Below are 144179 nucleotides of genomic sequence, written 5' to 3' on the forward strand. Positions count from 1 at the left end.
GAACACACGGATTTCACTTATCATCAAGAAAGAAACAAAAGCCGAGACCACGTTATCAGTGTAATCGCCACAAGCGTTCGTAACAGGGAAACAATAACATGCATCAAGTTACGTCATAGCAATAGGTAGCATTTAGTGATTTCATTATATCAAGCTACAAAGAAAACGTTGAATTTGCAACGTTTGAGCAAAGTTACCTTCGAGTAACCTTATCGGGTCTTCAACGGTCTTCCTGAATGATGTTATATCAGACTTGCTTTCATACTGATATACTCAGTTGACGTTATCGCCTGAATGATGTTATGTCAGACTTGCTTTAATACTGATATACTCAGTTGACTTTATCGCTTGAATGATGTTATAGCAGACTTGCTTTCATACTGATATACTCAGTTGACTTTATCGCCTGAATGATGTTATGTCAGCCTTGCTTTAATACTGATCCACGCAGTTGACGTTGTGGCCTGAATGATGTTATAGCAGATTTGCATTAATAATGATATACTCAGTTGACTTCATCGCCTGAATGATGTTATGTCAGACTTGCTTTAATACTGATCCACGCAGTTGACGTTGTGGCCTGAATGATGTTATAGCAGATTTGCATTAATAATGATATATTCAGTTGACTTTATCGCTTGAATGATGTTATAGCAGATTTGCATTAATAATGATATACTCAGTTGACGTTGTGGCCTGAATGATGTTATATCAGATTTGCATTAATAATGATATACTCAGTTGACGTTGTGGCCTGAATGATGTTATAGCAGATTTGCATTAATAATGATATACTCAGTTGACGTTGTGGCCTGAATGATGTTATGTCAGACTTGCTTTAATACTGATGTACTCAGTTGACTTCATGGACTGAATGATGTTATGTCAGACTTGCTTTAATACTGATGTACATGTACACAGTTGACTTTATCACCTGAATGATATTTTAACAGACGTGCGTTACTACTGATATACACAGTTGACTTTATAGCCTGAAAGATGTTATATCAGATTTGCTTGAATACTGATATACTCAGTTGACTTTTTCGCCTTAATGATGTTCTATCAGACTTGCTTTAATACTGATATACTCAGTTGACTTTATCGCCTGAATGATGTGTCAATATATAAATGCAGTCATCGGGCCACAATGGCTGAGATCTTTCTGGTGACACAATTGGGTTCCTGAATTGTTTATGATATAACAATATATATTTAAACTTTTGTGCGGTCTGTTTTATTTTGAAATGGAATGTCTGTAATTTCTGTGTGTGATTTTGTGGTCTAATGATATGACGTATATTTCATGATCTTGCAGTCTACGTGCCAAAAGTATTGTGTAGGTATTAAATTGTGTAGGACATTTGAAAGCATGGATTCAACAGGAAATGTATTAAAAGTAGTCCGTTAATTATATTTGTATGATGCTAAATCCTGCTTGTTTGTTGTTTTTGTTTTTTTTTTGGATTTTTTTTTTTGTATCTTGATGTGTGTGGGGTTGTTTGATTTTCAACAGTATTAATTCGTATCAATATGAGAAAATAACCAAAAACAAGAAGGATATCGGTTGCAATATGTAAATGCTTCACCTTGTGTTATGGTTGGAAACGGTGAGCTTATCGATCTAGTCGTTGGTATCGTACTTGTAATTTTATTGCTGTTGTTTGCTGTTAGTAGAAAAAGAGATTCATTAATAATAATAATAATAAAAACATCATCCTTTATTTTGCCAAAGTGACATATTTATCTGAAAGGTAATTTAAATTATGCACCATAATTGAAACAAATATGCAAAAATATAAGTTTAATGAGTTAAAGAATGCAAAAATATCTCTAGCATAAAGGGAAATAAAAATAATATTAACATCATGTTAATTGCGGAAAATTAACATACTCATATCACAATGATGTATCACAGATACATTTCACAAATGTTACGCGGTCATTATTTTTAGATTTTCTCATTAGAATGTCTACAAAAGTATATTTTCTTAAACGCTGAAACATTCTGTGCTTGTTTAATACCAAGTTGTAAACTGTTCTATACAAATTACGCCTGCGTAAGCAAATCTATTGGGGAATTATTCTGAAGAACGTTTCTTATATCTGAATTGTTATTTGTATTCTACCGCGTATATATATATATATATATATATATATATATATATATATATATATATATATATATATATATATATATATATATATATAACGGTTTTTGCATATAACAGGTACTCTTTGTAATAATATTACTTTAAAAAGAAACCGCTAAGATAAATCAGACCTTGAAAGTAAGAACATCATTTCTACAATTAATGTAATCACTGACTGACATCCATATAAGTAATGTTGAAAAGAATGACGTAGGTGTTAACTATGCTTGACATTTACAAATTGACCTGCCTGGTTTTTCTATAAGATATGAAGTCTTTGCATTTAAGCTGACCTTCAGTCTTTTCCCTACATAGTTCAGTGGTAGATACAATTTGGAAAAAAAAAACTTTATACATTTTATGCACATTTTCTAAGACAGCTGACCATTTTCAAATTATGTTAGATAATTATTTTAACTGTGTTTAACAGTAGTTGGACCAGAATAGAGTTTGGCATATTTCACAGTTTTCATTTCTGTACCATTTACTTGTAAATACAATTCTACACGTGTGGCTGCTACTTGTGGTGAACAGATAAGCATTAAAAAGTTTCCTGTAAATTTAACGTAATAGTTTTGCCATACATCTGTTTCGTAGCGCATGGTAAATCTATATTTCGTTCACTCTCAACAATGCTAGAACTTTTCTTGACTTCTTGTCTTCTTGTGATTTATTTTTGTATTTTTAACGTGAGAAAGGATATGGTTTATAATTGAAACCCTTTGGTACTCAAATGGAAATGTACTTAAAATCTCAGACAGTACGTATCCAACAGAATGTAATCTACTATTCAGCTAGATAATTTACCGTCATCAATATTTGTTTAACGAGTTATCGATTAAACCAGTGAGTGTTATTTCCCATGACTGATTTGGGAGGAAGCCTGAATAGAAAAATGTGTCTTTATGTGACTATGCTAGCGGTTGGTATTATACTTAATCCATTTCCTGACTTAAAAAGTAAGAGTTACTATAGCTTATGTTTATTTATAATAAACTACAAATGTAATTGTGCCTATTGATATATTAAATACGTTATCCAGTGTTTCATCGACGTAGTCTCCAGCCATATGAGAGTTTCCGAGACAAGTAATCAAAGCCAGTAGGTTTTGCATTCGATGTATTTATAAATCCTTTGTAAGAAAATCCTCATTGATAATTGGCATCGGGACAAAAGTTTCCTTTGACACTTACGCAAAATCCGTTTTGTTCTTTTTTAGTCACAGTGCTTACAAATATCTAGCTATATACTAGAAAGATGTCATTAAATTGATTATCAATGTTCACAAGGTTATTAACGACCTCATCTTCAGTAACAAAGTTTGTGTATTAGAATATTTTGGATGAAGGTAGAAAACCTGACATTATATTCAATATTTCTTTTTCTTGCTTGATGACTGATAAACAGTTTGTCAAAGCCTGTTTTTATCTCTAATTTTTATAACAACATTTTGCAAAACCCTTATAAATAGTCCAGTCATTTTTAAATCTGCTTAAACTTGCTCTTTCATGTTGGAAACGCTTCTATGCATTGACGCTAAGGTATCATTAATCATATTTCCCGGCTTTTATCTAACTCTTCTTTCTGTCTATGGTAAATGCAGATCAGTTATATGAACCGATAATTCCCTTGTACCTACCCATGCGTCGTTAATAGTATCATAAATCTGGTTTGTTTCTAAAAGAACTTGTCTTAAACTTTCCGGTAAGTTTGTTCTTCCATATTTTCAGAAAAAAAGATAGTTTGAAATTTATATGAGTGTTTTCTTTCATTGTGTTCGTTATATATATATACATATACATATACAGATATATATATATATATATATATATATATATATATATATATATATATATATATATATATATATATATATATATAAACAGTTAATGTGATTCTCTCATTTTCTTACTTTTGTAATTCATCATGACTTTTAATGTAGACGTTTACAGTTCAACGATACTAAAATGCAACATCATATTTACATTGACGTGTTTGCATTTTACTCTTTCATCAATGTTTCAAAAGTGTCATTCCATTCAATAAATACTTATGTTGTATATACATAGCAATATAAGCTGTACTAGATGCATCTGCTGATTTGACCTCCACTACCACGATTTCTACATTGACCGTAGTTGATATTGCCATCCTCCACTATCACAATTTCTACATTTACCGTAGTTGATATTCTTGTCCTCCACTACCATAATCTCTACATTAGCTGTAGTTGATATTGCCATCCTCCACTACCACCATTTCTACATTAACTGTAGTTGATATTGCCATCCTCCACTACCACGATTTCTACATTGACCGTAGTTGATATTGTCATCCTCACACTACCAGTTTCTACATTGACTGTAGTTGATATTGCCATCCTCCACTACCACAAATTCTACATTGACCGTAGTTGATATTGCCATCCCCCACTACCACAATTTCTACATTGACCGTAGTTGATATTGCCATCCTCCAATACCACAATTTCTACATTGACTGTAGTTGATATTGCCATCCTCCACTACCACAATTTCTACACTGACCGTAGTTGATATTGCCATCCTCCACTACCACAATTTCTACATTGACCGTAGTTGATATTGCCATCCTCCACTACCACAATTTCTACATTAACTGTAGTTGATACTGCCATCCTCCACTACCATAATTTCTACATTTACCGTAGTTGATATTGCCATCCTCCACTACCACAATTTCTACATTTACTGTAGTTGATATTGTTATCCTCCACTACCATAATTTCTACATTGACTGTAGTTGATATTGCCATCCTCCACTACCACAATTTCTACATTGACTGTAGTTGATATTGCCATCCGCCACTACCACAATTTCTACATTTACCGGAGTTGATATTGCCATCCTCCAATAGCACAATTTCTACATTGACTGTAGTTGATATTGCCATCCTCCAATAGCACAATTTCTACATTGACTGTAGTTGATATTGTTATCCTCCACTACCACAATTACTACATTGACCGTGGTTGATATTGCCATCCTCCATTACCACTACCACAATTTCTACATTGACCGTAGTTGATATTGCCATCCTCCACTACCACAATTTCTACATTGACCATAGTTGATATTGCCATCCTCCAATACCACAATTTCTACATTTACTGTAGTTGATATTGCCATCCTCCACTACCACAATTTCTACATTGACCGTAGTTGATATTGCCATCCTCCACTACCACAATTTCTACATTGACTGTAGTTGATATTGCCATCCTCCAAGTTGATATTGCCATCCTCCACTACCAGTTTCTACATTGACTGTAGTTGATATTGCCATCCTCCACTACCACAATTTCTACATTGACTGTAGTTGATATTGCCATCCTCCACTACCACAATTTCTACATTGACCGTAGTTGATATTGCCATCCTCCACTACCACAATTTCTACATTGACTGTAGTTGATATTGCCATCCTCCAAGTTGATATTGCCATCCTCCACTACCAGTTTCTACATTGACTGTAGTTGATATTGCCATCCTCCACTACCACAATTTCTACATTGACTGTAGTTGATATTGCCATCCTCCACTACCACAATTTCTACATTGACCGTAGTTGATATTGCCATCCGCCACTACCACAATTTCTACATTTACCGGAGTTGATATTGCCATCCTCCAATAGCACAATTTCTACATTGACTGTAGTTGATATTGCCATCCTCCAATAGCACAATTTCTACATTGACTGTAGTTGATATTGTTATCCTCCACTACCACAATTTCTACATTGACCGTGGTTGATATTGCCATCCTCCATTACCACTACCACAATTTCTACATTGACCGTAGTTGATATTGCCATCCTCCACTACCACAATTTCTACATTGACCATAGTTGATATTGCCATCCTCCAATACCACAATTTCTACATTTACTGTAGTTGATATTGCCATCCTCCACTACCACAATTTCTACATTGACCGTAGTTGATATTGCCATCCTCCACTACCACAATTTCTACATTGACTGTAGTTGATATTGCCATCCTCCAAGTTGATATTGCCATCCTCCACTACCAGTTTCTACATTGACTGTAGTTGATATTGCCATCCTCCACTACCACAATTTCTACATTGACTGTAGTTGATATTGCCATCCTCCACTACCACAATTTCTACATTGACCGTAGTTGATATTGCCATCCTCCACTACCACAATTTCTACATTGACCGTAGTTGATATTGCCATCCTCCACTACCATAAATTTTACATTGACCGTAGTTGATATTTCCATGTTATTCATCTAAAGACTTTACCTAATACATATTTTCATCTGAACTCCAGATGATACTATGTATTATGGGAGAAACTATGGGAGACATTTCTTAATAATATGCTTGAATCCAGATTATGGATTATCGATTGTCGACAATTTTACTATAATGTTCTTTAAAAGAAATATTCTTGCATAGCATGGATATAAAATCAAACACGGAACTATAGTTTGTGAGCTACAGTATTTATCTTCATGTAAGGGTGGTTAAAGCAGCATTCTGGTATAAAACACCATCTCACTAAATGTCCGTAAGAAAATTATCATTTTCGTTTAGAACTTTTTTAAAATATCCGATGCCATATTGCCACATTTTCTCGATTTCAAAGTAACAAAGAATCGCTTGTGGTGGTGTGCTATTTTATTCTAGTATAATACAATTATTGAAGTCGCGGATTGTATCTGGCAAAAAAAAAAAAAAAAACAGGGGTCGATTTCAGCAGGTCGTAAACTGTTAATGATAAACAAATGTTTCGTACATTAAATTGAAAATATAACCCAAACGTCCTCCACGATTTAAGACTTGTTTTAGCAACTAAATGTGCAGAATGGTATATTTCTGGCCAAAGTGGAGGACAAAATGAGTGTCGTGTCAACAGTCATCAATTGGCTGTGATTCCGTATCAACAAGGACAAATCCTATTTTATTCCGACGCAGCTCTTCATGAATCTAGATATAGTAAAACGTTCCTATTCATGGCTATTATCACCTCTGATACGATACTGCCTGGTAACATTAAAATGAATTTTGCCCCTTACGAATGCTCGGTGTATATCATTTTCCTGGAGATGAAGAAAATATCGAAAACGTTTCTATCGTGGCAGTAGATTGTATCATCTCAAGTGCCATCTCTTATTTCATTAGCAAAATGATCAAGTTATCAGACATTTGCGTTGCCGTCTTGGATTTTCATAATGCCTGCGTGGTCGCCTAAAACAGCATTCCAGTTCACTTCTGAATTTTTTAGAACTCAGATGTCTGACATCATCAGCTATTCCATTCGTCGAAGAGGTTATTCCTCCTGGTCTTAAAATAATATGGAACTTTCCCGAGTGCTGTACACTTGGAATGAAGGCCATATCAAGTGTTTAGATTGGGACACTACTTTTATCCTACAAAAGGGATCTCTCATCCGTCCTATCAGCTCCACTTTCCTCTATTACTTCGGAAAGAATGAGAAACCAGTAATAATGATGATGATGATAATAATAATAATAATAATAATAATGAGGACTTTGTATAGCGCATAATGTTTAGAAGCTCTAAGCGCTTTACAACATTAGACAACACCTATAAGATAAAAACATATAATGATATGATTGCAAAAACAAACACCATGAAATTAGAAAACATAAAAAACACGCTGAAAATATTTAAGGTAGGAAACATTATTAGGTCTTTAAGTTTGTTCTTGTAGTCGAAATAAGCGAGTTTTGAGAGCACTCTTGAATGTGATCACTGTGTCTTTGCGTCTAAGTTCAGTGGGAAATTCATTCCACGTTGCTGGGTCCTGGTATGCAAAAGAACGCTGTCCATTTGACTTTGTTTTGATAGTGGGAATAATGTGTATACGATTGTCAGAAGAGGAGCGTAAGTATCTTGCTGTGTGTACATATGAGTGAGGTCGGATAGGCATGTTAGACTGGAGTCCGTCAATAAAATGTAGCACAGAGACCACATTTTGTGTTTGATTCTGGATCGAATGGATAGACAGTGTAGGGTACAGAGCAGTGGGGAGGTGTGTTCTGATCGTGGTACTCTTAAGTATGATCCGAGCAGCTGTGTTTTGAACCTTTTGAAGTTTCTGGAGTAGATACTGAGATGAACCAGACATAAATGAGTTACAATAGTCCAGTATTGAAAATGCTAATGAACACACAAGTGTTTTAGTGGCATCAACTGAAAGATATTTGCGAATGGAGCTGATGCGTCTCAGCTCAAGATATGCAGCCTTGCACATGTTCATGACATGTTGGTTGAATGTGAGATTACTGTCCAGAGTAACACCTTGGTTTCGTACTGATTGTGTGAATTTAATGTTGGTGTTGCTGATATTTGTTGTTTGAGGTAAAGGATGAGAATGAGAAAGTCTTTGTTTTGTGATCAGAATGTCCTCAGTTTTATCATCATTCATCTGCAGCTTGTTACATGTCATCCATGATTTCACATCAGAAATGTACCTCTCTATACCTTGGATGGTAGCATCAACTTCAGTTGGGTGGCTAGATTTGCATATTTGGGTGTCATCAGCGTACAATTGGTGAGACACTGGATGATGATCTATAACACGTGAGAGCAGCTGAGTGTATATAATGAAGAGAACAGGTCCAAGAACAGACCCATGTGGAACACCACAACCTAGATCGACTGGGTTGGAGTGTATTCCATTTGCAGACACAATTTGTGTCATGTTGACCAAGTAGGACTTGAACCACACACAGTAAGACTGTATCATGAATGCCAAATACATGCTGAGACGGTGAAGTAATATATCATCGTCTATTGTGTCAAATGCGGCAGACAAATCAAGGAGGGCGAAGAATGTAATCATTCCGCTATCCAAAGCAGAGACAATGTCTTTAACTAATTTTAGAAGAGTAGTTTCAATACTGTGGCAAGGGCGATATGCGGATTCTACATTGCAGTATCCTGCATTACCATTTTCATTTTCCTATGTGGTAACAGTGGCGACAAAATCCATATTAAAGCCCACCACGTTTATGACACGGTAGTATTTCTGGCGGACTCGGAATCTCAGCGGAATCAGACGAACCAAACATCATGTCCATTTACTTACCCGTCGAATATGTACCTGTTTTATTGTGCCTGGCCGTCACCCTTGGTCAGTTGGAACGTCAAATACTGATATATGTCTCTTATAAAGTTTTGAAGAGGGCAGGTTTAAGTACCATAAGCTGAATTGTCTTTTAAGTGAGAATGTACTTACTAAAAAAGTAATTGTCACTAAATGTAATAGTAAAATGTAAAAGTAAATGTAACAGTAACAGTATATGTGTTATATTTATTGGCATCGCTGCCACTTCCGGACTCTACACCACGCATTTGTTAATCAGTCCAGATTTGAGGGCGAATTCAACTAATTGAATAGACAGACTGGCCTTTTTATCAGGTTTTTATTTTGGTTGATCATGTTAAATTCGCTGCACAATGCCAGCAATAAGTAACAATCGTAGATAACCGAATAGAAACAGCATTTGGTACACTCTATATGGCATAAGGTGAGGAAGAAACACATTTCTGGCCATTTAAATTATTGATGTCTTGCAGTTTACTATAGAACAAACAAGATATTCCTATCTAGTCAAAGGCAAAACTTGATTAGGGACTTAATGTGCTGTTATTGTTACATTTCTGTTTGGAGGAAAGAAGTAATTTCAAATTATTACTTGTAACACAATATAACTAGAGTGCAATATTTGTTGCCGAATCATCGCAAGATTTTTATTTCTATATTCAGACCTTATGCATTAAGTCTGCGTAATTATGCAAGTAATTATTATCTCGAATCTTTCCTGTGAGTAATTATATAATTAACCACAAACGATAAATTTGTACTTGTTTATTATGTACTATATTGTAGGTGTTCAATTTACTTTACGCACCCAAATCTCCCAATGAACAAAAGTCCAATTTCAAACACATGTTTGCACTTAACGTCCTGTTGAAACCAGTATCTAAACGGAATTTATTTTGTTAACGTACAGAGGCTTGATAAGGAAAGAAGAAAAGCGATAGAAGGAAATACGCGATTACATGATTTGCTAGTTTACCAAGTAGTGTGATTAGCTTTAATATTGAATAAACTCTGTCAGATCTCAGCTGAATGGTTTTAGTGAATATTTCAATTCCATATGAAAAGAAAATAACGTGATGTTTTGCATCATTATTATGTTCCTGAAGTTACTGACGTAATCTTTACAAAATAATTATTTCGTGAACTTTAATTCCCATAGCCAATTATATGCAGAGGTAATGATCCCTAAACAATGTTATGTATTACTGCTTATTAGGAACTGCCAAATAATAAAAATAATGTACACACACACACACACACACACACACACACACACACATATATATATATATATATATATATATATATATATATATATATATTTTTTTTTCATGTATTTTGTTCAAGTACATTTTTCATTTTCCCTGCGATTAGAATTATTGAAAATCAAATTAAAATAATTTGTATTCTCATAGATTACCTGCATTATGTAAGTAGTTCGTAGACATGTAGGTGTATACGTTTGTTTCTTTCTGTATTCATTACCTTTAGGAAGAGGAGGCGCAACATGCACTGGTTCTAATAGACCAAACCCTGGAATACAAAACTTAATTTTAAAAGAAATCAATTAATATAAGATGAGGTAATGGGAGACCGTTAATTGGATCTGAAAGTTATACTTAAAATTTATAAAAGGATAATCATGCTCATGATCTTGAAACACTATTTAATGTTTTGTACAAGATATGAAGATTATAATATCTAATATAATTCTGACTAATATAAACCAGTTCCCATCACCATAAACTACAAATGTTTAAAAGTCACATTTTCTAGACCTAGATATTTTAAAACATTTGTTTCCTCGAACCTTTTTCAGTTTTGAGCATCTATGTCAATAACGATTTACGTTTAGTTTCAGACCGGTTAAAAATTCAGAGCAAATTAATAACGATCTTCATTCAGATGGGACATCAAGTAATAAAACAATGAATAAAATGTGTTACATTATTGCTATGCACATAGACATAAACAACATAAATCAGTATTTCAACACATCAGCACATATATCAATACCTATGACAACTTAGTTTGTGTAGTTCATAAGATGCATTACAAAGTGCATACATTTAAAAGACTTTGTCACTTATTGGGTTAATAAAAGACGTACAAATACACTGAACTATAATACGAATGACCTTGGACGGCGCCTAAAGAGACAAACATAACTATAAACTATGAGAATTCAACTTATTGTACTAACTCTATGTATTTTTTCCACTATATCTAAAGGGGCCCCGAGTAGCCGAGTGGTCTAAAGCGCTCTCCGTTACGGATCATTGCCATATCACCTCTTTATGTGTGGGTTCGAGTCTCGGATTCAGCCAATGTGGGTATGTGAGAAAGCTTGCCAGTAGCTTCTCGTGGGTCGGTGGTTCTTTCCGGGGTTTTTCCTAGGTTCTTCCTCCACCATTAAAACTGGCCGCCTATCGTCTGCTGAAAAATGGCGTTAAACCCTACAACAACAACAGCTGCATCCAACTATTGCGTCATCTGAAATCTTACCACTGCAATGAATGGAGATGACAAAATATCATCATAGCTAAATTAGTTAAAATGTAAGGTCGCATGGCATTATATCGAAGTGAAAATTACTTAAATTTCCCTTTTAAATTGTGCAGTTGTCAAGATAAAACTGGTGGAACTTGAAATTTATCAAACGTTTTTAAACATTATGCATACTGAGCATACAAATAAAGACATTTAATTGTTTGCACAATATGACTTCTTAAACCTAGTAAAACCATATAAGTAGTTAAGTGGGCCACCATAGGGACAATGGGACTTAGCATTAAAAACACCCCTGGGCAACTCTAGGGACAATGGAAATTTAACATGGAGAAAAACGCTGGGCCACTTTAGGGACAATGGGAATTTAACATAGAGTTTGGGTCTGTCTAGGGACAAGGGAAATTAACATGGGAATAGAGTTTGGGTTTGTCTAGGGACAAGGGGAATTGAATATGGGATTTTTTTTTTTTAAAGTTTTTTTTAAATTTAAATTTAAATTTAGAAAAGGGGTAGGCAATGGAAAGGCTATCTCTTTTCGAGAAATATGGCTGGCCCTGAAAAGGGCCTTTGGGTTTATGTTAATGTATTCATTAACATAAATGGTACCGCATTGGTCTTCTTCTTGTCCTTAGGCTACGTCTCACTGTTGGTCCGTAAATCAGCACTCTTTTCAGGCATCCTTGTCTTTCTACGTAGATCCTACGTATCCACAGGCTGGTGTTTGTCCTGTGGACAACGGCCCACTTGGATCGGACATACATGGGTATGTCCGTCCGGAACATCATGGAAGACACAAGCGTAGAAGATTGCACATCGGTCCACATCTTGAAGAGACGAGAACAGGTGAATCAATGCACTGAACTGCGCTTATTTATAGGTAGAGGCAGGATTGAAACGGATTGAGTTCATTCACCAATCCAAACACGCGTTACAAAATTCAGTCAGCCCGCATCCAATCCGAAGAGAGTAGTCTGTGGCGTCAGTTGGTCTATATAGATTCGCTAGCGCTTGTGTGCAGTCAATTCTTGCGACAGTGATTCAACATGACGGAAACTCAGAAAACGATCCATTGGGGTGCACCAGCAGGGGAGACTGCCCAAGGGAACCCGGACTTACTTTCAGAAGAGGTATATTGGGATTTTGTGGATTTTCTTACCTCGCAAGAATTTGTTCCGGAACCTTCGTTACCTTCTTCATTACCGCAAGTGGAGAATTTTAGACAGAGACAGAAAGAAGAATTGGAGAAATTTATGCAACGACAAAAGGAAGCGGAACAAGCTTTTCTCCTACAGCAACAGCAACAGCAACAAGAAGAGGTAAGAAAAAACAACAGCAACAACAGCAAGAAGAAGTAGCAGCAAAGAAACAAGAGGGTGAAAATCAAACGGCTACGGTACTGTTGGACATTTTAGCGGAGTTAAGAAGTCTGAAACAAATGTATCAGACTTCTTTATCACGACCGAAGAGAATACGACCTTCCCGAGCTAAACACGCCAACCCTGTGACTAAGCCTGTCGTACCACCCTTAGTGATTTCAACCCAATCATCAGAAGTAGGCCTTGGCCGTGGCAAAGGCTTAAGGCAGTTAAAGTTGATTGGTTAAACTCACCCCAACACCAAAATAAAAAGGCCCTTTTCAGGGCCACCCACATTTCTCGAAAAGAAATACAATTTCAATTTGCCAATAACTCAAAAATGAACCCCACCCAGTTTTACCCTTATAGTACGTGTCTGTGTATGAGTGCGTGAGTGTAGCTTCTTATTTTAAAATCAAAACTCAAAGACACTTACCTTATATCATTCATGTATTCTTTTCTCCATTTTTTACAATCCAATTCACAATTCACCACAGAACACTTTAATTAAAAGTTCATTGACTTCTTCTTTCTCCTTGTTTAGTCTCTCTGTTTTTTGAATTTCTTCACCGTTTTTTCCTCATTTTCTTCCCTTCTTCTTTTCTTCTCCTGTTCCTTTGCTTCTTTTAAATAGAATTGTCTTCTTTCTTCCTCTTCTTCCTCTGAAGAATCCCTCTCTTCTTCCGAAGAATCCCTCTCTTCTTCTGAAGAATCCTTCTTTTCTTCTGACTCCTCTTGTTTCTTTTTTGGGCAATCTGGAGACCAATGTCCTTTTTCTTTACAATAATAACAGGTATCTTGACTTTTGTCTTTTTTAGCCCCTGTTTTTGTTCTTTTTTGACGGTCTGGACACTCTGAAGATCAATGCCCTTTCTTCTGACAGATATAGCAAGTATCTTGACTCTTATCTCGAAAGGAAGGAGAGTAGTCCGTCGGCTGGTCTGAAGAGAATTTTCTAATGACCCCTCGCAAAGCTCTGACGAAACGTTCCATCTGGGTAGTCTTTTCCATCGTTGTGCTCAGCTTGAGAGTGAAATGAATAGTGAAAGGACAAGACACACACCCTTTTTATATACGCTGGTTTGCCAAGACTATAAATTAGTCTATGGTGTTTGAACTTGAGTCATTTGACGTTTTGCACTCAAGATGAAACGATCCTATTCATTCGAGAAGAAAGAAGAAGAAGAAGAAAGTAAGAGGCAGAAACGTGATCTATCGCCTCGTACCAGGGCTGAAATCTTGGCACAGATTCATGCCAGTGATTTTGAAGAGGACATGAGTGAACCAGAATTTGAAACCTCTAAACCAAGTTCACCACCCTTAGTCAACCCTGAAAAATACTATTCCATTCGAGAGACGGAAAAGCGCTCCTCTAGAAAATTTAGAACCACGGCTTACACCTACACGGTGAAGTTTAAAGATTTCAAGACCGACGTACCCTTGGAGAAAGCAGAAGGGTTTATCACCGAGATGTGGGATTCTTTGCTCACCGCACTCAAGCGACAATGTCAACCCAAAGAAGACGATCGCTTGACACTATCCATAGATCACGACGGTTTGAAATCCCCTGTTTGGATCGAGTTTAGCAGACCTGCAGAACTAACCCCTTCCAAAATCGTGGACAAGATTCAACACGTACAACAATCTAATGACCAGTTTGACATCACCGATGGTAAAGCCACACTGAAAATGGCCCACGTCTCTCTTCCTCAAGGGACAGGACGCAAAAAGATGTTATTGGTGAACGAGCTTCGCAGCATTAAGCGTAGTCTTGTCCAAATTCACAATCCTCATGACCAGATGTGTTTAGCCCGTGCCATCGTGGTGGGACGAACCTATGCCAACAAGAACGACACGACAGAATGGAAAAGAACCTGGGAGAACATTCGAAAATCGAACCGAACCAAACAACGAAACGAAGCAGAACTCCTGTTGCAACAAGCTGGCCGGTCCAAAGACGCACCCTGTGCCATTCCTGAGATGCAAAAATTGCAAGATGCCCTAGCTCCACGCTACACCTTGAAAGTGCACCCTCAAGAAATGCGCGGGTCTCTGTTGTTTCGAGGCCAAGACTTTAAGGACGGAAAATACATTCATGTTTATCATCACGATGACCATTTCGATACCATTACCAGTATCACCGGATTCCTGGGATACAGATATTACTGTGAGAAATGTGACTATGGTTATAATAATCGAGATCAACACAAGCATTGTGGATGGAAATGCCCAGGATGTTTGGCCTCTCCACCCTGTCTGAGCGAAGAACCAGTGCCTTGTTCGACTTGTCTGCGCACGTTTGTCAGCCCTACCTGTTACCAACAACATTTGAAAACACAAGGTTCACAGAAGAAATGTGCTTGTCAACTCCTGAGATTGTGCCCTACGTGTAGACAAGGCATACGTACCAACAATGCCAAGGCACACGTATGTCGAAGAAAGAAAAAATGTCACATTTGTCACCACATCGTGGACTTGGAACACGAATGTTACGTGCAAAAATACCAACCCCCACTAGAGAAAGAGGACGGTCACAAGAAGAAAGGCAATTTCATCTTTTTCGATTTCCAATGCATGCAAGAGACTGGCATTCACATCCCTAATTTCTGCGTGGCTCATCGAGCGTGCGAGAAGTGCATTCAAGAACCTATCTTCAGTCATTGCCCTCACTGCAGCAAGATTCCTGGAGGACGTGAAAAACTCTTTCCGGGACCAAACACGTTAGCCGATTTTGCCAAATGGGTCTTAGACCCCATCGACAAAACGTGGAGCCAAGAGGACATCGAACGTTACGGAGATTGTCATCGTCATGCCACGGTGGTGGCTCACAATTTCTCCGGATACGATGGACAGTTTCTTTTGAGGTACTATACGGAACATGGCACCGAACGTCCTAAAGTGATTTTGAACGGAGCCAAAATCATTTTCATGCAAGTGGGACAAGTACAGTTTAAAGATTCGATGAGTTACTTGGCAATGCCTTTGAGCCGAATGCCTAAAACGTTTGGAATGACAGAAATGGCTAAAGGGTACTTTCCACACTTTTTCAATACGGAAGCCAATCAACATGCTGTTCTACCCCATTTGCATGAGGCTCAATATTACGACCCCGACAACATGCGTACCGAACAACGAGAAGCTTTCTACGCTTGGTACCAAGCTCACGCCTCGGACCCTTTCGACTTTCAGGAAGAAATGTTAAAGTATTGTCGTTCCGACGTGGACATTTTACGGCGTTGCTGTGGAAAATTTCGAGAACTGTTCATGGAACACGGAGGGGTCGATCCTTTGAAAGAAGCTTGCACCATTGCCAAAGCGTGTTCCTTAGTGTACCGCCAACGATTCATGCCTGAAAACACCGTGGCTGTCATCAGTCCTCAAACGACCCACTATGTCAAGCGTCAATACTCGGTCAAAGCCCTACGTTGGTTACATTACTTGTGCGACAAGGAAGACAAGTGGATTCAGCATGCCCGCAACGGAGGAGGCGAAAAGACCATCGGAACGTATTCGGTAGATGGCTGGGACTTAGAAAACCCCAAGATCGTGTACGAGTTTAACGGTTGCTTATTTCACGGATGTCCCGTCTGTTACCCTGACCGTGGCACTAAAAATCAGTTTTTGCAACGAACCATGGAAGACTTGTACCAGGACACTTGTCAGCGACGCCTAAGGTTAGAACAGCAAGGATACCAAGTGGTGGAAATGTGGGAACACGAGTACGATCACCGTATGAAAACCGATCCCGAGTTTAAACGCCTCGTGGAAAGTTACCAGTTCATGGACCCGCTGAACCCGAGGGATAGTTTGTACGGAGGAAGGACCAATGCCACCTGTTTGATGTACCAAGCCGACGAAGAGAAAGGAGAAGAAATCAAATGCTTGGACGTGTGTTCGCTGTATCCCTACGTGTGCAAATATTGTCGCTTTCCTGTAGGGCACCCGCAATTGTTCACGGAACACATCGACCTGAAAAACATTCGACAATACGAAGGCTTGATCAAGTGTAAAGTTTTGCCTCCCACGAACCTATACCATTCCCGTCTTACCTCACCATTGTCAAGGCAAACTGATGTTTCCCTTGTGCCGTACTTGTGCCGAAACGTGCAACCAGGACCAACCTTGCCATCACAGCCAGGAAGAACGTTCCTTGACGGGAACCTGGGTCAGCGTGGAATTGTTCAAAGCTCTGGACATGGGATACCAACTGTTAGAAGTGTACGAAATTTGCCACTTTCCCAAGACACAACAGTACCACAAGGGTGACCCTACTCAGAAAGGCATTTTCGCCGACTACGTGGATGCCTTTTTGAAACTGAAACAAGAAGCCAGCGGCTATCCTTCCTGGTGTCACACTTCCGAAGACCAAATACAATTCAAAGAGAAATACTACGCACAAGAAGGCATCTCTTTAGACCACATCGAAAAAAACGAAGGCAGGCGATCGTTTGCCAAAGTGATGTTAAATTGCTTGTGGGGTAAAATGGCACAACGACCGTGTTTACCCAAGACGGAATATTTGACAGAACCTTCCCGCTACTTCCAGATGATTCACGACAAAACCAAATACATGAAACACGTGGACGTCGTTCGCGAGGATTTGATCTTGGTCAATTACGAAGAAGATCTGGACTTTGTACAAGACGACCCTTTTGGAAATGTCATCATTGCGGCTTACGTGACAGCTCATGCTCGCTTAAAATTGTACGAAGCTTTAGAACTGTTAGAAGAACGCGTCCTGTACTTTGACACGGACAGTTGCATTTACATCCATCACCCGATTCAACAGCACCCTGACATCGAAGGAGACCGTTTAGGAGCCTGGACAGACGAGCATCCCGACGACAAGATTCTAAGTTTCGTCAGTGGTGGTCCCAAAAATTACGGCTACGAATACCGGGACAAACAAGGAGAAGTGCACACGACGTGCAAAGTGAAAGGACTGACTCTGAATCATCGTACCAGTCGAGTGGGCAACTTTGGGGTATTGAAAGAAGCCTTGCAATCGGGAGATGATGGAAACTTTAAAGTGACCACCTATCAACCGAACAAGATTGTACGTTTACCCACTCACCACATCGTCAGTCGACCCTTGGAAAAAGTCTATCAAATTGTATACCAGTGCGACTTCCCAATCACTTCACCTTACCGTACGGTCACGTCGGTATTGGTCTGTATATGAAAAGGAACCCTAGGCAAGATCGATAGTTCATTGTTCATTGAAGTAACTTACCATGTCGTTGACGAAGAAGAAACCAGATTGGTTAGGAGTCAAATGTTGGACATCACCGAGACCAGGGTTTTGAGGCTTGGACACAAGAGGTGGCCCAGTATGCACGAGAGTTATTCAAGGAAAAAAGTTACTTTTCAACCTGTGTTAGTGACGGTGCCAGAAGAACCCGTCACCCAGGACAGGACGGTCGTGGACAGGCCTGAAAGACCCTTTCGGGAGGACACTTGTGTGACCTTACCCCTACTACAGAACTGGTTAGAACTTTACCCAAAACATGTTGTACAGACACTTGTGTTTATTCCACGTTCATGGTTATCATGTGCCTTTTATTCTTGTACTTAAGCCTTTGGTTTTTATGCATTTTTGTCTTTCGTATTCATGTTTGAAACATTCAATAAACGTGTTCTGAAAAAGTATATAAACTCTTGTCTTGTTTGTTTTTCGTGTCACAAGTGACATTTCTCACACCATGGCTACCTCTGCTGTCTCTGCTCCCTCTTCCTCTACTGTCAAAGTCATCGACGAACACTTAGATCGTGCCAGTTGGGAGGCTTTGTATCTTCGCCATCCCTTTAACATGCTCATTGCTGGACCTAGCGGTTCAGGCAAAACCGAATTCGTCAAACGTTTGATCGAACATAAACATCATTTGATCGATCGACCCCCTCAACGAATCGTGTGGTGTTACAAAGAGTGGCAATCGGCGTACAGCCTCTTGCGAGAAAGTCAGGGCGATTCCATCGTGTTTGTGGAAGGCATTCCTATTGAAGACGACGGCATCGTCTCGGACTCCCGTCAAACCCATTTGGTCATTTTCGACGACATGTTAGGAGAAGACGAAGAAGAAATTAAACTGTGGTTCACGCGCAAAGGGCATCACCGTAATGCCAGTGTCGTTTACATCACCCAAAATTTGTTTCAACAAAGTAAAGCCCATCGCACCATCAGTCTCAATGCGCATTACGTGGTCTTGTTTAAAAGCCCTCGAGATAAATCGCAAGTGCAAGTCTTAGCCAAACAGTTAGGAACGCCTTGGCTGACTCAGGCGTACGACAATGCCACTCAAACGCCACACGCCTATTTACTCGTCGATTTGAAACCTACGACTCCCGAGGATTTGCGATTTCGTACCCACTTGTTTCACCACTGGTGCCAAGACGGAGGGCCTGTCCTGTACACGTCTCCGTCCTCGACTTCATTTCACTCCCCATGAAAAAAATCTATAAAAACCTCAGACCCTTTTTCGTCTGTCTCACTCTCAGTGCGAACATGACGTCCCTTCAGTCGCATCTTCCCGTCAAATTGATTCGTGCCTTGTATGGCATCAGTCGAGAAAAAGATCCACAAACACGAGCTCGTGTCTTAGAAGCTAGTCTCAAAGAAGTCTTACGATGGTTCACGGTGACGGCACGTCAATTACTCCAAGGAATCATTCAGATTCCTCATCAAACCAAACGCTTTTTCGATCGAAACAAAGTCGCTTTGGTCCAACTGGCCGATCCCCGCATCGACACTCAAACCAAAAAACAAATCATTTTGAAACCTGGAGGGAGCGGTACTCTAGGAAGGGTCATCATTCACTCACTCTTAAGATGGGATCCTAATACCCCCAAAGTTATCCCCAAGACAAAAGTCCAACGAAGCCCCAAGAAGAAAAAGACCAGGTCCCCAAGGAGAACTTCTCCAGTGGCAGGACCCTCCTCTGACCAGACACCACCACCACCCCGGAAAAAGAAAAGAAGCCCCCAGAAAAAGAAAAGTCCACAGAAAACTAGTCGCAAGAGAGGCACTTCGGCCAGGACGCAACCTTACACTCGCAAACCACGACCTGCCACGGCGGTGACTGCGTCTCCGGCAGCTTCACGTTTGTCCACTTCTCCGTTAATGACACCCAGAACTGAAGAGTACTTGGAGACGTTGATCACACCAAGAACGTCTCCGTTGATGACCCCCAAAAGAACTTCCCCAGTGGCAGGACCTTCCAATTTAGTGGCAGTGGCTGCTGCTCACAAAGTACCTTCTCCCAAAATCAAAGTTCAAGAAAGATCGGGCATGTTACAAAGTTTACTGGATTTGTCCAAGCAAGAACTGGCTCGATTTAGTCCGTTACGTACCCCTGCACGACGTGTCATGCCTGTCCTCAAACTGATACGACGTCAAGACAATCAGTGGCGACGCGTTCCAGTATAAAAAAGGCCTGTGACCAAGTCGGGTATCAGTATTTTTTTGGTGCTCCTGAAGACTCAAAGATGTCACCCTCCAGAAAACCCCAAGGAAAGAAAAGGAAAGGACTGCCACCACGTTTAGCCAAACATGGGGACATGTTATCTGTCCTGTCCAAAGCTTCTCCACCCCTACGAAAAAAATTCATTAAAACAGCCTCCAAAGAGGTCATCGATACCGTGTGCGAATGTTGTTTGAACGTTTTGAAAGGCACGATCCCTTTGTCCAAACACCAGAAACAATGCTTAAGCAAACATCGTCACGTTCTTCGCCAAATGGTTCGAAAGAAAATTCACATTCGTCAAAAAAAGAAGATGTTAGTGCAACGTGGAGGTATTTTACCTCTCTTGTTAGGCCCCATACTGAAAGGAGTCTTGGGAACCATGTTGGGAGGACTGGTGGGAGCAAGATAAAAAGGCCTTCGGAAGTCCCAAGATCTCAGAATCGACCCCTGACAACCCCATGGAAGGACGAAAACTAGCTTTAGTGCCTTACAAACGATGGACGGAATACCATCGGTGGCAAGAACAACACACCCCGCATTTACCCCCCAATCCCCATTTGAGCGAGATGTCCCAGTTACAACACGAATTGCAGTCCTTGATGGATCGCCAAGATTTGTCCGAAACAGAAAAATCGCAAAAGTACGGTCAACTCTTGCAACGACTGCAACTCTTTCACCAGAAAGCTTTAGATGAAACAGCTCTACCCACTCTGAAAGATTTTAAGACCTTGATGAAAAGTCCAGCACCATCACCAGTACCAGTACCAGTACCACCAGTACCCGTGACCAAGACAGAAAAAGGAGAAGAAAAGGAAGGGTTTCAAACTCCACTAGAAAAAGTACGCAAGTTAACAACACCACCTACCTCCAGAATTGGATGGATTAAAAAGATGATGGCCACCCCTTCTTCATCACAAGAGAAAAAGAAAGTGAAGACAGAAGTGAAGACAGAAGTGAAACAAGAACCGATATCCCCCGCTCAGACATCCTTCTCCTCTTCGACACCTATTGCTGGCCGCACACGCAAAGCATTGCAATCCAAGAAAATACCCCAAGAGAAAAAGAGTAGCATCCTCCAAGAGTGGGTGTCTTATTAACACACCAACCAACACAAAAAAATGGAAAAAGTCTTAGCCAGCATTTACTACGATCCCTCCCATCCTGCAGGTTACGCAGGAGTTCAAAAATTGTATCGTGCTGCCAAAACTCGACTGAAAAGTCTCCGTTTACCTCAAGTGCAACGATGGTTACAAGAACAAGCTACCTACACTTTACACAAACCCATTCGACGCAAGTTTGCCAGAAGTCGCACCCGAGTGGAAGGCATCGATCATCAATGGCAAGCCGATTTAGCCGATGTCTCTCATTTGGCCAGCTACAATCGTGGCTACAAATATTTGTTTTGTGTCATCGACGTCTTTTCCAAATTTGCCTGGGTCGTGCCCTTGACTTCCAAATCGAGCAGCGAGTTAGTGCAAGCCCTGCAACGGGTGTTGAAACAAAGCGGTCGTCACCCTCTTCGATGGTAAACGGACAAAGGCACCGAATTTCTGAACCAAGCTCTCCAAAAAGAATTAAAGAAACGTGACATTCATTTTTTACCACCGAGAATCCCGAAACCAAAGCCAGCATCGTGGAACGTTTTCAACGTACTTTGAAAGAACGCATGTGGAAATATTTTACGCATCACCACACTCTGAAGTACATCGACATCTTACCGCACCTGGTGCAAGCGTACAACCAATCTTACCATCGAAGCATCGGACGTGCCCCGCAAGACGTGACTCCCGACAACGAAGTGTTGGTGTTTGAGCGTCTGTTTGGTACGTCCCCGACGAGGGCTGTCCCCGAGAAAAGTGGAATGTTGGTCGTAGGAGATTGGGTGCGCATTGGCAAAACCAAACGCACTTTCGACAAAGGTTACTTACCTAACTGGACGACCGAATTGTTTCGCGTCACTGGACGAGTGCATGGCCGTCATCCTACCGTCTATAAATTGGAAGACATGAACGGAGAAGTGCTCAAAGGAACGTTTTATTTGCCCGAGTTACAACGTGTCACCAAAAAAGAAGACGACGTGTACGACATCGAAAGCATTCTCGAACGCAGAACCCGTAAAGTGGGCAAACGACGTGTCAAAGAAGTGAAAGTACGTTGGAAAGGATATCCACCCAGTTTCGATTCTTGGATCGACGCTTCGCAAGTCATCGACTATAAAAAGAAGTGACCATCATGCCCTTTCACACAGCAGACGCAGCTACGTCGACCACTCCTCCTTCCCCTAGTTCTTCTGTGCAAGATTTACAAAAACAACCCTTGTGGGTGTGGTGTGGAGAACGTGTGCCTAAAACGCAAATCGTCTTTTTCTGCCAAATCTTCGTGGTGTATTGTGTCATCGGGGCAGCCATCGCCAATTTGAGTTTGCAACAAGGAGACAAACAATTGTGGACCATTTTATTGAGCAGTTGCATCGGTTACCTGCTTCCTAATCCCTCCCTGAAATTCACCTCGAACGGGAACCCCGGGAACCTTGTGTCCAGTGCCAGTGCCAGTCACCACTTCAATCACAACCAGAACCCCATTTTAGACGGAGACACGCCTCTGACGTCCAGTAACCCCTCGGACAGCCACAGAACTCTGGAATTATGAATCACCAAAACCAATTTTACTTAACTTTACCCAGTGACAGTTCCATGGAGGTGTTTCCCAAGAACACGTTGTGCTGTTACAGGGCCAAATTACCTCAAGCCATCCAGTTAGATCACGAAGCCCATTGGGAAGTGGCTTTAGTAGAAATGATTCACCCGACCCAAGTCCTCAATGTCCTTCCCAATCAAAATTTTTTTGATGTGGAAGTTCATGACGAGCAAATGCAACAGTGGATGGATAGCAATGTCAAATATGACAAGAAAACCCGTACACAAAAGTACACCACCTATCACTTGTTCATTCCCCCAGGCTATTATTTTAGTGGTCAACATTTGGTCAGCACCATAGCCTCCAGGTTTAATGTCGTGTTTCTGAAAGCTTTGGAGCATGTCAACAAAAGTGTCACCATGGAGTACCACAAAGCAGCTCGTCGCTTCTTGATGAAATTTGAACGGAGTAAAATCCTGTCCATTTTATTTTGTCCTGAATTGTTTGACATGTTGGGCGGAGACATGGACATGAGAAAGACCATGCTCAAGAAAAACGAATTACCCATCGTTTACGACAACGAATCTTTTAGCAAGTTATTTCGTGCCCCGGTAGAACTGAACCAAGGACTGAATTTGATGTTCGTGTATTCCGATGTGGTCGAGTACAACGTGGTGGGACACACCTCCGTACCGTTACTGCGTGTCATTCCTTTCAAAGTGGATTCTGCCACGAACACTGACGAGGAAGGTGGAAACACTTACCACGTCCACCGCGAATTTGTACATCCTCACTATTTGCCGGTCAGCAAGTCGTATTTGGACACGGTCAACATTGCTATAAAAGGAGATTTGGGACAAAATATTCCATTCACCAAAGGAAAAGTCACGGTGAAACTCCATTTTCGAAAACGGTTCTCTCACGACTCTTAAGTTACGTATCCAGTGTACCGAGGGGTTGCTCGACAGCGAGGACACGGCTTAGGAGACATGTTAAAATCGGCCTTTCGTTCGGTGTCCCCGGTGTTGAAACCGATGGTGACACGCGGATTGCACGCCTTGAAAGATGCGGCACTGACGCAAGGCAAAGAATTTCTCCAAAATGTCATCATCGACAAACAAAACCCTAAAGAAGCCTTCATGAGGGCAGGGAAAAATGTCTTGCTGCAAACGGGCAAAGACATTTTAGGCCAACGAGAAACACCTATAAATGCCCTGCACGCTACCGAGTCAGGCATTCAGCAAGGACAAGGCAGAAAGAGACAACGAAGAAAACACCCTTTCACCAGACTTCAAGCGAGAAAGGCCAAGAAAAGAAGAACCGTTCGAGACTTAGACGTTTTCGATTATTGAGAAAAGAGACAAAAAAAAAATGATGCACCGAGAATCTTGCGCTTGTTCCAAGTCGGAACTGGATCTGTTTGCCATGCCCCCTACCATGATGACCATGCAAGAATCCCAGTGGGTGGAATTTCACCCCGTCTCCTCACTGACCGATTCCGCTCCCATCGAGTTTGAAATCAAAGGACAGCCCGAAGATTACATCGATCTGAATAGCAGTTACTTGTACCTGAAAGTCAAAATTCTAGATAAGACTGGAGGTGCTATAGACGATGAAGCAGTAGCTCCCGTTAACAATTTCATGCATTCCTTGTTCAGTGGAGTGGACTTGTACTTGAATAACAAACTGGTCAGTAGCAGCATGGATACTTACCCTTATCGTGCCTACCTGGAAAATCTCTTGACGTACGGAATAGATGCCAAGAACACTCATCTCAATGCCTGTGTGGTATGGGAGGCTGACGAACCTACCAAGTTTGAAATATTGGAAACTGATGAAAAGAAAGACAACAATGATGGATTTGTAGAACGAAGAAAGAGAATCACGGGAGCCGACACAAGTTTAGAACTGATGGATCGTTTGCATTTGGACATGTGGTTGCAAGAAAAGTATTTGCTGAACGGGGTGGATGTCCGCCTGAGACTGAATCGTAGCAGTGCCGCTTTCCATTTGATGGCTGATAGTGACGGTTACAAAACCAAAATCCTAGAAGCCAGACTCTACGTACGCCGTGTAGAAGTGTTACCTAAAGTGGGAAACGACATCAGTCAGACGTTGAGCAGAACGACCGCCAAGTATCCCATACGACGCGTGGAAGTGAAAACCTTCACCATCTCCCAAGGGACAGCGATCCATGATCGAAGATCATCTGTTCCAAGGACAGTTACCCAAACGTTTGATCGTTGGTATCGTCGAGAATACAGCCTTCAACGGAGCTGCAGAAAAAAATCCTTTCTACTTTCAACACTTTGGCGTATCCAAAATCGAAGTCAGTCGCGATGGCAAGACCTTGTGTACCCGATCTTTCGAACCTGACTTTACCAAGAAGAATTACTTGAGATCGTACTTGTCCCTGTACGAAGCCACCGGACAGATAGGAACCAATACCAGTCACGGCATTACGTACGAGGATTATGCAGGAGGCTACGCTTTGTGGGCTTTCGATTTCACTCCAGACCAAGGCAGCGACGAGGGACATTTCCACCCTATAAAATCCGGCCAGATTCGTGTGGAAATTCAGTTTAAAGACCGAGACCCTGATGAAACGGTGAACGTCATCCTGTATGCAGAATTCGATAATACCATAGAAATCAACAGTTTGAGAGAAGTCATCCTAGATTACTAGAAACCATGGAAGACTGTTATCCCTCTTTACCTAGTGGAGAAACTTTAAAGATGGAATGTGATGAGACTGTGGAAAAAAATGTTGTGTTTTGAAAAAAATTGTTTGATGTTATGATGTTGGATTAAAAATAAAAATGTTAGAGTTGTTGTTTAGCGTTAAGTGATTTTTGAATAAAAAATGTTGTGTTTTGAAAAAAATGCCTTTGTCTTTTGTTTAGCTATAAGAATGTTGGATTGATGCTCTTTCATTTCTTACTATCCCTCTCATGACACTCACTAAACGTTGCGACTCAAAAACCGTGTGGGGGATGTTTTCCTTCACGTCCGCGCTTTGACTTTAAGAACCGGGTTGTTTCCAGTCTAACCATCCATTGTCGACTCATCCTCCTAAGAAGATGTGCTCCAAACTAGCTAAACTCAACGAAGCCTACGTGAATTTGCATAGGGTCAGACACAGTCTGATACCGAAGCCAGAAGAAATAGAGAATGTAAGAATGTTAAAAATCATTGAAGACCTGATAGAAGAGCTCTTCAGAGAAGAAATGAACAGGGAAAAAGAAGAATGGACAGAGAAGTACAGACTTCAGAGACAGCAGCAACAGCAGCAGCAGCAACCTGAACCTGACAGAGGCTTTGTCGATTGCCGTATCGACACCAAAGAGTTCTTCTTTTCTTTCCGAAGAAGCAGACCTATCGCCAGAAAGTCTATCCTCAGAGGACATCGCATTCTTAGAAACTAAAAAAAGAATGCCATAGCAAACAAAAAAAAACAGCCCTTTTCAGGGCTACCCCAATACTCTAGAAAAGAAATAACGATCGATTTGCCAATGTGTGTAGGTAGAGTAGTGTGAAAATAAACACTAACTCTTTTTTAAAAAATGTGAGGGTATGTGTTTGTGTGTTAGTAAGTGCTTAAGTAAGTTGGTATGAATAGTAGATTAAAATCATGTTTTTTTTGGTGTTTGAGGTGTATATTTGGAGTTAGATTGGATTGCTTTGCGTATGTGGATAGTCTATTGAAGTGATTTATAAAAAATTTTAAAATAGTGATGGGTAGCATAAAAAAGTGAGTAAGTGTTTCTTTTAGGTCCGCGCGTTGTTGTTTTTGGTCATGATGTAGGTAACATCAATTTTATGTTTTTTTAGGGGGATGTTTTCCTTCACGTCCGCGCTTTCACTATAAATTGAAACTCGCTGGGCAGTCTAGCTACCCTTGTTGATTGATCAACACCAAAAATGAACACGAGACTGTCTAAACTGTTGGAACTTCATGTGCATCTGGAATATGCCAGGCGCCTGTTGAATGAACTGGCCGCGGAAGCCATTGTGGAGAAGGGAAGGATAAGAGAGGAGGAGGAAAGAGGAAAAAAAGAAGAGGAGGAGAGAAGATATAAAGAAGAAGAAGAGGAAAGAAGATACAAAGAGGAGGAGAGAAGAAACAAAGAAGAGGAGGAGGAGAAGGAAAAGAAGAGAAGAAGAATAAATTTCAGAATCCCAGAGAGCGAAAATTGGGATTCTGAAGCGACATATCCTGCCTCTGCTCTCTCCCCCAAAAAAGTAAAAAGTAACTGGGGGATAAGATGTGTATGTGGCGCCAGGCCTGGAAGGTGCCACCATTAACCAGGTGTCCATGAAGTTCCAAAAAAACAGCCCTTTTCAGGGCTACCCAATACTCTAGAAAAGAAATAACCATCAATTTGCCAATGTGTAGGTAGAGTAGTGTGAATATAAACACTAACTCTTTTCTAAGATAGTGTGAGGGTATGTGTTTGTGTGTTGGTGCTTGTAAGAGCTAAGGTATGTTTGTGTGAATAGTAGATTATGGATTTGTTTATCGTTTCTTAGCGTATGTGTTTGTGTGTTTGTGTTTGTGTGTTTGTGTTTGTACCCGCTCACGTAAGATTGTGTGGATAGTAGATTATGGATTTGTTTATTGTTTCTTAGCGTATGTGTTTGTGTATTTGTGTTTGTGTGTTTGTGTTTGTGTGTTTGTGTTTGTACCCGCTCACGTACAATTGTGTGGATAGTAGATTATGGATTTGTTTATTGTTTCTTAGCGTATGTGTTTGTGTGTTTGTGTTTGTGTGTTTGTGTTTGTACCCGCTCACGTACGATTGTGTGGATAGTAGATTATGGATTTGTTTATAATTTCTTAGCGTATGTGTTTGTGTGTTTGTGTTTGTGTGTTTGTGTTTGTACCCGCTCACGTACGATTGTGTGGATAGTAGATTATGGATTTGTTTATTGTTTCTTAGCGTATCTGTTTGTGTATTTGTGTTTGTGTGTTTGTGTTTGTGTGTTTGTGTTTGTACCCGCTCACGTACGATTGTGTGGATAGTAGATTATGGATTTGTTTATTGTTTCTTAGCGTATGTGTTTGTGTATTTGTGTTTGTGTGTTTGTGTTTGTGTGTTTGTGTTTGTGTGTTTGTGTTTGTACCCGCTCACGTACGATTGTGTGGATAGTAGATTATGGATTTGTTTATTGTTTCTTAGCGTATCTGTTTGTGTATTTGTGTTTGTGTGTTTGTGTTTGTGTGTTTGTGTTTGTACCCGCTCATTGAGTCATCCACCCTTGTGTCTTCCATGATGTTTAGGACGGACATGCTCATGTATGTCAGGTCCAAGTGGACTGTTGTTGATAGGACAGATACTAGTCAATGGATGAGGAGAGTTTACATAGAAAGACAAGGATGTCTCAAGAGGGTACTTGTGTATGGACCGGTAGTTAGAAGGAGTTTAAGAAGAAGAAGAAGAAGATGTGACAGATGCCATCTATGTTAATATTAATATTAACATAAACCCAAAGGCCCTTTTCAGGGCCAGCCATATTTCTCGAAAAGAGATAGCCTTTCCATTGCCTACCCCTTTTCTAAATTTAAATTTAAATTTAAATTTAAAAAAACTTTAAAAAAAAAAAATCCCATATTCAATTCCCCTTGTCCCTAGACAAACCCAAACTCTATTCCCATGTTAATTTCCCTTGTCCCTAGACAGACCCAAACTCTATGTTAAATTCCCATTGTCCCTAAAGTGGCCCAGCGTTTTTCTCCATGTTAAATTTCCATTGTCCCTAGAGTTGCCCAGGGGTGTTTTTAATGCTAAGTCCCATTGTCCCTATGGTGGCCCACTTAACTACTCATATAGTCGAATTTTATAATTGCGTTCAATAAAGATTAAATGTAAATGGCAAATGTAGGAAATTGTCGATTGTTAAAATTATACATTTATACTCATTTTAGTTTTTCTCTGGAATTCTAAATATTTTCGATGGAATTCTGTTTAAATTTTTTCTATTACTTTTCCATTTTTTCCCCATTTTTAAGGCGTATTAAATGTGACTATCTTTCTCTGTGTTGCCTTAGTATTGGTGCATCCACTATCGAAGCTTTTTTTCACTGAAGAAATCAATATATACTTAAATAGTTTTTGCACGTGTGTGTGTATGTATGTGTGTGTGTTTTTACAGTATCGCTTTTTGTACATATATACATGGTTCTTTTGGTGTTTAAAGTTAAATTTATCACATACATATACATCTGCCTTAAAGAAAATTTCATGGATATTTTAAAAACGGTCCACTAAATTTGACAAAACGCCACTAATTATTTAATTTGAAATATCCTTTTTTCACCTTGACTGAGTTAGAGACATTCATATTTCAGTTTCTAGTCATGTGCTTTATGTATGCACTAAGTCTTTCTAACATATGTATGCTGTTTTAATAGCTATTCTCTTGAAAAATTGCAGCTGTCAAATTATTCTCCTCTCCATTTAATGTAATTGTCAGTTTTAAGCAGCATGATATAAGGATAGTGTTACAGAGTAGGTAAATCAAACCAATACTTTAATTAAAACATTTTGCTGGATTTGTTTATATACTCATAAACCAAATTTCAAAATGCGTCATTCACACATTTCACTAAATTTCAACTGATTTGAGTAGAGATATTATATATTAATTATTGTTTCTCATACGGCTAAAATCACTAAATTAAAAATTGTATTATTTTGGAAGTTTTATCTTCATACCTACTGTATACAATGACCGCTTACCAATTAGTTACAGAAAGCATTTGCACTAATAATGTTATATTTTGCGCATTTACATTGCTCGAATATGTGAAGGGTATTATAGAACAGTCTCATCCATTACTGTGTTATGTCAACAAACGGTAAAAACAACTTACATTTATTATGAATTGTTTAATGCAGAAAAACTCTACCTAATTAAATGAGATAAATATTGCTACAGATACACCCAAAAGTGTTATTTAGTATTCGTATGAAACTCCACGAAAATGACCTTAACCATGTCGGGCATTTAATTCTTACGAATCAATTTTTTTGCAAGTTTAGTTTAGATTCATTTGTCCAAGTAAACCACCCAAAGTCTCATTGTCGTTGGTAATGACATCAGACAGTTGTAATGCTTGTGGTCTATTTTGTTAGCAATTTGTACCATCTGTCTATGTTGGGTACGTCTGTTCTTGGAACAGTCAATTCGGACTAAATATTAACTGGCTTTGGTTCAAATATTCGCTAGGGTCGATGCCTTTAAGCCTCACATTGAAAGTTGCATTTATAATAGAAAATATGTCAATATAAGTAAGGTATAATAAAAACATCATGATAGAATATACACACAATAGTAACCAGTTCTAAAATAAAGCTTCACATGCGATTGTTTATAAAATCAATGTGCAAAATAATAATAAAAATCAATTTTTAAAAAAAATGCAGCAAAACATTTTGCCGTATATTTACATTTAACTCAGTGATGATTGAATATCGTTTGTAAATATTACAAAGAATAAATGATTTAAATATACACAAGTAATTTCATTGATGTTGTGGGTGAGTAATCTTTACTTTAAACTTAGGTCAACTTTTCTACCAGGCAAGTGTGACCTCTTGTTAATAGCCACATTGCTATGTGACATGATCATTGGAGTATCTGAGTACATTCTAAATATACATTGCTACATCTAGAGGGATACGCTATTAAAATATGCAATTAAGAAAAGAGGTTTACATAATAGTTCTTGTAGTGGAATACACTGCTCTGTTTATATGCCAAACAACTAAAATAGTTTAGTTACTCAACGGAAGAAATTCTACTTTAATTACGTACACATGGTATTTCCGCCACTGCTATATACGACTTAATTTTAATGGATTCTGGAAGGAACTATGGAAATAACTGAGATAAAACATACCTCATACTGGGTCTATGCTTGCATTTGACTTGCATTTTCAAATGAGCGATGGTGCACACTTATAAAGTTGGGATACATTTTTTTTTCAATGCTCAGTTGAACAATCTGTGCTATCCACTTGCCCAATGTTTCCATTTGCTAAATCATACAACTATAGGGAACTAGTTCAAAGATTTTCCACTGCTCGTAACTATCAAATGTTCATTTTATTATTAGGTGAAGATTGAAAAAGGTCATACGGCAAAATAACATTTCCCTTCCTATACGTCTGTATTTTTCATCTGCGGTTTTATATTGTCTTCAAAAAGAAACATACCACGCATATTGCATGATTTGGGACAGAATAGTTTAGCAAGATGTTCGCTCTGGCAAAGTATCAGCTTCAAATCTCCACATCTGGTATTCGCATCATCCTCGCATGTACCTGCAAGGGATAATTAAAAATAGCTCTAAATTTGGAATTCATCCAGCAGTGTGTTTTAGGCATTGACAACAAACATTCTGTTTTTCAGTTCCGAAGATCCTCCACCAGTTATACTGGCCGCCATGTATAGCCTATCTTGTGCTGAAAAATGGCGTTAAACCCTAGAACAACAACAACAACAACAACAACAGTTCCGAAGATATCCAGAATCATTTTATGTTAACTGTAAGACATTATAAGGTTCATTTTAATCGCCAGGACAACTACATTGGAAAGCAATCGTATGGCTATATGTTCAAGGTGTGAATTGTTCATTACGTAACACACTTAGGTTGCCATAAAGTCTATATATTTATCGTTCAAACTTACGTTGTTGCATGAGCAGGATAATAATAGCGAAAAAAAACAAACAATTCCTTTATACTGATAGCCCTTGATTCCGTTTACCTTCGCACAGAGGGATCATGCACCGAACGAAACCAGAGCTTGTACGGCAGTATGGATATCCTGTATGGTCTGGATCTCGACAATAATTCTTAGTTTTTGTTATATTACCATCGATAAAAGAGCTGTCTGGAAAGCTTCCTAACCAGTTCAAACACGCTCCATTGTTTGTTGAGGAAACGTATCCATTATACACGTGGCTTTGGTTCGCATAGTAGCATTCTGCAAAAAGTAAAATATAACATCAATCCACTTATGAAACTCCTTTGCTTAAACCTATTTTTGATGACTGATGATCTATGAACATGATGGTTTTATGCATTAAATTTGAACGCCTGGTTTAACGTTCGCAGGATGAAAGCTGCCCTCCCCATTTTGAAATCTATATTATTGCATCAAAACAAAGCAGGGGAAATACTGCAATCATTTACAGGCTTAGACATAATAATGATTGGCGTAGGATATGAATGCATTCGACCTGAAACCCTAACTGAATCTCTTTATTGTCAAATGTTATACAAAAACAAGTGGGTATCAACAGTTTTGAAGAAGCAGATAGCAGTTTTAAACTGTATATGTTTGACTTTCGAGCTGTTTCATTGCGATAGTGTTAATGTTTTTTTTATATAGAGCATGACAAATATTAAACATTCAATCTGTTATGCTGAAGATACTGTCCGTTATTAACACCTGGTTGATCTATGACAAGCACTCTCATTTATTTTTCAAAAATCATTCATACGTTTAATAAGCAATGGTAGTCCTTAATAATTTTAGATACTCGATAACACTGACAATGAAATCTTCACCACGGGTTAATGATTTACCTTACGTAATTAATTGTTATCGTTGCCACTACAAAGCAAGAAGTCAACACCATTTGCATCTTGAGAAACTCTATAATTTCATCTGCTGACAAATCATGAAATGTAGCACACCAAATATGTGCAAAGATTCAAAACAGAGTGATAAAATTGATCGCTATAAAAGTGTCTGCTGAATTACTATTACACCGTAAATCTCTGATAAATATCTCGCCTGACCACAAGCTTCACGCAAGAGCTTATTAAATATATGTTTGGCAATATTGTTGTAGTATTTCCTTAACCCATGATGACTTTGATTTTAAACAAAAATATACGTTTTTTTTTTTTTATAATAGAAAGTATGGCTTAAAAATGTAAATGTTTTCTTCACAAAGATCACGGTCAAGTGAGCTAAGATTGAATAATTACTTGCTTTGTTTTTATAAAACTAGCGTCTTTGAAATAAAACAAGAAAATATGGAATATCTTAAAATGGATTATAATGTTTAGTCGCGCAATTATCAAATAAATAAGGTTGCAAAAGAAATACACGCAAAGCAGGAATATTGATAATAACATATAAACACTCTTTGCAAACTTATGACTAAGCAAGTAATTGGCTTTGATATGAATACATGACATTTATGACATCTTGTGACAGAAACCATCATCTTGGAACTTGACTGGTAGCTATGAGCAATATGTGATAAATGTAGCAATAATTTGGACATTGAAGAATCTTACTTTCATTTCTCCTGTGCTTTTATTCTATCATCAACTATTCAGCAATAATGGAACGATCACTTTTAGAATACAGATAAACTAATAGATCTGGTTTTCATTAATTAATATCAGACAAGTTAAAAAGCAATTACAGGATTTGTATTTGAAATACAACCGCTGTTATGCAAACAATCTATTTACTTTTTAATTTTGGTGGAAAACATAAATGGAGTAATGGATCACCACTGGGAATAGAAGACACAGTTTATGTTCTTGTATTTCTCACTCACATTGTGAGCAATGTTATATACCAAAGGAATGCTGATTTGTCTAGTATATTGTTACAATTCTAAGTCTTAAATAAGTAACAGAAAGAAGTGAAACCGGCAATTTAAGTAAAATCTTCAAGCCTATTATTTCTCCATATCACAAAGTGAAAACTCAATAGACACTTACATTATTTTGAATTAAAGTTAACACAATCCTAAATTTTCCGAATGAATTCAAATTGTCTTGAAAATTCTGGTGTGCCATATTGATTCAATCAGATATATCTTTGAGTACGCTGACAATAATTAGAAAACAATACGTACATTCAAAGTCAGTGAACACTTAGCAGTTCCAATGAATAATTTAAATAAAAAAATCCTCTTGCGTTATACATGACAATAACAATAGATCCTGATCAAAACATATTCTAACATGAATTAAATATTTATTTACCAAGTTCCTCTTTATATGACTTTTAACTTGATCTAGATGTGAGTCATACAAATGGAAAATTCCAATCAAAATAAAAAACGTCAGTTTCTAGAATATCCTAAACTCATAAATAACATATTTATTATCTGCAACCACGGATATTATTTGACAATGTAACCCTAGCTTTTGTATCATCTAATGTAGTATAAAAAACTAAAATAAAAACACATATAAATATATAACTTTTATTTGCAGGGATTTATTCTCTTGTACAAATATTATTTTGAGTTATGATATTTGTTATTTTGATTCATGGTGGCTAGCATCATATCAGATCAACAACAGTTGATTGTGTTTTAGATTTCTGCCATTGTCCGTTTCGATTTAATTTTGTCCCATAAAGTGATCAATAAAAGTAATATGCAGCTAGTATTTCAATAGTGTACATTTGTAATTCTACATCAGATGAGTCATCAAGCGCTTTTATGTCCAAAATGCATCTATTTTCTTTCACATTTAATTACAAATTGAATATCTCAGTCTTACCTAAAACATTTTGCTCATTGTTATTTATAATCTTGTTGATGACGTATGCAATAGGAAAAATGATTTGAGACATAACGTAATTGACTCCATTGATCCTTTATAAGAAAGGTTACCCTATACTAAGAATAACCGGTTGCTCGAACCGTCTGGGTAATTTTAAAAGCAATGGAAAACATCGTTATCGAATATGATAAAACCTATATAAAATACAAAATATTTGTTTTCGCATGTACACCATCAGACTCAATTAACTGAATTAGTACGCTCACAACTTTATCCGTTGTCTTTGTCTGATGTTAGTATAATTCCGTCCGAACTTGTCCACTCGTGCAGGGTTACTCCTTCTGTCTAATAGATTTATATGAATTTATTCTCAAAGGCATAATACCTCCTTGAATTCAGCAAAGAATATCAGATACATTGATATTCGTAAAGAATAATAAAAAGGGAATTTACAGTGTCTGGTGGTTCAACGTCCTTCCAGCTGTCTGTGTCTCAGTAATGACAGGTCCAATATACTCATGGTGGCACACACAACGACTATATATATATATATATATATATATATATATATATATATATATATATATATATATATATATATACACACACATAACAAGTGCGACGTAGCACGATTCTGTAGTCCAACGACTGCCATCAGGCGGTGTCGAAGGCAAAGGTAACGGAACAAGAGTGTTATTAGGCTAATGCCTTTAGCTGTTACAACATTTAAAATGGTGGCCGTCTATATTGTATCATAACTCGAGTAGCTTCGAGTAGCTTCCGAAACGTACTACACGGAAGTCGTTGATTACCGTCAGTTGCAACTAAGGCAATCGTTGACATGTTCAGCAGGGTAGATGAGTTTGAGGAGGATAATTAGGATTGTTGGATCCAATTAGTTTTAGCACTTATGGCATAAATGACTGGGTTTTAATCATCTAACAGTTGCGTACAACACCGTATCCTTCGTGTGCATAGGACTTGAAGCTATGTTTAACGAGGTCTTTTGAGAAATGGTGTGTCGAATGCGCTTATGGACATTGTGAGACTGAAAGCAATTTTGATCACGTGTCGCAATGAACCATATAAAACCTATTAATCCGTGGCCCTATGCCAATTCGGCGGATTCATGGCAAATGGGGAAGTGCGGGCCAAGCGTGGCTAATCCGGCATCCTGAATTAAATAGTGCTCGTCAATCAGTCGCTACGAAATGCAATATTTTTTAATATCAATATACATATGACTAATGGATTAACCGCACATTGTTCATATACGTTTATAAATGTCACAAGTCGATCATCCCTAGTAGTAATCCATATGTCACTCATAATTATTAATGAGTTCCATTTGTTGATTCTCTTTTAATTGCTCCTTAAAGTTAAATGCTCTGATTTGATCCCGTGAGAAATTATTCAATTCCCTTCTATTTGTTGTTGAATTCCGTTCTGATCATTCTTTCTAATCCTTCTTTGGACCTACCGCTCACACTTATGGTGTCGTTTTGATTCATCGTTCAGTTACATTTTAAATAATCATCTTGTTAACGAAATTGTGTCAAGGGCCTCGCTTGGTTAATTCCCATCAAGGCTTTTTCCTGTGTGATTCTCACCCGACATAGGATGGTACTGCTAATATAGAACCGAAATGGGTCAGTGGTATATTCACCTAGGTCAGATGAGTTTGGTTCGGCGGTTGCAAACAATCAACCGAGGTTGAAATGTTCCCATGACTTCTGTGATGGATTCACTAGTTTGGAGACCATACAAATCGACCCCACATAAGGAAATTTACTTCCGGGGGATTAAACTATGACAGGTTTTTGTTTAAATATGTCTTTTTTTTCAATCTATTCTACAGAGTGGACAATTTCAGTTTATGCTGTGTACTGTATACATTGCTTTAATAGGGAATATTATTTGGAATAATTATCGATCTTTACATATTAAAAGTAAATTTCACTTTACTTTGTGAGAAATTTGCATTATTTATTTTGATGTATGTTGCTGTATTTAAATATGTCATTTTTGTTAACCTATTATACAGAGGGGACAATTTCAGTTTATGCTGTATACTGTATACAGTGTTTTCATAGGGAACTTTTTTTGTTGAATAATTATCGATCTTTACAAAATAAAAGAAATTATGTTAGAAATTTACATTATAAGTAATATTATTTATTTTGATTTATGTTGCTGTAGTTAGTGAATAAATATGCCTGCTGCATGTACTATATCTCCTCTCTATTATTGTGCGTCTTTAAAATTTAATATTTAACTCATATGGTTTGCTTTTAATAATAAATAACATATTAAATAGCTAGTATTCTTCTATGATCATATATGTTAAGATCAATATTAATTGGGTTTAAACATGTTTACATATGTTACATTTCAGGTCCATCTTCATTGTATAATTAAGAATGTTGCAGAAGCAGTTGTTTCCGAATTTGTTGAGAAAATCTCCTTTATCTTAGTTCTGCTCTCGTATATTAACTTTATAAATAAGTATTCTTTACTTGAGAAATACCCATTCCTATCTTAACTTCAGACTTGAATGAAATCCATTCTAGTTGTGTTTCATTTGACGGAGTTTAGTTTATTTGTTTCAATTAATCATTGGAATTACAAAGGTATCTTTCAGTTTAGGACTAAATTGATTTCTTGGAATTAGAGTGAATTAGTACAAGGATATTTGTGACTGAATGTTAACACATAAGCACTATTCTTGGCGATTTGCACATCAGCAAATTCAATATCGGAATTCATTAGGACGCTGAAGGCTTTAAACCAAAATAGAGAAAAAACGTATCTTTACAGATAATGAAGGTGCGAGATGGGCTGTATAATCTTCTTCTAGCAAAAATCTGTAGTCGTATTCTACCGTGATTGATTCGTTTTTGTGTGTGATAATTGTATACATCAATGGTGAAAAGTATCGAATTACTACTACCTTATCAATCTCATCAATCGGTAACTTTATTCAAATGGTGACTATATTTAAATGGTATTTAAAGTCATAAATATAAGTATTAAAAAGTAACCTTCAAAAGGTCTGTGCCTATTGTATATGCTGCCAGTCTCGATTTGTTGTCTTTTCTTGTGATTGCACTTTCTATCATGAACATCTGGTACATTATGACGTTTTCAAATATTCATAATAAGATCTAAAATGTGTTGGCCTACTTTGCAGTTGATAAAAATCAAATGAACAGCAGTATATATTCTGATGGTAATAGCGAAAGGAGTGGAAATTATTAATAGTAAGATCTGAAAAGTGTTGTTCTACTTTGAAGTTGATAAAAATCAAATGAACATCAGAATATGTTCTAATGGCAATAACGAAAGGAGTAGAAACTAATTTATGCACTCTGAGTATGATCAAGATCAGGGGCTAATAAAAATTGAGAAGCACACATTTAAACTTTCGCCATGACTAATATAAAATGAAAATCGAGTTAAATGAAACTGTTGAAGAAGGCAGTAATACAAGTTGGTACTGACGAAGCCACAACAAGTCGCCATAAAACACCAGAGGTTACCAATACAGAAAAACAAACATCTTAAGTAATATTTGCTCAAGCAACTCAATCATCTCAGTTACAAAGGTTATGTCCTAAAAGCATTAAAACTTTGCATGTGACTAAAATTTCCCATAAATGTTTTGAAATTCGAATCTTGCGATTTATATAGGAATGCAAATATGTCTCAGTTAATTATTCATTTGCTTTGCTGAAAGTTGTTATCAATGTTTGAGGTACCACTGCAAAACCCCAAAGCAATTTCACAAACATGAAAAATGGCAATGGTGTAATGAATTTAAGATTTCATCACATCTAACTGACTGTTAATTCAAATATGATATGTAAATTCAATTTGCCTCTTAAACGATGTGGTGAGCATGTGTATTTTGTTGATTTAGTGTTTTTTATTGGGGTGAGATGTAGATTTCCTTAAAAGTTTATCTCAATGGATGGAAACAATGATATGACAGAATTAGGATTCCCCTTCTTAGAGCAATGTAAGCATGTCAATTAATTATATTAATGTCGGGTACCATCCGTTAGCATTAGAAGCATAACTTGACATTATGTCGTCGCCGAGGGGTAATGACCCAGAAACAATAGAGTATCCAACATACAATAATTAAGCCACAACGTTATCAAAAAAGAAATTTATGCGAAATTGAATTTTAGCTTAAGCTAAAAATGAACGGGTAGATGATGGAGAGTTATGTCTTAAATAAATAACCAGAGTGAAAACTATTTTCAACTAATCATGTACAGGCTTCACCCAATGTTTCACTATGTTTTTTCAAAGCAGCAAGAGGAAGAGAGCAACAGCGGTAGCAACAACAGCGGACGAAGAAGGGGAGCAGGAGGGTAAAGACTAATAAAAGCATTATCATACCGTGACAATAAGGTACATCACAAAACTCCCAAGATTTCATAGGGTTTCCTTTTACACAGCACCAGGGATGTCCTTTACCGTCTGGATCTCTACAGTAGTTAAGAGCATCTTCCAGTCTTTGGTCAGGAAACATTGAAACCAGAGGGTCATTTGGTAAGAGATGGGCATCCCAACGGTCACATGTTTTATTGTTAATAGTTATTGATACGCGACCAAGGTACACAGAGCTTCTGAAGAAACATTCTGAAGAGTAAATTTAATAATTTTTAGACACAAGTAGAATAGCTCTATCCAGATAGTTTATTATTAGCTATTATAATAAGCTTACATGAATAAAGACATACATTTCTAGAACCTAACAAACTGTTTTGGCTTCGATCATGCAGTTGAACTCCTTCTAAAGGCCCATCGTGGTAATTTGTATGTTGAATAATACGAAATATTTTAGTCCTTATCAAAATGATGTTCAGAGTAATTAAGCAAAGCAACTCATGCGTTCGTATTACATAGAAGTTTTAGGTCTGATCTGGATTCATTTCTACATCATTACATTAAATTGCACGTACAGAGCATGTTTTGCACATGCATGTGTGTCGAAATATTTCTTACGTGTTGGTTAGCTTCCTTCAAAAAAATATATTTATTAGACACCCAATACACGTGCTATACACCTTTAAAATATATGCCCTTGATCAAGGAGAACATTTAAATAATGTCGCGGAGAAAAACGATATTTTTCAATTTTTCTTAATTACAGTCAATTTCATGTGGCATCATCGATTCAACTTATCATAAACAGTATATGTTTCCATAGCTATTTTGTTTCCTTGAAAACTGATAATGTATTTCTCATCTTACCTCTCTTGGATGGCTTGGCAGATACAGCTGTAACATAAATCATTATTCAATTAGATAACGTAAGCATGTTGTAAAAGTATTTTGCTTTAGCTTGCACGCATTTAAGTCACGAAGAGAGCAATCCATTTATTTCCTCAGCCGATTCTTCTCTATTGCAACATCAATAGAACTAAATGAAACAAAATATAAATCCTTATCCGTTGTGTGAAAAACTTGCAGTCGTGTAATTACGATCGACTTAACTATTTTGTCTATAAATAAATGCTAAATCCTTAGGCGTCCTCATTTTAAAATATCATAGATCTATCATTTATCTATTCGAAAGCAATCTATTTATCATTCCATTCACATACTTCGGGCATTATCGTTTCGAATATGTGATGGGGAGTCCTTTATTTCCAAAAACTGTTCAACACAGATATAGATGGTAACATTTCATCTATCGGGAATTAAAGAGTTGTAAATGTTACTGTAAATAATACAAAATGACGCTCGGTAACGCAAAAAAGACCAAAAAGCAAGATGCGGGTTTCCAGTTAGTTGACAACAATATAAATTTGGTCAAAAAAACTTTCAAAAATCTATAAACTGTCATTATGATCATTAGCATTCTTACAAAAAATACATGAAGTTGAAATAATGGTTGACGCTTTTGTAAAGCGTGCAGTAATTTTCTCAGTTGGATGTGATTTCGTTGTATGGATAGTACTGTTCTCAGCCCTGGAATGTGTTGTGCCAGGGAAAGGTATATATATATATATATATATATATATATATATATATATATATATATATATATATATATATATATACCTTTTACAGGCATAACACGTTCCAGTGATATATATATATGGACAGATGGATAGAACTTATTTTTAAATTTCATTATCGGCCATTGTAATCTAATATTGTATGTTGGATGTGTCCATAATTACATTTTTTTCTACGTAAATTATTGATTTTGTATTATGTATACAACTTTTACATAGCTAATATAATCCCTGTATGAATAGGTGTAAAACCAGGATCATTATTAATAAAAGTAAACATTTATTTGGGTCTGGGTCAGACATATTTTTTTGGGTGTGAGTCTGTCATTGGAATAACCTTACAATTTAACTGGCGTACCTTATATACTACAGGTCATATTTTATAATTTTTTGCACCTGACTTTCTAATTATAATTAAAATTTTGGCTGTAAACATTAAGATATTTCAAGAAGGTTATTTTACAATAAGTAACAGGGTTTTTTTCCAACTAAAATGTAACATTGTGACCTGAGATCAAGTAGAAGACTATATAATCTTGTTACTAGAAAATGTATTCATTAGTGCTTTAATATCCGAGCAAAATCAAGTTATTGTTGTGCACAGTATTTGATTTGAAATTATTCAAATTATTTCTTTTTTGGAAATATGTGTTCTGGTAACATTCCCAGAAACAGAGAATTTATAAGGAAATTTCAAATAAGTGTTTCCTCTAGGATTGTGCTGCTGTGTTTTATTTCAAAATATGTTGGCACATCAACACTTAACGAGCCATCATCAGGCACATCAACACTTTCAGGGTGAGATTTAATTTGGATTTCTACTAAAGTTTATTCATAACTTCGATTATTGTGAACTGTATCATTCTATTGCCCACGGTGCCTACGCGTGTGGCTTCTGAGTCTAAACCTGGTTGCACGCAGGTTATGACAGATTTGACATGGGAAGTCTGTAGGTCCGATGTTCTGGGATACTGCCATGGAACGTTTTTCTCTTATGGCTGTGAGTCTTTAGCGGTGGTCATCGTCCACCAATGCAACAGCCTTTGTGATGAGTGGGCGCCAGGTAGACGACAACTTACATTTGCTATGTTCGTGTAGCAGATAGCCAGTTTTCCCATATTATATGCAAACTTTACAGTTATCGTGTTTAATTTAATAAACTTGCATAATTATTCTAACATAAAAGTAGGATAAAACGGTGCTTTTCTAAACAATTATTGAAGACGTAAGTGAAAACGTTTGTAGTTGTATTTATATAACTCTTTTAATAGCAATACAGGAGAACTCAGATTTTATCAAATATATCTAATGGATATATAGACTTCATTAGAGCCGGGATCCACATTACATAAAATATTCCCTAATCGTTGTAATATTTCTAATTATTTTTTTTTATCTGACCAAATCATTCAATAAGAATTAACTTAATTCCACTAACAAACCACCTGATTAATCTGTCCAATGGGAAAAGGTCCGAATTCCGTAATTAATCAAACCCACATATAATGATGATAATGAAATTACACATTAACATGTATAATTAATGTACAAAAATGTATACAAAATAAAAACAATACAGCACCACTAAACATATGAAATTGCATCTGCGATCCAATATTCTTTTAACTTAATGTGAGGACGATATATATTGTATTCTTGCAAACTCTATATTTACAATCTCTGCTTTATCATTCTCATGTTTTTGGTGAAATTATGAGGACTGACATCTATCAATACAATAATCGGATAAGACGTACTTCATAGTATTGTAAAGCCAGAACTAAAGCCAAGCACACCTTTCCGATAGTTATTTTTTATAGAAATAACACACCGAATGATCCACGCCATTTTGATCTCCTTGAATTATTACACTACCAACCCCCACATCACTTGCATCAATAGACACGTTAAATGGATGATTGAAATCTGGAGCTAAAGAGGTGGTGCACATTTAAGTATGGCATTTGATCTATCGAACGCCTCATGAATTTGGTTAGAACAATAAAACTTGGTTATCTTCAAGAAACTGGTCAGGACCTCAGCAATTATGGAAACAATTGAGCAAACATTTTGACAATACCCAGCCGTATCAATACACAAAAATCGCATCAGTTCCTTTTTTACTGAAAGGAACATGGATTCTGAGATAGCTTTAACCGTAACTTATACATGCTGGACTTGACCAATATATCGTAAAAATGTGGCAAACTCCACAAAACCCACTTTTAATTAAATTAATTGTCAAATCTCCCTCACTCAAGCAAACGAAGAATTTCCGGATAGTTTCCAGGTGATATTTTAAGGCGTCGATGTATGTAATGACTTTGTCGACGTATGCATCAGAACTATCTTTAGCAGACGTTATCATGTTCATTAACCACTGGCATGTAGAGGAACAATTTTGTATACCAAACTGCATCAATTTGTATTGGTAGAGTCCTTCTGGCGTTACGAAGACCGAATTTATTTATGCCATATTCATAAATCGGTGCTGCCAGAATTATTTTGACAGTTTAAAATGAATAAGATATTTTGAAATTCCAATTAAATTATATTAATACAATCATGAGTGTTTGGCATTAGATATGAGTTTTTGTTTACATTCTTTACTTTTCTTTGCTTACGCACATACGAAAGGTTCAGTCTGCTTTCGACACAAGAATGTACAGCTGACTCTGATTAAGTTGGCTTGGTTCAATACGGGCATTCTCCAACAAATAATCGCTTTCGATTTTCAAACATTCTTATTTGAGAAGATTCATCCTGTGAGGGTGAAGTTTTACAGGTTTAGAATCTACAATTTCAACGTCATGGTAGATTTTGTTTGTTCGAGTTGGAAAATCTGGGAACCAGTGCACATATTCACATATTAACCGCTTTAGCTCATTCACGACTATATACATGAAAATTTATTTTCCAGATTCTTTAATATTTAACAATTTTGGAAACGGGTTGAACTAAAGTCACCATGTGGGAGAAGAACAGTTACATTTCCTGAATGATTTACAGAGCTATCTCGATCAAAAAAACTCCTTTAAAATATTGATATTGTAGAGATGTTTATGTTTCCTCTCCCCGGGAGTGTAAGTGATATAATTTTAGTCACCTATTTTCTTTCGAACTGTATTGGTGCCATGTTATCAAGAATTGGGTGACTTTAAGGTATGGTCAAGAGGATTATCACCAGCTTGAAAAGTTCTTTCCATTGCAGTTTTGTCATACCTTACTTTCATTTGTAATTGGGTGGATTGAAACTTATTTCTCACTGTTTCGCAAATCACAGTCACATTGAACCGATTTAGGAAGCCCATCAATTGTAAAGATGTTTATAGAGGCTGTGACTATATAATTTTAGCCTTAATGTTCCTTCAAGGGATTCCCTCTGGAAGCCACGTAGACGCATACATTATTGTCAACAAGTTTTCGTTGCCTGCGTTGGTCTTAGGTAAGAGACCTACACAGTCTACCATTATTCAGCTAAATGGTTCGTCAAAGGTAAATGTTGTAACTGAGCTTTGGGTATTTTCTGAACGGGCATTCTTATTATTTGACAATTGTTACAAGATCTGCAGTATTTGCAAACATTAGTTTAATTGTCGGACAACAAAAACAATAGAAAACATTGTGATTGGTTTTATTGACTCTTACATGACTATCCAAGGAAGGCTCATTGGCTATGCTAAGAATTTGGTGGAAATGAAATATATACGACTTGGTTTTATTGACTCCTAAATGACCAGCCAATGAAGTTTCATAGGCTACGCCAACAATTACGTTGACATGAAATATGCATGACTTAGGAACAACAATACAATAGCTCACTGACCACTCGTCACGAGTGGATACCTCAGGTGGTCTTCATGTTCTCATTTTTTAAAGATTAACATTTTTGTACCTCTGCAGAATCAGCTTCGCTAGTAACCCTTTAAAACTAACAGCATATATCAGTATCTATTTCTTGTTTAACGACAAATAAGTGTCGCTTCTCACTCTGATCAGAAATAAGAGAAATATTGGTTTAAAGATTATCATAATAATTATTACCTTTTTATTGATTAGCAAAAGTAACAATATTGACCTGATCAAAAGCCAAAGTAATAAGTTTGTCAGACACATGAATAATTTTCTGATCAACTGCATCATCAAATGCTCTTTCGAGGATTTCATTTTCAAAAAGAGCAACTTGTTGATCTAAACTAGGCTTGACGATTACAAACGAATTAACTACAACCTTATCTCTTGCTGAGTCATTGCCTTGCAATAAATAAAATCCTCAATGACCAAAGACTTCAATTTACGGATAGTCACAGTACCTGAAACTAAGTCTGATTTAAATTAACGTTAGTGAATGGAATTCGAATAAAACAGCACTCTATTCAATGAACAAGAAGCCTTTCAGTGGAAGAAGACTTAGTAGACATAGGCAAATTACCTGATAATAAATTACTCTGAGAAGCTCATGTGTCCCTAAATATTTTAACAGGTATGTGATTTGTCAAATCTCGATCAAGTGATGCAGAGTATTTCGACATGAATGGTTCATAATTTTCCACAATAGAATCAGACTGGGGTTTGTTTCACCTTACAAATATATTGCTTCCAATAGAAAACCATGACCTTGATCTCTGAGAAACAAGAGCATATGGAACAACTCTCGCTTTATTATCTTGCTTGTTTCTTCAACTTAAAGCAATCGTAAATAACGTGCCCTATATTCTTGTAATAAGTGCACGTAGGAGAAAATAAGGATTTCTAATCAGTCTTATTAGCCGTTCGATTCTTATTCCTTGTGCCAGATTGAAATTTGTAAGTACTTGCTTTAGACTTAAATTTTTTCTTATTATTTGTCTTTTGAAAGGAAAACTTATTGACAAATGCAACTTTGCTAGCCAAGCAATATTCATCAGCCGTACGAGTAACGTTTTCTATTGTATCTATCTTATGTTCATAAAGGTAATGCTTGACATCATTATGAACGCAGTTCTTGAACTCATTTCATAATATATATCGGTTGGCTTTGAAGTACACCACCTGTCAGATAGTTATTCCCTTTCTCTAGCAATCTTGACATGGCTTTGGCTACATTCTTTTCTTGCAATTCACAAACCTCTGTCGATATGCTTCGGGTATTAACTACTAACCCTTCAGAAACATTCCTTCCTAAACAGCAATATCTTCAACAAACAGTTCAGTATAAAGTTCACCATGTTTGCAAATATGTACATTATGTAGTTACATAGTCCAGTGCTCTCTTTAAATTCTGGGCTATTTTCTGTTCAAATTGTCAAAGGTATTGATCTACATCTTCTTTCAATCGTGGTACTAATTTAATATTTTTTGCAACATCAAAATCAAAACTGTCATGAGTGGGGTCATTAATGCCTGCCAGTTCTAATTCTTTCGATTTTAATGGAATTTCCATTTATGTTTCTTCTTTTTGCAATTGTAATGTTATTTGTGTCTCTCTTATATTTGCATTTGTAACTGCATTTGTATTTTCCTCTCATTTTTCTCTTTTGTCGTTTACAATTTGCATTTGAATGTCTATTTACTCTTTGCTGTTTTTTAATTCGTCTATCTCTCTCTCTTTCTTCTTTCTGAATTTGCATTTTCATTTCAATTTATTTACCTTCTGTTTTAATTTCTTTTTCTCTTTCTGCATATTAATCTCAAGCTTTCTACACCCAATTTCATTTCTGCATTTTAATTTCCATTCCATAATTTCAAGTTAGAGCCAGATGAATACTTAGTAATCAAACCCAAAACATCGTTATCCGATTATTCATTTATAGGAAATATTGAGCCAAAATATTTAAATTTATTGTTTTAACAATAATGGCTTTAGCTCTTAAAGATCATATTATTTGCCACGTTTGAGAAATTTTTCAAAGAACCTAATCAATCCTGGATGTAATTTAAAATATTTTTTCCGCTTTAGATGACATTTTGAATGCTTGTTGGTTTCTGTACGTACAATCAAAAGACTAAGGATAAAGAAATGTCCAAAATAAAATAAATTTAAACCATTTCAATTACTCTGAAATATTTTCGGAATTTGCATCCTGGTCGAGCTCCACTCGCCCCTTAAATTTCTATTAGGATTCCATGGTCATAAACTAAGCAAAAAACGATGCAAGTCAACAAGTTAAATGATTTATTTAGTTATCAGAATAATAAATGAAATTGTGTGCGAATAATCTACACTATTGCTTAGTTCTCTCCTTAAATACATCTTCTAATGCTACCATGTTTCGCATTATACCCCCAAGTGACAGATCTGACTACTCATTCTAATATTCAAAAATACCGCTTCATGCAATCTAATTCATCCAAAAAGAATTAACATATTTCTTGTAATATACCGACTGATCTACCTAACCACTGGGGAAAAAGACAAATCTCGTAAATTAGTAAACCAAAAATTATATTATTAGTAAAACTGTCAAGCTATACCACATCATCTATTTATATATCCTACGCAAATTTGTGTTCTTTAAATTTCATCAAAATAGACAAAAGACGCGTATGCAAAATCTGAATATAAACAGTACAATGCCATGAATACAAATTACAAACGTTAAATAAAATCATGTACAGGAGTTGAAAAAAAATAAATATCCATAACAATTCAGAAGATATACATATATCCATCTATATACGATACAGAACAGTATATTAAATTATATGCAATATATTCAACATCCAAAGAGTGGCCGGATTAGCTCCTACCTAGAAAATTTCATGTTTCTAGACGATAGATTCAACTTAACGTTATAAACATGCAAATATTTAGCTATAATGTAAATTATACGACATTACTAAAATTTATTGTGTACATTTACCTGTTACATCGGTTGTTGTCTTTCCTGGTACTAAGGTTGGATTCAGAACTGAAAGATACGCATACATTGCAAGTGTTGTTTAATTTAAGATAGCATATAAAAGAGTTGTGAAGATCAATAATGAATCATGTTTTAATTTGTTCATATACAATACGAAATGTTCTCTATTTAAGCAAAGCGATTTGTGTTGTTTCATGAAGCCTAATGCAAAGCGGCCCCAGGTGACTGACAGCTCATTTATGTCCGCGTGAATTCGAGTATCGGCTCGGCCAACATGAATACATTTGAAAGCTTGAAAGTAGCCTCCCGGGGTTTTCGGGGTTCTTCCACCACAAACTATATTGGACGCTTTGTATAGCCAGCAGCAGAGAGGGCGATCAACCTCTAGTTGTTTTAATCGTATTTCGCCAAAAAAGCATTCCTAGAAAATCGCAACAAAAAAAATAATAAAAAATCGCCATGTCCAGCGTAAGACAACCTTGTCAACGACGAACTGGCTTATCCATCCTATCGCTGATAGGTTTTTCTAATCGCGATACATTGAAGGCAAATACGCGATTGTGTCGGTGCCAAGTTGATAGTTCGCCTTCTCTGCTGCTATTATCCAAAAAATGTATCAAGACCGACTCGGTATTGTGCATGAGTATCGTGTAAGTTTATTGTTATAAATCCATGCGGGGATAACTGAGCCTGACTAAATAAATTTCTAAACTTAATTATGTCCATATCACCGTTACACCAGGTCTGATGAATATTTCGTAACGTGTGAGTATCAACTCCGTTAAACCCAGCAAGAATATTACAATTATCCCTGATCACTTTCGGAATTCTTTTATATCGCTGGGTTACATATATCACATCGGTGGTTTTGTTTCTACCTCGAGAAAATATCCTAGCTGGATTTGATTGTTTATCAAGCATTACATCATCGTACACGACTAAATTATTAATAAACACATCAAAAATCATCAAAACTCGGCGCTTCATCGATATCAGTGATAAACTCGATAACGTCATCGCCGTTTTCATTTAACGATTTTGCATTTTCATTAAAATCCTTGAATACATCGTAGCACCGCTGGTGATCTACAGACGGAGCTACCAAATACAACTTATCCCACCTGAGCCATCTCATTATCAAATTAAGTAGCAGCTGTGTTTTACCACTTCCAGATGGTCATATAATAATCATACGAACAGAGTTTGGTAGTGCAGCATGATGCTTGACTGGTTCTTGTTTTCGTGTTGCAGAAAAATCAATTACATGCATGGTAGATAAAAAGAATATGGATTTATATTGTGTGAAATGCATGACACGTACCCCAACAGGTGATGTAACAACCATTACAACAAAATATAACAGACCAGCGGTTACGAGTAAGTGTGAACGATGCGGTACAAAGAAATTTAAATTTATTCCCGCTGACAAGTCAGTGCAGTAGGGTTGGAAAAAAACGAGGAGGTGATATTGCAGCAAAATGAACAAAATTACAGGGAGCTAAGTGGGCTAAATATCCAGGAGAAAAACATCTACCAGGATATAATTACTGTGGTCCTGGAACCCGATTTGATATCAGACTTGACAACCAAGACCAACCAATACCAGGTGAGTATCCGACAAACGCTATTGATAAAGCGTGTCATGCTCATGATGTACCTTATACCAGTAAAGATCTACAGCACAGACACATAACAGATGTAACATTAATTCACGCACTAAATTCCATTACGAATAAATCCTTCAAGGAATCATTGGCTAATTGGTTAGTAAGATCCGCGATGAAAGGTAAATTAGCGCTAGGCGCTGATACTTAATTATAAATGGAATCGATTTATTATTCCCCAAGAGGATATTCGAAAGGTAACGCAGCTTTTAGTAAACTCGCTGAAGCAGCAAAAGTCACACGTGTTACTGCTAAAAAATGGTTATCCGGACAGGCAATCTGGCAAATTATCTACCGCCACCTAAACAAATTCACTTTGCACATTTTGATGTTGAGTTCCTAATGAAGTCCATCAAGCTGATATATTATTTTTACCACATGATACCGTTAAAATACAAAGACGTCAAATAACATACAAGTACGCGCTAACTGTAGTTGATGTTGCAAGTAGATACAAAGAAGCAGAACCGTTGTCAACAAAGACAGCAAGTGAAGTAGCTTCTGCGTTGAAACGAATTTATCAACATGGACCCTTGCAATGGCCACAGCTGTTAAAAGTTGATCCTGGCAAAGAATTTCAGGGTGAAGTATCGTCGTTGATGAAGCAACATAACGTCACCATCAGACGAGGACATACTGCAATTCACCGTCATCAGGCAATTGTTGAACGATTTAATCGAACACTTGCTGAGCGGTTATTTGGATATCAATACGCGAAGGAATTCATTCAAGACAAGAGATCTCGTGAATTGGTTGCAAGATTACCAAATGTGATAACCTCGTTAAATAATGAGATTACTCGAACAACCAACATGAAACCCATTAGCGCAGTCACAAAAGAAACATATACCCGTACAATGACGTGATTTGTCAACACAGCCAGTGTTGGGCAGTGACACTGTAAGATATTTATATGAGCCCGGTGAACTTGAAGGCTGTAAAAAAGAGCGACTGATCCTATTTGGAGCATCACAACACACAAGATATCTAATATAACAAGATCTACTGGTACACCAGCAATCTACAGACTGGATTCAACTGCTCCTCAACGTGGATTTACATGTGAACAATTACAAGTAATTTCCGAAGACACACAATTACCACCGCGATCACTTAACTAGCCGTTACGTCGATTACATTCAAGACAGGTCAGCATCGTATTTCTCGTGTACGACCGCGCCTATTATCTTTTCTATCTACGGTAAATTGTCTTGGATTATTACTCGAGTACTGCCATAACATTATACACTTACAGCTAGCACAGTGATTATTCTGCCCTTGTTTCAGCGCGTTAATCAATACAACGTCGAGATCAAAGTCGCGTTTTTTTCTTCTGACTTTGTTTATAACCAGCCAATTTTTTTCTTATTATATCCTTGCCAATATCATCATTAATGGTTTCTGACGAGTCCATGGCGATTCTCCGCAGCTGAGATATTTTTCTAACTCTGGACACTGCAAGATAAACTAAGTTCGACCATTCGATACGATCATCAACGGTCCAAACAACTGTATCAGTAATAGTTAATCCTTGAGATGAGTGAATCGTCATTTCTTATCCTAGCGTACACGGAGATTGGACAACGTGTAGAGCATCCTCAACAACACTGACATCAACTGCGACAATATGATTTAATATGAGATCCTGTTTCCTTGTCTCTGTCAAGTGTCCTGGTATATCAACGTCAATATTCTGCCTTCGCGTATCAGCTGGTCGATAACACAGTGGCACTGGCACGGATAATCCACGTATCGGAATCTGCTTGCACAAAAAACTTTATTCTGAGAAGATATTTCTGACTAAAGTAATCGATAATCGCTTTCACACGTGTATCGTTCATTGTAGCATCAATGAATTTGTCGACACTTTTGTCGACGACTTTGTCATCACCTATAATTTTGAATGTAGACCACACGTGAGATGCTCCATCATCACGAAATTCTTATTTGGCATCCCTGATAATATCAATCAGATCAGTCAGAGCTCGCCTCCGCGAGTCGGGGTTAGACTGTCAAAATCGAATGTAGAAGCATTCCAAGGCTTGATTGCAGATAATCTCTCAATCTCATCCATATATAATTAAGACAAACAGTTAAATAAAAAATATTATATATAGTGAATCAAGTACTAAATCAGTGTAAATGGCTTATGGTGGGTTCATGGACTCTTGTAACAAATCCTGTATAAAAGAATTCTGCAGACAACATTTGCAGTGCGTTCGTAATGGAAGCTTCGGACCAATACAATTTCTGCGCTGTGGTGTCCGAGTCAGGGGAAAGACACAGTTATGTGAGCGTTGTGGTGGCAAGCGATACAGCTAACTCAAAAGATATTATGATAAAAAAATGACAGTGACAAAGTTATAAACATGAAGAGGATTATTTAGATAAGTTTTCAGATAAATTATGATTTAGACAAATAATATTGTTATATAAATGAACTAAGAATTTGTCAGACATCCTATCATTAAGAGTTATGAAACTAATCGTGATGGCGTAGTTAGACATTATAGGTTTGAAAAAACCAGCTGGTGTTGTTAATAATGTTGGTTACCTAAGGTTCAGTGCTCTGAATAAAATGTATCTTCGTCATCGTTTCGTATTCAAATATTTCTTTGGTGAGATCAAAGACGGTCTTGTGATCGATCATATTGACGGAACACTCGGAACAATTCGCTACACGACCTTCAAGCTGTTACAAAGAGTGAGAATTCTGCACGAGGAGGGACTGGTAGGTTTGGAAAGAGAGAGATTAAATCTTTTAATACAAAGACCGACGAAGAGATTATATTTAAATCAATGTACGCTGCTGGTAAGTATTTCGGTATTAACCCGAGTTCAGTAAGAGTCGCAGATAAAAAATACAAATCATCGTTTTCATACTTGCATGATGCCTGGATTTTCTGTTCCTATATCCCATTGGTGTTAGATACAGATAACGGAGATAACTCTTGATCGGTTGTGTAAAAGTCAATGAAAGAATTCCCTCCCTTGATATTGCGCAATAAACGTCATTACCTATTTTACAGGTAATATATTATCCAGAAAATAAATAAATTTCGAGTTGTATTTTTTTGCAATCGAAACAGGTGTTTGTGGCGAACCGTCTATTGTATACACACTCCAAGCCACATTGTGTGAACAATTTTCTGCGTTACCTGTAAAATTAACACGGAAGTATACGATTCCTTCCCGTATATTTTATCAAGGATTGTCAGTACAGGATGGCGTAATCGTTTATTTATTTTTTCACAGATAATGTACTTGTTTTTTTCGGGTATATATATTATCAAACCTGACTTATTGGGTACAAACTTGAACTTGTGTATTTACAACTAAAATTCAGCTGCAAATTGTTAACTGTCTGTAAGCGGTTAACTACATAATAATTTTTAAATCATATACCAGTAGATTAGAGCCATGGTGCAGTATTAGGGCTGCTGATTCTCGTTATGGGGTCAGTGGTTCGAATCTCGTAACGGGCATATTGTCGACGATACCGATTGATAGACTTTTTCTATATAGTGGGAGCGCCAGCAAGCCCGTGTACATCCCTCATCACGTCAAATACGTGGTGAGTGCGTCTTTTTCCCCTGGATTTGATCTGGGGAGTGTACACGAATGTATTTTGCTCCCAAAATAAACAGTAGCTTGGATGCATAAGCTCTAAGTCACATGGGTACCCACAAAAAATAAACATTCAGAAAGAATGTGTCCAAAAAGAAACACTCATGGGATGCCGAGAAGACCATAAGAAAGGTCTCTAGAAAAGACAAAAACTCTCAAACAAAGAGAAAGTCTCAAACAAGGATCTCATGAAAGACACACAGACCAGTGCAGGGACCCATGAAATGATAACCGCTCATCATAGCTACTGTTTATTTTTGGTCTATATATTTTTCTTTTAAATGTATGATATTCGGTATATATATATGTAATGATTTACGAAAATATCAATGATGTAATTGATACTATTAAAAAATTAGAAGATGACGGTATAAATTTATCTGATGAATTAAATCCCGAAAAATTATTTCTGATTTTGAAACACTGCAAGAGGCAAAACACGAAGGAAGATATAGTTTACCCTCTCAATATAAATTTATAAAGAAAATTCAGACGGCTATGGGTCAATAACTAGCCACAGTAGAAGAAACGCGAATAAAAGAATTTCTCAGTCTCTCTCGTGCAATCGAAAGAATTAGGTCAGAATTATCTCACGAATATGAAGCAAAGAAGATAGTTAATTCTCGTGTGAGGCAACTATGAAAAATTATGTCAGATCGTGAAACGATCGAAAACGAAAGTTAGACTCGTTGATTTCCATCAAGTACGTGGAAATTTAAGTGAAAGTATGTCCCTGACTCTTAGGAGAATAATTGTTTTTTCCTTCACCACTGACAGATTTCAATATTTATTTTTTCTGTTTTTCACTGAAATGTTTGATTTCCATGATTTTTTGCTACCTAAATACCCTATCAAAATTAGCTAATTGAATGATTTCCATTATTTTTACTAGTAAATACCCTATCAGAATTAGCAAATCAGTCGATGTGCACAAAATATATATAAATAAAATATTTTTACTGTTGCCCGTGCACAAAAATAAAATTATTATACTTCCTTGTGAAATCGGTCGATTTACGATTTTGACTACCTAAATACCCTTCAGAATTGAGAAATCATTCGATTTACACGATTTTGACTACATATTAGCCCTTCAGAATTAACAGCGTTGACAGATGTTCAGTAAAAAATAAATTTCTTATAATATTTTACTCAAATCTGAGCGACAGTCATTAACAAAATATCCACCTTGACTGTCAGGAGAATGATTTTTTGGTACTGTTTTCTTGAATCCCTTAAAATTTTCACGATTGGAAATCTTTACGAACTCACAAGTAAATTAATATTTACCGTCTCATTTCTCAAATCCAGCAAGTGGCCTATTCCTGATATCGCAGATAGACCGGATTGATCGGCTCTTGCACAATCAAAAATCCAGGCGGTTCTTTTGTTGTGAATGAACAAAGAATGAATCCTTGCTGGGCTTGATTTGATATAGTTGTGTCTGTGCTATAGCTGTTAACAATTACATCACACACAAGACTTACCGCGACCACAGATGATATATTTACGATTTCCGGAGATACATGTCATCCTTGTCCTTGTGGATCATTATTGTGCCGGAGAATTGTTGCCAGTGGTAGTGTTTCTTTGTACCGTGCAAGTATATCAGGAAAAAGCTCATCAATGATTTTGTTGGTGGATTTTTTAGTTCGTCTGCGTTATACCAGATTTAAAATTTAAAATTTAAAATTTGGCAGCGTAGCTCCTGTTATTTTATATTCATTTAAGAAACGTTGTTTATAGCGATTTATATCGTCAGTGTGATCAATTGTTGCCTGGATTACTCGCTGGTTAATGTATTCCATGTCGGATACAAGCTGATTTAATATTTCTACGTGTTTGATTTCGCTGCGTAAACTTGATATATCAAAAAGATGTTCTAGGAAGAGTTGCCGTAGTCGTTCTAGTTGTTTTTTGTGTTCTTGATTAATTTCTTAAACATTTAATAATTTTATCTAGGTCAATAAAAACATACTTAGTTCCTCCTCTAAGAATTCGTTCATAAATAAAACACCAGCTTACACGATAATAACCGTAGAAGGCAAAATCACTGCCCAACGTTGCATTTTTTTAATATCAAGTAGATGTTGTTTGTATGACAGGGTAACATCGTGGTATGATTGTTTGTCCGTGACATAGTCAGACTTTTTGGGTTCAGGTGGCATCGGTTTCTCAGGCTGTGGGATTTCAGGCCATCCTAACACTTTTCTGATCGAACTCTGATATATATCCACGGCGTAGTCGGGTGAGTTTATCTCGATTGCGGAGGACAGCGTTGTTTCGTGAGCGGTTATTGCTTTTTTGGATTCTTTTCCTGTTATATTTTTTATTCAACGTTGTAATTCCTCATTGATTTCATCGATTTTATAAGACCTGGTTGGTATTGCAACAACATTCCAGTCGGGTGTACCATCTTGTTTATTTTTATTTGCAAACACAAACTAATTATTTGTTGGTAATCCGCCAAATGATTTTGATCTGATATTGGGCCAACTGTGATATGCTCGCAACTGTACCAGCGCGATCTCGCTCACCGGAATCGCAGTTGGAAAATTAATACTGAATTCAGGCTTGGTTGAGCTTACTGTTATCATTGTGGTCATTGCCGGAGTTGCATTAGCGGCTATCTGCTGAAGTAATTCTGTCATTATTCATTTTCGTTTGTTTTCAAATGGTGGACTTCATCGTATGTCTTAACCATTGACGCGAATTCGGAATCTGATATTGTTTCGTCGTTGAGGCTTGATGATATCAGCGATGATAATTTCGAATACGCGTCCGTGGCTGTGTTCAATCGTGTAACCGCGTCATGGTATTTTGTGCTCGTGCACGTTGATATCTTTTTCGCGATAATATTAAAAACACCTGCAATTGCAGCCGATGGTGAAACGCATATTGTTACTGCGATTGCATTTGTTACTGGCGTTAGCGCAGATAATACTACTCCGGTGCATGCAACTAACGCGGATACTGAGTATACTCAACGTCAAGAATGACTGCTCGTCGCCGGTATTTTTTTACTTTCAGCGTATACTCGTCAATAATGGTTTTTAACTCTGACTGACATTCATGTACTTGATCGTATCTATATTGTTGTGCATCCAATGTTGTCGTTGACGCTGTCATTGACTTCGTCGTCCTTAACTTTGTTAAGGGGGTCATTTATTAGCTTACCGCGGTAACTAATTGAGGTGTTTCAGCTACAAATTCCAGACACCACCAGTAAGATGTTGCGGTTAATTTCTTATCAGCTGCTTCCAGTTTAAATGTTTCTTCAGTTCCGCTATTTAATATGATAGTCACAACCCCGGAAAACTTGTCGGTGGAATGTCGCCAGGGATATGTTGTAAATATCTCGAATTTAGCAGCACTGAACACAGACAGTCTATACACACCAGTAACTGTTGAGGTATATTTGATAGTATTATTTTGTTTAGACCATGTTGCTAATCCAGATGACACCGTGTATACTATATTGGTAATATGCCCGGGAATTACTCCGGGTGGGATTTTAATCAGACTAATTTTATTAACAATCTCAGGAATTCCACTTACGACATCTTCGAGTTTTTACTTGATCGTGTAATGTTAGTTTTGATAATAGAGAGAGAGAGAGAGAGAGAGAGAGAGTTATCTCAGCGGGGAGGGGATCACCAAGGCATTTATCCGCGTTTTTATTAAGTTTTCTAAAATTTCTATGGAGATTTGTAAACACGTTTACGTGAACGTCATACTCTTCCCGCAATGTGAACAATTTAGTGTCTACGGCGCTGTAGTTAACGTCTACATATTTTTCGTCGCGGCATCTTCGTCGGATGTTGGATCTCTTAACACCACTATTTTATTTCCGTTCATGTTGAGTTCACCTGTCATTGTATCACCGGTATTTTTTAAGCGATTAGCAACATTTTTTTGCAATTTCATCTTTGATACCGACAATTGACATACTTGAGTCTCTGATTTTTCCGCTGTCAGTGAACATAGGGATGTTACCAGGGGTAGCTCCAAGAACCCTGCTAACTATGTCATACCATTTGATATCGCTGGTTTTTAGCTTGCCATATCGTTCCTGAAAAATGACAACCTCATCTGGGTCTATCCCGGACAACGTTAAAAGATTAAATGATTTCATCTTTGGTCGAATATTTTTATAAATCCACATCGTCGCGTTTTTTATCTTTACTCGTGCTGAGAGATCTTCCGTAAATATCAACCATTATTCGTTAGGGATTATTTAAAAGGTTAAATCGTTCCGAGGTATACTCGTGCACGACTTTGTGAGGTGCTTTGGTTGATTTTGATAACGCGTCAAGTATAGTAATTATTTTACGGCCACATATCGGAGGATCAGTTAGTGTTTGTGTTGGTAGCGTTGAGTACCAAACTGGAATGAGAGCGGGAGTGCTTTACACTTTGTGTACGTACTTTAGAAATTCAACTGGCGGTGCTAACCCTAACTAATCGAAATAAACAATTCCACGTGGATGTATCGCGTAAGCTACCCAATGAGTTCCAGGGCGTTCGCTATTATCAAGATTAATAATTCCATTTTCTGGATTATTCGATTGGATCGGTAACTGATCTCGTATATAAACACCTCAGAAGTTTTTTATATTTAATTGTTTAGCATCATCAAGTAAATAAAAATTTGACATCGGTGCGAGACGCGCTGCGTCTGTCATTAAAAACGTTTTGGGTACCAGGAGGGCGGAGTTCCTACAAGTCTTAGACCCTCCCCGTATTGTTCAACTGGTAATCTTAGACGACCAGGCTGAGGCATATTGGACTTTTTTGGACGCCTTGTTGGATTTTGTGTCCGTGATGATCTTTTTTTAAAGCTTTCCTTGTGCAAAATTCCCTTCCTAGTTGCTTTTTTAATGCCATTTCAGCAGCAGTTCCAATAGCACCTTACGCAGCTGCTTTTGCGACATCTGGGGCAGCAGCAGCTATCAGCGCTGGTATTGCTGCGAGATGTGGAAATATACCACCGGTTTTAATCATGTCGCTGATGGCTTTTGAAGCGAAATCAAGTTGAACTCCGGTTTCTGCTTTTTGCGCTTTATTGAAATGTTTCAGTTGAGTTTTAATCAACGATAACTTGTTTGGACCACCACTAGCAATTTCATCTCGTTTTAGTGTTATTTTTGTCCCGCATGCCCTCGCGTTTTTTTATTGTAATTTTTTCACCTGACCAGGAGTCAGAGTGACACTAACCTGACTCTACGACACTTTTATAATTAACACGGTTGGTCTACATGTTTTCCACTGGGGCATCAATGACTCTCATTCATCCACCAACACCTTCAAGTAACATTGATTTGTCGCTGAGTATAACAGCACTTGCTCTATAATTAACACCAGGCTTATTTTGGCGGAATACGAGTGAACCAATTAGAGGTTGTTCGCCTTCTCTGCTGCTTAGCCTGTCATGTGCTTAAAAATGGTTTTATGCTCAAGCATCAAACTAGTCTTTCTATGCATGTAATTAGTAAGCTCATTTAATCGTTGTCTCACCGATATCCGTTATGCCTATCTATCTATCTATCTATCTATCTATCTATCTATCTATCTATCTATATATCTATCTATCTATCTATTTATCTATCTATCTATCTGTCTATCTATCTATCTGTCTGTCTGTTTGTCTGTCTATCTATCTATCTATTTATGTATAGCTATGTCTGTCTATCTATCTATCTATCTATCTATTTATATGTCTATCTATCTATTTATCTATCAGTTAAAGTAATAAGATTGAAATTGTCTCTAAATTGTATTAAAAGTAATTTTTGATTAAATTAAATTGAAAGTAATTTTCTATTAAAATATTTTGAGCTTAAGTCCATTTATTTTGGTATTACAATTATTTACTATTTAATACAGATTGCGCCCTTATGAGCAAAAAGGCAAAACCCTCTTGTACATACATTTCCCTTGTATCATAAGTCAGCAAAAAAACTACACACAGTAAGTTGTGAGATAGTCGAACTAGACAAATTCCAAGATTCCTTCTAGAAGGGTAAATGAGCTATTCTGAAAACATTGTCTACCTAACGACGTACATAGACCCAGACGATAGTCTGTAGGGAACGAAGGATCCTCAATTTGAGATTCTGGCGGATCCCAAGAACTAGACGTATGTCCATATTTGACCATGTTCTAAGAAACTGGTATAAAAATCGTCAATCCGCAGACACGCCAGTTCATCGTCAGAAACTCAAAGAGGCTTGTGTCGTTACAGGTAAGATTATCGTCTAAGTACAATTTTTATATAGTATAAGGATTTTTAGTGTTGAGATCTTAATCTAACATCGTTACGTTGCAACATTGGATTATTTAATATTTCTTTGCTATTCTTAAATATAATGTATTGGAAAGTTTAATTGTTGAAATAACTTATATTTACTTGTAATTATATTTTAATTATACTAAAAATCAACTTTTTCTACCAACTTCATTCTCAGTAATAGTTAATTTAGGAATAAAATACTCTTTAAATAATAGAGTAAAATATGTTCAGATTCTTTAGCTATAGTGAATTTAATCGATATTTAATTAACAGTATTATATTCGAAAAGGTAGAAATTATACAAATGTATGATGTTGGCAAGTGAAGGAATATCGCAGTTTTAAATATATCTCTTATATCTGTAATTTAACTTTATGAAGACTGATATTGGAATGTTGATATTGGAATGTAATTTGATATGTTGATTATTTCAATGAATAGTTCATTAGTCAGAAACTCAAAGAGGCATGTGTCGTTACAGCATCCCGAAGTACCCTCGCATCGCCATATTCCTCAGACGTCAAGGTGACATCTCTTTCAAGAGAGCTTGAACTTCTTCTTCTTCCCTTCGCTCTCTCTCTCTCTCTCTCTCTCTCTCTCTCTCTGTCTCTCTCTCGGGTCTAGAGAACAGCTTGAGTTAGAGTTTATGAGGTGAACAGTCCCGTAAAATATCTATCACATGACAATTTACACATTCCTAACCCTGGTTTGCAGTTTCATCTATACCTTTTGTTTTGTCAAACACATACGGCTGTACTAACAATCCAAATATTAACATGGTCAACAGTAAAATACTCAAGCCGTAATTGATCATTTTTGGTAGGTTATCATGCCGTGTCTTCCTTTAATATATGTTAATAAGCACCTTTTGAAGTTATGTTGAGGCAATTATTATGAACTGGACATAGAAAATTAAATGGACGGCATGTTTGAAAGAAATAGGTCCAAGAAATGTATCAGATGCATCGATAAAGTTTAATGCTGCCGAGTTGTTTACGTATGGTACACTTTTGAACTCGTAGCTTTAATCAGAAATAGAAAGTCTGAAATGCCGATGTACAACAGTTCTGAAATCGTTATTTATTAACTCGAGCAATATACATTTCATTACCATAGCATTTTCATATATGACTTTCTTCTTACAAAATGTTAAAAGTGAGAAAATAATTTGTTTCAAAAAAAATATTCATAAAGAACCAAAAGCTACAATCACATCATGTTGGGTCTAATCTCTCAAAGACCTACTAACACGATCATCCATCCAATGATGTGATATTAATACCGTTAAAATATCATTATTACACTATTTCAAGCTACCCAGTACGTGTTATTTCAAGATGGCCAATACTCTTAAATTTTGATACAAATCACATTTGGAGGAAGTTATTAGACCTTTAGTAGTGTACAGTTGCCATTTTCCAGCACTAATTTAACCATATCGTCCTATCTATGACGTTCTATAACATAAATTCATATCGATAGACCGTTCGTAAATACCAGATCTAATATGTGTGCGAAATATTTTGTTTTATACACCTGCATACACACCTGCAAGTTTCGCAATCAATCAAGACTAAAAGATGTGTGACCTTGATGACCGATAATATACACCATATACGATTTTCAAACGCTCCAGGAATCAAGCGTTTCCAGCTTATATTAACAGTTCAAGCTTTAACACATCTCTTAAAAGCTTTCATTTAAATGGTTCAGGCAAATATTGTTAGTTTTTGATAATGTAATAGTCTTTGCGTCAAAAGTTGTTCGCAAAACAGAATTCACATTTTTAGATCGTTTTTAAGTTTACGTTTCAAAGTTTAACAAGCTCATGAAGATAATTTCGCAGTTAGTCGGCCAAATTCATCGTAATGCTTTGAGTATCTAAGCAGCGTACACATATTTTTTTCAGTATTGGCAAATTGTGTCAGATCAGGCTATTCATTTATAATGAACAACAATGTTAGACTGGATTACAGATCTAAACAATATATTGAATAAATTATACAAAATAAACAGATAGGGTAATGACAAATAGACATAGTTTATTTTACAGCTGGCATAGGTCATGTACGCGCTCTGAGTCATTCTTTAGATAACAATTTGGAGAATTTTATTGCACATACCTTTAAATGGGTTTATTCACTTTATGCAGTTTCTCGTCTATCAGTAACAGTGAAGATTATTTTATAAATTCCTCAAGAAATGCTTACCTACAAATTCGTTGACAAGGCACGTAGACATGTTAGATGCAGTCACCCATTTGGGGTGATCCCGTTTAAAACTGCATCTTTTCGCGCTATGATGTAACAGGGAAATAACTTGATTTTGGGAAGATGTACTTCAAACATAAACAGAGACTTGACAATGTCGTCATTTATAAACAAAGCCTCGAAAAACACGGGCAGCAATAAAGGGTACAGAAGTCTAAATTAATGGTGGTAAGTATGTAACTTCGTATATATCTTATACATACACTGTCGTATCATATTTCAATTCGTACATAATACCTATTTGTCCCAAACAAATATATTCCTTCAAACACATAAAAGAGAATTGAAACATGGCTGTCAATTCCGATTTAACTTAGTTAAATTTTACATCATGCTAAATCATAATATTTAAGAAATGTCATATATACAAGTTAAAATTTAAATGTACTTACCAATTTTTTTTTAATGTTAATTCCATTAATAGTTGAACATCCATACAAAAATGAATGAAAATGCGCGCGACCTATGGTTCACACGATCGTAGACTGAAACCCCTGTAGTAGTAGTAATAGTACAATCCAATATAAACTTTCTTGACCCAGTCTAACGTACTTTCTGAGTTCGTTTTCCCTTTAACGCCCCTTGATCATAGCCTGGCTTTTCAGTACTTCCTTGCACTCCCTACCGATGCTAATAAAGAGGTCTTAAGTACAAACCTAAACACAAATTACAAGTCTTAGGACAGAGTTGAACTGCTTGTGCGTTTCCACAGATGAATTGCTTCAGCGTATCACATTTAGCCATGGGGTTATCCTCACAAGTAGCACGAATAGCTGAAAATAAAATACCCCCAAGAAAAAGTTAATAAAATTCTTAATTGCATCATTTTATTTTAATTTTTTGGTAATAGACATTAAAGACGGGCACATAGCTTATATTGTTCTGACATGTGACAGTTATAAAAGTGTTAAATTTCTATACTTTTGCTGCTGAAAATTTAGATTGTCGGATGAAAAATTTCATCTAATTATTCTAATTTAATGTTGATCATGAAAAATAAGGTGCATATTTCATAACATTGTATTCGTCTCCATAAGAATGATTATATAGGCTGCTTAGCGAGATAAAGTACAAACTATGAGTAACCTATAGAAAATCTTAGCTAAGACGAGATTGTAATTTAAAAAATCAACCATATCATGTAACATTATTGTGGGTGGCTTTTATAATATATCCATTGGTCAATGATAAAGTAATCATCTTGGTCGGATGTAGTAGGTGAGTCTTAATATCAGGCTAGCAAAAACTTTGCATGAACAAAACACAATTTAGTGCAAGAAAATAAGTGTCTAGAAGGAAGACAAAACTTCAGTACAAATTAGAGGTTCCGGTTACCATTGTGCACAGGCGGTTTGATATGAACAGGTGACATCAAATTGAAACCTTTGAAAGAAAATGCAATATATATATATATATATATATATATATATATATATATATATATATATATATATATATATATATATATATATATATATATATACAGCTATGTGTGTGTACGTGTGTATGTGCTTGTTTATATAAGCGCTAATTAAAGCCTTAAGTATGATTTGAAGTAGAAAAAATATATAAGAATATTCGTAATTAGGATTATTGTTTTATTTTTCTGAGATCTGAACTTTAGGAAATAGATTTTATTTCCAAAATAGTTTATTTGAGATTGACCTTCTATGACATTAGCACTATCCGTTTATTATGACTGGTATATCTATCCCTTTGTTGTGCATACACTATTAATGGTATTGATAATCTATCTCCTTATTTGTTAAGGCATCCTTCCAATAAGTTAATTAGAGCTGACTATTGGATAAACATTAATATTTCGTTGCTGTTCATTCGAGAAATCCTAGCAATTAAGACGCCTTTCAAACAAAACCATGATTGGATACCAATGACAAATCAATTACAGAATTTATATAGATTGCCATTATCAAGTTTATATTACATTGTCGAAGTGGAAAAAACAGTTCACTTGCAGCATCCGATTTATTAACCTAAACGATGCTATAGTCGAACTCCTACCACACCTGCCGCAGGTCTTGGGGCAAAGTCTCCGAGCCATATCCTTCACCCCACAAATGACGAATTTCAAACTCTCACATATCGTACCGGGATCGTCGGCACAGACAGAATCTGAAAAAATATTTTACTTTAATCATTTATTTGGAATCAGTTCTTTCTTTGTTTGTTTGCGGTTTATCCCATATCCTTAGAGCAAAAGTGGAACTCGGCAATAACAAGGTACGCAGTTTTACTTTGGTCAAGAAAATGTAACCTTGACTATGGCTAGTATGTATAGTAGTAAATATAGTGACAACGACTGCCTTTTATTTTTAGGTTTGAAATCCAATATATGGATACGATCTGAAGCATCAAAATTCAAAATCAGTAATGCAGTTTGTCAAATTCATAAAAGCTACTAGATCACTTAGACCACTAGATACGGTGTCGTCTGCTAAAGACATGGTTTTGGCTAATCGTCATTAAGGTCAACTAATCTGCACATATGCATAATGTGTGTGCCTTTGCTAACGTTTATGCTAAAATGTGATATATTAATCTTTCAAATATTTAAAACTAATGTCACATTTCATTCACACCATGTGTGTGTGATTTGAACTTTGAACGTGGCTTAAATTTTGTTTCAGTCATATCGCTCTGATGTATGCAGTGTGGTAGTTTATAGTAATGTCTAGCACCCTGGTATCATGCCGCAGACATGTAGCAAGATGTCCTATCCAGTCACATTATCCTGACACCACTCCTAACACAAACTTGTGAATTCTGAGCCCCAAGCGAGGAAACTGTTAGTACCATTGTTATGTCTTTGGTCTGACTCGGCCTGGTTTCGAACCCGCAACCTCTCGCATCCAAGGCGGATCGGTCCATTCACACCATAAATTTAGCAGCAAAGTATACATTGAGATATATAACCTCCCAAACACCAATGTAAATTAGTGAAATATATATTCAAATGACTAAATATGCCTATAAATGAATAGTTCCATGCAATATAACTATATCTGTCGAGAAATACCATTCAAGGAATTTGGAAATTGGAGAGTCCGAAAAATCGATTATGATTAGCCGGCATACCTTGGAAAGGCACGGCTAGTTGCTGACCCTATTTATATTTTACCATATAAATTTATTGCGAAACAAGGTTTGAAAATTTATTGAACAGATTTGAAATGGAGACAGTCACTGAACGCGTATTTATTAATTAACATACCAAACCGAAAATGAGCAAAATGGATGCTTTAAATTTTTTTAACATTTAACATTGCTCAAGATATGAACTATTCAGTGAACTCTTATACGTAATTGTTTCTGAATGTATTAAGAAAGAAATGGTATATATTAAAGCGAAAGTTAAATAGAGAAGTGCTTATTTTATGACCTGAAAGCTGTGGTACACATAAGAAAATGACCATATCGATGAACCATCTAAGTAAAGATTAGATATGTAAAGCCGGTAAGAATATTAATAAATATCATTGCAAGTGAATACATTGTATAAATTAGTATGATATGTCTGGATGTGTGAGACAGTGGTACAGAAAGGGATAGTTAAATAGTCTTCGAATAACGTACATGGGGATACATGCATGCTACCATATCATTCATCTTACAATATGGTAGATATAGGCAGTTACCGTTGCATTCAAACACAACATTTATTTGAAATTTGGTGACATCAGAGGTAAATGGGCATCAGGAAGAGAAAATGAACTGCATACAAAATGCTTCACAATTTCAGCACAATAAGAAGTTATTGGAACATACAAGACCATACTATACTCTGTAAAACCAGATGTTATTTATTGTAACTTTAAAAGTAGCATCACACCTAGAGTCAACATATAACAATAAAACTAATACATGACACTATTTAACTAAACCTAACACTAGCACATAATTGAAAATATATGCAGCAGAGAATAAATGCATTAAGAAGATCTTGTCGTTATAAACAAATCCTGAAGAAATATTAACTAACCGAATACAAACGAATGATTGCTTTTGTTGAATATTATGATGCGTTGGGTGAAACTACAAACTGAGTGTAAAAATAATTAAAACAAACAAAGAGAAATATAGTGTGTTCGCAAGTTAATATGAAACAAATTATAACTTAACAAAATGATATTTGTGTCACAAAAATCGCTTCAAAATGTAGCGTGCTCGATAAATACAAGAACTTAAAACAACCTAAGAGATTAATAAGTGGCAAAGAAGTCAACATTTACGAAGTGTGAGACTATGACTATGTTACGCGCACGAATAAAGATCTAAGCAATAAAGAATTCAATTTAAAATTTAAATGTGGAAAATATATAAATACCATTAACAATATTTAACTGGTCTTGTCTGTAAAGTAACCTCGTCATCAATACATTGGTTGATAATAATCCAGATTAATAGGCAAAAGGCACGAGGAGCAACGACAAGAAATAAATTTCATTCACCAAGGATTGCATAGTTGTTAGGTTCAGGAAAGACGGAAAGAAATATTAGTGGAAAGGACAATGAACTTTAGAGCTATTGCTATGTTATATGGAACAGCTGGCTAAACATTTACGTAATTAAACATTTACAGAGAAAAGGAAGCAGCTTCCAAACATGTAGTATAAATATGTGACGATTAATGCATCTACAAATACACGTGTCGCTTTATAAGTTGAACGAATCTTTCATGTATAGCAGCAGGGGGTTAGGGGGTGGGTGAGCAGATTAATTTGTAGAAGCGTCCAAATACCGAAATAAGCCTTCCTAAAAAAAGAGATTAATAACCTTAAAAATCAAAATAACTAAATACGCTGAAGGTTCTCTCCAAGAGTTCCATAAAGAGTTTACCTCTTGGGGTTTAGTCCACGTTATTTCTAACTGAAACCTGTTCGCGAGCAAGTACATTACAAAAATGAACAAACTTGAGGTCGCACGTCCCTGCTCCTATAAATTAAATCATCATTATATCAATATTGGCAAACATCGGAGAAGCACATTCCGCTAGATGGTCCAGGAACCCACTGGGTTGCTCACGCGATACATCCATGTGGAATTGTTTATTTTGATTCATATGGGTTAGCACCGCCAGTTAAATTTCTAAAATTCGAAAATAGAGTACGAAGTACTCCTCAAATTTCAGTCTGGTATTCAACGCTACCAACACAAACATTAACCGATCCTCTGTTATGTGGCCGTGAAGTAATTAATGTACTTGACGCGTTATCAAATCATCCAAACCACCTCAGAAAGTCGTTTACGAATATACCGCGGATAAACTAAATAATCCCAGATGAATAATGGTTGATATTTATGGAAGATCTCTCTCAGCACGAGTAAAAGGTAAAAAACGCGACGACATAGATTTATCAAAATATGTGACCAATGAGGAAATCGATAATCTTTTAACCGTCTCCGGGATAGACCCAGATGAGGTTGTTATTTTTCAGGACCGATACGGAAAACTAAAACCCAGCGATATCAGATGGTATGAAATAATTCGTAGGGTTATTGGAGTTACTCTGGGTACCATTCCTGTGTTCACTGACAGCGGAAAAATCAGAGACTCAAGTATGTCAATTGCCGGCATCAAAGATGAAATTACATAAACCGTTGCTAATCACTTAAAAAATACCGGTGATACAATGACAGGTGAATTCAGCGTGAACGGAAATAAAATAGTGGTGTTAAGAGGTCCAACATCCGACGAAGACGCAGCAACGAAAAAATATGTTGACGTTAACTGCCCAACCGTATATGGTAAACTATCCACGTTGCGGGCCGAGTATAACGTTCACGTAAACGCATTTGCAAATCTGCGCAGAAATTTTAGAAACAATAGCGAAGCAATAGAGGAATTCCTCGGTACTCCATCTGTCGTTGGTATGAAACTCTCTGATATCAAAACTAACATCTACACGATCAATGAAACACTCAAAAATTTAGTCGGTGGAATTCCTGAAATCGTTAATAAAATTAATCTGATTAAAATCCCGCCGGGGTAACTCCCCGACATATTACCAACATGGTATACACGGTATCATCTGGATTCGCAACATGGTCACTACAAAATAAAAATATCAAATATACCTTAATAATTCCTGGTGTGTAAAGGCTGTCTGTTAGTGCTGAAAAATTTGAGATATTCACAAAGTATCCAATTCACAGACAAGTTTTCCAGGGTTGTGACTATCATATTAAATAAAGGAGCCAAAGAAGAGTTTATACTGGAAGCAGATTAAAAAAAAAACATTAGCCTCAGCATCGTACTGGAGGTGTTTGGAATTTGTAACTGAAACACATCAATTATTTACTGCGTAAAATAATAAATGGCAGCGTCAACAGATGTTGTGACACAACATTACAGATACGATTAAGTACGTGAGTGGCAGTCAGAGTTAAAAACCATCATCGACAAATACACAACAAAAGTATGTAATAAAGGCGAGGAACAGTCGTTATAGACGTTGCAGTATACTCGGTATCCCCGTTAGTTGTATCCGGAGGAGTATTATTATCCTCGCTAACACCAGTAACGACTGCAATCGCAGAAACAATATGTGTTTCATCGTCAGCGGCAATTGCAGACGTTTTGAATATAATCGCGAAAACAATATACAATATAAACGTGCACGAATACAAAACTCAACGATTATGTCATTCGGCTAAACACAGCCACGAACGCGTATTGGAAAATATCGTCGCTGATATCATCAAGCCTTAACGATGAAATAATATCAGATTCCGAATTCGAGTCAATGGTTGAGAGATACAAACAAATTTATGTTTTGAAGGAAAATAAAATAAGTAACAATGGCAATGCCATCAGAGTTACTTCAGCAGATAGCTGCAAATACAACTCCTCCAAAGACTACGATGATAACAGTAAGCTCAACCAAGCCTGAATTTAGTATTTATTTTCCAACTGCGATTCCGGCAAGCGAAATCGCGCTAGCACAGTTGCGAGTATATCACAGTTGGCTCAATATCAGATCAAAATCATTTGGTGGATTACCAGCAAATAATTTGTTTGTGTTTGCAAAAAAAAAATAAACATAATGGTACACCCGACTGGAATGTTTTTGGAATACCAACCGCGAGCTATCAAATAGATGAAATCAATGAGGAATTACAACGTCGAATAACAAATATCACAGGAAAAGAATCCAAAACAGTAATAACAACCCATGAACCAACACTGTCATCTGCAATCGAGATAAACTCCCTTGACTATGCCGTGGATATATATCAAAATTCGATCAGAACAGTGTTAGGATGGCCTGACATTCAACCACCGACTCCATCACCGTTACCAGAACCAAAAAGGTCTAGGTATGTCACGGACAAGCAATCATATCACGATGTAAATCCATCATACAAACATTATCTACTTTATATTAAAAGTGGAACGTTGATCAGTAATGTTTACTTCATCAACAGTGATTATATATGTAGTGATTTTGTTGAGCTACGTCCAGAACGAGGATGAGTAATAGAAAAAGGTAAACTTATTAGACTAAGTGATATTACTGAATCTTTTAAAGAAATTAATCAAGAACATAAAACGCAACTACAGCGACTTCGGCAGCACTTCCAGGAACATCTTTTTGATTTGTCATCACCACGTAGTGAAATAATCAAACATATTGAAATATTAAATCAGCTTGTGTCCGACATTTAATATATTAACCAGCGAGTAATCCAGGCAACAATTGATACTAAAAGGTTAGACCACAAATAAACGTATTTAAACACGTATTAGTTGACAGAAGCGTCGCTGCCAAATTATAAATTTCCCGGGTATAACGCACCCGAATTAAGAAAATCAGTCAATGATGTAATCAATGAAAACTTCTCTGAAATACTTGCACGGTACAAAGAAACAATACCACCGGCAACTATTGTCCGGTACAATATTGATCCAGCGGGGTAAGGACGACATGTATCTCCAGAAATCGTAAATATAACTTGTATGGTCGCAATCAGTTTTGTGTGTGATGTAATCGACGGCAGTTACAACACTAACACAACAATATCAAATCAAGCCCAGAATGGATTTATTCTTTACTCGTTCACACCAAAAGATCCAACTGGATTTTTGATCGTCCAAGAACCAATCAATCCGGTCTATCTACGATGTCATAATCGTCTATTACCAAGAATAAATTTCAAACTAACAGACCAATCAGGCCACTTATTGGATTTTAGATATGAAACGATAAATATTAATCTACTTGTAAAATCTTAAGATTTTCATCATGAAACTGTTAATCTAAGATTCAAGAAAAATAATTCTTCTGACAGTCAAGGTGGATATTTCTTTACGCTCAGAATTATTTTTTACTGAAAAATCTATCGAATTTCTCAAAGGGCAGTTAGGTAGTCATAATCATGTAAAACGATCAGTTTGTTAATCCTGATGGGTAGTTAGGTAGTCAAAATCCTTTAAATCTATCAGTTTTGCAAAAAATACTACAAAAAAATTATCTTATAATTATTCTGATTTTTTTTATTTTTCTGAAAAATCTTATTATTATTCTGAAATTGATGGGTATTTAGGTACTCACGATTATACAAATCAATACGTTTGTCTAATCTGATGGGTAGTGACGTACTCAAAATTATGTAAATCGATCAGAAAAAATAAAATATTTCAGAAAAATAAAATATTTCAGAATAAATATAAAATATTTCAGAATAAATAAAATATTTCAGAATAATAAAATATTTCAGAATAGATAAAATATTTAAGAATAAAAAATATTTCAGAATAATAATAAAATATTACACGTGCTCGGTCGTTTCACGATCTGACATAAAAGAAATTGAATTGTCTTACGCGGGCATTTATTGTTTACTTTGCCTCGAATTCACGAGCTAACTCTAGTCTATTTTTTTCTACAACAGCAGAGAAACAGAGGGACAAATTCCATGACCTGATCATCTTTAACTGCAGCTAGTGACTGGAACATCGCTGCCTAAATTCGTTTTACAAACTTGTATTCAGACGGCAGTGTATAACCGCCTCATTTTTACGTTCTTCTAAAACTTCAAAATCAGAAATAATTTTGTTCAGTATACAAATCATCAGATATATTAATGCAGCTTGCATGGTGAGAGATGTACATGAATCCTTTCGGATGATGGCGCCCCCACTTTATATTTATTCCGTATTTTCTAGTTTTTTAATAGCAACAATTACATCATTGATATTTTCATGGTTCATTATACAATATATATATATATATATATATATATATATATATATATATATATATATATATATATATATATATATATATATATATATATATATATATATATATATATATATATTTGAATTAAATTTTTAACAAAAATAAACAATAGCATGATGAGCGGTTATCTTTCATAGGGGTCCCTTTAGGGCCTGTGTGTCTTTCGTGGGGTCCTTTCTTTGAGATCTTTCTAATGGTCTTCTCGGCATCCTATGACCGTTTCTTTTTGTCCACATTATTTCTGAATGTTTTTGTGGGGTACCCTCAATGAGCTTTAGAACCTACGCATCCACGCTACTGTCTATTTTGGGGGCGTCAGAATTTCTTTCATAAACATATCTCCACCGAAGTTTCTAAGCGAAACAAAACGTTAGAATATTTAGAAAATTGTCTACGCTTTTCATTCATATACACCTCTCCCCAGGACAAACCCAGGGGCGAGTGCAAAACGCACTCACCACGCGGCTTGCATGCTGAAAGATGTACATGAATGTTTTCGGGCTGCTGGCACCCCCACTTTATATAAGAAAAATCCTATAAATCGGTACCATCGACAATATTCCCGTTACGAGATTCGAACCACGGACCCCCAGAATGAGATATGTACCCGAAAATAATTCTGAAAACGTTCTGGTACTTGCTGTTTGTTATATTAATTACTATCGCAGAAAAAAATACAGATGAACCAGGAAACCGAACGAATTTAATATAAAAAAAATATTGTTTCTTAAAAATATCTTGTTCGTGCTTAAAAAGAATATCACATGTACCATAATGACAGTTATTTATACAAAATAACGGAAAAATAAGGGAGAAAACTGATACTCTTCCCTAAAGCCACTCTCGACAAATCGAAATTAAATAAGTACTGTTTGTCGAATTAACGATTTCTCAACTGACTTTAGAAATACATATCAAAGCACAGAAAAAAATATTATTTACAATTTTATATTTATGTACGACAATTTTCTGCTTACACAGAATTCTTGTGATGATATCCTCAACATAATTTTCTCCCTTTGCTCATGTTGAAAAATAAGTTTTGTGCGAGTAGAGAATTATGACCCCCCAAAAAATATAAAAAATTAAAAATGATTAATAAATATAATTCGAGGTAATTACTCACTGGCTTGACAGTTTATTTCCCTAACAAGAATAGAAAATAAATATTTGTTTATATTTTTTGGTAAAGGTAGACTTGGTTATATTTTCTGCGACGTATTTTACCACACGTGGGTTAATATCAAAATATCATTGATTGAAAAACTTTCTCTTCGCATGTCTCTGTATCGAAGGATTTAATCGCTCTAGGTATTTTTGAGTGTTTGCCAATCCCTCCCCATGCAGAGTTCTCACTCTGTGTAATACCCTGAAGGTTGGATAAATTAGTATCGGTTTTTACACTGTTGATGTGATCAATCAGAAAACCATCTTTGATCACCCCAAAGAAACACTCGAAAATAAATCTATGACAAAGATATGTTTTCTTGCCTCTAATGGTAAATCTAAGATAACCGGTATTATCAACGGAACCAGCTGGTTTTTTCAATCGACAGTGCCTAATTACACCATCACGATTTGCTTCGCAGTTCATTATTATAGGATGCTTCACATGTTCTTGGTTTGTGTGGTTAGCAATATTTTGCTCCATATATATAATATTATTTGTTTAAATCACAATTTGTCTGAAAACTTAGATAGTCCTGTACGGATTTTATAGCTTTCTTACTGTTATCTTTTTATTTATCATAATATCTTTTAAGTTCTCTATATTTTCTCCACAACAACGCGCACACAATTGTGTTTTCCTCGTACTCCGATGCCACATTGCGGACACGGTATTGGTCCTAAACTCCCAAAACGAACGCACTGCAATTGTTGTTCGCAGAATTCCTTTTTACAGGATTTATAACAAGGAGTCAATGAACCCATCATGGGCCATTTGCATTTCTCTCTCCCTTGCGACATTGTATATATAATATTTTAATTTAAATGTTTGTATTAATTATAACATGGATGAGTTTGAGAGATTATCTAAGATAAAAAGTTTTTCTGGAGATAAATTTAATCTCGACAGAATATCTCCTGACCTACCGATGCAAGATCTGGTTGATCCGAAAAAGAAAAGCTTGATTAATAAAATTCACTACGCCAAGAAAGAATTTCGCACAGATGGTGCATCTCATGTCTGGTCAACCTTCAAGATTATACGCAACAATGATGTCATCGAGCTACGATGAATTACAAACGAGCAGTAACTATCATTAACTACCTTAATAATCGAAAATATCTTTTCAGAATAAAATTTGTCGTGCTAACAAATCAGATGATTGGATTATCTATGACAAATATGATCATGTCCATGCTAATAAAAAACAGTCATACTAAGTAAAGATTCCAACCCAGTAATGTTGACTGGTATTGACAAATCGTATTATGAGCGAGCGTATCCTGTAACAGCAGTTATTTATGGAATCTATCCGATAAATGAAAAACCAACCGTTGATATACTGAAGCCGATGAAATTTTCAAAAATAAACTGTGTAGCTGAACGAGTAACAGAACATTTTACCGTTTCGACTCGTGGAAACGGTTTAACGGAGAAAAGACGTAAAATAATAAACGAGTGAGGAGAAATATTTAAAGATAGCGGGGCGTCTATCAATTATGTCGCCGAGTTAGGAAATAAATTAAAATTCCCAATAATTGTAAAAACTATAACAGGAGAGATTTTGTATGAATCAAAATATAAGTCAAAAGGAGCTTCGATTGAAGTTATTGATCAATAACGCGCACGCGTGGACTAGCGCAGTAACAATATTTCCACGAAATCGGACTGTTAAATTTTGCCGCGGAGATATGTTTGATTTTATTAACGAAATAAGTAAAAACGATCCTGTGTCAGTATGGTTATTTCAGAGTTCTGAGAACGACGAACCAGATAAGGAAGAAAAAAGTAAATTTGATCAGTTCGTACGACGTAATGGCGTTATTTATCGAACATATCTTCTTCACATAAAATGAAAAATCTTGCGCTGAGATATACTGATGATGCTGACGAACTATTAAGCAACTGTTTTACTGTTTCGTCAGTTGCGGCTCATTTTGTTAGAAAGAAAACTTCGTGGAAACCAACTAGATTTGAGTTTCTCAATGATATAATATCGAGTTGTGTCGAATACGGGCACGGTGGACTATGGAATACTAAATATGATCATAAAGATATTTCTGTAGATAAGGTTACATATTATCCGGGAAATTTTCTCGGATACGGAGATGGTTCTGTATACTTCAAGAGATTTGGTCATCTGACACACGAAATGACTAGAGTATCGATAAATGGACCATTACCGGATTTTTATTTTGACCTGACTGGATTTGCTTGTGTCGAGTAATTCGAGTTTGCTAAAGGACTTCATCCAATTTGTTATGTTTGGTTCGGTAGGCATTTTTCAGAAAAACTCTGGGTACCAATATTACTATTAAGATATATGCTTGATTGTAAAATAATAATATCGTTGATTGTAAGTGAAGCAATTATATCATATCGGAAACAAACCTAAGTTTGGTTACCACAACAAAAGGAATATTCTAATGACGAAAACCCTGATAAAACTGATTATGAGAATAAAATTACGAAGGAACTTGGTAGAAAAATAATCGGTAAATTCACCCAAGAAGGATCATATGATCATAAACGATATTGTACAAGATTGATGATGGACGATGCTGAGTTAGATTTTATAATCGCTAACACAACGAATAGAAATATTTTTATAAATCGAGAAATAGCTTTCTTGCCAAATGGAAATAAACTAGGTAAAATTGTGAGCTATATGGACGGTGAGTCATCGCAGTTTACTCACTTAAGATCATCAATGTTAGCTTTCATTTAGATAAATTTATAATCGATGATAAACAGAGTTTCTGAGTTTGCTGTCAGAGTCTCTACGGATTCGTTTTATATCAATTAAAACTATTCAGGATTGTTGGAAAAATTAAATATAGACACTTGTGCAGCGTGGGGTTCGTGGAGAATAAAAAAAGGAAAGTATACTTAATTATCCCGAATCCGCTGATGTTGCGGTTAAAAAAATTTAATGTAAGAAAAAGCATCAAACATTAAAGCTATCGTCTGTACCATCGGTGTACGATCCAATGACTAGAACTAAAACGGTTTATCTAAACGGACCTGGATGTTCTGGTAAAACCACTCGAACGATCAAACTATTTCAGAACTCAGATATGATCGTGCTAACACCTACACACAGACTCGCGCGAGAGATGAAACAAGAGGAGTACAATCGTGTACTTATCACAGCTTCTTCCGATGGAAGGGTGAGGCATGGACCTCTTCCAGGAAGGGAGAGAAATATATTCCGAGGATTATCGTTTGGGATGAAATATGTACAGTATCATCAGAATCATTAAAAACATTTCTTGATTGGCTATTAACAAAAAAATACTGCTGTGATAATGTGCGGCGATCACGGTCAGCCACCACCCGTAGTTGGATCATCTCCACATGATTGGCTAAAAATATTGTAGATTACTATGAAGAAATAAATGATGACCATAGAGCACATGATGCAGAATTAAGTGACTTAAAAAAATGAATCAGACAATAACCGAATAAAATTCAGTGTGAAGTCATGTGTAAAATAATTTCAGAAACTTCAATGAACGACTTTCTGCAAACGTGGAGACCAAACGATTTGATAGTGGCAAGTAGAAAGATAGTTCGTGATACACTTCAGCAGCTGTTGTTTCAGTTACATAAAGAAAAGTTTCCAACGTTGCCAGTTCCGTTATGTTATCGACTACGAGATACGCGACGGCAAAATATTGACGGTGATATACCAGGACAGACCGAGAAACAGAATTTAGTATTAAATGATATCGTCACAGTTGATGTCAGTGTTGTAGAGGATGCACTAAAAACAAATAAATCTCCGTGGACACTAGGATACGCGATGACGATTCACTCATCTCAGGGGTTAACTATTTCTGATACTCGAGTTTGGATCGTCGATGATCGTATCGAATGGTCAAATTTAGTTTATATCGCAGTGTCGAGAGTCAGAAGAATATCTCAGCTGCTGCGAATTTTCATGGATTAGTCAGTGATCAATGATGATATTGAGAACGATATAATAAGACAAAATTGGCTGGTTATAAACAAAGTGACAAAAAAAAAAGAAACGCAACCTTGATTTTGCAGTTGAATTTAATAATGAGCTGAAACAACAGCAGAATAATCATTGTGCAAGTTGTAATTGTACAATGTTATGGCGGTATCTGAAAAATGATACAAGACAATTTACCGTAGATAGAAAAATTACCGTCTTGGTCATACACGAGAAAATACTATGTTGAATTTTCTTGAGTGTCATCGTAGTAGGGGTGCTAGTTAAGTGATCTGGGTGGTAATTGAGTGTCCTCGGGAATTATTTGTAATTTTTCACGTACAAATCCACGTTGAGGAGCAGTTGAATCCAGTCTGTAGATTGCGGATCCACCAGTAGATCTCATTATGTTAGATATCTTGTGCGTCGTAATACTCGAAATAGGATCAGTCGCTCTTTTTTTTTTACCACCTTCAAGTTCACCCGGTTCGTATAAATATCTTATAGTAACATTGCCTAATACTGGCTGCGCTGCAAAATCACGTCGTTGTAAGGGAATATGCTTTTTGAGATTGCATGAATGGGTTTCATGTTGGTTGTTCGTGTAATCTCATTATTTAACGAGGTTATCACATTTGGTAATCTTGCAACCCACTCACGAGATCTCTTGTCTTGAATAAATTCCCTCGCGTTTTTATATCCAAATAACCGCTCAGCAAGTATTCGATTAAAACGTTCAACAATTGCCTGATCACGATGAATTGCAGTATGTCCTCCTCCTATTTCAACGTTATGTTGCTTCATCAACGATGATACTGGACCAAGAAATTCCTTGCCAGTATCAACCTGTATAAGTTGTGGCCATCGTAAGGGTCCTCGTTGATAAATTCGTTCAAAAGCATCGGCTACTTCAGATGATGTTTTAGATGATAATGGTTCTATCTACTTGCAACATCAACATCGGTTAGCGTGTATTTATATGTTATTTTGACGTCTTGGGATTTTAACGGTATCATGTGCTAAAAACAGAATATCAGCTTGATGAACTTCATCAGGAACACTATATCGAAATACGCGTACTGAATTCGTTTCGATGGTGGTAGTTAAATTTGCCATATTGCCTGTTTGGATAAACACGCTTTAGCAGTAGAATACTTGACTTTTGCTGCATCAGCGAGTTTACTAATTGCTGTTTGACCCCTCCAGTATCCTCTCGGAGAATAATAAATCGATTCCATTATAATCAATTTCCAGCACCTAGCGCTAATTTACCTTTCATCGTGGATCTTATTAACCAATTAGCCAATGATCCCTTGAAGGATTTATTCGTGATGGAATTTAGCGCGTGAATCAACTTCACATCTGCTATGTGTCTATGCTGTAGATCTTTACTTTTATAAGCTACATCATGAGCATGACATGCTTTATCAATATCATTAATCGGATATTCACCTGGTTTTGATTGGTCTTGGTTGTCAAATCTGATATCAAGTCGGGTTCCAGGACCACAGTAATTATATCCTGGAAGTTGTTTTTCTCCTGGGTATTTAGCCCATATAATCCCTGGTAATTTTGTTAATTTTGATGCAATATCACCTCCTCGTTTTTTTATATAATATTATTTGACTTTGACTGTGAGGGAATAAATTTAAATTTCTTTGTACCGCATCGTTCACACTTACCCGTAACCGCAGATCTGTTATTGTTTGTTGTAATGGTTGTTAGATCACTTGTTATGGGTACGTGTCCTACATTTCACACAATATAAATCCATAATTATTTTATATATAACATGGATATAATTGATTTTCCGCGACTCGAAAACGAGAACCTGTCAAACATCATCCTGCGTTACCGAAGTCCATCAGAATTTTAATAATATGGCCATCTGGAAGTGGAAAAACAGTTGTTGCTCAATCTTATAATGAGATGCCTAAAATGGGATAAGTTGTATTTGGTAGCACCATCAGTTGATGATCAACAATGTTATGATGTACTCAAGGATTTTAAGGAAAACGCAATGTTATTGGACAAAGATAACGGTGTTATCGAGTTTATAACCGATATTGATGAAGCACCGTCCGTAGATGATTTAGACGGATTTATTAACAATTTAGTTGTATATGATGATGTCATGCTGAACAAACAATCAAAGCCAGCACGGATATATTCTCGAGGTAGACATAAAAACACTGATGTGATTTATGTTACTCAGCGATACACACAAATACCAAAGGTGATCAGAGATAACTAATATTGGAGTTGTGTTTAATGGAGTAGCCACACATACGTTGAGAATTATTCATCAAACTTGGTGTGGCGGTGACATGGATATAATTAAATTAAAAAACTTCTTTTCACGAGCGCAAGCTACTCCGCGTGGATTTATAACAATAAATTTACATGATCCTAGAACAAGATATCGTGTAGGTCTTGATAAAATGTTTGGATAAACTAATATTAACAGGGGAGGTGCTACCTCAAGTTGGTTCGTTTTTGCAATGTACTTGCTCGCGAAGAGTTTTCAGTTAGAAATAACGTGGACTAACCCCCAAGAGGGAAACTCTTTAATCAACTCTTGGAGAGAACCTTCAGTGTATTTAGTTATTTTGATATTAAGGGTTATTAATCTCTTTTAGGAAGGCTTATTTCGGTATTTGGACGCTTCTACAAAATGGTCTGTTCACCCCACCCCCCTGCTGCTAGCATGGATATAATGGAATTCTCTTTTCAACGTCTTGCATTTCAAACGTTTGGCCATTTAAGATGGACATTGATTAAAGAAAGTATGTACAATAATATAAATAATTTCATGGAATAGAATTCACAGTTTGTGATTGTCTATGTAATAACATGTCTATGTAATAACAGGTACAATATCCGAAAGTCCAGTGACTCAGATCGTACAACAATGGCATGTAACTCATAGAAATCCTAACATGTAGCTTCATCTGACCATAACCCAACGTCCCGACACGTATTCACGATGTATTGATAAGGATAATATATACACTCAATTCATCTGGACTAGCGTGGTTCTCAAAGACTCTTTTTGGTTGCTTGGAGATCATTTTACACAAGGCGCCTTTTCAATGATTGCATCAATGTATATTAGCGGAGGGTGCGAGAGAGAGAGAGAGAGAGAGAGAGAGAGAGAGAGAGAGAGAGAGAATACTATGAAGAGGAAAATCATAAATAGGCCCAAAAATGGACATGCAAGTCTGAGGAGCATGTAATGGGGCACATATACTAGCTAAATGTAAGACATAGTTCCAAAAGTGTTGTCTCTACTGTAGCGATATAATTTTTTACGCCTGTTATATTTCACTATATCATTTTAAGCTATACTAAAATATATTACTTTCTCTGAGGTTCTTCGACTTTAACACTACTTTCGATATGTTGATGAAAGAAAAAGACTGAGAAAAAGGGGATTTTTCTCCAGTTTACAGCTTTCCTGTTTTTTTCACCTGACATTCCTTCTATAGTGCACATCGTTCCCTATAAAATAGAAAACTATCTTTTCCGGTTTCCAGTTTCATAACTTTAAGAATATTTGTTATTGCACTTTCATGGAGTCTCTTAAGTCTTTGCCTCCTGTATTTGTTATTGTTTTCTCAATTGTAACATTTATCAGTTTATACATTTCGCTATCGTTGAAAATTATAATCAACTCCCATTGGTTGAGTTTTCATTGTCACTTTTATCACCTCTCTTGCAACTGCTGAAATCAATATAATGTAGCTTTCTTCCATTATGTACTGTATTAAACAGTATTTATTATTTGAAACAGTGCAGATTAAATATTGTTTTTGTACAGGCTGTGACATTTCATAATTATATTTATATCTAATGCTTTTGGTGGGGTTTTTTTGTACAGGCTGTGACATTTGACAATTGTATTCATATCAAATGTTTGTTTTGTACAGGCTGTGATATATGATAATAGTATTCATATCAAATGTTTGTTTTGTACAGGCTGTGACATTTGATAATTGCCTTCATATCAAATGTTTCTTTTGTACAGGCTGTGACATTTAATAATTGCATTCATATCAAATGTTGTTTTTTTTGTGTGCAGGCTGTGACGTTTCATAATTGTATTCATAGTCTGGGTGATCTAATAACTGTAATGCTTTAAAACAGTATAAATAGATTATGTTTGGAACGTCATTAGCAGCATTGGAATGAAAACGTTGCAGTAACTTGTGTCATAGGTCGAATTACGGCTATGTGCCAAGGTTTGAATCTGTACACATTATTAAATACATGCAAACATATAAAATAAAGAAAGAAAAACAGGAATCATGTTTTAAGACAAGGTTATTTTTGGTATAGTTTTAACATACAATTCAGACGGAGTGCATATCATGCAATAGAGGAAAACAATCATCTATATTTTAAATCTAGAGATGTCCAACTTTAGATTCCAATATATAAATAATTCATGGAAACATACATGCGTACCTATTTTTTCTTCAAAATGAACAATACTATAGAAGCTTAAACATATGATATTGAAACGGAAGGATATTTATAATATTTCCTCTGCATGTTAGCACTGGAAAGGTGGAAACAGATATACAAACAGTTATGATGAGTTTACTCAGAGAATGATTGAATAGTTCCTGGTTACATGTCGACAAATGCAATGAAATGATAACAAGACTACTGAAGCATCGAGGAGATGCACAGTATAGCTTTTCTAGGGACATAACTATCATAATATTAGATGGAGTCGCTGAATGACACATTTCACACATATCTCAAAATTAAACTTTCTTACAACACTTGAACAATGAAACAACCCGGATGTGAACATCTGGTTCTTTTCTTTGTTTTGCGGATAAAAACTACCGTTGCATTTTGGAATCAAACAAGGAAGTAAACCATGACTTGTAAGACAGTGAGGATATCCTCTGTTGTCAGGGTCCCTGCAGTAGTTTTTCGCTCTTGTTACGCTTTCATCCGGAAAAGAGCTGTCTGGAAACGAGGTTCCGGTCCAAGTAAGACACTTGCCATTCATTGAGGTTGTGACGTATCCGTTGTAATCATGGCTTCTGTTTGCAAAATAGCATTCTATGGATAAAGATTAATACTACTGGAAATGTTTATATTTTGAAGCAATAAGCGACACAGTGAGCATGAATATGGAGTCAGAATGGTTCCAATATGTAAAGACTATACTAGAAACCTAGACATTGTAACATATTATTAATGGGGTTGTTATGTATATTTAATTAGCTTTGTTTGTTGGTAAAAATAATTTTATTTTATTTCATTACATGCTATTGTATTGTAATATTGTATGTTGGACTTGAAAACTGAGTTCATTTCTACTTCACCCAAATTGACTTTTTTCATTTATTCATTGTAAACAACTAATACATAGCTAAGTTATTCTCTATATGTGTGGGTTTAAAATCAGTATTATTATTAATAGAAGAAGTAAATATGTTTATTTGGGTTTACGTTTTGGAACCTCCGAAATGTAATCCAGGTTATCATCTTGATTTTTAAAACATCATGGTCATTCAAAAAGGTTATCTTCCAATTTATTTCCTTGTAAAGATTAAAGTTATTTATTGTCAATGCTAACAATAAAGAGTATTTTATTTGCAAATATGGAATATTATTATTATTATTATTATTATTATTACATTCATCATCCAATTTACTTTGAACGTCTTCACAGCCGCCTGTACATATATGTATTGACAGTTTCCAGAATTACACCAATTGGCAAAAACAATAAAGTACATTGCATAATTGTTATGCATTTTAAATAACATCTACGACATGGGATAATTTATGATATTATGATAATATATAATGATATTAAATGGAAGAAATGAAAGTTATATTCTGCGAAACGATTTTTACACCAGTTCTGGCAAAAACTGCTAAACATAACCATTAGAAATTTCTGCGAATTCAGATTCCAATTTAAAAGATATGAAGATAATATGAACTTGTTTTTATGCGCTTAGGGTTTCTTGTAAAGGAAGTGTAGCTGACAAAAATACTTTTAAAAGTACTCTAGCTGCCCGTTTTGAGGATAGCAAGCCATGTAATCTTGAAATATGTTGTGCTTGAAAATTAGGTTTAATGTCTAAGTATATGAAATACATCAAACAAAAAAGAAAATAATCGTGAAATAAAAATACTTGACTGGAAATAAAATTGATTTGTATTGACCAATTATAGAGATGGATTCATTTATATTATTAAAACTTTGACGTGTCTTTAACCGGGAAAATGTAGCTTAGAAAATAGAATCATCTACATTTCATCCACAGGACAAAATCATGCAGATAACAACAGTACGTTTGTGTGTTCAGAATTGACGAAATTTATGATGAGACTGAGAGTTGGAGGGAATTTGTATGTTAATACATATAAATATCCAAACTAAGATTTTCAAACGTAATTTGTCTAGCAAACAATTTTAGTTGTCATATTGTTGAAAATAATGATGATTATGAAAAGAGAGGGGGGGAGAGAGACGGTGTGTGTGTGTGTGTGTGTGTGTGTGTGTGTGTGTGACAGACAAGGAGAGAAAGAAAGTTACTAATGTACATTACAGAATACGGAAAGTGCAATCCATGGGTTTTAAAGTAGGATATGTGATAATACGAAGTGGATGTTTGGAGAATTAACACCATGCATTTTAGAGAATTTACTATTAGTACTATTTTGAGATTCGAACCCGGGTTCGCGAGATATGGCACACACACACATGGATACACACGCACAAGCACACACACACACACATACATATATATATATATATATATATATATATATATATATATATATATATATATATATATATATATATATATATATATATATATATATATATATATATATATATATATATAAATATATATATATATTCCCTCTGCATACCCTTGTAACCATTGACTCCTTTGCTCACCTTCCATTATATTTTAACCTTGTGATTATATATTTCTTATAACGTGTCCAGTCTAGTTCAGATATTATTTGCTCGTGATACGAATGTCTGCTCCATTGCAGAAAGCTGCATTCTTATATTTAGCAAAAGTGCTGATGAAGCTGTATTGCATCAAATAGCGGAAATGACACTGACCCTGCAAACAACCTGTTTAAACATCCGCACGCGGGAGAGCAGTATTGGTGCTGCTAATGATACTAATACTATTACTGCTAATACTGCTATTACTACTAACACTACATATCCTACTTATAATAATAATAATAATAATAATAATAATAAAAATAATAATAATAATAATCCAACCTCGACAAAAGAGAACATCACAGAATTCCCATGTCTTGTGGAGGGGATCTCTGCTCACATAACACCAGGGATGTCCCTTTTCGTCTGGGTCTCTGCAGTAATTGGCGGCATCGGACAGAGATGCATCCGGCAGTTTTAAGACTAAAGGGCCACTGTGTGAAAGATGTGCATCCCAACGGTCACACGTCACATTATCAATAGTTTTGTTAATATGACCGATGTACAGTGAGCTTTTGAAAATACAGTCTGAAATTGTTAAAGTGTATACGAAATACAATAATTTGCCATGGTTCATATTGAAAGAGAAGTAATGCAAAAAGAGGTGACATACTTTCCAATAAGGACTAATTGCCTGATAGTTAATCTATTATTCCTAGAAGCAAGCAATATTTTAAAGAATATTTGGATGTCCCTTTCAAAACTGCTTTTATAGTTATTATAACATAATGTTCCAAAGCGATTTTCACTGTTTTGTGACAAACCTGGGGTACATGTTGTCAAGTGTTTAAATTAGAGCCTTGCCATGCAAATGAATTATATTGGCTGGGTCAGTCATGTGATGTGGAGACATATATAAATATGTTTTTTTGAATGCATATTTATCATATCTTGTTACCATGTTAAAGACAAAAGTTTCTTAATTGCATATTATATAGGAACACGGTCTATTAAAATGGCAACAGCTACTGGTGTATGGTCTTAAACGACAAAAAGAAGCAAAATCAGAAAGTTTTGTAAAACGTAGCAAATAATTAAATTTTCAGTGTTATAAAATGAAATTTTAAGAGAAATGTATAGTATTATTGATTAAATAAAAACAATAATCCTTAAATTTCTATTCAGGTCCGAACGAGTCTAACGTTCCGAGTGAATCTTATATCCGTGAATCCACTTGTCCGCCAACCATCTTGATGTATCAAAATGGCATTGTCTAGAAGTTTTTTGAATAATTTACAATAGCCCCAAAATAAAAGTTTAGACCAAATTCGTAATTCTAATGAATAACCCAAAGAAATGTTTCCTCTCAAATAATTTCTAACCACAACATAAAGTACGCCTAATATTCTGATGCTCCAACAAGAATATATGAAATATCACTAACCAACATTGTCCATCTCTTCGTACTGATATATAGGCATAAGAGGTGTTTGCATTTAGTTACTATACTGTTGTTAAACTGCAAATATCCCACACCATAACAGAACCCAGTTGACCTAATCTCAAAAAAGGAAAATAGCATATGTTTTAGAATAACTTGCATGAGGCACTAACTAGTCCGTGAGAAATTACCTCAAATTTGTCAGCATGTTTACTACTAATAGTATTATTAGTAATTTGATCATAATTATTTTCAGAATCTACGCAAAGTTGTCGCTCTTGATATCTTAATCTATAGCCTATCCACGTATACAAAATTTAGCTCTATATAATTACTATAACTTACAATCGGGAATAAAATTTACACACACACACACACACACACACACATACACATACATACATACATACATAATATATATATATATATATATATATATATATATATATATATATATATATATATATATATATATATATATATATATATATATATATATATATATGTAACTAACTCAATCTATTATAAGAGAGGACACTGACAAAGAATTTATTGCAGACTTTTAAAATAGGACGTTAATTTTTATTTATTTTTTGTCGTTTTCAATCAAGATAGTACCTGCTGGCATCTGTATGTCATTGTGGCTGAACCTTTGACTTTTAAAGTCCAGTGTAGATGCCACCAAGCAAGTCCAAATATACTAAGTTAGTACAACTAAAGCATAAATACATCTTGATTTGGAAGAGGTGATCTATAGTAGACAGATAATCAAAAAAAAAAAAAATGAAAAGTGGGTTACAACATACGTAATCTATAAAGTGAAGTAGTCTTAAAACAACCAAGCCTGTTCATTAAAGTTTTACTTTGCGGAATGCGTTTTCGTCAAGCTTATATAAAACAAAATATTTGATATACCAGTTAGATATGTTTGATTTCATGGACACTTAAATAAATGACAGTATATATGAATCGTCTATTTCTTTGAACTAGACAATGTACAAAATGTACCTACTGCTCATTAAAAGAGCATTATACCATATTTAATATGAACAGTCTCAATTTTACGCCAATACCTTATCCAGAAAATGTGTGTGTACTTTTAACTTTTACTTAAGTGTGGGTTTCTTTTGGTTTTCATTTGCCTTCAAGGTATAGATAACTGGCATGTTTTTGTGTTATTCGTGTATGGGATCAATACGTATCCATGATGATTTAAACTTTGGAGTGTATAAAAAGGAAGACTTAAATGAAACTGTTTTTCTGCGTGGATTAGCTAAAGTACCTTGGCATATTACGACTCGCCCAATCACAGCCAATGACAGCAGAATGAACAATTCGACTGAAAAGAAAATAATATTTATTATTTAGAATGCAAAACTTTTTGACGCAAGACCTAAATGTAATAAAGTTGTCTTTTGATTTTTATGGCAGTATGCAATAACTGCATACATATGCCAATTGCTTACAATCTGTACGGTAATTGTGATTACATAAGACATTTAATTACTTACTCCATATTGTTATATAAATAAGAAAGACTTGCTCTCACTCCTTAGAAGTGTACTTAGTCGGCCGTCTAACTGACTTAATGTTTGCGTGTCTTAAACTTGAATGATACTGTACTCGTTTCTATTCATTTTCAAATTTTGATCTTCTTTTTCATGATTAAAAATTCGTTTCTAATGGTTAAAATTACTTTTGATATCACTCTAAGATTCAAAGATTGGTCGTAGATTCAAATTATTTATCAATTACTTTGTCTCATCCATATTTTACCCACAAGTACGCCTGTAGTCATAAACCCGAAGTTACAGCTCTTTCTGTAAAAACCATTATTTATGCCGTCTTGAACAAATACCAGTTAAGGGCTTTTGAGTGCAAAAAAGATATGCATGGACGACCATATATAAAGGTACAATGTATGAAAACACATGATATGTACACAGTTCCGTTGACCCTGTGATTAAATAAATCGTTAACTGTATGTGTGATCGACAAATTCTAACTTAAGCACTATTCAGAAAAAATATTGTCGATAGCAACATGCAAGCATACGGTCGCATATATATGCAATGAAGGATGCATAAACAGTCACATACATACATACATACATACATACATACATACATGCATACATACATATATACACTCACATTGATGACACAGTGGTTAGCGTGCTGGGTTTGCGAAAGATACGGGTTCGAATCCTACCATCAGTCCACCTTTGCCAGCAATGGTATTGTGTTTTGAGTTAGGCCCTTTATCCCAATTACTTCGAAAATATATGAGCTAAATTTGTTTCTGTATATTAAAGTACCAAACTTATACATAAATGCATGATGCATACATACATATCTGGTTAAAACTTTGCTTGGTCTCTTTTCCAATCTCCAAGTAAACTAGCTTCAATGGATTGCCATTAGATGCAGATCACAGCCGAATAGTACTGTCACGTTTTGAACGATAAGAAGGGATTACTATGATTTGGAAATGATTTCCTTCCATTTATCAGTATATACTATACCTGTATTTCAGAGTTCTTGCTAAATATGTTACATGTTATTTAAAATTATAATCGTTTTGGGAAACTTGTATTGGTGTTCAAAAAAAGAAAATGTTGCACCAAATTCAAATCAACATTGGAGCTACTGTTCATGAATGATTATTACGTCCTTGCACAAGTGTTGTGATTTGGATATTTAAAGTAGCTTTAACAATTTTTCAGTCATATAGCTACGAAGTCGGCAGTGTGGCAGTTTATAGAGAAGTCTAGTACTGGGGCATCATGCTGCAGACAAGTAGCTTGATGTCCCACGCAGTCACATTATCCTGGCACTTGGCCAACCCGTCCTAACACTAACTTCTTAATGCTGAGCGCCAAGCGATGTAGCTGTTAGTACCATTTTTGTAAGTCTTTGGTATGACTCGGTTGGGGATCGAACCCACGACCTCCCGCATCCGAGGCGGACGCCTTAACTACTAGGCCACCTGAGCGGTCCATTTGCATACGAATACTAACGCTGAAGCAACGCGGTACAATAAATATCCGTACCAGCCTGGTTTCAAAAATTGTATTCGATTATCATTTGTTTACACTACGTTCATCGGGGAGTTCCACTTAACAATAAGCCTGTAAAACTTAGCTTTAACGTAATTATATATTTGCAAGCATTAGACTCAACCCGCTGTTACACACACACACACAAACTCGAATACACATTACATACAAACGAAAAGCAAGGCACGCCCCCCACATGAACAAAATGCAAAACAGATCCATGGGATATAGAACTTATATGCAGATACAATTATTACTAAACGGACATGTTAGAGCAACATTTAGCATAGGAGTGTGAATAAGGATTGATATATTTCGCAAGACTGAAGACCTTTGTAAAACACCGACCAGAATACAAAGGATTCCTGATGAAATATGTAAAACAAATCCCGAGAAATTAATAAAAAGTCCTCAAGCGAAATAAAGAAATTATAATAGAACGAAAAAAAGAAGAATAGTTTCTTCTTCCATAAATTCTAATCAAGTTTCGCAAGTAGTACCATTATGGGGCTATACGTAGTTTCATTCTGCTGAAAAAACCAACCCTAGACCATAACGATTTAAAGAACTACCGCCGAGTTTCTAATCCCCTATTCATATAAAATATCTTAGAAAAGGTTGTTCTATATTTTTCATCTAAATTCAAACAGTCATTTTAGCAATGCACAATCTGCATATCGCCCTCGCCACGGTACTGAAACTACTCTTCTAAAAGTAGTTAATGACATTCTCTCTGCGGTGGATAGCGGAAAGATTACAGTCCTCACCCTCCTTGATTTGCCTGCAGCATTTGACACAATAGACCATGATATATTACTTCACCGTCTCCAGCATGTATTTGGCATTCATGATACAGCCTTACTGTGGTTCAAGTCCTACTTTGTCAACAAGACACAAACTGTATCTGCAAATGGGATACACTCCAGCCTAGTTAATCTATGTTGTGGTGTTCCGCAGGGGTCTGTTCTTGGACCTGTTCTGTTCATTCTGTACACTCACTCGCTCTGAAGTGTCATAGATCATCATCCAGTGTCTCACCAATTGTACGCTGATGACACACAAATATACAAATCTAGCCACCCAACTGAAGTCGATGCTACATCCCAAGGTGTACAGAGGTGCATTTCTGATATGATATCATGGATGACATGTAACAAGCTGCAGATGAATGTTGATAAAACCGAGACCATTCTGATCACAACACAAAGAGTTTCTCAGTCACATCCTTTACCTAAAACAATAAATATCAGCAACGCCAACATTAAATTCACACAATCAGTACGAAACCTAGGTGTTACTCTGGACAGTACTCTTACATTGCACCAACATGTCATGAACATATGCAAGGCTGCATATCTTGAGCTGAGACGCATCAGCTCAATTCGCAAATATCTTTCAGTTGATGTCACTAAAACACTTGTGTGTTCATTAGTACTTTCAAGACTGGACTATTGTAACCCAATTCTGTCTTGTTCATCTCAATATCTACTCCAGAAACTTCAAAAAGTTCAAAACACAGCTGCTCGGATCATACTTAGAGTGCCACGATCAGAGCACATCTCCCCGCTGTTCTGTACCCTACACTGGCTACCCATTCAATCCAGAATCAAACACAATATTTGTTACATGTGCTACATTTCACTGTCGGACTCTAGTCCAACATACCTATCTGACCTCACTCATGTGTACACACCAGCAAGATACTTACGCTCCTCTTCTGACAATCGTATATTCATTATTCCAAGTATGAAAACAAAGTCAAATGGACAGCGTTCTTTTGTATATCAGGGCCCAGCAACGTGGAATGAATTGCCCACTGAACTTAGACACAAAGACACAGTGATCACATTCAAGAGGGCTCTCAAAACTCACTTATTTAGACAGCAAGAACAAACTTAAAGATCTAATAATGCTTCCTACCTGAAATATTCTCAGCATGATTTTTATTTTTTTAATGTTTTTCTAATTTCATGTTGTTTGTTTTTGTAATAATATTATTATGTTTCTTATCTTATAGGTGTTGTCTAAAGTTGCAAAGCGCTTAGAGCTTCTAAAGATTAGGCGCTATACAAAGTCCTCATTATTATTAGTAGTAGTATTACTATTATCATGGGGCTATAAGTAGTATCATTATGGGGCTATACGTAGTATCATTATGGGGCTATAACTAGTATCAATATGGAATGTACCATGTCTGGTCATGCAATCAAAGATGGTTTTCCAGCATCTATGACATCATCGTTGTACATATGCAATCTTGAACCAGAACGACGCTGAGATCATCAACCATACAATTGAAAAATGTGACGGAAAGGTCCTTGAGAAGTTTGAAAATAGTCTAGAGTAAATCCAGACAGACCTTATATGTGGATCGAGCTGTATTGCAAACCAAAGTATGCTATGAATGTAGGTAACCCATGTTTGGAATGGGTAGTCGTAACAGTGATGTATCCCACCAGCGATAATAAAGATCAGCCTTGAAAATATAAATGATAGTTGGACCAACAAAAGTTGGTTAAATTTAATTTACTGTACAGGCTTCTGACACCTTATACACAAAATCTGAAGGACGTACCAGTGTCATCGACTTGAATATGTTAGCTTGGGACAAAGAGGTTTGTAAGCTCCAAAGTTCGTAATCACTCGCACATTACTGTCATGTAGAGAGAAATCTCATGCAGCGCAAGAAGGCTACTGCTACAATTTCATTGAAATTAAACAGAATTCACTTTACGCTTCATTAACTAAGTGCGTATCATAATAACTTAATAATGAAGTAGTGGCAAACATCATCTATCTTCAAAAACAGGATCGTAAATGCATGAACTTCAGGCTCGGTCAGATACAATATATTGACACGTTATAACTTCTAAATTTCCTCCGAGACAATCTTGTCATTACAGCAATCTATAGCAAATTGCAACTATCGCTTGACAATCCCTCGTCGATACGGTTGTTCCTCCTCTACTGATCCATGAGCAGTTCATCCTGCACCCGCATACCGGATTATATCCATACGAGTACATAAATGATTGTAACAAATTCGCTGAAACTAATCTACCAGGGATCGAGCCATTCGATCTATGTTGGTGTGTCAGTGTCAGTATCAGACTTGTCAAATTTTCTCAGGAACAAGTTATCTACCAAGCCGCCGAACAGTAATATCAAGATGTTTTATGTGGATGTAGACTCCCTCCTAATGCATATTACTATCGAAAACATATATGCGGACATGGATATACGAGCTTGACACAAATGAGTATCCAAAAGAGCATTATCTGTTTAGCAACACCAAGAAATAAACTCATATGTTCAAAGACGAATCCGCGGGCAAACCATTTTAAAAATAGAGGTGTCTGAGCTACAAAATATATTTAATCTTAACTACATCGGGTAGAACATAAAGGCAAAATAAGTTACTTGACTTCTAGTCAAAAACGATCTAAACCACGCCATGTATATGAAACGATTACGTGTGCAACGCGTAAAGAATCTGATCAAGCCAAAAAACAACGAATGAAGGGGTATCGTTGCAGCAAAGACGAGTTTGTCACCGCTTGATACCAATCAATGGCTGTTCCACGGTGGATTTTCCACGTATATCTACGGGTATCTTAAGACTGAGAATCAACATAAGGGTTCAACATCAGTGTAGTGATAGGTGGCGCAGACATGTAGCATCATGTCCCACCCAGTCCCATTATCCCAATACTAGGCTGACCATTCCTGACACTAACCTCTTACTGCTGAGCGCCTAGCTAGGCAGCTGTTAGTTACATTTTTATAAGTCTTCGATAAGACTCTGCCAGGGTTCGAATCCGCGACCTCCCGCATCTGAGGCGGACGCTCTAACCACTAGACCATCGCAGCGGTCTCTTCTATGACTGATGTAAGCGGTGTCAGTCACTGGCGAGATCGCTCTGCGATCCAAGAATACTTTAGTGTGTGACCACTCCGTGTATGAAACGTCAAACATTCTTGCTTGTACTGATGTATGAATAATCGTTCTGCAGCCATACCGTTAAATTAATCACGATACATTTTAATGTGTTTAACACAAACTCCGTTCTCATTGTCAGAGTACACGATAAATCGAAGTGCATGTTCGACTATCGCTGAATCTTTGTACGTTAACAGTTCCCTTCCTTGTATCTGCTGCTGACATGTGAAATAGTTCTTGGTTTTGTACACGATCAAGCGGAGAAGCAACAACTCATCCAGATGTACTTCGTTGGTCGTCCTTACATCCAACCATCCACCGAAAAGCGGCTTTGTCTCGGGTTAGTAAATCTGCCAGGACGCTTGTTTGGCCAAACATTATCGAGCAATTTTGTGATGTTTTCAACGGAAACTTTGCCTTTCCAATGCGATAGCAAACTATAGTACGTTCCAAACAATATAGCTACGCTTTTTTTACTCACGTTTATTATATTTCAGTTTACAGTTTTATCTCCAATTTATAAATATTGTGGCGTGCTAGCGACTGCCAAGAGCATTCTAAGTTTTCATACCTTTTTTCGAAGATCCATTTCTTCGCAGAGATGCAGAGATTTCTTTCTCTGAATTAAGGAATATTCATGTTAAAGTCATGGACATATACATATATCCCCACGTTGACTCACATGGTTATCAACTGATGATTTGGACTCGTGTAATATGTTTGTAAGATGCAGCATCGACACGCTTTAGAGGTTCTTATCGGGGCTTCGTTCGATTGTTAAAATCAAATTGGAGATCCAGTTGTGTTCCAAGCTGTATCTAGAGATATGTTTTTCAGTCGATATTTTACTACACAATATCCCGGGTAGATTTTTTAACGCTGCAGCGATATCATCGCAGACTTTTGGAATAAACTTGAACTTCTTACTCCAGGTTGAACTCAATTTCCAATGATCGAGACTCTGCCATTACATGTTGAAATCGTGTTTTCATGTGATATCACACACACAAATCGAAGACATGATTAAGAGATAGAACAAGCAATTTTCGTAAAAGCATCACAAAAGAGAAAAGCTCCGATTTGAATAAGTCTGATTTTGACCGTCATTGTTGTCTCTGCAGGCAAAACCCATACCACTCAAGCACGACGACATGCATCCAAACTCAGTCCGTACGCTGATTACTCTCCTAGCATGTCAGAAAAATCTCAGGTGCTGCCAGTTTGTATAACGAGATGTTTAACGTGGGAACATTTGTATATGATTGTACCGTGTTACGATGTATTCAGAACTAATAACAGGAGCACTTCATTTTTCGCATGAAAGTTGTTCAGCAATATATATCGTCCCACGATTAACAAAACAACTGCCATTAACAAATATTTCCCCAAGCGCGAATAATCTTGTAGTGTATGATTTTGTGCTGTTTTACACGCAATAGAACCCTGCTAGAATAAATTCTCGAAGTCGACAAAAAAGACGCATACGTGATCTATGTACTATAACGGCACTCGCATGTGAATGATTTATTAGTGACAACCGTAACATATCGACGATATCTGTGACATTGACGCGCATAGCCTTGCAAATATTGAACATGGCGTGCGACCAATGACTGATGAGATGAGTTTCAAAATATGTTTGCGCGGGTCACCCAGGACCAGAACAGCTTCCTCACGATCAGTTCGAGCGGTATTACTCCTGGTGGAATGTATAGCACAGGCGTGGATACGAATGTCTCTAATAAAGCAATTTAACAACCAGTAAGACATAAACTATGACCAAATATGCTAGCTATGTTATTGCTAACTATGGGAAACGAGGCTGCAAAGCTGCCTGACACCAGTTGGAACTTTTCCCTGACTACTTGGCTAGTCTCGAACGTGTCAAGGCTATGCTTCAGTCGGACCTCTCACAGGCGGCTTCAAACATACGTTTGCACCGGTGACTAAACTAGCAGCCCAGTCTAAGTAGACCACTTTATGCCTTGAAGGTATTAAGAAAGTCATCAGAGAAATAGTGAAACATTTAGCAGCGCTGATGAGAGTATATGTGGAACTGTTTCAATTTTGTAAGATAGCCATTAGTCATTAGTCGCGGCATTGATGGTAAGAAGGTATCAAATGTAATCATATGAGACGATTAATCATCTAGTACTGATGTTAAATACTGTCCAACTGACAAATTCTATTTCACTATATATATATATATATATATATATATATATATATATATATATATATATATATATATATATATAATAAGCAATGATGCTTTGTGTAAGTATAAGGTCCCTTAAGTTGATAACATAAAATATGCCTTATGGACATATAAACATTTTGTATTAAAATTCTGGGCTAACTAAAACTATCCCTTCTTTTATTTGATCAGACAGTCAATACAATATGTCTACGGTAAGTCCATGGCAACACGCTGGAGTTGTCACCACTGGTCTAATATCGGCCCAGGACAACCCTGTGTAGCTGCCATTGCATTTGAGAGGATGGTTTCAATTTCTGCATCATGATCTAGAAAATAAAGCTGTTCACTGTTTTCCCAAAGCTAGGAAGCAAGTGCAACACTGATTGCACTTTATATGCGATGATACACCACAGCTTGCATCGTTTGTGTCGTGACTGAATACGTTTGTCTAAAGAATCATACGCTTGAACGACTATACATATTTCTCAATGTTTGCCACTAAAAGCTAGCGTAACTTTGTTACTTACTTGAACTTGCACATAGTCATGTTTGGCACTGAGATCTACTGGAAGAAAAGTATTGGTTTTTTGATGGACACGTACCAGCACCTCTAACCATTTATCCAGTTTTATGTCAACATATATCAGTCTCCATTTTCATCCGTAAGTAACCACTTGCTCTAATAAGCCGTTTTGTACAGAAATGTTGCACATATGAGAACGAGTAATCAATAAAAAAATTGTATTCAGTCTCTATTAAATTTAGAGAAAAAATAGTTTAACCAAAAGTATGTACTCCAAATATTATAATGTATTGAGTTTATTTGAAACATACCGTGCTATTTTTCCTGTCTAAAAGTGCCGTTGCTAAGTTTCCAGCGAACGCGGAAGTTATTCTTGTTAGGCTTCCATTGTTTGTGCATTCTTAACTATTTCGTCATCAGTTTGATCTGAATCAAGCAACTTCAGCCGGTAACTGCTTCGTGTAAATGTGAGAATGTTACATATCGATCATCCAGTGATTACTCCGGATGCAGTTGAAAATGATAATAAAGACGTTGTCGTGCAGAGGACATTCCGCTCAAGACATATCAATACTGTTTTACTATATTAATCAGTAATACAACTGTCTATTTCTTCTGGATTTTATTCACAAAACTACTGTAAAATTCTTCTATGTTTTTGTTTTGTTCAATCCGTTAAGTAATTTTCACCTCTAGATATTACACATGCAATTATTTTAACACGTAAAGATTTGTTTCAGATTCATTTTAGTCGTTAAATAAGAAGCAACTCATGCATTGGTTTAAACCTCTCATGCAATGAACACATCAATTTAAAGTCCACTTCATTTCCTGGGTTATCTATGCAAGTTAACAAAACGAATGTATGTGTGCAGTTTCAAATTCTAAAATTATATCTCATTTATATATACATTTTTGTTTATATGCAGTTGTCTCTCTATCAGTTGATGTTGCATATCTAATCTATCCTTCAATAAATATCGTCTGGATACCCCCAACAAATGGTTAATACAATACACGTCCAAACGTTTATGCTTTATATGTGAACTATTTTTCTTATCATCTAGGTTCGGTTTTATTCATCTATCATACATCAAGAAAGCGCATATGTATTTATCACTTTTATGAATGAATTCATCTTTGAAAATGTGTATAGTTTGGAGGTTCGTTTTGGGTTTAGACTACATCAGTTCTACCACGTAATGCTAGGCACATGCATGTATTTCAATTTCGATTAATATATTTGCATTGTAAAGTCTTATTCCAAATGTGTTCCACAATTTTCATAAAGGTTGTGTCTTTTTCTGTTCCGGCAATACTAGTTGTGCAAAACCAATATTGTATGGCAATATTTAATCATTTCTCATCTGCTTTCTAGTGATTTGATTTTGTCCTCATTACAATATATTGCGATCATACTTTTGCTATTGTATCTTGTCTCTGTAAATCTTATCATTCAACTAATCTGAATTATAATTAACTTAAGCAGAAATGAGTAAATTGTGTTTTTGATTGAAATATAATAATATAGTTGATAGGCAAGATTGTTGATGTCAGACAAAGGTTACATTAAAATCCCATCAAAAAGAGAATATAAGGGCGCCATTTACGTAATGAATATTTTTTGCAAGATTCGACAACCTTCATTTCTTATCACCTGGCATAACTGGGTTTTATTTTGTTATGTCAATCTATATTTTCTGTAACTTCTGGTTTAATATTTTATTTCATTTTCATAAATTTTTTTCATGGTCGTAAACTGTATGAATATTTTTGTTATAAATTGTGTGCGTATTTTACCTCTATTAAATGCACAAAATACGTCGGACCTATATATGTTTACGTACGTTTGGCAATTAGTAATAATAATCGTAATAATGCGATTTAAAATGGCGCTTATGGCGTATTTTCTCAGTAACTGATATGATATCGATGTTTCCAGATAATTCTGTGGATTCCTATTGGTTGCGTGAGATCATACGTAGGTTGTCGTAAATAAATAGTGTATGTTGTCACATGGGGTCTATTGTGAAATACAGTCGCAACATACGAGGTATAAGGAGATAATTAAGCATTCACTTATATTTGATTTATGGAGTCATTCACAATTTGGTGTCCCTGTTGTAAGTCTGCAGATGTGTACGTAAATATTTATAGAGGAAATGCATTTGTTTATACTATTCAGTGGTGAGAGAAAGCGCTCATTATTTGGGCTCTAATATTATTGTGGAACTGTTATAAATTATTAGAAGGAATTTTGGACAAAGCCATCTTGACGACGTCACGGCTCTAATAGGACAACCAGTACATTTCCGGTATTAAAACAATATGTAACACAATTTTTATTCCTGCGTAGTAAGTGTTATTTCGTAACGTCATGTCTAAAAAGTATAGAAAACGGCTATTATTCCGCACAAACTTTGCTTTTGTGACCAGGACAGTGATATTTTGAAATTTGTATATTTCCAGTGAGAAAATGGGCAAATGTATGTTTTTTCGTTCGCAAAAGGTCAGAAGAAAACAACATATGAATCGAAATTAAAGTGTAGTTATACTTCAGTATTACAAAAATGACCACAAAAGATTTAGAAGTGAGTAGTTTTTCAAGGTTCACGATTGTACTGTAAATCACTTTCAAGAATCACCCCCCCCCCCACTCCGAGTATACACCCATATGCTCCTCCAATTTATCAAGATGAGCATCAAGAGTGACATCCTGCATACCACTGTGCCGTAGTTCTTCAGCAGAGACTCAACCAGATCCACGTAATTTTCGGCCTTGTGATCGCCTTGAACCAATGCGCCAAAAGCTGTTCAAAGCCGCCTTCTCCTTACTAGCGAACTTCTTGAGGAAATTATTGTACATCAGTATCTCTTTTTTCTGTGGTCAGTCAAGATACCGGCTTTGGCCTTTGCCTCAGACAGCTTAGGGAAGAAGTCTCGAATGTACTTGAAGGCTGCCGACCCCTTATCTAAAGCTCTGTGAAATGGTTTCATAAGGCCCAATTTTGATGTGCAGTGGTGACATCAACACCTTCCAGGGGAAGACCAGTGGCTCCCACTTGCCGTTGTTCCTTCCCACAGAGACCTCCGTCCGTTGTGGCCAGTCCCACCTATGATGTTACGCTCTGGTGTTCCTATTGTCCCAAAGACAACGATAGCATGGCAACGTGGTAAAACCGCCTTAGAGACTCATCAGGAATGCCACCATTTTAAAGTTTCCGATGACTTACCAGCCGTACTCATCGTACGTATAGGCATCCATCAATAGTGTTGTAATCCTCTTGTAGGTGCACACAGTAATCCAGGGGAAGAAACAAGTACTTTTTCCCATTATGGAGCAGCTCAGCTTTGAGGCTCCTGGATGAGCTGTCAATGAATAGGCACCACACATTCTGGTTACAGGCGATTATGATTGACTCAAACAGATTGGGCACATTGCGGCAGAAGCAGAGCCCATCGTGATGAGTGAAGAAGCTGGAAAAAGCTTGCTGACGCTTCCTCTGAATTGCTACTTGCACATTTTCATCCCCTAAGTTGCACTGATTGAGCATATATGTCAACATCTTGTCATTGGACTTGGTGAGACCACGATCTCTGATCAAGTCGTTAAGTCATTTTCGTTGGGTTAGAATGGGTTTATCTATTCAGGTCCACCTCTGAATTTGTCATCTGGATCTACAACGTCTTCTTCGCTCTCTCAATTGCTGATCTCGACTAAAGACGGCTGCTCTCTATCTCCGGAGGAGTGGGTAGGGGGAGCTCAGGGCACTGTGCCACCTGGGCGATTGATGAAGGAAGATCAGGATGTATGATAGTAGGTGCATTCATGCCAGTCCGACATTTGGAAGTATCCAACTTTCAGAAGTTGCTTGAGTGGTCAGTGGGTTCCCGCCAAATTATAGGGAGATAGAACACGATGGCCCTCTTATCCTCTCTGTAATATCCTACCAAAATACATGTTTTCATCAATGACTAATGTGTAAGAGATTCTCGCAGCATTTTTATATATGATATATTTTTTCAATAACAAATGGTAAATTTTAAAAAAAATTAATAACATAAATTTCTAGCAACATTTGTCCATTTTACAATCCAGAGTTATGTTTTAGTGCTTGCTGGTGAAATGAGATGCCCGGGGCTTTTCTTGATCTTCGACAGGCATGCCCACTGGATAGCCGTTTACTTGCCTAAAAAGGGTTGCGTGGAATATTGTGATTCGTATGGATTACCACCTTTGGAAGACATCATCGACTTTATGAGAATAAATGCCCAGTCTTGGATATCCCTTAGAATATTTAGTGACTTATTTTGATTGTGACTTTTCTAGAAAGGATGACAAAGTTGACTGATAGGTTTAGTACCCATTATGGTTATTTTTTGTCTCTTTATCTTGGAAACATAGTGTACATCAATGGTCCAATGGCTTCTCTTCGTGGAAATCTAACGTCACTTCAAAACGTTGTCGACCTTGTCTAAAATAGTTTGGTTTGTGTTGTTAAATTGTTGGTTATTAGTTACTTGAATAACAAACTTGTGTTTTGAAAATATGTGTCTGTCGTTTGTTTTAAAAGAAAACACTGTGACTATACATGCTCTTTGATTTCTCTCTATCCCTCACCCTAAGATAAGCTGTATAGCGTTCCTATCCTAAAAAACAGCAGGGATGTTTTCTATCGCATCCGCACTTGAGCCATATAAATCGGGACAGTCTCTAGTCCTGATGTAACCTCATAGTGGCGACCAATCGCTACTGTCGTCACATACTGCTTCGGTCGACACTCAGCTCAGTGATGGAAGACTGAAATTCATTTATCTAAACATGAGTGCGTGTTGGATTCAGTCCCACTCATCGATAGCCCTTCGTTCAGGTCATTAGGGATATTTATTCTCTCGACCTGAGGCTAAATCAAACAGTGCTCTATGAGCACCAAATGCCTTGGGGATGAGGCTCTAACTGCTTCCCCCAGGAGTAATTAAATATCCTGCAGTGCAGAAATAAAACTGTGATAAAGGAATTGTTCCCACGGCAAGAGTTGAATGCGATAAAGGGGTTAAACCTCCAAGTCGCCTCAGAATGGAGCCTTAGCGCTCAAGCAAAACGTACTACGCGATTGCTAAAATGTGAAGAAGATAATCAGAAATAACTGGAGAGGAGCCAGTATAAATAATTGGAGATATGCGCCCCCAAGAAGACCAGAAAAAGGACAAAATGAGGTACCACAGAAGGAGCAAAAGTTACAACTTCAAGAAAACGTCTACTTTACAACAAGTTTCACCCAGTGTCGGCACTACAATGGCTCACACCCAAGGAATGTCTTCAACAACTATCAAATCAGCTCCAACTTTCCTACAAGTTGTAGGAGGAGCAGTTGAGATCTCACCCAAATCAAAATTAGAAAAGATGCTCAAGAAAGGTGAATTGAGTTAATGGCAATAGAGGGCACCCAAAAGGAGGATAAAAGGGGAAAATTTTCCCTTAACCATTCCAGTACCTCTGGAATATAGTGATCCAAACAACTTAAGAAGAAAAAAAGATCGGTAGCAATAGCATTAACATTCATAACCCAGCAAGTGGTTACCGGTTCATCAACCCCAGTAGTAGCATCGTCACCCCTTACTGCCGTACCACCCGAATCACCTAGCGGGAAAATTGCTGGAAGTAAACTTACTCATTCTGGGAAGCTCACAAAAACAACAAGAACTAAAACTAGTGAGCGCTCCAAGAAACAACCTATCACACTCCCAACAGACGTAACTACAAGAAAGTAGTCAACTAATGGTGCCAGACTTAAAACCAGAACAACACCATATAAAAGTAAACAACATATACCAGTTACGAAAAAAGACACCAAAGAAACAAAAGGCATTAAATCCAAAACAAGACAGACTAAGTCACAACTCAGCAAGCAGATGTGAACAACTATGTGGCCGATCAATGTGATGAATGGGGTCTTACATACCTACTTCAAAATGCCTATGTAGCTATATACTTCACTGATACACTCCGGACAATAATAGAGGCAGACCAAAATAAATATGCAACGATGTATCACTAGGAAAGAAATCTGTGAAAAGATATGAAGATGCAAAGGAAAACGTCATAGACATCAGCACTCGAGGAGAAGTATTTTATGATTGTCCAATACCAGTCCAGGCATGCTGATAAATAAGGTCCTAACATTCAACGTAGTGAAGTCAAAATCAACTCTTAAACACCACCAATGGAAACTTTTAGTCCTGGGAGACCTATGAGGTATTAAGGGATACACAGGACGGAGAAGGGAAAGATTCAGCCCTCCAGAAAACATCAAGCCATTCCTGTATCCATTATCTAAAAGGTAACCTCAACCCTTCACAGGGCTACAAAATATTGCCATTTAAAAAATATAGATGTCAATTTGGCTCGAAATCTCGACTTGATAACCTAATGTGATCCTTTGACTACCGTTCTAAATAAAAACAATTTCTAACTCAATATTCAAATTTTTTTAAGGGTCTCATAGAACTATTCCAAAGGCTTAAAATAAGAGATATGCAAACTATGTGCTTTTGAAATTATTTTTAGCTAGGAAAATTTAAAATTAAAATACGTGACTCTAATTTCAGTTGTGGCTAATACAGTATTGGTAATAAGGATTACACACTATAAAGCCGACTGGGTTGAATTTGATAATATAAACATATTTCGGGCGTATTTCAGGTCCGTTAAGGCGACGTTTGGGTTCTTTTCAGGGTCCGTCTCCTTCCTGCCAGCTTAGACATTGAAGACGAGTGTGTGGGCTGATTCCCACTTGTCTATAAAGCAGGTGCCCCGAACAGCGTGTAAGAACTAAGCCGTGGTGACGTCATAAGAACAGTGCCCAATCATACGAGACGTTTTACCCTGCAGTATACAGATGTTTATTTACACTGAGTGCGTGTTGGGTCCAATCCCACTCATAACAGCCTTCCATACATATCGAAAGGGACTTGTCCCACGACCTGTGGGCTAAATCAAGTAACACCTTGCTAGTGCATACATGCGTTGGTGACTTAAGGAAGTGGCATCATTCCTTCCCCCTCGAAAATATTATTCAGCCCATGTGGGGCCATTAATTAGTAGTGCATGCCCAAATGGGCGCCAACGACTTTAATCCAGTTCAGACAGTCAGTCGGTCTGACCATTCATTGTAGGCTCGTCAACCTCTGAAAAAGCCTTCAAGAATAGCCAAACTGAATAAAGCTTGCGTGAATTTAAACCGTGTCAGACAGAGCCTGATACGGAAACCTGAAGAAATAGCGAATGTCAGGATGTCGAAAGTGACCGAAGATCTGATAGGAGAGGACTTACGAGAGGAAATCAAGAAAGGAAAAAAAAAGGTGGACGGAGAAGTACATACTTCAGAAGCAGCAGACAAAAAATAGTTCTCATTCTCTTTCCGCGGGATTGCTTGCCTGCATACGGGGACTCAAACTTATACCATAAAATATTGCCAACACTCCCCGTTAAGACAACAGCCCTTTCTGAGGCTACCCAGATCTCTAGAAAAGACATACTAGTCTAATTGCCAAAATGTTGTGTTTATAGGCAAAACAATGAAAGTGTGTCTATAAGCACGTTTCTTTGATTTATGTAAAAAAATATAAGTGTGTCTATCCACACTTCGTTTCTGTTTCTTGTCTGATAATGTGTCTGTGTTTGTAAGTAAAAAAAGGTCAACGTGCTTCTTTTATATCCACATGTTCCATGTTTGTTTGTTGCTTTTTGTTTTTTTTTATAGATATGAGTATTATGAGTTTTTCAGTCAGGCAATGTTTTCTTTCACGTCCGTGCTTTAGGCATATAAAGCAGAACGTTCGTCAGTCTGGCTACCCATTGTTGATTCGTGCACTACGAAGAATGAGTAACAGAACTGTCAAACTGTTGGAAGTTCAGATTCACCTGGAGTATGCCATGCGCCTACTTGACAAAAAGGCCATGGAGGCGATTGTAGAAAGAGCAAGGATGGAAGAGGAGGCGGAGGAGAGAAAAAAGAAGAAAGAGAAGGAAGAAAGAATCCTGCCTCACTTCATTCTATGGCTTCTGTGTGAGGTCAAGCCTGTGGTGAGCACGCTTCAAAAGCCAGTACCAGCACCACAGACACGGCAATCAAAGCCACAGCCTCTGCCACTAGTACAAAGACCACTGGTTCGCCTTACTGAAATCTGAAAAGAGGATATAAGGAGATAACATAATCCCGCGTGTGGCATAGGAGAAGACAGAAAGAAGTCTTCACTATTCCACAAAGTAAAAACTGGGATGATGAGGCCACTCATGCCCCCTTCTGCGCTTCCAACCACTCAAATCAATTGGAACAACGACTGGAGCCGCCGATGTGTCTGTGGTGCCCGGGCTGGGCGATGTCACCATTAAGCCGATGCATCTGAAGTTCTGAAACACAGCCTTTCTCAGGGCTAACGAGATCTCTAGAAAATATACACTATTCAAGTTACCTGTTTGTGTGAATGTGAAGTAGTGTGACTATAAACACTAACTCCTTTATTGATATATGTGTATGTGTGTGTGAGTGTTTGTATACGTTCACGTACGTTTGTGTAGATAGTAGATATTGGTGTGTTTTTAGCTTCCTTTCTGTGTGGATATTAGATATTGGTTTTTCTCCCTTCCATCTGGTGTGGACAGAAGAGTGTGTGTTTGCGTTCGCGTACGTTTGTGTGGATAGTATATATTGTATTGGTTTTTTTAGCTTTCCTTCTGTGTTGATAGTAATTATTAGGGTGTTTCCCTTCCCTTCTGTGTGGGTAGTAGAGTGTTTGTTTTTATGCATCCGCGTACGTTTGTGTGGGTAGTAGATAATATTTGAAGTTAGTGAAAGGGATGTTTTCCTTCACGTCCGTCCTTGAGACATCTAAAGACAAGCATTCGTCATTCGCGTTATTTCCACAATGGAAATATGACAGTGCAGATTGGCGAACATGTAGGGAACAGTTATCCAAAATAAACAGCAATAACTTAGAAAATGAGGATATAAACACATTTTACCGAAATCTCATTACTACTACAGAAAGAGCAGCAACCACCAACATACACAAAACTAATGGCACAAAAGCTGAACAAACAGCTTACTGGTATAACCCACTATGCAAATAGGCACATACATAAAAAGACAGGCACTACAAAAAATGTAAAAGATCAGGTAATTCCTTCGATTTTATAAATTATAAGGAACAGGAAAGAAACTTTAAAAATAAATAAATAGGCAGGCTAAAGAAATAACTTGGCAAAATTACTGCTCAAAAATCAATATTAGGACTCGCACTAAACACGTTTGTACAAGACCACATCAATTAGAGGGAAAACAGTTAATACAACTCCCAAAATAGCAGGTACACTCACAAAATAAGGAAAAGGCAGACCAACTTACCAAACATTTCTCAGCTATGAGTTGCAACCTAAATCACACCCATGCCTTTCAGAAACACAGGGATAAAGTGGAAATAACACATAAACACCTTTTTAAAGATCTAACCCTAACTAATGCAAATTGAATAGCGATTTAATATTATGCAAATATACCATATATTAACACTTGCCTAAAACATTACACACACCATAGTTGAACAACTTAACAAGATCTGGGAAGTAGGCAAACTACCCAATTAATGGAAAAATGCAATAGTAATTCAAGTCCCCAAACAAGGTAAAGAAACCCAATAACATAAACTCTTATAGACCAATCTCGCCGACATATACTATTTGCAAAATTATGGAAACAATAATAACCAATCGACTTAAATACCACCTGGAAAGTAACAATTTCATTTCCGAAAACCAATGCGGATTTAGAAACAAAAGGTCCACTACAGATCAACTCATACGATTGGAATCAGCAATTAAATTGGCATTTAACTCCAAACGAAAGATAGACAGAAACCTAAGTGCAGTATTCATATACTTGGAAAAGGCATTCGACCTCATTTGGAGAAATGGCTCATTAGCTATACTTAACCACTTCGGAATAACTGGACGATTATTTATCTTCATCGAGAACTTCCTAACTGACCGCAAAATTATAACTAGAGTTGGGGACACTTGCTCTGACATATGCTCACTGAAGAACGGTACTCCACAATGGAGTGTACTCAGCCCCACACTCTTTAACATCATTATTAATGACTTGGATCAAAATATAACTTCAAATCAAGTCGAAATGTCACAATTTGCTGATGACAGTGGAATATGGACAGTAGGTAACCCTACAAGCTACAAAATCACTAGTGAAATCCAAGACAGCCTAAATAATATAGGGAGACTGGCAGATAAATGAGGATTCAAGCTATCACATGAAAAACCTATTGCAGTCCTCTTTACAACCAAACTAGTTATAAATTCAAGTACCCGAACTCACCATCCAAAATAAAAATCATCTAATTCGTTAAAGTAACACGATTTCTAGGTATGTATTATGATGAAAACATCTAAATTGGGGACACCACATAACTGACCTAGCAAATAGATGCAATAAAGATATAAACTTATTAATGAACCTTAAAGGAACCATGTGGGGATCCTATCAAGAAACGCTCTTAACACTATACAGGGCATTAATAAGATCAAAGTTGGACTATGGGTGTCAAATATATAATTTAGCACCACAGAAACACCTTAAAGAACTAGTCACTTGCACCGGTGCTTTGCCGTCTGTATCCCTAGGTGAACTCCAAATCCTAACTGGATAACTACACTTAAGAAGGCAGGAATTAACCTTAATATATGCAGCTAGAGTAACTATCCACCCTATCACACACCCCACTCGTATAGCCATCAATAAATGTAACACACCTTTCAGAAACAAACGAGTAACTACCGTCCCTGCAGGGAATCTTATGCACCAATCGATTAACCAACTACCAATTGAAAATTACCAAGCCAAACCACCAACAAACTACGACACAACGCCATGGGCCAATATCAGACTATCAGTTAACATACAAAACACGGAATTCGGCAAAAAAAAAAAAGACCAGGAACTAAAACTCAAAAGAATTATTACTACTGAAATTATGACAAAATACCGTAACTCAATTAAAATATACACTGACGGGTCCAAAATATAAGAGACTCCAGAACAGAAGCAGCAGTGGTAATACCTGAGCTCAATATTAAAATGGGCAAAAGGCTACCAAACCACTGCTCTATTTACACAGCCGAATTCTGGGCCATCCTGGAAGCCCTCAGATGGATTAAGGACAACAACATACCCAAAGCAGTGCTTATAAGTGACTCGCTGAGTGTCACAATATCTATACTAACAACAAAATTAAATCAAGAGAAAAATTACTAAGGCAAACATACTTATTAATTGAAAATTTATATAACAACAAAATAACAAATCGATTTCATGTGGATACCAATACCACGTTGACATTCAGGGAAATGAGCTAGCTGACCAAATAGCGAAACAAAAACGAAATGAACCAACTCACATAGCCATTAATTAGTGTAAGCGAACTACTAAGCATAACCAAAACCGTTATAGACAGCAAATGGCAGAAATACTGGAACCAAAACACCAAAGGCAGGAAACTATATTTTATTCTAAACGATATCTTTAGGAATAAGAAACAAACTAAAATCAACAAAAAAGATCACAAAACCAAAACTAGGATCTATACCGGAAAAACCAAATTGGCCAGCAGATTTGGGCAATTCATAGGACCCCAACCTCACAATACAAATTGCTACCACTGCCGGGTTCCAGAAGACCTATTACATATATTCAACACCTGCCACAACACAGAAAAGAAAGAACTAAAAATTGAGCAAAATAGGATTGGATCACTGGAAACATGAATAACAACCCTAACCGCAATCTGACATATATAAATATAATAAAATGTATACATGAATCGGGTTTCAAAACAAAACATAAAATTAAAATTATATAGTTCAGCTAGGAGACTGGCTAATGAATGAATCGTTAGGACCTATAAGATCAGATGCCTTTTACCTGTCTTAAGTGACCCGATTTCTTCGGCAAAACAATATCTTGTCCAAATAATTTTAGCCAGAAAATAACATATACATCTAGTACAGGTTAGAAACCTACACATATGGAACAAATAAGATCAGGAGTCATTGACTCGTCTTAGCGACCCGATTGATTGGCTAGGACATCTGGCTTATTCAAATAGACATAGCCTAGTAATAAACATCACATAACAGTAGTCAGGCTATGAAACTCAAATTTAGGGGGAAAATAAGATCATATGTGTTTGACCCGTCCGAGCGATTCGAGTAATTCGGCAAAGATATCTGTCTTAATTAAACAGACTTAACCTGAAAATCAAAACAACACCAAACAAATCCAAACGGATAAAATGCAAATAAGAAAAATATGAAAGAGAAATAAGAAGGGGAGAAGGGGAAAAATATTATTATTATTATTATTATTATTATTATTTTAAATTAACCAAAAAGATTTTGTTATAATGTTTTCTTATTTAGTATTCATCCTTTCAACCGAACCAATCTTTTCCACTTTCTAGCTTGCACATAACACAATTAAAACCTCTGAGAACTTTCTAGCCGAAGGTGACAGTCATACTTATACCACGAGAAATTCTAGGCCGCCAAAATTAGAGTCTATAAGGTGGCCAAACACCCAAGACCATCAGGGCTGGCTACACAAAGTAACAAAGCTTTAAACAACATTAGGAAAGAAGGACGCCAAATTAGCATCGCTGAGTTGATCTAAACACCAACAACCATCAAGCCAGCAGCTCAAGGCTGCAAAGAAAATAACCATTAATTAGACAAGTAAGACCCTAAAACAGAATCCTACATATAAGGGAGTCTCAAAAGTCCAAGACCATCAGGACCAGCCACACAAGGTGGCAAACGTTATTAAAAACTGTCACCAAAGATAACTCTCCTAAGCTAAATTCTAAACAGAAAAAGCACAATTTGTTTTCTTCTTCAAAATTGGGTAGGACGACAATTTTGACCAGATACCCTGAAGTCTAGGAACACAGACATGTGACCTTGTCCGCCCTCGCCTCCCTTGCCACGGCCATTCCACTTCTATTCTGCTTTACTACATAACATAATAACTCTTCATTAGCCCCATTATCCTAAAACAAGTGTTAGGTACCATACTAGCGAGCACTTGGACAGAGTCCTAGCAAATGTTAAGCACCAACAATCACTGCAAGATTCTCAGTTAGTAAACCATATCAGCATCATAGCCACTCCAGCTGTAACCAAAAAACAAACCCACCACCCAGTGATAGTAAAACCACTGTAACATGGCCCATTTTCTTAAGCATACTAAATAAACTATTCGAATTAGACAGCCCACCTAACCTAGCAACCATAATAACAACAATAAACCCAATAATAATTAAACATTTCAAATCTACACATGCAATTACTCCGCTGACCATCAATATAGCAGAGAAATCTAACACCAACAATGGATAATACAAGCAAGAAAGAACTTATAATCTGGTAATGGAACTGTACGGGATTAATTAAAAACCTCTCTGAGCTACTTTTTAAAATAATAAATCAATCAACAAACAAGATATCATTTGCCTCCAAGAAACACACTTATCAGAAAATCTAAAACGTTTACCTAAGATCCCAGGGTACTCACCAGGCATATTCAAACACAGTAATAATGGACAAAGTGGTGGAAGCCATGCAATATTTTTGTTTGAAACGTTAACAAACTCAGAAACCCTACCAGGTTCAATTGCCAATGAACCCAACAACACCCTTGAAATACAATATATCCTAATGAGTACTGGGACAATTACTATTCAAGTTTCAAAAATAGATGACCCAGGAGGTAATAACCAACAAGTAAACTACCACCAAATCACCAAAACCCAACAAACAACTTAATCAACTTAATCTGTGGTAAGTACAATGCACACAATGAATTATGGGGAGAATATAGGGAGAAAGAAAAGAGAAAAGCTGTTTGAATATTGGATAACAAAATATAAAGTAGTAATCCTCAACGACGAATCAAAAACAAGATTAAATAGTGAGGATGGCTCCCTCTCAGCCATTGGCCAAACCATATGCTCACCCTAGCTTGCACAAATAACTAACTGGTGTGTACGCCAAGAAAATACATCAGGCAGTGACCACTTCCCCATCATCATCATCATCCTAATTACAACCCAACATAATCCCATTGAAGTCCCCCCTAAAATGGAAATATGACAAAGCAGACTGGGATAATTTCAAAAATTGCAATTGCCTACAACATTCATTGCAATTGCTTACAACTTTGATTGGAAGTGCATCGAGTGCTTTGGTCCTCTTACAAGTATTGACTCTTTACCGTTTGCACTGTATTTTGCAGCTTGAACTTGTTAAGATCAGTCCGAAAACATAGTTGTTCCACAAAACTCCGTTTGTAAATGTTACGTCTTAACCTCTGGTGCCAAGTTAGACTTTCATGAATATATTTGTTTTGTCACATGAAGGTTCTGTAATGGTTCTGGTGCTTTTCTTTTCTGATTCGATCGTGTAATTTATATTGCGTATGTGTTTAACAGCGTATTGCCTCTTGTATTTTCATTAGCTGCCGCAAACTACAGCAGAATATGTTCCCTGTATTGTGTTTTCTTAGTGTCTTCTTTTTTAATTGTATTCCTTGATACTTACACTTTTAACCTCTCATTGTTTTAAACATATGTTTTGGTGTTGTAGTATTCTTTTTATCATTTAAATCTTAACGTTTCTTGGGTAACATAATTAGGAACAACACTTGTAGTGTGTTGAGCTGTATATTTTATAATATTGTCATAACTATTTGAGTGTTATGGAAAATATTACACTGCATCTGAAATTTTATTTTATTTAGATTGTCAGTGTTTTCTTATGCATATGCTAGTGTGTTAGTTTGAAAATAATAAACCTCGCCTGAGATTATTTTTTCTTCTTCATTTTTGATGTTTTTTGTACTACAACACCAACAATGAGGCTGCTTGTTAAATACAAAGACTTTCAGTTAAATATCGTATCAAACGTTGATACAATCTCGACATAAGCTACTCATCACATATCTGTATTTACATTTGAAAAGATGTAGTATTCAAGGAGAGTGGTGTGAGCCTGAACTCGTCAGCCTTCCGCTGAAATATATTTTAATACGTAACAAGTGAGCACCGATTGATCACATTAACTATACACTTGCTTTAATCTGATTAACCCTGCGTGAAGCAGATCTGATTTTAATTAGATTGCACTTCCTGAAGCCAATGCTGCTTATAGCATTAACTTGATTTGTCATGAGACACTTAACCAAGGCTGAAATATTGAAATGCTTCTACCTGTAGACTCTGTTGTATATCTAGAATTTACATGACTCATTCAGAGTAAAATTTATATAAATTTTAATAGAAGACTGATAAACACCACTGAAAACAAAGCGCATATATATATATATATATATATATATATATATATATATATATATATATATATATATATATATATACTTATCTATCTATCTTCTATCTATATATCTAGATAGATAGATATCTAGATAGATAGATAGATAGATAGATAGATAGATAGATAGATAGCATTGACTTTAGCTTCTGTAGGTTAACTTAACCACGTCCCACAATATGTCCTGCGAATGTAACGCAAGCTCGGCAAGACTCACTTTTAGTTTATTGTAAAATTTGCCTCACGCATCGAACGAAGAATTGCCAGACAGTTTCGATGTGATCTTTCCAGGTAAATGACGAAATTTATTTAACTCTGGTTATACGTGGAATCTGCCGGGTTAACAGGTCGAACTTGGTAAGATAGTTTTAATTTTCAATTTTATCGATGCAGTTATGAATTCTTGGTATTGGAAACTAATCTTTTTTGGTGACACTGTTCATTTTTCTGTAGTCATTGTACATACTGAAAGTAATATCTTTTTAGGGTACATGAATACACGGGGATCTACAGTTACTATCGCTTGGTTCAGTTAAATTGTTCTCTAAACAAATATTCAATTTCCATTTTCAGACATTCTTGCTGGAGGGGATTCATCTTTTAAGAATGCTGTTTTACAGGTGTATAATCTACAATGGAATATTTTGTTTCTTTGGGTTGGAACGTTTGTAAACACGTGCTCATATCCAAATATTATCTGCTTTATTTCATTTCTTTTCTTGGCTATAGATGTGAAAGATTCTGGTACATAGTGTTTAACATTTCCGAATTTTGAAGCTGGTTAAAAGAAAATCACCACAATCCGGTTGCATGCCATCAATTACATGTTCACTGTGTGGGGCACGTGCAACCAAATTGACTGGATGGTTAACAGGATTACTTTTATCAACATATTCCTTTAACACATTTACATGGCAGAGCTGTTTCTTAAAATGTACAGGGAACATATTACCTAGCATGAAGAGGACATTGTGGTATGGGCCAGAGTGTCAGATCTTTATCACCAGGCTGAAACGTTCTTTCCTTTCTTGTTATGTCACACTTTAATTTCATGTTTGATTTAGTAGAGTGATGATTGTTTCTAGCTGTTTCACAAGAATATTATTTCTAGCCATTGACACTCTTTTGTAAAAAATATCAGACATAATTAAGATTAATCACTCTAGCAGCAAACAACAGTAAAAGAACACCCTCATCCCAATCTTAACTGGTATAAAAGCAATATGACAGCATTGTGTCCTTTAAAGTCTGACCGAGTCTTTCTAACGCCCCCTTTCACCGGCTTTCATTATGATATGCAAAGGACTTAAATTGTTGGATACCTAATTCATATACAAATGGTTGGATACCTAATTCATAAACAAATGGTTGGATACTTAATTCATATACAAATTGTTGGAAGATCCATTACATAAAATTAGAATCGTGATCAGATTGGACGGATTGGGAAGGCCAAAAAATGTAACGAACCTTGACAGGGCTTTTACTATGGTCTTAGTCTTAATATTTCGTAAAGGGATTGCCTCTAGAAATCTTGTCAACGCACACATTATTGGCAACAAGTACTTGTCGCCTGATGTTGTTTAAAGTAAGGATCTACACAGTCTATCATTATTCTAGTAAATAGTTCATCAAATGCAGATGACGTATCTTCAAATTGGGTTTTCCTACCATTTGTCAAAGATGACAAGATTTGCAGTATTCTTAAACATAGCGTTTAATTTTCAGCCAATAGACACGATTTATGATCTTGCGATAAGTCTTAATGACCATTAAATGAGAGGATAATAACATGGGCTAAACTAAGAGTTTCCTATCTATACGGCGTAGCAACAATAAGGTGATACCTCACGGACCAATCGTAAACAGAGGGTACCTCCGGTAGTCTCCATTTTTTCATAAGGACCCCGTTTTTCACAAAATATCAAGGTGGTACCTATCGGAATCAACATCACTAATAGTTGCCTGAAACAAATGGAAGAACTCATGATCTTTTTCCTGTTCAACGACTAGTAATTGTTCTCTGTTATCCTGACTAAATACCAGAGAATGAGTAGTAACAAGATGATCACAGTGATCAATAACCTTTGATTGATCAATACCAGAAGCAAAAGCGAAATCATCAAAAGCGTGATCAATATATGCCAAGCCAAAGGAATAATTTCTGATCAACTGCATTCTCAAGAAATCTTTATTCCATAGCTCTAGTAACTGCACAAGCAGGGTGTAAATAAGGGGTTTTATTTTCCATAGGATTATCTATTGATCCAAGCAAGGCTTGTCAGTTACAAGTGGATTAACTAAAATCTTATCTTGAGCTAAGTTATTGCTAGTAACATATGAACACCCTCAATCAGCAACGAAATTAACAGCTCCAAAAAATCACTCTCCTGAAACTAAGTTTGATTTCAAATAAACAACCATCCTAAATTAAAGAAAGGGACCAAACTTCGTGGATGACGTGCACACCTGGTAAGAAACAACTGTGTTGTTGGAAGTTCATTTGGGTACCTCCTGTCATTTTTGACTTTGCTATTTTATAATCAAAGAGTGAGTCACATGAAGTAATTAAAGAACAATAAAATGTACATTACTTCCATTGTATCAGTATTTTATGTGCAGGACAGATTATTTATTTATATTTTTTTCTTGTCCTGTTCAGTGTGGTGCTGTTGTACATGAAACATTGTGCATATGTTTGTTTGGTAATGTGGTTTTCAATTTTGTTTCTGTTCAACATTTTTGTTCCAGGTGCTTAATACTCGAATTCCAAAAATACACATTTGATTTCAGGAATGTCCTGTAGTAAAATAATTGCATGTATGCTGGATGCATATTTATGCCATCCATACTGATGAGAAAATATTGATTAAAGGAAATTTTACTTGCTCAACTTCTTGAATCATGCCATATGAGAAAACTTGTACCATCAAACCCAGTTCATGCTTTGCATGGGTCAATAATTTTGGGGCAGTCTAGTTTCTCAGAAAATGAGCATGGTAGTTTCAAAACTTGTATAAGAGTATGCGTTGTTACGAATATGTCACCATAACCTATGGTTCATGCTTTTTTGAGTAAGTTTGGTGACAGTTCATATCTTGGGCACCTGTCATGATAGAGGGACTCATTGTTATGTACATGGTATTCTATTAATATCAAAATGACTTGAACACTGTGACCTGTATTTCATGCTCTACCAACTGATGATAGCAAGAATGTTTCTAATCATGGTTGAATTATATAACTTTTGAATGAATGCATCTTGGAAAGCACTGCACCATCACTATGAAAAGTAGGTCATAGTCATCTCTTTTTAATGGATCATTGACTTTGGTTAATTATTATTTTTATAGAAACTGATTATGCATGGTTCATTGATAGAACCTTGTGAAATCCTTGATATTAACTGGCTGACTTGAAAACAACCTAATTGTTTTAAAGTGGTTTTATTCTTGAAGAGTCCCTGAATTTGTTTTAAAAAATCCAGAATTTTGTCCCAAAAACTTAAATCCATGAATTTTATGTGGGAATATTCATTAAAATTGAATAAAATCTATAACCTTTTAAATTAAGAGCTTTCAGTCTTTATATGTTGTAATGAAATAATAAATAAATAAAATCTGATAAAATCAAGTCTATCAAATGACACAAGAGATTGGTAGTTACCAGATGGAGTGTCATCCATTTACTGTCGTAGCACACTATTCACAGTTGCAAAGAGTTTACTAATTGGGTTGTACATGCAGTCCTTAAGTTAAAATGTAGCAATTATACTGATGGTTCAGGCATGGGAAATACTCCTTGGAACGTTTGGAAGTTTATGATGCTAAATTATACTTAACAAAATTTTGAGGCATGTTTTCATTTGTAAAACTAATGATGGTAGAATCATGAAACATGGTTATGGAATCCCACCCGCCTCCATACTAGGATAAACAATGCTTGGTGAACTCTGTTTGTACATTTCACAACATTCTACACTGTAGGTACTATTTAGAGACATCTTTCTTTGTGATGATTATGTGCAAATCTTATTATCCAAAAAACAGAGGACTTATTTCTGTTGGAATCGAGCCATTTTACAATGAAAAAGCTCCTTGAACATTTTGGGAAGTCCTTAAGTTAAAATGGCAACCAAAGCTGTGTGACCACTAATGTTGACTGAATTTCATGTAGCAGTCTTCTTCTTTTTTATGTATCCAAGTTAATTTTTTAGGATATGCTCATGAAATATAGTAATAAAGCTGAACTAGGATGGGTAATTCAGCTGCCAAACAAGAGCTTGTGAGTTTGAAAATGATGGCGGCATCCCAAATATTCTTTACTTTTTTTCATGTTCAAACTTTCTTTTCAACTCACTCATCCAAATTTATAATTTTTAAATAGATTTAAAAGATTCCTCTCTTAGGGTGGGCAATTAAATGGGTATATATATGTGTGTGTGTGTGTGTGTGTGTGTGTGTGTGTGTGTGTGTGTGTGTGTTACAGATACTAATAGCTTTTTCAAAAAAAGGAATCTTATTGTCACTCATATGGGTATGTAAACCACATACAATATATCAAAATATGGTGTGAATAATTTTGATGCGTAAGTGGCAGGTGTACCATATCCATGAGTTACTTACATGTTATGAACTTATGCACAACAAGTACCTGCAGTGAGTGAATAGCATGTCCCTTGTAAAGCCTCTGCTTATATCACTAAAGGCCTGATTCTTGTAACTAAATGCCTGCTTATATCACTAATGGCCTGATTCTTGTAACTAAAGACCTGCTTATATCACTAAAGGCCTGATTCTTGTAACTAAAGGCCCACTTATATCACTAAAGGCCTGATTCTTGTAACTAAAGGCCCACTTATATCACTAAAGGCCTGATTCTTGTAACTAAAGGCCTGCTTATATCACTAAAGGCCTGATTCTTGTAACTAAAGACCTGCTTATATCACTAAAGGCCTGATTCTTGTAACTAAAGGCCTGCTTGATTCTTGTAACTAAAGGCCTGCTTATATCACTAAAGACCTGATTCTTTTAACTAAAGGCCTGCTTATATAACTAAAGGCCTGATTCGTGAAAATGATTGCTGCAGTAGTTGTCAGACTGGTACTGGAATCCACTTTCAAGGTTAGTGTGATCATTTATATGTATCCATATGTATTTGGTGAAATTCATCTATTTAAAATAATGCACAGCCACTGAATGTTTCAAGTATGAAATGTATGTTGTTAATAATGTCCTAATTTTGAATCCACATCCATGTATTTCTTAGTAAATATTGATTGTCAGGTCATATATGAATAACAAGAAGGTAAATGAGAAAACATATAATTTATGCAAATATTTATGTAATTTTTCGTTATGCTAGATTAGAACATTTTCATTTTGTAATTTCAGGTCTGTCTCTTTGTTTGTCTTTATATCATTACAAATATATACTTTGGATCCATAACGCTAGTAGAAGTTATGTATTTCACCATAGGGACAGAATTAAACCCAATATACATATATATATATATATATATATATATATATATATATATATATATATATATATATATATATATATATATATATATATATATATATATATATATATTTAGCATTGTGCTGTTTCCTAATAAGATATCACTATTTGCAAGTTGGTATACAAAATTTTTGACACATCATTGGCTGTATTGAGGACCTTTCCAAATTACAAACTAAAGCTGCTGAACTATGCAGTTCCAAGCAGGTATTAAACCCATAACCCTTGGATTACAAGTTTGATGATTTATCAACCGAGTGACTTCAGATCACCATAAAATTAAAAAATTAAGCTGGCCTGAAAAGTAAGCCTGAACAAAGTGAAACACCTAACACTGCATTGTACTTGAAACATAACCAACCTTAAAATAATCTGCCTAATATATTTAACTAATGATTGTTTTCATTTATGTATCTAAGTATGTATGTATGTATGTATGTATGTATGTATGTATGTATGTATGTATGTATGTATGTATGTATGTATGTGTGTGTGTGCACATGCATGTGTGCATATGTATGTATGTATGTATGTATGTATGTATGTATGTATCTAAGTATGTATGTTTGTATGTGTGTGTGCACATGTATGTGTGCATATGGATGGATGTATGTATGTATATATGTATGTATGTATGTGTGTGTGTGTGCACATGCATGTGTGCATATGGATGTATGTATGTATCTATGTATGTATGTATGTATGTATGTATGTATGTAATGATGTATGTATGTATGTATGTATGTAGGTAGGTAGGTAGGTAGGTATGTATTTAAGTATGCATGTATGTGTGTGTGTGTGCACATGCATGTGTGCATATGGATGGATGTATGTATGTATGTAGGTATGTATGTATGTATGTATCTAAGTATGTAAGTATGTATGTATGTGTGTGTGTGTGTATACATGCATGTGTGCATATGGATGTATGTATGCATGTATGTATGTATGTATGTATGTATGTATGTATGTATGTATTTGTGTTTATGTATGTGTGCGTGTGTATGGATGCATGCATGTGTATTTGTGTCAGAAGAACAGCTCTGTTCATAGAAGGGACAAAAGTTCTAAACAACACAAAATGTACTTAGAAAGACCTGTGTATGTTATTTTAGCGTTTTTCTTTGAACATGCCATGAAATCTGAGGACATAATAACATTCTATAAAATGAAAGTGCTGCATTCCAGATAAATGCAGAAATACGCATGTGACAGTCACAAGATAGGTAAATGTGAGTGACAAAAATATGTTGTACAAGGAGAACAATTCTGTTGTTGAGTAAAGATCATACTGTAATGTCAAGGCACTCTTAGGGTATTTTCCAAATGTTCTGAATGGGATACAGTTTGTGGATGCAAGCCTCTGTTTATGCATGCAAAGAACAATGTATTGCCAAAGGATGTGGAATACTACCGGCCCACTCCGTCCATGCATCGGTATTCGAGATATCTACTCCATCACAACATATGCACGTATGGATCATCAATGTATGTATGTATGCATGAAGTTACTAACTTGCACAAAGAGAGATGTCTGCTAAAGAAAAGGATGCAAATATTCTGAATACTACACTAATATCTCATGCAATATTCTTGCATTAATGAAGAAATATTTTATATACAAGAGCCACTGTTGTTGCTTCAGGTTAAAGCCATCTCTGAGTGCAAGATCAGCTTTTCGTAATAGCCAGTTTATCTGGCTGAGGAAGAACATGAGGAGGGTGTGTGGACTCTGCAAGGTATCTCACATACCCACACTGGCCAAGCTTGAAACCACTCACCTACCTGGAGCCTCCCAGCTATTTTTGCATGAAAAAGTATGAATTTTTAATCCAATTTCTCATTAAGAGTGTCATCAGCTTTAAATTGATTAAAAACCATTGTTCACTTTGTATGCTATAATGAGCTTACCAGTAGTAATGTACTCAGAAACCATCGTCCACTTTGTATGCTATAATAAGCTTACATGTAGTCATGTACTCAGAAACCATTGTCCAGTTTGTATGCTATATTGAGCTTACCTGTAGTAATGTACTCAGAAACCATTGTCCACTTTGCATGCTATAATGAGCTTACCTGTAGTCATGTACTCAGAAACCATTGTCCAGTTTGTATGCTATATTGAGCTTACCTGTAGTAATATACTCAGAAATCATTGTCCACTTTGTATGCTATATTGAGCTTACCTGTAGTAATGTACTCAGAAACCATTGTCCAGTTTGTATGCTATAATGAGCTTACCTGTAGTAATGTACTCAGAAATCATTGTCCACTTTGCATGCTATAATGAGCTTACCTGTAGTAATGTACTCAGAAACCACTGTCCACTTTGCACACTTGTGAACTTTTAGTCTAGTATTATTTTACAGTATTTATAAATACAAAATAAAATAAAAATGTTAAATACAATTTAATGATCAGACTGTATGCTGCCTTTAATAAAATAATGTCTTTAATTATAAAAACATGTCTTTAATAACAAAAAGTAAAACTATGATGAATGTCAGTTGAAATATATACAAAATATTCTTTCCTTAAGTCAACACTCTGAATATAAATGTGTAATAAATATGAACACTCCACATAACATGTATATATTATTAAAAATGTGTGCAACACACCATATATTTTACATTTACGGTACGATATGAAAAGGTTAAAATGCCTGTAAAATCTGAAGTATACAGTTCTAAACATGTGCTACGAATGGTGCTAAGTTATTCAATGATAACTCAACTTAATTTTTTGTATCAAATAAGAAATAATAAGAATTTGTATCAATTAGATCATAGACATAAATATAAATTTCAAAATTCTGTATTAATTTCACATAATTAACAATGGATAATGAAAAGTTGCAATAATTGATGAGTACCAGTTTTCATTCATCCCCAGCCACCTCTTCATTTTAAGCAATAGACCTCCACACAAATCAATGAATTTAAATATTGATTGCAAATGTCATTTTTTGCAAAAACCAAGAAAACTGAAACCTAAAAAAATGAATTCAGAGTAACCAACACACAATTAATTTTAAAACTGGAGAAAGGTCAATGAAAATAACAATCTTTCTTCTACAGTTCTCTTCAACATTGAATTCCATTTAAGCCTTCTCACTGTTGTTTTAGGCAACAGGCTCAAATTCAAATTTACAAGGCTGGGTCTGTGTAACACAAAAGTTACACAGTGCTGCATATGCTAAAACTGGTAAAATTCAATGCTGCTGCTAATGTGATCACTGCATTTTCACTTCGTTTGGTCCATACACTGTATCAACTGCAAAATTTTCAATACTGGATGATTATCATTCAGTGTAATTTCTGTGTAGTTAACTTTTGATTTTAAGTCAGGATTTTCCAAATATCATGTTTAAGATTTAGCTGAAACTTAAGAATTATTTTACCATTTTGTACAGTGAAAAAAATAATGCAGTAAACGTAACAATTTCAGATGTAGGCATGTGATGACTTTGGGCAAGGTACCTACCATTTTGTCTTATTTTTCAAAAATGGCAGTGTGCATCTATTATCAATATTGAAACAAGAGTCCCTTGAAGGGGCTGACATGATTGTGTTCAAAATGAATCTCCAGGAATTTAGGATAAGACCATTTCTGATTTTTAAGTACTGGATGATGATTCTCTAATATTCTTAAGTGACATGATGTTTTCAAATCAGTCACTGTGGCAGCCATACTGACTGTAGCACTGGCACCATGTTCATTCAGGATAAACTAGACACAATTAGAAGACTTTACTTTTAGTGAAAAACACATGTTGATAGGACCACATGGATATCATACTTAGTCTTATGGAGAAGACCCCTTGTCAATATGATATTCCATTTAGGAGGAGTAGCAATAATAAGCTTTGTAAGATGGTTACCATGGTGTTATATCACAAAGTGGCACATCAAAGAGGTTTTGCATGGAACGCAAAGGGCAGCCAACAGTGTCATTCTCACACTGGTGGCATCTGCTTGTTCATTTTGTAATTAATCTGGAAAATAAGTGGCACACTATGTAAACTAGGTTTCTGACCCCTGTTATATCAGAAATATTATTTAAGTATCAGCTATGACATCATAAGAAACCTTCTGATGAAAACACAATGTTAATATGATCTTCATGCCATAAGAAGTAGTGACAAGATTTTCAGAATGGCCACTGTAGTGGTCATACTGAATGTCAGATTAACACAAACTCAACATCATAAGAAGTCTTTCAGTTAAAACCCCATGCTGAAATAACTCCTCATCAGGAAGGTCCTCAGTATAACAAGATTTTCAAGATGGCTGACATAGTGGCCATAGTGGATGTCAGATTGGCATCATTTTTATTTAGGCCCAAGTAGACATCATACAATGATTTTACTGTAAATTTCATGTTTATATGACTTTCCATTCAGGAGTTGAAGCAATAACAAGATTTTCAAGCCAGCTGCTATGACAACCATATTGGACATCTGATCCACACCATTTGCATAAAGGGCCAACTAGACATTATACAAATTATTTTAGCAAAACCTCATTCATTCAAATTGAGTAGCAATAACAGGATTTTCAAGATAGTCACTATAGGGCCATATTGGAAGTCTTCAAGATAGTCACTGTAGGGCCATATTGGAAGTCTACAAGATAGTTACTGTAGGGCCATATTGGAAGTCCAAGTGGATAGCAAGATTTTCATTGTGCCTGTTGTGGTGGCCGTATTAAAGATTAGTTAAGCACCATGTTCATTCAGGAGCAACTAGACATCATACAAAGTCTTCTAGTAGAACCCAATGTTAATATGATCATCTATTCAGTAGGAATTTTAACATTTTAAAGATGGTCTCTGTAGGGCCATATAGGCTGTCCAAGTAGTTAGCAAGAATGTCAAGAAGTCTGCTATATGTTGATCTTGGACATTAGATCAGTGCTATTTTCATTAGCAACAACTAAACACTGTTTAGCGAAAATCCCTTGTTGATATGACCATAAGTGATAACAAGATTTTGAAGATGCCTGTGTGGCGGCCATATTGGATCTCAAATCAGTACCATTCTCATTCAGGACAAGCTAGACTTTGGCATGAATATGTGTGTAAAGTTTCATTCATGACAATCTTCTAACTAGTTTAGGTAAAGAAGCATAAAAAATATGTGCTAATGGATGGATGGACATTAAATGACAGACACAGACACTGGATGAATGAATGATGGAAACTGACCATTATATAAGCCCATGTGGTTATAGAAGATCTCAAATAAAACTCTACAATTGGATAGATCAAGTTTTTAATATTAGATCTAATAAAAACCTGTTGAAAGGAATTTTTTATCTAGCTCTTGATGTCATTGTTTCAGCTATTTATCATAGCATCTTTTATACAGTAAAACTGTCAGCAGTGTATAGAAGCAAGATGAATAAAACACACCATGTTGAATACTTCAGTTCCTAACATGAGGACAAAAAATAATTTAAAAACATATCAAAAACATATAACTCTAAATAAAATCACATAAGCATGGGATTGAACAACAGGCATTCAATTAGATACAGGCTGTATAGATTATCACACAAAAGTTCCTCCTGATTACAAATGCATACACATTCAATACAATTTGATATATTTTCTGTATAACATTATGTCACTGCAATGAATATAAAACATTACGACTTCATTAAGCAGGCCATGCCATAGTATGGAAGTAGGGATCAGATTAAAAAAACAGCCATTATTGCACCACTGATTAATGATCCATAGAGAAAAAGCAGCTTCACAGTACTGATAACAAACTAGTGTCAAGAGATTGATGTCAGATGGGACACTATCATATACACTATTCTGGCCTTTGACTAGTAAATCAATAAAAAAAAAGTGTGTTCAAAAGATTAGCCAATTAAGGTGAGGTAATTCCATTTTCATATAAAAGTGGCTTCCTGACTGCTTGTGCACTCCTTTATTCCAACAATATCCCAACTAAACATTTAAAAAAATGTCTTAAAACATTCACTGATGCACCCAGTATTCTGTATTGTCTGTGTAGATTTTCCTGTATTCTCAGCATAAAATTATAATTTTGCTTTTTCTTGCTCAAAAAGGCTGCTTTCTTAAGATTTTTCAAATACCTGTACTTAAAAAGCAAGTACATTTATTATTTTCAATATTTTTTGCCAAAAGTAATTTCAACACCGGAGCATAATTATGAAAAGGTATAAATGGTAGAAAATTTAATAAATAGTATACAAATTTTAAAATTAATCTGAAATATATCACAAAAAACAAAGCCATACAAAATTACCAGTAGCCGGATCATTCAGGACATTCAGTCAGTACATACATGTCTGAATCTGGATTACAAACCTACTGATTATATCTGAAGTAACCCTTATTACTAAGTTCTAAGTCCAACTGCAAAGACCCAGATCTAAATGGCATAATACACTGGCAGATCCAGATCTATGCAGCTTGTTAGGAGTTACCAGTAGAACAAACAACACAGACTCTACTCTAGTGGCATATTATGTGATAGCACATTAGGCCCCAACTGGTTTGCAATGCATCACAATGCAGTAATATATAATATATATACATATATATATATATATATATATATATATATATATATATATATATGCATTATGTAACATGGTTGATCAAAGAATGGTAAAAACAAAAAGATGGAAAAATAGCACAAGAAGAAGATAATGTAAACAGGTAAGTATCACTTAATTAGAAATAAAATAATTTTAAGAATTTGAAGTCTGAAATGATCTGTAGAAAGGAAATCTATATATAAAAATATATTGGTTTGAAATCTTTTTCAGATACATATTAAATAATGTTCATTCTATAGCAGTCTTCGAAAAGCACTCCTGGCAGAAAAGGCGTGAGAATAATGGACCTTCTGGATGTCTGCTGTTTGTTGTGGGATCTGACTCATACCTTAATACACTTACACACAATGTACTGGTGTATCTAGGTCTACAGTTTAACTTTTTTATTTCATACAACTGACATAGATTCTGATCAATGGCACATTGTATATAAGTAGACAACATCGTGTACAAGTAGATCACATCATGTACAGTAGATCACATGTACAAGTAGATCACATTGTGTACAAGTAGATCACATTGTATACTGTACATCACATCATGTACAAGTAGATCACATTGTGTACAAGTAGATCACATTGTGTACAGTAGATCACATCATGTACAAGTAGATCACATTGTGTACAAGTACATCATGCCCAATCACAGTAAAGGTGAGCCAAAAAATAACTCATCCTGAAATCTGACAAGTTCACTCTTCTATAATGTTGCTGGATGTTAGGCTCAAAATAATTTAAATTACGAAACTCAGATCCACAAATAACCTTATAAATCAGTCAGGAGAGTGCAACACATTGAAAATATATCAGCCTAGGAGAGGGATACATATTCATTGTATGTAGAATCACATTACTATGATTGTACTTCTAATCCTATCAGAGAATTTTAACTTCAGGTTGAGTTTTGTTTTTTCAGACAGTTTCCTGGATATCGGTTATCATGACTCAATATACATCAAACATTTTTAACATAAAACTCAAAATCAACACCCAAAATGATATATTATGCAAATTAAAATTATTATGCATGTGGAACATCAAGGTACATAAAATTCAGCATAACTACACATCATTTCTAAGATAACTAAGAAACATATTGCAAATTAATACTTTCTTATAGTGAAATAACCTTGTACATCAACATCAATTAGGATTCTGATATAGCCACTCATGTCATGGACTACTTTACAATTCCTGTTTTCTATATATGTCTTGTTTTCTGTATAAAGGCTTCAGACTGCTAGAATCTGAGCTATTAAAATGTTGAAAATTACAAAAAGAAAAGATGAGAGCCTGAAGAAAGAAAATGCCATAAAATGTAAGAAAGAAAAGAAATGGAAATGTAGAGCAGAAGAGATTAAAAAACAGGAATATTGTAAGAGTATAAGTATACAATAGATATACATATAAATCTTATCTAGTTTTAGATTATATGTACAAAAATATAAGCAAGAAATAATTCAAGATTGTAGATGCATCAACTCATTTTCATAAGTAAACAAAACGTTTCAAACAACTGACTGTATAGTATGACTAAATTAATAAATATGTGCTGTTTCAAAACATTCCAGTTTATAGTTCCTTTTGGTTAATTCCATCCCACAAATGTTGTATTTTGTTTTAAAAATATGTTAAAAAATAGGTAGGGATGGAGGTTTTCTTTCATGGTACATATTATATAAGTGTCTTTTAGATATCAGAAATATAAAATTAATTACATTGATTAGATTGCCTGCTTAAAACATACTGACAATTATACCTGTACATGAAAGGTATTGCAGGAAATTAGTGTTGTTTCTAATCTACTGGCTTAACTCATTTCAAAATTGATTTACAGTTGCACAGTCCAAAAAAAGATGAATTAATGTTTCAAGTGAATCCATACAAAAGGAACATTTATTATTATTTGCTATTCCATCTGTTTCGAGAAATATGTTTTTTGCAAGAACTCTGTAAAGTAATTTATACTGAGATCAAATTAGATTAGAATCTTTTGCAGTTGTAAATGCTAAGGCAAAATATCTCTTCCAATCCAATTGGTTTGGTAGATTAAGTTTTGTTTTCCATTTAAGTATGGCCGTAGTTTCTAATAATTTCTGTCTTTCACGAAGATACAATACATTTTTCTGCAATCTTTCTTTGTTCAAGGAGAGGTAAGGTGTTTTTTGGAATCCAAGGTTTTTCCAAAGTTTCTGGTTGCGGTTTGATAGATAATCTGTTCACATATGATATTATGAAATTCAGAACTCCTGCATAATGTAGAAAGTTAGCGCCAATGTTATGTATTTCATTCACTTTTTGCCACGAAAGAGATTGTCCATTATTCTAAACAATATTGTTTATAAATAGTATTCCTTTTGACAGATTTTTTTTTGAAAGGTAAAGACCCTCCTACCTTGATATTTTCATTATACATTATGGCTTCAGTAAGAAAATCAGAGAAAGTCTTTTGGAATAAACTTTTTGGAGTATTTTGTTTATAGGAAAGAAAAACATCCTTCCAAAATATATTATGAATATCTTCTTATTCTTTTAATGTCTTTATTGTATTTTATCTTTAGAGTTTATGTTGAATTATTTAAAATAATGCTGAATATAAATAGTTTTAACTGATATTATCCTAATTCAAGTTCTCAGACCTTTACTGCCCTTTTATTCTAGATCTGTCGAGCAATATATTATGTCCATCAGAGAGAACTCAGACTAGGTAATATTTATAGTTCAGTTTTTGTTATAATTGCAGTGTTTCCAACATTTTTAAAAGCATACAAACATTGCCATTAAACTGAACCGATTTGAAATTGAACCTTTTGCTATTATGCACGTTAGGTGTACAGCAGACTTCTATTTATACGTAGCTTATTGACCCTGTCCTGTGATGCTTTCCTTTTTATATTTCTGGTCCGCCATGGCTGATCTGTACAGTAGCTAATTTCTAGACTTGGGTAAAAAAGCCTTTGACTTATTAACAGTGAATCATTCTCTGTGATGACTTCAAAGAAACAAATGCCAAATTGAATGTATATCAAAACACACCTGCAGTTGTTCGACATGTCAGTCAGTTTCTTTACTTGTTTGTGTTCTTTGATTCACAGATGTATATATGCATATGTCATTCTGGTTCAAAATATTCAAATACAGGGTGCTCTTTTATTATTTTGATTTGTTTATTCAATGTTTCATTGTAAGGAACTATTCTACTTTGCAGGCATTATTTTTTGCATGAATTTCAAGAGATTTCCTAACAGCATAATAAATTGCTTGCCTTATTTGCATAGCACAGCATCTGTCAAAAACTATTAATTGACCCAGGTTAAATTCCTGATAATTAAAAGTAGTTCTACAACAATATAAGATTTCCAGCCTGATATGTATGTTGCTTGGGTGCACATTTTATTGTACAGAATGCCATAAATGGGTTTGTTAAGTCAAAAGACAAAACAAAATAAAGAATCTGTTTCTAAAATTTCAGTCCGCAGATGGTAGTATGATCCTAAGCCTTTTGAAAATTTACTGAAAAATAGCTTCTCTCTAATGTGATATTCTGAAGCTGACAATTTAATGCAAAGAAGAAATAAAAATAATGAGAACATGCATTTTCATTTTACCTTTTGAAGGACTCATGAATTTATGCCAGGGACTTGTAGAAAAAGGATTGGAACTCCAGTGTTTCAAGAATAAATAGTCCATGACTTCTCATCCGGAAACTGTACTGAGAGTCCTGTAAATGTTTACAAGCATTAATTACACTAAGCCATTTACCTGTTGCACCCTTAGTTACAGTTCACTTCATATCAGTTTCTAAGTACATCTGGTAGAGTTATGAACCTTTATCACAAAGTTTGTATTTATATTTGTGGTATGTATGACACCATCATTCAAATGTTGGTCACCATGACCTAAATTTCATATTTCAAGCAAAAGTTGTTGAAATCATTGTATTATACTGATTCTGTATGTATGGGCATCCTATTAGTTTTTATCAAATCAATCATCATCATATCACTTTTTTAAATAAAACTAGATAATGTTTACAGTTAGTTTTTCTTTTTTATAAATTAATATATTGCCAATATCTTTCTGCTAAGGCTGTTTCTTAATATAACTGAAATTGGAGCATATTTCCTCACATACAAAATCACTTCCTGCCAGTTACTTTTACAGCACAAAACAGTTCATTTGAGTGACTTATTTTATTTCAGTTAGTACATTTAATTTACTTTTTATACATTTAAATCAAGAGCATTATGTGTTATATTCTTATCAATATTGAATGTTGTGACAATATATTACAAATTTCCATCCTTCCATCTTTCTCCACTTTTGTTCTTCTGATGGCTATATCAGTATCATGGATACTTTGATATTTATATATTTTCTGTATTACAGAGATTAGAACGAAGTAAATTTATCAAAGAGTCAAATCGTGATGTTGACATGCAGCCTTATCAATGACCTGTGTACAGAATGCTGTCTATTATGATGGTCACAGAGCTACTCTTTCCATTTGCTTTCCTGCTTTCTCTGTTATCATTAAGTTCTGGATATGGTGAATCACTAGGTAGAAGTTTGCTATTTTATACTGTGTAGATGTAATTCTTGTTTACCTATGGTTGACCAATCCTCAGCACTAATCTGAGACAAGTATGATCTCCATTTTAAACAAAGTAGCAAATAATAATATTGTTTGAAATGGTTTGTATAGTACTTTATGATAATTTGATGACAGATTGGCTTCAGAATAGAGCCACTTGGTATATATATATATATATATATATATATATATATGCCTCCCCTCAATTATTTTTTTTTATATGTTTCATTTTTTTGAAATATATTTTAAAAACTTGCAACATCTCTGCACTATTCTATTCACAGCATGATCTTCAACATTTCACTTCTTAATTAAGTAATGTATGCATGATACACAACTGCCTGTGGATGCAAACTGACTGGATTTATTCCTGTTATGATAGTTTAAGACAAATATAGAGATGCAGAAAATATAAACATTTAAAACTGTGTACAATCAATGATTTTAAACTTACAGAATACATTTTATAGATAAATTATACAGTCTATTAAATGTTTACAATATGTACTGAGATAATTAATTGTTGAAACAGTTTGCACTTTAAATATATTTGAATGGTACTCCTGACCTGTCCAGCTGACCAAAGGGGTTCAGGGTGGTTAAACTTGATTGAATTTAATAAATTACCACACTATATAATGGTGTATGATTACTCTTTTATTTGGGCACTGCATATAGAAGCACCTTTTTCTGTCCACATCTGACAAGATATTACATTATTTACATTATTCTCAGAAAAATGTCTTGACACTCTACAGTATATATATATATATATATATATATATATATATATATATATATATATATATATATATATATATATATATAATTGGACAGCCATTTCATCTGAATGGTGTGCTCAATAAACCAAACGTGTATATTCATTTTGTCCCAGCATTTTAGCAATATCATGACCAACATCCCATGGTTTTCTGTCAGTAATGTTTGATATTTCTACTCCAAAGGAAATAAGTAGTTTTAGATAACTACTTTGTTACAACAAAACAGAATTTTGAATTTGGATTTGAAATTATCTATGTGTATAACTTGTACTTTATGATTTGAAATTGACTGTGTGTATAACTTGCACTTTATAATTTGAAATTGGCTGTGTGTATAACTTGCACTTTATGATTTGAAATTGACTGTGTGTATAATTTGCACTTTATGATTTGACATTGACTATGTGTATAACTTGGACTTTATGATTTGACATTGACTGTGTGTGTAACTTGCACTTTATGATTTGACATTGACTGTGTGTATAACTTGCACTTTATGATTTGACATTGACTGTGTGTATAACTTGCACTTTATGATTTGACATTGACTCTGTGTATAATTTGCACTTTATGATTTGTAAGAACCAGATCAAGCTACACATTTTATCTTTCATGCATTAGTGTCATAAATGCTCTTGTTCTTGTTTTGGTTGTTCCTCTCTCTTGTTGTGTGCAACCACAGCAACAGAGCCAGAGTTGGAGGGCTAGAGAAACATATACTTTATTGAAAAACATTTATCCTTTCTCTGATTTTAATCAAAGAATTCAGTCTTGTTTCCAATCCAGCTTGCTCATATGTGCATTGAGTGTGGAGAAAGTAAACCAATGGCCAAAGGGAATTTTTAGGTATAAACTGCAGTTAGGGAATTTGAATTTACACCTGAGTATGGGGATGGGATTAAGTAAATTAGAAACTGATCAGTAAAACTTCAAAATAGGAAGAATAATTGCTTTCTGGGGATTTATGTGTCTGTGGTCAGTAATGTATTATTTTATGAAATATGTTCAAGCATTGGTTATGCCCAGTAAAATGACTTATTTAAGTCAGTTTGGATTTCACATATCAATTATGACCAAAATGCTTTTACTTCAGCATTTGAGACTGACATAAATATTTCCAATTTTGAACTGATTTGCTGATTAATACGTGATCAGTTATTGATAGCCTAACATAAATTGATAATGATTAGACCAAATAAAAATGTTTTATTCTGTTACTCCAATGAACCTATGTTTTCCTGATTAATCTACATCTATTTTTAGAAATGATATGGGGAGGGGGGCAAAAATTAACAATGGGATGTAACTACAGTGTTATATTCAGGGCCTGAATGATGCACGTTTTCTAGTTTATGTTTCATTTAAATCTGTCCAGACCCCCAAAATAAACAACAGTAAAGCCCAATATAAAAACCCATGCAACTCACCCTAAGAGATTATATTAACTTATCATCCCTAATTGTTTACTTCAGTGTATCCAAAACCAAATACATTTTTTTTATAATAGCCTTGTAGTAAATAATGTATTATTTGTGAACATAATCAATTCATTGAGTGAATTAAGATGCGATTATGATGGTGAGGATAAAAATCAATTTTTTCCTTGGCCTGTTGATGGTATTTGGCTGGTACATGTATATTTTTTGGAGATGGACCACTTATAGTAAAGTGACATCTCAAGGACCAGTCTGTTTATAGCATTCTTACTTTTAAAGGTCTGCTTGTTTCTACAATAGGTCTGACTTCAGCATTATTGCAACTTTTCCTGAGTTTATAGTTTTTTTTATATCTTCTTTTGTTATTGTTATTATTATTATTTAGTGGTATTCATCTCATGATACCATACATTTGCACTGTAAAACTGGCTTTTATAAAAGGTGGCCTCTCTTGAAGAGTAAATTGGAAAAATCACCACTTCAATACTGGCCAATGTGGCCTCTGGTCAAGAGTGGGACCTTATTAGTATTATTATTACCCCACCCACTTAAAAAAAAGGTTTGGGGTTATGGTGAAACCCTTGTCTGGTTCATCTGTCTGTCTGTTATTACATATTCTTCTAAAAATCTGGCTTGAATTTCACTAATTTTGTTCTAATGTTGTCCATATGATAATTGTGGTAACCATCTGTGCAAGAGGTGCCGTCCATGCCAACCAACTCTGGAGTTGGGGGGATGGAGGAAAAGGTCAAAGGTTATATATGCAAAAATTGCAATTATAAGAACTTTGCAAGTATTTTCTGAATAAACATTTTATATGTAATTATAGCAGAAACACGCATTCTATATTTGACAAATTAATTTTTATAATTCCAGATTCATTTTCATTAGGGTTGTGGTGCCCTGATGGGGTGGATTTTTTACAATATTAATTGGAAGTGAGACATTGCAGTTTGTGTAATTATTATTATTATTATTATTATTATTATTATTATTATTATTATTATTTTTTTCCAGTAGAAGACCCCATCATTGTGCCATCTATTTCTATTGGGACATGTAGTCTGCTGATTAATGGCAAGTCATTTGTCATCTGTTGTAAGGCATCTTTTCTAGATACTGCTTTGGTCAAACTCTATGGTCCAGAGGGAAGCTTCCTGCCATATAATCTTCCAGGCAGTTATGTCTCTAACAACAGTTTGTCCTTATCATGTAGCAGTGAGTCAATTGGAGATATTACAATTTCATGTAGCAGGACAGAATTTGAGTCTTTTTACTAGGTGAACTTTCCTCATTTGACCAAACTCTTCACCTAGGAGACTGGAGTTGTGAGACCTACATAGTTTCAGCACAAATGACTGTGTCTTCTAGTGAAGGTAACAGTTGCTTACAACACAATGGGATACACGAAAAAGCAAGGGTCTATATAAACTATGTACATGTTTTGCATTTTGAATACAGGTACTGTAATAATTTTTTTGTTGTGGATATAAATTTTCATCATTTTTCAGGGGAAAACTTGCCAACCCATAATATGGATTGAGTAATATCAGTCCTACTGTTTACTCAACAGGATCATTGTGTTTGTTGGGATTTTAAATTTGTGGTTTGAGCAAGCCTGAAATTCTGGAAAATTGGTAACCCAAGTGTACTTCATCTATATTTTTCCTACTTGTTCATGCTCGTTTCTTTTCATGACTGAGTTTTCTGTCATTTTTAGAATTATAAGCATTTCATTCACACACACACACACACACGCACACACACACACAGAGGTGCTCTTTGTACACACCTGCACAGGTCATTATTGCATTCCATCACTCTTGTGCTTATGTGCCAATATTTGTGTCCTATATAAAACTCTAATAAAATTGCTGTATCATTTACACTGAGGTCAGATACATACAGGTAAGTTTTTAAATATCATCAGATAATAATAATAATAATAATAATAATAATGAGGACTTTGTATAGCGCCTAATCTTTAGAAGCTCTCAGCGCTTTACAACATTAGACAATACCTATAAGATAAAAAACATATAATGATATGATTACAAAAACAAACAACATGAAATTAGAAAACATTAAAAAATATGCTGAGAATATTTAAGGTAGGAAACATTATTAGGTCTTTAAGTTTGTTCTTGCAGTCAAAATAAGTGAGTTTTGAGAGCCCTCTTGAATGTGATCACTGTATTTTTGTGTTTAAGTTCAGTGGGCAATTCATTCCACGTTGCTGGGCCCTGGTAGTGGTATGCAAATGAACGCTGTCCATTATGACTTTGATTTCACAGTGGGAATTATGAGTATATGATTGTCAGAAGAGGAACGTATGTATCTTGCTGGTGCATACACATGGGTGAGATCGGATAGGTATGTTAGACTAGAGTCCAACAGTGAAACAAATCACAGAGAACAAATTTTGTGTTTGATTCTGGATCGAATGGGTAGTGAGTGTAGGGTACATAGCAGTGGGGAGGTGTGCTCTGATCTAAGTATGATCTGAGCAGCTGTGTTTTGAACTTTCTGAAGTTTCTGGAGCAGACATTGAGATGAACCAGACAAAATTGAGGTACAATAGTCCAGTCTTGAGAATACTAATGAACACAAGTGTTTTAGTGGCATCAACTGAAAGATATTTGTGAATGGAGCTGATGCGTCTCAGCTCAAGATATGCAGCCTTGCATATGTTCATGGCATGTTGGTGCAATGTGCCTAGTGGTTAGAGTGTCCGCCTTGGAAATGGGAGGTTGTGGGTTCGATCCCCGACTGAGTCATACCAAAGACTTACAAAAATGATACTAACAGATGCCTCACTAGGCACTCAGCATTAAGAGGTTATAGTTAGGACTGGTCAGCCTGGTGTCAGGATAATGTGACTGGGAGGGACATCATGCTACATGTCTACGGCATGATGCCCCAGTGCTAGACATCACTATAAACTGCCACACTGCAGACATTGTAGTGATATGACCAAATTTTTTTTAAAGCATAGTAACATCAAATATCCTAATCACATACATACACCCCAATCAGCTGGCTTAAGTAGGGTTATTCCTTCAAGGTACAACCTCAGGAGACCATGCTGTGTGCAGATGGAAGCAAAGAGGGCTGAGTTGCACATCTTCCATCATCTGAGGAGGCCATTTGAGAGCGAACTGCTCAGGATCATCGTTGAATATCAGTGTCGTGGTAATTAAAGTCATACTGAAAGCATTTCATTGGCTGCATTCTCATTCTGTCTCAGGACAACTCCACTGTGGTGAATTGTCTCACAAGGCAGAAGAATCAACTATTACAAACAGTAGGGTCACTTCATCCTTGGTTTTCACTCAGATGTTTGCCTGAAACTGACCAGTGGTGGATCAGTTTGAGACAAGATGGATTTCAAAACTCCCAATTTTGACCCACCAGTTCTGGGTCTGAAAGCCTGTGTAGTTAATACTTTTTCCTTAGATTGGATGGATATACTTGCTCTCCAATACCCCTGATTTCAATGGTGATACAACAAATCAAGAGAATCACAGTGTCACTGCATCCTGATCACTCCGATCAATTGTGGATCAGTGACCTCATAAATCTAGCAGCAGAAATTTCCAGGAAATAGAGATACATATATTTTCTCGTTTTCACTTACAGCCATCATGGCAAGCATTCTATCCAAATAGTGAAACCACTGACTACTATGAACAGTTTATCTCAAATTTGTCTCACTGAGAGCTCTAAAGTGGTACCTGAACAGGACCAAGGTGGTGGTTCAATGGAGATCCCATCTCTTCTTACCTCTCAATGAAAATTATGACATATCAGTACAGGTACTTTCATCCTGGATAAATGGACCACCCACATTGCAAATTGTGAATTAACCAAAGATCAAATTAACTTGCTACACATTTTGGCTATTAAGTTGCAACGAACAATACATTCAAATGTTCCCTACCTTATATTATACAAGCTATTGGATGGAGGTAAGAGTCAACTTTCTCCTGCTTTTACCTTAGTAAGTTTGCATCTCAAAAGGCTCAGATAGACCTCATGGGGCCTATAGCTCTGGCACAACAGGTTATCATCCTGGTTTGTTCAGCAGCTTCCTAAGTACATGTGATCACAACTTTGTCTGGATTTCCCTTACCAGGAACCAGCCTTTTAAATTTCTAAATTGGTCTTCACTCTGTTTGCAAGGATCCAGCCTAATACATTTGCCAAAAAGTACTGAGTGGACTTTTTTTCAGAAGAGAGAGTCTTTGTAACTATTGGCCAAAATGTTGAAACAAAGATGTGACTGGGCTTATCAAGCATATATGGTGTTACTTGTTTAGGCTCGAATAAACAGTAACACAGAAAGAGTGAAAACAACAAGCTTTTTAAAATTAAACAAATAATTTATTTCCCTGGAAAAATTCTGTAAAAATGAAAAAAGGAGAAGAACTTACAGTTTCAAGAATCAAATCCCAAAAGAATCCAAAAATAATCTAAGAATAATCCACAATTAAATGGCAAAAGTCTAGTAATAAATGTTCTAATAATTTCAAGTTTGAATCCTGATGGAAAATCCAAGATGGATGACGACGTATGCTACAGTCTGTACTGTGTTGTCTTTCACAGTTCTTGGTAGAAATACAAATAATGACACTCCAGTGTTGGAAATCCAAATTAAATTTGTAAGCAATATCTTTCCAAAGCTTCTGTGTGAGCACTCCTCAAAATATTTCCGGAGAAAAAAAGGATTAATCCTTTTGAAATCCAACTGATCTCAAGAAAATTAACTCAAAATCTGGCTACAACAAAATAACTTGACATCAGAGTAAAAAGCCCAAAACTGAGAAATCTCTCTTTACGCATCTCTATTAAAACTAACAAATGCATAGTTATGGAAAAACTGGAATTGCAAAATCAAAGGGGTGGGGGGGTAACGTGATCGTGTTTATGTCACATACACCGAAAATGACCCTGATGAAAACCAATCATTTAACTCCAAGAAATAAAAAATAAATAAAAATTGTTTACATCTTTAATCATGTAGTCCCATCATGACCTTGGAAACAACCAATCATTTTAAAATAAAATAGAACTTTTTTACGAAAGTTGTTACAATTTCTGAAACAAGGTCAGGATTTAGATCAACACCAGATGTTTATAAACTAACAGTCAAGGTCGATCTATTTTCTGAAAAAGTATCATCTCTAGTGAATAAATGTACATTAAAATAGCATGTAATAGAATAAAAAATGTAAAACTGACAAACAATTAAATTAAAATAAATATGAATTAAATCAGATATACGTAACAATGGTAATGGTCATGAAAAGTTTGTGAGTTACAGCATTATTTTGTTTCCATATATAAACCAAGGATCATCATCATCATCATCATCCAGTTCTTGGATTGAATTGTTTCTGGTTATTTTAGCTTTTCTTCTTTGTTATAATTCTCAAATAAACAAACATATTTTCAGTTATCACAAGGAATGATGGACTAGTGGAAACACAAGTGAATCAGACTGTCCAGTTATTATGGAGTGTCACACAGGACTATGTGGTGACAAGTCCAACTAAAGAAGTTCTGGTTAATGTGACGTTCTATATAGCAAATCAGATCATGTTGAATTTGTCACACACAATGCAACTAGAAAAACTGGAATCAAATTAAACAGCACATCAGGATCAGATGCAGGGATGTACATCTTCCAGGCAAGCAATGGAGTTAGGGCAGCATTATTTCTTCAGGTCCAAGGTTCGTTTTACATTAATAAGGGTTTTGTTTTCGTCTAGATGTGTGTGAATGCATTAGTTTTTAATGAGAAAGGGTGGATTTTAAGCATATTCATTTTGATTTTGAGGTAAATATTTTGTGGAGACAGTGGTTACTTCGAATTACAACTTTAAAATGAAATAAAAAGAATGAAATGATCTACATTGAAGAAAAATTCAGTTGTTTTCTTTTTTCATCACAGGTGAGACATAGTCGATTTTATTAATTTAATTTGTAGAAATGCAAACTACTCAACATTTCTTATCCACTTAGCAAGCAAATCCACAGTATTTTTTACTTGAGAGCAAATTAAGGATATTTATTTATTAATATTGTCTTTTTTAATTGAAAGTAACAGAACGATTTTGATTAATGTAAATTGTTTTTTTAAAGAATTTCTTGATAATTAAAATAAAAAAGTTTTCAAGTCACGCACGATTTAGCATTATTTATTTTGCAGATATTTATGAAGTATTCTGTAGTTTTTATATCTGTAATGCAGACTTGACTGAGAGTCATTACAAATTTAAGGTGCAGGCAAACCTGCTACAGCAAACACCTGCATGTAAAGACCATGAATATATAACCTTTCAGGAACCAGCCAAATCACACCTGTTTGAATTGTCATCCTACACACAAGCCAAGAGGCTAAGCTTAATAAACATATTTGCTTGGATTGGAATGTTACTTTCTGTATGATGCAAGTAATATTTTCAATGTTTCAGCCCAAAACAAATGTGGTTTTTTGAAGCAAACATGGTGCTGAAAAACTGAACTGTGCACTTGTTTTTACCTTTAACACACATGTACCAGCCAATTAGTAAATGTTTGAATTGTTAAAATAATTGTTTTTATGAAAATGAACTAAATCCATCAAGTGATCTTTGTCAAATGACTGGTTATAATGTTTGGTTTATCTACTTTGACCACATGTTCCTAATCTTATATGGCCAAGGTCAGAATTATCTGTAATTAATCATATATTTAGTATATCCCATAATATTTCTTGGCAGAGAAGTTAAAAATAATCTTGACATGTGACTAAATTGTCATAGTCTCACTGCAAAATATGTAAAGTACTGAGTTAGTTTTATTAACATTTTATACTAAATGAAAAAAATGTACTCTTGGCCATTCTTGTAAGCAACACTGCTTCCTGTCACTTGGTGTGACCTTGATATAGCAACTTTTATCATAAAAGCAGCAACGTTTTGCTAAGAGGTAGATATATGAAATGACAGATAATATATTGTTTTATCCCAATAGCATGTTTTAATCATGAAAGATATGAAATGATGGATAACATTTCTTTTTCCCACCCATGTGACAGAAATCTAGCTGTTTTGCTAAACTTAATTTTCTTACCTCAGTCTGGTTGTCTTAGTGATGGTGTCCATTTGCTAGAACCTCTGTTTTCTTATGCTGTACCTGATGGAATTGTTATAAAATCAAATGACAACAACAACATGGCAAATGTTATCCTATCTGTAACTTAGTAAATTTTCAGGTCAACTTCATTAAATGTAGCTTAAAGTATCTAATTAGTTTTACATACTTGGTGTGAAATAAATTCTGTACTTTTAGCTAGATTTAATGATTCTGACCTGAAAATTTACTGAGATACAGATAGGATAAAATTTGCAATGCTGTGTGGAACAAACTGTAACCGAAAACACTGTTCCAGACACACAGGCAAAACACATCATTGGGTAACAAAAGCCCAAACTCTCGAGCATCTGAAAGGCTGACAACAACCAGAAATGTGTTATGTCTGACATGTGTTCTTCAAACTTTGTCAGACATTGTAAACAAATAAAAATTCCGGCATTGATTAATCAGGGTGGTTCATTCGTCAGTCCACACCATATTCCACAAGAAGTTTTCCATCTGGTCAGTCTCTATACCAGCAATAGCAAAACATGCCATATTTCCAGGACAGAACATAGAAATCTCAAAGAATATCATGGATGAGAAATCTCCTGAGTCATTACCCACTTTTGTTTGACTGAGCTGTGTACTTCAATGTATCATTGCCTACCATAGAACTTCTTCCAAATTAGAACTGATGAAATAAGTTATCTGTCTAAAAGTTACTAATTACTTATTGTTATTTTTAAATGAAATCCATCAATTAAATGTGATAATACAGTAATAATAGAAAATGATGTTAAGTTTCTATTTTATTGTGTAGAACCTGTGTACTTATAGGCATCTGGGCACCCCATACTTGCAACATGCAACAATCAGAAGTTGGTTTCTTTTCTTGATTTCTTTGGGTTTCTTTTTTAAAAGCAGTGTATATATTAGCTAGATTCCACTTAAATAATTATTCAAATTTTCACAGAGTACAAAACCTGATGACCTTTATATAGAATGAGAGGCAATAATAGTACCTGATGAGTACTGCATTTTGAATCTTCTAAATTGCAAGAATGCAGGGTTATTTTAATTTATATGGAAAGAATTGGGTGAGAAAAATAATAAATGTCGGTGTTTGAACCAAAACAAGGAAATCCAAGCTGCAGGGTTACATTTTGTTGTCTCCTTCCTTTGCAGAGCCTCATGGAAAGACAAACAATGCAACCACTTGACTGAGATGTCCTTGTCTCAGTGCAAACCCCAACATAGATTCTCTTAATCCCAATAAAATGCTTTAATCATAAAAGATATGAAAAGATGGATAATACATTATTTTATCACAAGAGCATGCTCTAATCATAAAAGATATTCAAATTACTGCTGACATGATGACCCTAGTGAACATGTACTCCATTAAAACCAACAAAAACTGATAAGAAAATCAGACAGAGTGAAACTTTCCAACAAAGAATTAGATTTCACATTCTTGGAGAAAGAGATGAAAAACATTATGACACCCTCAGGAAATCTGAAAATCTGAAACTTCGCAAAGAGGTTTAAAATTGTATCTATTGACATATCCAGCTATGTCAGAGTATGGCTGGAGGCATCAGAGGGGAGAATCCTGAAGTAAAATAGATTGGCTTTTCATGCAGATAATATGTAATATACACTTTGAAGTGATATTTCATTTTATTATGACATTTTATGATCACACTACCACTCAGTAATATATTGCACTCAATGTGTCACAGATTTTGTTGTGTACAAATCATCTTATTCAGAAAAAATGGAATCTCCCTCCCACCCTATACTTTTGCAATCAATTTACCTTGATCTTATCAAAGATTTTAGAAACAGACATGCTGAGTAACAGTTTTTCATTTAACTTGACTTATTTGAGATCTGAAGACATATGGGTTGGCCTGTTGCCCATAGTGACATGTCTCTCCATCTATCAGTACAAGTTGTAGCTACTCATCCTAGACTACTTAAGGATTGCATTGAAACTTTACACAGACTCATCAGAAGGTCTACTTTAACCTGAATGAAAATGATGCTGCTCAGACATCCAAATTATAGCCATCATGAAATTCTTGTTATTGTACCCCTCCTAATGGATGGTCATATCAGCATAGGGTTTTCACCAAAAGACTTCTTATGGTATCTGTTTTGTCCTAAATAAAAGTGGTACCGCTCTGTCATCCAATTTGGCCACCATAGCAGCCATTTTGAAAATTTTGTTATTGTTACTCCTCCTGAAAATAAAGTCATATCGAAATGGGGGTTTCACTATAAAATGTCATATTATGTCTAGTTTATTCTAAATGTAAATGGTTTCATTTGGCTTCTCATTGGCTGCTACAGTGACCATGATGTTGAAAATTATGTTATCACTGTTCCTTCTGAATGGATGGTTGTATCAAGATGGGGTTTTCACTAATAGACTTTCTGTGGTGTCTAGTTAGGCCTAAATGAGAATTGTGCCAATCTGATGTCCAGTTTGACTACCTTGGTAGTAATCTTGAAAACTTGTTGTCTCTACTCCTTCTGAATTGAAGGTCATATTGGCATGGAGTTTTCACCAGAAGACATCTTAAGATGTCTTGTTGGTCCTAAATGAAAATGCTGCTGCTCAGATGTTCCATATGGCTAACACAGCAACTGCATTATAAAACTTGTCATCATCATGCCATCTGAGCAGAACATCAGCATGAAATTTCCACTGGAAGAAGACTTCGGTGTCTTGTAGGCCTTATGTAAAAATTGTAGTGATCAGATATCCAATATGGCCACCACAGTGGCCATTATGAAAATTGTGTCACTACTCCTTATAGGTGGAATGTCATATTAATGTTGGGTTTTCACTGGAAGCCATCATATGATGCCTTAGTTGGTACTAAATGAAAATGGTGTTGATCTGATTATTCACTATGGCCATGATGAAAATCATGTTACTGCCACTCCTCCTAAATAGAAAGTAATATCATCATGAATATTTCACCAGGAGACTAATTATGATATCTAGTTAGTTCTGAGTAAAAACAGAGACAATGTGACCTCAAATATGGCTTCCACAATGAACATATTGAAAATCCTCTCAATAATTGACATTTTTAAGTATGTTAGTCATATCAACATAGTGTTTTCACCAAAGTTCTTCTACTGGTATCTAGTTTGATCTGAATGAAAATGGTGTTGATTTTACTTCTAATATGGCTGCTATAGTGGCTGATATGAAAATCTTATCACTCTGAAATATCAGAGATGGTTTCAACACTCAGCAGTTAGAAAGTAAAAATACAATTATCTTGAATTCCTGAAATGATAGAAGACTACTAGTCCTTTCTAGGGGCTCTTGTTTCCACACCTTGCTTTAAATCAATTGTTTTGGTTTCATTATGTTTATGTGTGCCACATCTGTCTTAATTAAGGGCTCTCTGACAAGGGCCTGTACAAAACAAATATATTTGTATCATGCAACTTGCTATGAAAGAGAAACTTTATCAACTCAGTACATTTTTTAAGTATGCTAGGCATTACTATCTTAATAGAGAAATAATGCTTTTTAATGATAGTTTTAAAAATTGCTATTTTTAATTGTAACAATAAATAGGACTGTGCATTGTTTTAAATATCTTTGGAATAAAGACAAATTAGAATATTTGGTGCCATATAACCACTTTTGTGCTGATGTGCCATAAAATGCTACTACATGCTTCCATATAGATCAATTCAGAATACTTAGATAAAAGAAATTCAGTAACTGAAATTCTAAAATATACTTTTACAGTAAAACCGACACAGCCAAAAGTCATTTACAGAAACCTGCACATTGAAGGAAATCCAAAGGTGGCATCAGCAATTTTGTATTGTTGATCTGAATCTCAAAGTAAGGGGCCAATGATGTATGAGCAGAGAGTCATGTACAGATGGAAAGGACTTACTAGCCAGGGTGGTCTTCAGGTTGAACCATATGGAAGTGGTGTGCGTATCAGGAATGTTAATTGTACCAAAGTTACATCCAACCCAATTTCCTGTAATGCAGAGCAGTATGGACAAAAATCAGAAACTACTTGTATTATACCACAAAGTCTGTGTATGTAACAATTTTGTCATATGCAGGTATGGCATAGGTATGATATGACATAATAGTATAAATCATGTGACATAACAATACATTATATAGCATGATGTGACAGAATATAGTAAAAGGTACAATATGATAAAATTCAGTTAAAGGCATGACAGAATTTAGTAAAGGGTCTGAGAGGCATTGATGATTTTTATTTCAATCAGTAAAAACAGTATCCTCATGAAGTTATATAATAAGTTCTTGCGATAATACTATGGATTTGACACAATTACAGAAAACACTCGTATAAAAAGAAACTGCAACTACCAACTTTTTTTAGAACTATTATGGATTAAAATATAAGTTAACATTTTAATACTTTTAAGGTGTAGCTAAATGTATTTGGACATTTTATGAGTCACTGACCTCCTAGCTTAGATTGATTTTGAAACATTTGCATTCAAAAGTTACCACTCAGTATATTTAAACAGTGATGCATTACCAAGTCAGCATGAACAAATTTAGGAAGAGCATATTAGGGTTTGTGCAAGACACTGATGAGTTCTCAGTATTGGTTAGCAATACAATATTGACAAGAGAAACAGCAAGGAACCAAATATTACTAATTTACAAGTGTGTCCTTCAAGAACTTCAGAATGTATGCCATCAAGGGTTCATTAAGTTAAATTACTTTGTTTCACAGGCATGATAACAATTCACTTTGAATTAGGGGATAGCCTGATCTAGATTTGGAGGGCCACATGTATCTAGATTTGGAGGTACACATGTATCTAGATTTGAAGGGCCACAAGTATCTAGATTTGGAGGGCCACATGTATCTAGATTTGGAGGTACACATGTATCTAGATTTGAAGGGCCACAAGTATCTAGATTTGAAGGGCCACAAGTATCTAGATTTGGAGGTACACATGTATCTAGATTTCAAGGGCCACATGTATCTAAATTTGAAGGGCCACATGTATCTAGATTTGGAGGTACACATGTATCTAGATTTGGAGGGCCACATGTATCTAGATTTGGAGGTACACATGTATCTAGATTTGGAGGTACACATGTATCTATATTTGGAGGTACACATGTATCTAGATTTGGAGGGCCACATGTATCTAGATTTGGAGGGCCACATGTATCTAGATTTGGAGGGACACATGTATCTAGATTTGGAAGTACATGGGTATCAGGCTATCAGATCTTTCAACTAGGAGAGAACCAACATATCAGAGGTGATGATAAATTCTTGGTTCCAGTATGTTTTTGACTGTCTTAAAAACAAATTCAGAGCTGGGATTTGGTTGAAGACCTTTGATGTATCTTTAGTGCTGAGGAATAGTTATTAATATGTCACCACCGGCAATAATCTAGCATTAAAAGTATATGTCACATTAATAACAATACAACTGAGGTAACTGTTATGGCCATGTGAATACATATCACCACTGATGTTTACTCAGGCCAGACTTTCGGAATGTTGGTATAAATTAGTTTTCTTGCACCTTTTACAGTTACAGTGAAAAGCGAATACATAAAATGTCCATTAGTTTTTCTTTGTGGATGATCACAATACTCACATGTCTCCTGAATTGAATACATTAGTGTTTTGTGAATGATCACAATACTCACATGTCTCCTGAAGCTTTTACATTAGTTTTTTTGTGGATGATCACAATACTCACATGTCTCCTGAAGCTTTTACATTAGTTTTTTTGCGGATGATCACAATACTCACATGTCTCCTGAATTGAATACATTAGTTTTTTGTGAATGATCACAATACTCACATGTCTCCTTAAATTGAATACATTAGTGTTTTTGTGGATGATCACAATACTCACATGTCTCCTGAATTGAATACATTAGTGTTTTTGTGAATGATCACAATACTCACATGTCTCCTGAAGCTTTTACATTAGTTTTTTTGTGAATGATCACAATACTCACGTCTCCTGAATTGAATACATTAGTTTTTTTGTGAATGATCACAATACTCACATGTCTCCTGAATTGAATACATTAGTTTTCTTGTGGATGATCACAATACTCACATGTCTCCTGAATTGAATACATTAGTTTTCTTGTGGATGATCACAATACTCACATGTCTCCTTAAATTGAATACATTAGTGTTTTTGTGAATGATCACAATACTCACATGTCTCCTGAAGCTTTTACATTAGTTTTTTTGTGAATGATCACAATACTCACATGTCTCCTGAAGCTTTTACATTAGTTTTTTTGTGAATGATCACAATACTCACGTCTCCTGAATTGAACACATTAGTTTTTTGTGAGTGATCACAATACTCACATGTCTCCTGAAGCTTTTACCTTAGTTTTTTTGTGGATGATCACAATACTCACATGTCTCCTGAAGCTTTTATATTAGTTTTTTTATGGATGATCACAATACTCACATGTCTCCTGAAGCAAATACATTAGTTTTTTTTGTGGATGATCACAATACTCACATGTCTCTTGAATTGAACACATTAGTTTTTTGTGAGTGATCACAATACTCACATGTCTCCTGAAGCTTTTACCTTAGTTTTTTTGTGGATGATCACAATACTCACATGTCTCCTGAAGCTTTTATATTAGTTTTTTTGTGGATGATCACAATACTCACATGTCTCCTGAAGCAAATACATTAGTTTTTTTTGTGGATGATCACAATACTCACATGTCTCTTGAATTGAATACATTAGTGGATGATCACAATACTCACATGTCTCCTGAATTGAATACATTAGTTTTCTTGTGGATGATCACAATACTCACATGTCTCCTTAAATTGAATACATTAGTGTTTTTGTGAATGATCACAATACTCACATGTCTCCTGAAGCTTTTACATTAGTTCTTTTGTGAATGATCACAATACTCACATGTCTCCTGAAGCTTTTACATTAGTTTTTTTGTGAATGATCACAATACTCACGTCTCCTGAATTGAACACATTAGTTTTTTGTGAGTGATCACAATACTCACATGTCTCTTGAAGCTTTTACCTTAGATTTTTTGTGGATGATCACAATACTCACATGTCTCCTGAAGCTTTTATATTAGTTTTTTTGTGGATGATCACAATACTCACATGTCTCCTGAAGCAAATACATTAGTTTTTTTTGTGGATGATCACAATACTCACATGTCTCTTGAATTGAACACATTAGTTTTTTGTGAGTGATCACAATACTCACATGTCTCCTGAAGCTTTTACCTTAGTTTTTTTGTGGATGATCACAATACTCACATGTCTCCTGAAGCTTTTATATTAGTTTTTTTGTGGATGATCACAATACTCACATGTCTCCTGAAGCAAATACATTAGTTTTTTTTGTGGATGATCACAATACTCACATGTCTCTTGAATTGAATACATTAGTGGATGATCACAATACTCACATGTCTCCTGAAGCAAATACATTAGTTTTTTTTGTGGATGATCACAATACTCACATGTCTTCTGAAGCGAATACATTAGTTTTTTTTGTGGATGATCACAATACTCACATGTCTCCTGAATTGAATACATTAGTTTTTTGTGAATGATCACAATACTCACATGTCTCCTGAATTGAATACATTAGTCTTTTTGTGAATGATCACAATACTCACATGTCTCCTGAAGCTTTTACATTAGTTTTTTTGTGAATGATCACAATACTCACGTCTCCTGAATTGAATACATTAGTTTTTTTGTGAATGATCACAATACTCACATGTCTCCTGAATTGAATACATTAGTGTTTTTGTGAATGATCACAATACCCACGTGTCTCCTGAATTGAATACATTAGTTTTTTTGTGGATGATCACAATACTCACATGTCTCCTGAATTGAATACATTAGTTTTCTTGTGGATGATCACAATACTCACATGTCTCCTGAATTGAATACATTAGTTTTTTGTGAATGATCACAATACTCACATGTCTCCTGAATTGAATACATTAGTTTTTTGTGAATGATCACAATACTCACATGTCTCCTGAAGCTTTTACATTAGTTTTTTTGTGAATGATCACAATACTCACATGTCTCCTGAAGCTTTTACATTAGTTTTTTTGTGAATGATCACAATACTCACATGTCTCCTGAAGCTTTTACATTAGTTTTTTTGTGAATGATCACAATACTCATGTCTCCTGAATTGAACACATTAGTTTTTTGTGAGTGATCACAATACTCACATGTCTCCTGAAGCTTTTACCTTAGTTTTTTTGTGAATGATCACAATACTCACGTCTCCTGAATTGAATACATTAGTGTTTTTGTGAATGATCACAATACCCACGTGTCTCCTGAATTGAATACATTAGTTTTTTGTGAATGATCACAATACTCACATGTCTCCTGAAGCTTTTACATTAGTTTTTTTGTGAATGATCACAATACTCACATGTCTCCTGAAGCTTTTACATTAGTTTTTTTGTGAATGATCACAATACTCACGTCTCCTGAATTGAACACATTAGTTTTTTGTGAGTGATCACAATACTCACATGTCTCCTGAAGCTTTTACCTTAGTTTTTTTTGTGGATGATCACAAT

Source organism: Sinohyriopsis cumingii, chromosome 8, assembly GCF_028554795.1.
Source record: "Sinohyriopsis cumingii isolate HCF-2022 chromosome 8, ASM2855479v2, whole genome shotgun sequence".
In the NCBI taxonomy this organism is placed as follows: domain Eukaryota; kingdom Metazoa; phylum Mollusca; class Bivalvia; order Unionida; family Unionidae; genus Sinohyriopsis; species Sinohyriopsis cumingii.